Source organism: Schistocerca americana, chromosome X, assembly GCF_021461395.2.
Source record: "Schistocerca americana isolate TAMUIC-IGC-003095 chromosome X, iqSchAmer2.1, whole genome shotgun sequence".
NCBI classification, from domain to species: Eukaryota; Metazoa; Arthropoda; class Insecta; order Orthoptera; family Acrididae; genus Schistocerca; species Schistocerca americana.
This window is the reverse complement of record NC_060130.1, coordinates 104,302,047-104,446,225: the sequence shown is the minus strand read 5'-3', so window position 1 is coordinate 104,446,225 and position 144,179 is coordinate 104,302,047.

Genomic DNA, 144,179 nt, shown 5'->3' with positions numbered 1-144,179 from the left:
GCCAAATCAACAGGCAGCAATAGTCGCGCAAGCGTTAGTAAATAACTGGATTTTGAAGTTTGGTGTACCAGAGACAATAATTACTGACCAAGGGACCAACTTCATGTCGGATTTAATGAAGGAACTATGCAAATTGTTAAACGTAAACAAGTTGAGGACAAGCGCGTTGCATCCACAGGGCAACGGAAGGACAGAACGGGTACACAGAACAATCGGGAAGATGCTGAGTTTTTATGTGGATTCTCATCACCATCAGTGGGACGAGTATTTGAAGCATATTGTATGCGCATATAATGCAAAATTCCATACAAATACCGGTTTGTCTCCATATGAGGTAGTGTACGGGCGCAAAATGCTGTCACCGTTTGATTTAGTGAAGCTACAGAAAAGAAGGACTGGGGAATCTGTACGTCAATTGGCGAGAACAAATCGAGAAGTTGGGAAACGAGTGCAAAAGGCGAATACAAAGGCTTTGGAAAGGCAGGAAGACGCAGTAAAGCGGAAAGGATGTTTACTGCAGTATAAAGTGGAGCTTGCTGTCCATCCCCTTTATGCAAAAAGTGAAAACGAAGAAGTTCCTCATGAGGTATCAAGGGCCATACCAAGTTGTTGAAACCACATCTCCCGTTAATGTTAAGCTTCAGCTGCCAACTAGAACGACGATAGTACACGTTGGGCGATTACGGCCATTTAAGGGTTGCCCAGATGCGATTCCAGGCGTGTCACAGGAAGGAAAGAGGAAGAAAGAGAGAGTGAAGAGAGGTGCTAAGCGCAGAGAAAACAAGGTGAGTACAGCATGAAGTACCATATACTTTGCGTTCTAGAAAGTAGTTGAGTTTTTGTAGTTTTTTTTGTTTGTTTTGTTTTCTTGTTATGTACCATTGGGTTTGTGTAGATTAATTAGGCATTGTATTTTATTTGTCTTTTCGAGTATTGTGAGCCTGCTAGGGGCAACAGTCCTTTTGAAGAGGGAGGAAGGGTGATGGTGATCCCTGTCCTCAGGTCACTGGAAAGGGAAGTGTAGCGTCTGATGTACGTGGAGTGTTGTTGGAGGAGAGATCAAAAGCAATTCTGGAGAGATAAATGCGTCGAAGTTAATTTTTCGGCAAAGCCGTAATAAATATGTGTTGAACGATGTGAGAGTCGTACGATTTCTTCTTTAAATTTTTTGTTATCGTGAGTGCTGGGTCAGGAAAGTCGTGTTAATTGCACCAGTTCATATAATGTAAATTTGAGGATAAAACTAGTCACACAATCGGTATTGAGTTTGGATCTTCTCCACCTACGAGAATTTGGTATTAGTAGCAAGTTGTCTGAGCAAGGAGTGTTTATGGAAGCGAAACGTATAGAGTTCGAGGGAAGCGGAATTTTAATCATTGGAACTAAGTGTAACATCATAGGATCAATCTTCCATCTTCCAGCGTCAATTTCAGGAGTCACGCAATTGAATGTTACGCAGACACAGCTATACTGGCCAGAAACCAATTTATAGTTTTTGCCAAGGCAGAATCTGACCCCGTTAAATCAGACTCTGGAGCCAGCCTATGGCTCCAGGCGGAGTAGCGCGAAGTCAACAAGGACGGTGGCCGCTGAGTCGGCTGCTGGCGCAGCCATCCTGACGTAATTGGAGCTCTACAGCTGGCAAACCAGGCCGGCACGAACAGCATTGCGTTGCACAGGTAGCTGGGGCAGTGGCCTCAGCATTGCGGGGCCTATGATGTGGACCGAGGTCAAAGAAGCACTGTAGTGGAAATGAATAAATCATCTGAAAAGCTCAGCCGAGTTTTAATACGGCACCTCCTGGCACCCATCCACTACAGTGTTAAGCTGTGTGAATTGTAAGGATGAAATCTGTTTTTAATAAGATGTGATATCTTTATTTCATTTGCCATTAATTCCATTATATTTCACAGTGTCATAAAGGAAAAGACCATAAGACTGGATTTGAACACGGGGTGCAAAATTTCAAACTTTAGCTCTTAGCTTCTGCAGTTTCAACACTCCTTGTTTTACACCATGTGAGTAGCCTGATGAAGTCGCGGTGAAACTTTGACTGTCATTTTCTCGGAAGTTCTTGCACGTTGACACCTGAGCGAAAATAGGCGTTCTTTTATTTTCATCCTTCTATCACCCTGTGAAGCTTCGACTGTACCAGTGAGTGACCTGTGGCGGGTTCCCCTTGTTAGACTTTAGGTGCAGCTAGAGTGATATTACGGCGCTTATGGGAAATGAGATGTGTGGCGGACGTCGAGGCCCACGAGAAAGACAGGCTGCGGAACTTACGTCACAGGATGTGACACTGCGGGTCTTAACGAGTGCCAGCAGCTTCTCCGGCGGGGAGCGAGTAACTATTTCAGACGAGTTTAATAGTTCCTGACTGCGCATTTAAAGGCATGCAAGCTCCCGATAGCACACCGGCGGAGTTAAGACCTTTAGTGGGACCGTTTCAATTACATATTGATTTCCTGTGGGTCCTGTACGGAGCCGAGCGTTCCCAAAGTATGGCGGACAAGCCGACTAGTGTGACGTCACAAGTTCGTTGCAGGGCCCGTGTATCCCGTTGGCTCTGGGCGGACGTCGTGTCCTTGGCGTACGTCGAGGCTCACGTGAAAGACAGGCAGCGGCGCGGCTGCATTTCTAAATCTGTTAACTCGCAGCTGGGCGTGTACGTACTAACGAGAATTACATCTTCTACTGGAATCTGCTATTATGAAGTCTTACTGATTAACAGTACTACATCAAAATTTCATTTAAGGTCAGTAGATATAATTTATTGTACCCCAGTACAGCTGTAAGAAATTATAAGTAGGCCTATTGACTTCCAGTCATTGTAGGACTAATAGCAATAAGACTCCCTGTTTCGTGTGTTTACGAGTTAAAAGGTATAGAAACGTTGTTTGTCTTTAGCGAGCGGGTGGGCTCAGCCCTACCTTCGTGACGTACGCCCCGCGGCCTGTCTTTCTCGTAGGCCTCGGCGGAAGTAATATTACGTCACGCCAGTTACGATGGTTTTCCACAGTTTCCAACGTATTTTTACGGTTCCCAGAATTATCTTTGAGGTCTGCAGGCTTCGTAGACGACAATAGCGGTATCACTTGAACAATTCATAGATTTTGAAACCTTCGTTATCGTCTCTTGCTTCGCAGGTATTTGGTGATGTTTGAGTTCTCCCTGTTTCGTGCGCTTTTCTGTCGATGTTGTGTTCAAACGGTGCAGTAAAGAGGAGAAACGTTTGGATAAAATGATTTGCAAAGCTGTTGACGAGTCTGAAGATGATGAAAATTAAGTATTTGATAACGATTTAGATTACACATCATCTGAAAATTGTAGCAATTCTACACTTTTTTGAAGATGAGTTGCTGCATACATTGTAACCTCCCCACAAAAATTTACAAGAATGAAAATATTATTTAAGAGTGCTAATGGACATTGCGCTAAGTGTAACCTCTCCACTGAAATTTTAAAGACAGAAATAATAAATGAATGGGAGCCAAACGTAACCTCCCTAGCAATTAAATTTAATGACAATAAAAGTGAGAATCGCAATCTGACCCAAGTATAAGTTCCTCACGAAAATAATGAAAGTCAATTCAGTGATAAGAAAATCTCAGTGATAATGATAATTCAATTAAACCGAAATATCGGTCTTTGGCCCTGTGCAAAAATCAGAATTAAATTCTTACCTCATTGTAACTGCTAGTCAAATTTCTGCTCTTATTCTTGCGCACGGCTTGGAGGAACTGCATTGCAAATAATAATATTCCTTTTTTTTTGTAATTTAACTGAAAACTGAAACTTTTCTTTAAGGGAAGTGGAACGAAATCGTTAGTTCAATTAAATAAAATTTTTTTTTGTAAAACTGCTTTTGAAATCAAAATTATTATTGGGGCACTTGTTCGAAATTAATTACAATAAATAAACTTTACATTATCTGATGATTATCTTAATTAACAGTATACCTCATTCAGCATCTTGACCAGTGTTGCCGACAGACTACATCACACAACCGCACTGGGCTGCTACTACTGACCGACTGCTCTACATGACGGCTACTAGCGAACGACTACTGGACGCAACTGAACTGAGCTACTGCTATCGACAGACTACTGCTCGCAACACTCGCGCGGTCAAGCGCAGACTAACCACGATAATAGGCTCTCTGGTCAAAGATTTTAACGTGCCTCACCATCGCTGCTACGTTACATACGTGTTTCATAACCCACCACTGGGGGGGGGGGGGGGGGGGGGGGGCAAAAATTTGGCAGCGATGGTGAGTCATTTGGACTTGCCAAGCGCGGCAAAATTTTTCTTTAATTAATAAACTTCTACAATTTACAGAATATTTAGATGTAGTACATAAATTAAATGTTGTGCACATGCACCGAGTACAAAATATATCAGACAAAGACAGGATGTGAGTACAAAACATAGTAGCAAATCAGAAAACTGTATATACAAATTATTTGACAGAAAACAAAGTGCACAGGCACTGAAAAAATTCTTTAGCATAAACAGAATGGCAAAAAAAAAAAAAATCATACATACTGAAGTATTGAATATACAGAATGAGTACAAATCATATTGAAAAATGAGAAAAGTGCACAGGCACTGAAGTTCAGTAGAAAACATATTAACAACTAACATAAGTGCACATGCACTGTAGTTCAGAACATATCATCAAATAAAAAATGTATATACAATATAAAAGACAAGAGTGTACATATACTGTACTTCAGAACAAATCGAAAAATGTCTTTAGCATTTTCACAACAAATAAACATAATGGAAAAAAAAAATTATATCGATAAGTGACACAAATGTACTCGCACTGGAGTTCAGCGAATCGAAAAAAAATGTATAACCCATGAACATAAATAATGTTAGCAAAAAAATGATTTTCACTATGTGACAAGAATTAGGATAGGAAAGGGAAGGATTTCATCATGGTTGTAGCACTTTAGATTGCACACAGCTGTTCTGAAAGTCCATATCTTTCCACAGAAGTACAACACCAAGTGACACAATTTGAAGTTCTTTTCCCATCAGAATTTATCAGTGTACCCAAGACACTGAACTGTCGTAGTAATGTTCCATGTTCTCATTTTGGCAGTACACTAGGTACACCAAACAGTGGGACCATAATAACGTCTTCATCGCTCACGGTGGTGGACAGCATGTCGTGTCAACACCACGCTCTTACAAGGCACACCAACGTAGAATTAGTGCAAAACCAAAGATAGTGCTCCATGATCACTAGGATAAACAGGACAAATGGACATTGCAGTAATTCAGGGTAGTTAGCTCATGAGGTGAAGGACATTATGTCACATACCATTGACAATTACAGTCTTCATTAGTAGTTTGCGGCATTCATAGCCCAGTTATTGAACATTTCTGTACCATGTATGTAGTATTACAGAAAAATGTTCATTAATTGTTTTACATAGAGTCAGTAGCCTTCTTTTCCTAGTTACAAAGCATTATTAAATAATCGCATTCTTTTCCAGTTACAAAGTATAGCATAGTTAATTAATTATTTGTCATTCCAATATAGTAAGAATCATTAGCCTTCTCCTAATTACAATGCATTATTAAACAATCACATTCTTTTCCAGTTACAAAGTATCAACATTGAAAACAAGAGCTAATTAATGGCATAATGAATAACATAATTCGTTCAGTGATATTAATTATTGGCACTCAGTGGCCAGCAAGTATTGAATAGAATAAAACATTGTTCCTCATTCAGTATTATTCAGATCATTAAGAAGTCATTATTAAAAATCAGTTAATTATAGTCATAGCACTAATAATCATGGTCATTTTAAGTAGTCTCATTACAATAAACAGTGGCAGTTATTAGCCAGTTACAAAGCATTATTTTATATATATATATATATATATATATATATATATATATATATATATATATATATATTTGTGTCATTAAGAAGTCATTACTGAAGTGACATACTATTCAGAGTTGATCAGTATTATTCAGAACTTTCTCGAACTAGATCACTATGTGGGACTGGTAATACCTCTTGTAGCAATGCATTGCGTTGGGATCGATAATTAATTGCTGAGGCATAACACTATTTGCTTTTGACCTATTGCTGCAAATGAGGATAGGTAACGTCATTCGTCATGAGTCAGCTGTAGCAAGGTTATGTAACAAGGCAGTATATGTGATCACATTTATAAATGATAAACACAAATGGGTAAAAAAATAAAATGCAAGTACTAGAACAGGTATAATAAGTAACAGGTTTAGTAAGTATCATGAAAAGCTTCTCCTGGAAAAAATACAAAATGGATTATTGACCTGAAAGAAGAATCGCACACTATGCTGAAAAGTAGTGAACTTCGAATTAACAGGTAGTGAAATGTGTATAAAAATGTTTTCCATAGCTGTCCTTTCCAAAAGCTTCAGTCATCATACTATGCAATATAACACCTGCTGTCAAAACAAACTGCAACAAATACTTAAATAACTACATAGCCTAAATATAACTTCAACATTATCCTCATCTGTAAAGAAAAAAAACTTCATTATCAATCACTTCATTATCCACATTATCATAACTTCATTATTATCATCACCTGTAAAGAAAAACTTCATTATTCATAATACCATATCCTTCATCATTATTCATCAGTATTCATTATCATCTGCAAAAAATCACTTCATTACTCATTATACAACTATTCCTTATCTCTAGCATATTTCATCACTAAAACTAAGATGTGTAGTTCTGTCTGACAGCCTGCATCAATCACCTTGTATTCTGAAAGAAAAAATTAGTTAAGACTGCTATTCTACGATGAGTATAGTATATTCTTGTTAATGCTTGTTAATCCTGATTCATTTACTCTTCCTCATAAAGTTATTGCATCCTCTTTCGTTTATTCCGTAGGTGAAATTCCCATTTCTGTTGAATTTATCTCTTACACGCATCATTTCTTTCTGAAATTGATGAACAAAGATTAATGTCTTGCATTTAAATCATATACCCACTAAATAATGACTGGTTTATGATAACATAATTAACCATACAGCATAACATGACAGAAAAAGTAATGTGTCAAAGACATTGACAGCGTTCAAAGCCAAAAATGTACACAGAATAATACAATGCAGCAGAAAAAAATGTAAAACAGTCACGATGTTGAGATGTCATAAGGCAAAAAATGTCAAAGTCGACTGGTGTGTGTTATATCTTAACTATTTCACAGTGCATACAAACAAAACTGGAATACAATCATACACACAAAAAAAAATGGAAGATGTGCACGGTCTGATGTGTAACGACAAGAAAAGCGACCTGCTAACCTTACCTTGCCGGGCACTTGCCAAGAAAAAATATGATAATCATCAGTAATTAGTCAGGTGAAATAATTGCATTAGTAAATGGCATCATAGTGTGTTGAATCGTAAAGTGTCTTCATTCAATAAACGGTTTAATGTTTGAGATATGGTGATTGCCTTTCGATTTTCTGGTTCTCAAAGTTTCGACGTGTACAACATTGGGGTGAGGGATGCTGCGAATCCGATATGGACCTGCGTATAAAAATTCAAATTTACTGCACTTACCTTTCAATTTACTGGATAAATAGTGTGTACGCACTAATATCTTCTGTCCAACGTGAAAGTCTCGGCGTCTACAAACCTGTTTTTGCTGTCTTCTCCGGCGCTCTGCGGCACGTTTGATGTTGTTCAGCGCAATGTCAATTATTTCGTGGTGTCTTAGTCGACGACATTTAGGGAAGTTTACTAATTCTTTAATTTTGTTTGGTGGTTCAACGTTTTTCAGTATAACAGACGGAGATAGCATAGTGGATTCATTTGGAATGGAATTAATTACGTCTTGGAATGAGAGTATGTGTGTATCCCAATCAATATGTCTTTTGTGGCAGTATATTCGGCACAGCTTACCAATTTCTTTCATTAATCTTTCACAGGGGTTCGAAGACGCGTGGTACTTGGATATATAGATCGGAGAAATGTTTCTGGCTCGTAACATGCGTGTCCATACGCTACTACGAAATTGAGATCCATTGTCAGAAATTACTTTCATCACATGTCCTACATGAAATAGAAAATGTTTTACAAATGCTTTCGAAACAGTTTTAGCAGTAGCTTTGCGTAATGGAGTGAAAGTAACAAATTTTGAAGTGAGCTCAACAGGACAAAGATGTAGCAAAGACCTCTGTTAGTTCTCGGAATCGGACCAAAAATATCTACAGCGGCCATATGTCTTAATTTAACAGGTACAATGGGATATAAAGGAGGAATATGTGAAGTGGTGTCTGATTTAGCTTTCTGGCAAATTTTACAAGACGCTAAAACTCGTCGTATACGTTTCTCCATGTTAGTAAAATAACAGTTCTGTCTCAGTATAAGAAAACATTTTCGTGCTCCGTAATGTGCGTAACTTAAATGAGTGTACCAGATTAATTTGTTGACCAGTTCGTCAGGAATGCATAGTAACCAATTGTTGCTGTCAGTATGAGAGCGGCGAAACAGAATGTCATTGCGTACAGTGTAGTGGTTTCTAATCGTAACATTATTCTTATCTTCCCAAAGGTGTTTAATTTCTTTCCACACGTTGTCTTTATTTTGCTCCTTTGCTATGTCCTGTAATGACGATGAAATAAAATTTTCAAATGCAACTTGCTGAATGTACATGACACTGAAATTTGTTTTGCAGAAGTTGGTTGCTACGTCTTGCTGATTGTTGCCGAGAGAACGCGATAGTGCGTCTGCTATAACATTTTGTGTGCCGGGAATGTGTACTATTGTAAAATTAAATTCTTGTAAATAAAGTTTCCATCTGCTTAATCTGTCGTGAGTGAATTTAGCCGAAAGTAAAAATTGTATCGCTCTGTGGTCTGTGTAGACGGAGGTATGTCTGCCATAAAGAAAGTGCCTAAATCTCGTAAAAGCCCATACAACACATAATGTTTCCAATTCTGTAACAGAATAATTTCGTTCAGCAGGTGACAGAATGCGGCTTGCAAATGCGATGTTTTTAATTACTGTTGAGCCATCTTCTTCAATTTCCTGGAAAATGTGTACGCCTAAAGCCGTGTTAGAACTGTCGGTGGCAATGGAAAAATTTCTGGTAAGGTCTGGGTGCGATAAAAGTGGTGCATTCAACAGAGCATGTTTCAGGTTCATGAATTCAGAATGTGCTTGCTTATCCCAAGACCAGATACTGTTTTTACCTGTTAATTGGCATAATCTGGGTGTGTCTAAAGCAGAGTGATGAATAAATTTACGAAAAAAGTTAATTAAGCCCAAAAAACTGCGTAATTGCTTCTTTGTCGTAGGAACAGTAATATCACGTAGAGCTTGAAGTTTTTCCGGATCAGGTGCAATGCCTTCTGCTGAAATTACGTGTCCAAGAAATTTTATAGAAGTTTTGCCAAAGTGCGATTTACTAAGGTTAACTGTAAGTCCTTGTGCATGAAAGGTTTGTAACAGTTGTTCAAGAATCAGATTGTGTTCACACCAGTTAGCTTCTGCGATAAGAATGTCGTCTACATACGTCGTAATTCTGTCCTTAAGTTCTGTCGGAAGTATTGTGTTCAAACCGCGAATAAAAGCTGCAGAAGAAATAGTTAAGCCGAACGGTAATTTGCGAAATTGATAACAGTCGCCAAAACAGAGAAAAGCTGTATATTTTCTACAATTCGGATGAAGTTGAATTTGCCAAAATCCCGATTTCAAATCTAATGTGGAATAAATAGCTGTACCGTGAAATTTCTGTAAAAGTTCCTCTAGTGTCTGTGGTCGATCTGTTTCATTAATAATAATGTCATTAATGTGACGTGAATCAAGTACAAGGCGAAGTGAGCCATCTTTTTTCTTAACAATATGTAGCGGGTTTATGTACGGACTAACTGCTGGTTCTATAATTCCTTGGTCGAGCATATCCTGCAATTCTTTTTTAACTTGTTCTCTATGAATATACGAAATAGGATAATGCTTAGCTTTAAATGTATCGTTCTGTTTGACTTGAAATTCATACATAAATCCGGACATAGTACCAGGAATGTTGTCAAAAACTGGAGCTTGCTGTAAAAGAATTTTGTGTAATTGCGTTCGTTCGTCGTCTGTAGTTGCACTGCTCTCTTTAACCTTATCAGAAATCATCTGTATAACGTCGTAGTCAGCTTCGTCTGGAGTATTATAGTTGTGTACGTACGTATCCGTGAGCAAGGTGGGATTACAGTCTATGTTATGTGACGCGGACATGACCTCTGTGCGATTAATTGTTTGCTCTTCCGCAGATAGTGAGTGCTGAAATTCTATAGCAAATTGTATATTTTCATCCTTCACCATTAAATAAGAATTCTGAAAATCAATAACTGCGTCGTGTTGTACCAGAAAATTCGTACCTAAAATTACGTCTGTTGTCAATAAAGGAACAATCCAAAAATTTAAGTGGAAAGTATGACCTCCAATACAAAATGATAAATGCGTCTGTAATTTAACGTCTACACCTTTACTCGATACTGCTCCCTTCACTTTGGTTTTGCCTAAAGGTAATGTCGGATAAGTATTCTCTTTGTTACACTCGTTAAAAGTCTCCTCATTTATTACTGATATAGGTGATCCGGAATCAATTGCTGCTGAGAATTTTGATGAACCAATTTTAATTTCGATGACAGGATGTGAAATAGTTTTCTGAACAAATGGTCTTTCCTGCAAGAGAGTGTCTCTGATATCGTCAAAAGTAATTACATTTTCGTGAACAACATTTTGCGTGTCTAAAGTAGTGCTTGTATTATTGGAAGATGCGCTCTGTACAGTATCTAGTCAGATTCTATCTGACGTGTTATTATTATTAGGAGGATTCTGTGGCATTTCGACTATTTGAACTGTTCTATTACTTCTTCCAGACGTATTACGTTCTGGATGGTACCTACTGTCGGGTTCATTCATGAGAATATGTTCTTGTTGATTACTTTGTTGCTGGTAAGACCGACTGTTATTATATGTACGCTGATAATTGTGCTCATCGTTTTTACGTCTGTCGTGATAGTCATTCCTATACGGTGCATTGCGATAGGAATTGAAATACTGTCTTCTTTGTACGTAGTTGTTTCCTTGCTGTCGTGCATTACTATTTGTTGGATCTGGGACTACACGTGCACGCGGCGGAACATTAAAGCCAGGTTTACCTTGTGCATTACATTGTTGGTTATGTATTCCAACCGGCTGACTTTCATGCTGTTGTGGTGGAAAGCGTCTATTGTTACCAAAATGTGTTTCCTGTTGCTGAAAATTTTGACGATATTGATAATCTGAATTTTGTCTGCGATTTAAGTTCTGGTAGTTGTCGTTCCTAAAGTGTCTGTTACTTTTCCTATTGAAATTACGTCCCTGATCATAATTATTGTAAGTTTGTGGACCTTGGTTATTATACGAAAAGTTTTTGTTTACAAAAGAATAATCAGATTGCTGTACTTCCAAGAGCTGTAAAAGATCTCTGAATGCTGAAATGTTTTCTTTTTGCTGGCCCGTTAGAAGTGACACTCGTAATGACCGTGGTAATTTAGAGATGCATAATTGTATAAGTGCGGATTCACTGTACGGTTCACTTAGGTACTGGTTTTGTTGCACCATGTGCTCAAAAAATTGCGTCACACTGGGAAAATTTGAGTTCTCGTAATTTGGCAAACTAATTAACTGATCTTTAATTCCGCGCTGTGTCGTCTTCGACCAATACGCTGACAGAAAAGCATTCTGAAAATCTTCTACTGAATAGCATTGCCTCGCGATCGGTCTCATACGAGTTGCCGGTTCGCCTTCCAAAAAACTGCAAATAAATTCAAGTTTATGCGTTACAGGCCAAGTCGGTGGAAGAGCAAAGCTAAATTGTTGAATCCAATCCAGTGGGTGAATCTGTGTTCGGTCGTTTTTAAAAACTTTAAACTTTCTCACTGACAGAAAATGTTTGTAATCGAAATTATCATCTCTGTGTGATGGAACAGGTTCAGGATCGTAAGAGAATCTATTGAACTGTGGTTGATCGGAATCTAAGTCCCGTACTCTCTGTAGATTACTCAAATTATACGCGTTGCGCGAGTCTGACAAATGTTCGCAAAGTGGCGTCTGCTGTGATGTGTTATTAACTGAAATGCTTTTTATTTCTGTTACTTCTTGTTGTAAACTTGACAACTTCCTACGTAACGTGTTGTTAGATGAATCGATCTCATTAATTGTCTGCTGTAAATTTTGAAATTCAGGTGTTTGGTTAAATGAAACCGGTGCAGTATCGTCTGATTTATTGTCATTAGCATTTTCGATAACATCAATACGACTGTCCAATTCATCACATTTTTCAGTCAGTATTTTAACCTGATCATCGGTTTTAGAATCAGACGCATTAATCTGTTTTTGCAACTTACGTGTAGTTTCGCTCAGTTTTGTAGTTCTCGGTGATCAGTGTGCTGCTATGGGCTGCAGAGGTAACAGCCGTCGATGCAGCCGCTGAGATGCTCCGACCGCGCTTCCGCAACCGGCAGGACGCTGAGTCGAACACCGGAGACGTCACTGGCTGCAACCACGCCCGGCCGCACCGTAGACAGGCGAAGCCCTCAGCAACACTTCAGCAACACCTCCCCCCCCCCCCCCCCTGCTGAAGTACTGGGCCTGTTAGTTTAGGGAGGAAAAGGTTGTCGGCGTTTGCAGCGTTCAGCTGCTGCCCAACAGATGCGCCACCTTTTGGAATAACTGCTTGACCGTACTGCTTGGCTGCGCTCCGTCAGCTGCCCACACCCACGAAGTCGTCGCTGGCTGGTGAAGGCTCCACGAAGACTCGCGTTGACTTCCGAAGGACTCTTGATGTTTTAATTGTTTCATACCTGGGTGCCTTAGTTGCACACAAGTCCTGTTTATAAGGTCGCCACGGTGTAGTGTAACGACGTAAGTTTTGTATAAATGATTCTCTTTTGACATATGACCATGTGCAGACTTCCGTCACCAACGTCAGTTACAAAACACTTCAAAATTATTTAAACTCCTTTTAAAGTTGTCTCTGAATGGTTCTTGAACGAAACTGTAACTAAAACATCATCATCTGAGTCGTATGGGCAGAATTACGTCACTCAGTCCAATTGGTTTGCGCAAACTTTTTCCAATTTAGATGTCATTTGTTTCTTCTCAGAAATTATATTAGTGCAAGTTATCTGCTTTAATATATATTAAAACCACATTGAATAAACTTTTAAGACTCAAACTCGCGATGAACGTTGTCAAAAATTAATAATCTTGTCAAATAAATCAGTAATGCTTCCTCCTTAATATAATTCTTCATAAATAAATTCTCGGAACACGCATTTAAATTTTTGTAGTATGCACTAGTTTATTATCTTCCTATATACTACATATAGACGTGAACCTGAACCTTGACAAGATAGTACTGAACATTTACAACCTGATTAAACTTTCTATGACGTCATTGTTGTAGAAACATTACAAATTCTTATTTTTTCAGTTTTTAGAAGCACGACGCAACAACTCGGTTTCAGGATCTTCTGTTGCTCTTTGGCTGTCGACCCGCGACGTACAGTGGCCAGCAATTTTCTCTCTGGTCCCGGCAGTGAAGATGCTGTCTCCATTCGTTGCGCCGCCCTCTCCGTACATGAAACATAAAAATAAATACAGAACTTTAGATAATTCACAAACATTACAAATATTACAAAATACATAAACAAAACACTAAATTAAACTTTTATTCACCAGCAAACTGGGCTGACAGTGGTGGATGGGTGACGCTTCAATTTCGCGTCCCACTACACCAGCCTTTTGTTGTACCCAGCTGTCTGCTAAATCTCAGACACTACAGTTACAACAGAGAATAGTTCATTTTATACATCCTCAGAATTTCTCGTGAGTTAGAAAAGGGAAGTAGGTCATGGTTCAACGACCTGTTGACGAAAAGGTCATTAGAGAGCCCAAGGAAGGACGGGGAAGAAACCGGCCGAGTTCTGTTGAAACCAACTATTACCGCATTTGCCATAAGTGATTTACTGAAACTATGGAATATAAAAATCGGGATGTACTGAGCGGGTATTTGGAGGTCAGTCCTCACTAATGTAACTCCAGCGAGTGGACTACTGCGTGACCTTGTACATTACCTCGACGTTAGCCATTTACATGCAAATATGTGCTTCACGAGAAGTCCAGCGCATAATTTTGTTTACATGTGTCACCTTCTCTAGACAAAAATAAAATGAAACATTTGTTCGCATTGTCCTTAGATAAGTCACTGTGTCGCGTGAAGTCTCTCTCGAGGCTGCAGCTCAAATCCACCAGTAGTTTGGGGCATGAGACAAATTACACTGTACATTGTGCAGCTGATACTTTTACAAGAGTCTTAAAAAAGGTCGCCACCTCTCTTTGACCCGTGGGGTAGGATTAAAACTGGCACTACTCCCAAATCAAAAACTAACATGTAGTGCAGAAATCTAACTGCAATGATAGTTTCTTGGGTCCAACAACTGGACTGGAAAACTTGCACCGCTAATAGTCACTACAGCATCTCCAACTAGTCCGTTCAACGTCAGTAGATAACCTCCACAAATAGTTGATGAAGGTAGAAGTTCAATCTTAAGAAGTCTGAGGCCACAAGAAACACCACACTCTCGAAGGCAATACATAGACTGATGAGCCAAAACATTATAACCACCTGCTTAAAAGCTTGTTTGTCCATATTTGGAACGAAATACATCACTGATTCTGCGTATCAGGGACCCAACAGTTTGTTCGTACCTTTGTGGAGGTATGTGGCATTAGATGTCTACACATAGGTCATGTAACTCGAGTAAATAACGAGCTGCTGATTGCGTACGCGATTATGGCGCCCAGTAGCGACCTAGATGGGTTCTATAGGATGTACATCAGGCGAATTTGGCCTCGAAGACTTCAATGTGATGTCACTATAATGGACCTCAAACAACTATAGGACAATTCTGGCTCGAAGGCACGGACAATTACACTGCTGAAAGATGTCATCGCCATCGAGGACGACATCAAGCATGAACAGATGCAGGTGGTTTGCAGCTGTCAGTGTGTCTTCGGTTACTAGCACAGGCCACATGTTAGCGCAGGAGAAGGTTTCCCATACCATAATACTGCTCCCACCAGCCTGCATCTGTGCCGTGCTGCATGTTTCGAGCCACACTCCCATACCATAATACTGCTCCCACCAGCCTGCATCTGTGCCGCGCCGCATGTTTCGAGCCACTCTCCCATACCATAATACTGCTCCCACCAGCCTGCATCTCTGCCGCGCCGCATGTTTCGAGCCACTCTCCCATACCATAATACTGCTACCACCAGCCTGCATCTGCGCCGTGCTGCATGTTTCGAGCCACTCTCCCATACCATAATACTGCTCCCACCAGCCTGTATCTGTGCCGCGCTGCATGTTTCGAGCCACTCTCCCATACCATAATACTGCTACCACCAGCCTGCATCTGTGCCATGCTGCATGTTTCGAGCCACTCTCCCATACCATAATACTGCTCCCACCAGCCTGCATCTCTGCCGCGCCGCATGTTTCGAGCCACTCTCCCATACCATAATACTGCTACCACCAGCCTGCATCTGCGCCGTGCTGCATGTTTCGAGCCACTCTCCCATACCATAATACTGCTCCCACCAGCCTGCATCTGTGCCGCGCCGCATGTTTCGAGCCACTCTCCCATACCATAATACTGCTACCACCAGCCTGCATCTGCGCCGTGCTGCATGTTTCGAGCCACTCTCCCATACCATAATACTGCTCCCACCGGCCTGTATCTGTGCCGCGCCGCATGTTTCGAGCCACTCTCCCATACCATAATACTGCTACCACCAGCCTGCATCTGTGCCATGCTGCATGTTTCGAGCCACTCTCCCATACCATAATACTGCTCCCACCAGCCTGCATCTCTGCCGTGCCGCATGTTTCGAGCCACTCTCCCATACCATAATACTGCTCCCACCAGCCTGCATCTGTGCCGCGCCGCATGTTTCGAGCCACTCTCCCATACCATAATACTGCTACCACCAGCCTGCATCTGTGCCGTGCTGCATGTTTCGAGCCACTCTCCCATACCATAATACTGCTCCCACCAGCCTGTATCTGTGCCGCGCCGCATGTTTCGAGCCACTCTCCCATACCATAATACTGCTACCACCAGCCTGCATCTGTGCCATGCTGCATGTTTCAAGCCACTCTCCCATACCATAATACTGCTCCCACCAGCCCGCATCTCTGCCGCGCCGCATGTTTCGAGCCACTCTCCCATACCATAATACTGCTACCACCAGCCTGCATCTGCGCCGTGCTGCATGTTTCGAGCCACTCTCCCATACCATAATACTGCTCCCACCAGCCTGCATCTGTGCCGCGCCGCATGTTTCGAGCCACTCTCCCATACCATAATACTGCTCCCACCAGCCTGCATCTGTGCCGCGCCGCATGTTTCGAGCCACTCTCCCATACCATAATACTGCTACCACCAGCCTGCATCTGTGCCACGCCGCATGTTTCGAGCCACTCTCCCATACCATAATACTGCTACCACCAGCCTGCATCTGTGCCGTGCTGCATGTTTCGAGCCACTCTCCCATACCATAATACTGCTCCCACCAGCCTGCATCTGTGCCACGCCGCATGTTTCGAGCCACTCTCCCATACCATAATACTGCTCCCACCAGCCTGCATCTGTGCCGCGCCGCACGTTTCGAGCCACTCTCCCACACCATAATACTGCTACCACCAGCCTGCATCTGTGCCGCGCCGCATGTTTCGAGCCACTCTCCCATACCATAATACTGCTACCACCAGCCTGCATCTGTGCCGCGCTGCATGTTTCGAGCCACTCTCCCATACCATAATACTGCTCCCACCAGCCTGCATCTGTGCCGTGCTGCATGTTTCGAGCCACTCTCCCATACCATAATACTGCTACCACCAGCCTGCATCTGTGCCGTGCTGCATGTTTTGAGCCACTCTCCCATACCATAATACTGCTACCACCATCCTGCACCTGTGCCGTGCTGCATGTTTCGAGCCACTCTCCCATAGCATAGTACTGCTACCACCAGCCTGCATCTGTGCCATGCTGCATGTTTCGAGCCACTCTTCCATACCATAATACTGCTACCACCAGCCTGCGTCCATGCCGTGCTGCATGTTTCGAGCCACCTTTCACCTCGATGATTGCATTTTTGAAGACGACCATCGACCTACTGTAGTAAAAATGTGATTCGCTCGGAGATACAACACATTTCCATTGAACGACGGTCGAATCCTGATGGTCCCGTACCTACTTCAATCGTAACTGTCAAGGTAGTTGGATCAACATGTGATCACGTATGGGTGATCTATTGTGGGGCTTCATGTTCAACAATGTACGATGAACGGTGTGCTCCAAGACACCTTCGCGCGCACTAGCACTGTGCAGTTTAGCCAGAGATGTAACAGATCACCGTCTATCCTACTTTACAGAGCAGATAAGTCTTCTGTGAAGAGTCATGGACGTCCAAGCACTCAACGCCTAGTGGTAGTGCCAATGTCCTTCTACCTCTTTCCATAATGTTCACTACAGTAGCACGTGAACATTCGACCGATTTCACCATTTTAGATATACTCGTTCACAGCCTTTGCATAGTAATAATCTGTCAAAATCGCTCATGTCAATGGATTTCACCATTTGCAGCTTATATCTCCGCTAGGGGAAGGCTCCGTCCTTGTCTGTTCCTCTTACATACTTTTGTTAGTGCGTCACGTGTCCACTAACGCCACCAGGCGGCATCCGACATCGCGGGGGGGGGGGGGGGGGTTGTGGTCATAATGTTTTGGCTTATCAGTGTACGTTTTATTGGCTTCAATTAGGGCTCACCATTTTCATCTCTTTCATTACACGAGACCTCCAATTTGGTGGTGGCTCAACGATCTGATATGAGACATCTGCCACACTCCCTCAGAAATCCAGAAAATACCTACTCAGGATTCCAAACCCGCGAACGAAACGCTATTTGAATTCTTGGTGGATCTGCATATTAGAAAAACAATTTTTTTCATCACTAACTACTGACTTCAGAAATTTTTAACACTTTTAAATACAATCCCTGCTACAATGGGCCAGAGAACTGCCTCCTTCAGCCAGGAGCGCTGCCTATCAACTCCTGGAGCTATCAATAACTCCATAAAATGTTTAAATGTTACAGCTTTTGCACCAATCAGTTCAATCACCTTGGACTGCCCAGTAAGTAGACTGCTCGGTCTAAAGTTTCTCGGAGATAATGTATCTTTCCCTAATATGAGGGCGGTTCGGTCTTTGTGTGATTACAGGCTATCAGGTATTGGGCAGTTTCCAGCACAACGCTCACAATGCGGGCACCAGATAGACGACAGAGATAATCGGCAACTGTTGCATCATACGGTTGGTGACAAGTTCAGTGCCACCGGAATTCTTCGTGCTAGGTGGCTAAGCCGGCGCGGGACCTCTCCAGCAGTGATCGGCAGCCTCTGCGTTACTAAGCCTGGTTCCATGGGGTCTCCATTGGCATAAAATTGTCAGCAAAGACGTCAGCCTTAAAGATTGACTCGCTGAACGTGTCGCCCATCTTGAGTGCAGTCGAATGCGTTAAACGCCGCACATGTGACATTCCACACAGTAACTCTGTCAAACCATGTTTGATTTATGAGGTTCTCGACCTCTTTTACGTATCTCACCCCGCATCCTCCATAGCAGGTGCTTCGTTGCAAGCATTCATGTGAGCCGCCACTCACGAAAATTCTGTTTTTCTCGACTATGGCGACTCTCAACTGTGGTGGGAACCAGCTGATTAAGAAGTTTGGGACATAAAAATCAGGCAACTATGCTTTTCGGGTAGCGTTCAGCATGCTAGCGATTAGTTTTAGGACTGCTGCTTCATTGCCAATCTCAGCATGACCAGGAGAATTTCCTAGTTCAGTCAAAAGCTGCGCTCGAAAATCATCCCCATTGGTATGGTTTGTGTTGATGCCAATACTCTGGACGAACGTGACGTCGGCGTCTAGGGTGAAGAGTATTGGAATGCATTCCTGGCTTCAGCGGTGATGATGTGTTCGATTGTCAGCCGTGGGACTGCATTCGTGATTTCGTGTTACAAAGGTCACAATTCATTCTAATTAAAGGGAGGTCATCTAGTACGGCCAAAGTTATACCTTGGGTATCTCAAGGAGGCATTATAAGACCTCTGCTGTTCTTAATCTACACTGTCCGCTCAAAAGTATCTGGACACCTATTAATGGACAATATTATGGGGTGTGCCCACACTTCACCTTGATAATGGCTTGACGTCTGATAGAGACACTTTCAGAGAGCTCTCTGAATGTCCGTGGAGGAAAGGCAGCCCATTCTTCCTCAAGAACCGAAAACAGAGAAGGTAATTGTGTCGGATGCTGCGGACTGGAGCGAGGTCGGTGTTTTAACTCATTCTAGAGTTACTCCATTAGTTTCAGGTCGGGACTGTGGGAGGGACCAGTCAATTTCAGGAATGTTATTGTGCATAAACCACAGACGCTACTTTATGACAAGGTACATTGTTATGCTGTAGTCTCCAAACTTTTCCTCTACTCTACGGATATCACTATGCCATAAAATGTGTTCGTATCGTTCCGAAACTAGCGTCTTGTGAAGCCCAATAGTGGGTCCTAACCATGAAAAACATCCTCATATCGTAACACACCTCCTCCATTCTTCACTGTTGGCACTACACATAGTAACAGGTAACGTTGTCCAGGCATTCGCCAAACCCATACCCTTTCATCAGGTTGCCACTGGGTATAGCATGGTTCATCACTCGTTTCCAGTTAAGCACTGTCCAGTGGCGCTAAGCATTGACCACAAAAATGTGTGGCTTATGAGCAGGTGTTCGACTATTGTACACGGACTTTTTTTTAACTCCCTACACACATTGATTGTGCAAGCTGGACTGTTGGTAGCACTTGGTAGCTCATGAGTTATTCCTTCCATACGTATAGGGATAATTATCATAAGTGGTTAGAAGGAAAACTGATTCACAACATCCCATATGGCAGTATTGTTTTTCTTGATAACGCTTCTTGTATGAAACCCATTGCTCCCCCAGCGAGGGCAATAATAGCTCTTTAGCCTCCACTGCTATTAGTTGTTATTCCGAAAACTTCTTCAGGCTGCCAGCACTTTTTCATGGTATAATGCGTGTGCACCCACGTTTTGTCAGTGAATAATATGGTGTATCTGGCCACATTTCATTATTGCTCATTTGCTCAAGTATTCAACATGCACTGCAACAATGTCTCAAAGTTGAGTTAGGATGGTTCTCTTTTACATTTTTTGAATCGAACTAACATATCTCCAAAAAACTTTCCGAAATGTTTCCTCCCTCCCCTCGCTCCCCCCACCCAAAAAATAATCTCAGTTTTTGAAAATATAAGCAGTTTTCTCCACGTTGAGATTTCTGTTCCTGTTTGTAATATTTCATCGCAGTCTTTGCTAGAACGCCTTTGATTTCTAGGAGTTATAATTTTTCGCCGGTTTCTTCCTCTTTCTTAAAATCTTTCGAAATGTATTTTGGTGTTCTTTCTCTCATCCCTACCATTTTTGCCGCTCGAAAGACTGCTCCCTTTACAGGTCTCATTACCTGGTTTTGCTTTTTTTTCCTTCCAGGCAATGTTCACCTGGATATGTCTACTACATCTTCTGCCTCCGTTTGCTACTCTCAGAGGCATTCAGCATTATGGATGACACCACATTGCATTATGGACGGTAGCTGATGAGGAGACATTGAACCACTTCACAGTTAACCTAAAAGAACTGACGGTGCAATGAGTTATCCTTAGTCAGAACTGTACTTGTTTACTATACGTCATCGCGTGTTTATGAGAAGAGCCACGGGAACCAAGTGCAATAATGTCATGGTTCGATGGTACGAAATAACGTTGATGAGCCAAAACATGATGACCGCTGCCCACTGCTATATTGAACGCCACTTGATGGAACTGCAGACACGTGACAAGACAAAGGAAGTACATTAACGGAAAGAAAATAGCAACACAAAGAAGGAGTTACCCGACATAAATGAAATTTGATATGCGTGTTTCTACATCTCAAAAATGATGTCTATTCAAATTTCGTGCCAGTCGCATAAGACTGGTGCTAGTAGCGCCACTATGAAGACGTAAATCAGGTTTGCTTTGAATACACACTGTAACAGCTGTGAGTGGTGGGACAATTCTGCACCACCCCACTCTCAATTGCTGCCAAATTTATTCAAGTTGGAAGATCCTAGATGGCGGCGATAGATATGGCAACATTGCAATGGCATCATGGCGGGAAGTTCAAATTTTAGCTGGAAGATAGGTTAATTGGGCTACCTATACTAAACTAACCCCAATGCCCCCTCCCCACTTCGGTATCCTACAGATCCTGGAGATGTCCTAATGCCACAGTGGTGGATGAGTGACGGCATCCACGCCAGAGATGGAAGGTCTGCTTCAACGTCTCTGAACACTTGCTTTCTCAGAACTTTCCATAGGTACGTCCTTCCATCTTGTCTGAAACAGTTTATAGATGCTTCTACATCCCGACACAAAGGTAGTCTTGTGAATGAATGGAGCATTATGTTTGGCTCTTACTGAATTTACCTGCTGAATTACTGATACAGCCAGTGTGGAAGCACTGTCCGCCTTTTTTTCTTTCTGCAGATGAGACTTTTCAGTGGCAAAAAAACATTTTGCACAGATCACCATATTGCACTGACAATTAAACCCTGCAAAGTGGCCTGCAGATATTCAAATAGGAAAAGACTCTTACTCAGTTAAACTGCTCTGCCACTGAGGACGGGAGCTTGAATATTAGAGCGTGAAACAGATCTCCAACCCAGCAATATATTACCACATAGTGTGTCGATGTAGTAAACATACAGTTCGTACCCTACACCATACATAATCGCTCCTTTTACATCATTCGTATCGCTATCAGCTGCCAGGCACTTGGACATATACCGCGAAGACAGATAGCATAAGCACATGCACTGTTGTTATATTCCACACTGCACTAGATATTTCCCTCAAGGTCGGACAGTCATCCACTCCCGACACGTGTAAAAGCGCCCTCAGCGGACTGAAGTCATTCTCAGAACTCTTCTACAAAGGCTGGGTAAGTTCCCCTCAGCACAAAAATGTTACAGCTTCCGGTCCCGATCTGCTTGCTTGCTTTTCTACACCCATCTGCAGACTCTGGGATTACAAGAACATATATATTTTTTCGCATGCTTTGCCAGAATATTATACCATTTAAGTGATACTTCTCGATATCAAGCATATAACTATATCTCTCATGCAACATACTTCCGAAGATATATATTGGAAATTATTTCTCTACAAACCCGAAACATAAGCGAGGTGGAGTGTGCTGTAAACCATTGAGTAACTAGAAACTTATCTTGTCTGCAAAGACCTTAACAAGAAAACTCGAAAAAGAAAATAAAGGAACCTAATATTTCCACTCGCGAATACCGATGTCGGTGATGTAACAGGTCCCAAATCATCCCTATAGTTTACAAAGTCAACGAAGTTATTTCTCATGTCTAAAGAACCAGCAAACTTGTCTTCTACCGGTCTTTCACCTGCAAGATGTACACTCCACAACGAATGTTCCGTCATCTAAATAAAGGCGCGAAATGTGCAGAAGCAGTCAACCAGACAATTTACATGGGAGGGAATAATAGTCCAGCGCCAGCACACGTCCATATTGAATCTTCTCAAATTTCCACACAATCACGAAAGCTTACCAACACTTACTTAGTATTTGTTCGCTATTCGGCCGTCTAGGGGACGACATGGTTAAATCAGCTACATTCCTGCACCCAACAAACTTCTCCATTCGGACACATACTACCGTTAACCGGAAACGTGAATCATTCCCGCCACAGATCACCAGCACTGCACGACAAGCACACATAGGCAAAATCATCCTAGAAAACTGGTCGCACATATGTTTTATCGCTGTACTCACACTTAAATGTTACGACCGCGGTCTCAATTGGACGTCATTCGGCAATGAGTGCAGTACCGGAAATTCACCCTACTGACGGTCGTGGCTCTGGAAATAGAAATATTTGTACCATTCTTATGACGTGACATACTGCTCCCTTTGCTGTCACAGTATTCCACGTCAAATCCATACCTTTCTTATGACTGGACATGGTCATTACCTTTGCACATGTCGGAACACACACACACGCACGCACACACACACACACACACACACACACACACACACACACACACACACACACACATACATACACATACTTTACAAGCCTGGTGGTCAAGCCGAACCTACCATGCATCCCGTACTACTTAGTACAATACTTCACTAATGATCAATTTCCAGCGATACAAAATAATTCTGACCGAGAATCAACGAGTGCTGGACATGTCTCAAGTTTTTCTTGTGAGTGGTACCACTGTGTCTTTGAAGGAGAGACGTAATCGTCTTACAAACCACAAGATATTAAAAAACCAGATCACAACAACTACTGTATGTTACTGCCAGAAACGGTGTTGATTCTACAGGTGCATACAAGTATCCACGTTAAAGGCTATACTGGCTTTATACATCGAGATATGGTATTACCTCTGAATGAAATGGTTTTCTGCAGACATATACTGTGACACTGAATGTAGACGGTGATCGTAGGACTGTATATTATATCTGCAGTGCGGCTACATGTCATCAACGCTACCCCCTCGTAATAAAATTACCGAATTTTGAAAGTGATTTGGGTAAGGAGTGTGGTATGAAACTGGTATTTGCAACTCCTTTACGCCACCGCCACTAGATATTTCTCCAGTATTTGTAACACATTCTGTCTTGATGCCATGTCAGAGTTTCTGCTGAGCTACAGGACGATGACTGTTTGAGAAGGACAACAAACAGTAGTAGATGAAGTGCTGATTGAGGTCGTATTAAATGTACACTATGCGTTTCAGATCTCTAGTGCAACGCTTTCGGTAGAAATGATATCTACGATTTAGAATCAATTCTTTCCATTCAACCATATACCTGCGTTGGATCCTATGGAGAAGTCCTTTAATGAATACACCCACCAGTGAATCACATTTCTGGCACTCTCATATCTCGAAACGAGTCACCTTTCTCGAACCTGTCTGCTACAGTAAAATTCCAACGTGGTTTAGATAGTCCCGACGCATCTTGCAGCTGCAGCCATTTCTGCAGCTTTGTGCTTGCTATTGTTCCACTTTAAGTCAGAACTGAGCAGAAGACGGAGAGAGCCATATCCACCACCTTCTGCAACCCATGTAGAAACAGAGGGATTTGAGTTATTGCGACAGGACCGTGTTTTGACCATTGGATGGAAATGGGAACAAGTTGTTGTAGCTCTGCCAACACTGTACGACGTGTAAGGTCAGCGCCAGACGAAGCTTGCTCCTGCAGCACTAGATAGTGTAAAAGACAGTACGGCAACTGGGAGAAGGATGAGGATTTTGCTACTGCATTCTGGTGTGTCCCCAAACTACATACAGATACTACAGTCCGAAGCAGATCTCTCAGGACCCATTCACGTCTATCACCCCCAAATGCTATCATCGTCATTCTGTACCGTCCCACAGAGACCCTCCCTTCTGTATTGTTGTTTGAAACATTTTTTTTCTGCTGTAACACGCTTTGTACACTGCCATACATTTTGTTTCTTTCTGCCACGACTTCGAGGTTTGTGTCAGGTTCTAAACTGACATTAACAGGTTCTGATCCATTGCTTCTCACAGAAAACTAGACCTCGCACGGTATAAGTCATGTTGTTACTGCTGCTACCATAACACACCACACCCACTGGTTGATTTTAAATAGGAGACAGTTACAGGTCAAGGATACCGGAAGAGTTTGGCGGTGTTGTGAAGAGTTCCAAACTGCAGTCCGAAGGTGACTGACGACCTCTACATTTAAACTCATCTGTCACAGTGACGGAATATCTGATGGCTCTGCGTTCCGTTCGACTAATTCCTCATACTGCAATCATCTACACGATTACTGTTTCGCTGCTAGCCATCCCCAGAAGGTGTTGCGCCTCAGCGTGATAACCAACAGCGTACCAGTGGACAGATATGATGGAAAAGGCACCGTCGATGTAGTGTAATAATAAGCATCACAGTTGATAGTGCAAATAATTTTAGCAATTGTACAGTAATTTCAACACTGACCAATGATGCAACAGCATGTTTCCCCACTTTCAGTATTATAGCTAAACCGCCCCTTGTCTACTTTGCGAGTATCATTGCGAATGTAGATAGATGGCTACCGTACGTCCATTCATTGTTAATTCTCGAACACATACACCATCAAAGTATACCATATTTCTAACATATTATATCTAACATATACATATTTCTAATACCTCGAACATAGTGAATAATTCACGACTTACCACTATGCTGATCGGAGTCACAGAGCATTCTCGCAGTCTTAGGATAAAATTAGAGACCGAAAGACCCCCTCGCATTGTCTTTGACCAGCCCGCCTGCAGCACCATTACCTATTTAGTCTGCAGCTGACCAGAAGTAGGCCGCTACATTTCACGTCTCGTGAATGAATGGAGCTTGCCGAGTGCTCGCCCATGACTTCTACCGAAAGATTAAACTAGAACAGGTCACCGAAAGCCTTCCTAGGATTACTGGTGAGGATGAGGAGGACAGGCATCATTTTAAAGTGAATGTACTGATGTATAATGATGATTTGGATACGAGGGATGGCCGGCCACAGTGGCCGAGCGGCTCTAGGCGCTTCAGTCTGCAACCACGAGACCGCTACTGTCGCAGGTTCGAATGCTGCCTAGGGCATGAGTGTGTATGATGTCCTTAGGTTGGTTAGGTTTAAGTAGTTCTAAGTTCTAGGGGACTTATGACCTCAGATGTTAAGTCCCATAGTGCTCAGAGCCATTTGAACCATTTTCTAAGGGAGGAACTGACTGAAGAAACACCTTACATTTCGAATAAGTGTGGACGGATTTTGCAGGCACTAGTTCAAGCAGTAATAAATGGTATTGATGTTGAAATTTTGATTGATACTGGAGCAACTACACTCCTGGAAATTGAAATAAGAACACCGTGAATTCATTGTCCCAGGAAGGGGAAACTTTATTGACACATTCCTGGGGTCAGATACATCACATGATCACACTGACAGAACCACAGGCACATAGACACAGGCAACAGAGCATGCACAATGTCGGCACTAGTACAGTGTATATCCACCTTTCGCAGCAATGCAGGCTGCTATTCTCCCATGGAGACGATCGTAGAGATGCTAGATGTAGTCCTGTGGAACGGCTTGCCATGCCATTTCCACCTGGCGCCTCAGTTGGACCAGCGTTCGTGCTGGACGTGCAGACCGCGTGAGACGACGCTTCATCCAGTCCCAAACATGCTCAATGGGGAACAGATCCGGAGATCTTGCTGGCCAGGGTAGTTGACTTACACCTTCTAGAGCACGTTGGGTGGCACGGGATACATGCGGACGTGCATTGTCCTGTTGGAACAACAAGTTCCCTTGCCGGTCTAGGAATGGTAGAACGATGGGTTCGATGACGGTTTGGATGTACCGTGCACTATTCAGTGTCCCCTCGACGATCACCAGTGGTGTACGGCGAGTGTAGGAGATCGCTCCCCACACCATGATGCCGGGTGTTGGCCCTGTGTGCCTCGGTCGTATGCAGTCCTGATTGTGGCGCTCACCTGCACGGCGCCAAACACGCATACGACCATCATTGGCACCAAGGCAGAAGCGACTCTCATCGCTGAAGACGACACGTCTCCATTCGTCCCTCCATTCACGCCTGTCGCGACACCACTGGAGGCGGGCTGCACGATGTTGGGCGTGAACGGAAGACGTCCTAACGGTGTGCGGGACCGTAGCCCAGCTTCATGGAGACGGTTGCGATTGGTCCTCGCCGATACCCCAGGAGCAACAGTGTCCCTAATTTGCTGGGAAGTGGCGGTGCGGTCCCCTACGGCACTGCGTAGGATCCTACGGTCTTGGCGTGCATCCGTGTGTCGCTGCGGTCCGGTCCCAGGTCGACGGGCACGTGCACCTTCCGCCGACCACTGGCGACAACATCGATGTACTGTGGAGACCTCACACCCCACGTGTTGAGCAATTCGGCGGTACGTCCACCCGGCCTCCCGCATGCCCACTATACGCCCTCGTTCAAAGTCCGTCAACTGCACATACGGTTCACGTCCACGCTGTCGCGGCATGCTACCAGTGTTAAAGACTGCGATGGAGCTCCGTATGCCACGGCAAACTGGCTGACACTGACGGCGGCGGTGCACGAATGCTGCGCAGCTAGCGCCATTCGACGGCCAACACCGCGGTTCCTGGTGTGTCCGCTGTGCCGTGCGTGTGATCATTGCTTGTACAGCCCTCTCGCAGTGTCCGGAGCAAGTATGGTGGGTCTGACACACCGGTGTCAATGTGTTCTTTTTTCCATTTCCAGGAGTGTATTAGCGTAATGACACAAGGTCATATTTTTTATATAGATTAGTCGAGGAGCAAAAGTGCTTACATTTCCTGTTACTGGATGTACTGTATCTGGGGCATTTATTCCGAAAGTGCAAAAGGTCTCAAAACAGGCAAGAGTCAACATTATAATGTGGGGGGCTTCAATAGAAAGTACCTTCTTGATTGTTCCACAAATGACCGTACCATGTGTTGGGGGTCTAAATCTTTTGTGTAATGCTGGAGCAGTCATCAATTCAAAAGAAGGAACATGTACCTTCGACTATGAAGACGACGTTTTGACAATCTCTATGATAAAAGGCAAAATAGTCCCGGATCAGTATTGCATGAAGTTAATGGTTAGCTATATTGGTATTGACTGAAATTTAGTTGGTGATATTTTCTATATTGAATATACTGGAGAAGAAATATGTCTTGTTACATTCTGGAGAAAATCTCCGAATCCGAATACCTATCTGCAAGTCAACGAGAATATTTGTGTTGCTTGTTAAGTAATTATCTGCCTGTAATACCAAATGTCCCGGAATAGTCAAAGGTTTTGAATACGACATTGAGACGTATCCACACGAATCATTTGGTCACACTTCCTATTCTGTTCCTTGGTCAAAGAGAGAGGCAGTTAAGAAAGAAATTAACAAAATATTAGAGTAGGGAATTAGGGAGCCCTCCCATTCTGAATACTGTAGCCCTCTTTTGGCGGCGCTCAAAGCGAACGGTGAAGTCAGATTAATTCTAGACGACAGAGAGATAAACAGGATAATCATACCGGTACAGACAATACCTGAGAATTTGGATGAATTAATTCAGAAATTCTGTGGTGCCCACTTACTTGATATGAGAAGTTGATAATAGCAAACGAAAATCTCTGTTGAATCTCGAAAGTATACTGCTTTTATCTTTATGTCCAGAAGTTATCAATTCACTGTTATGCCGTTTGGACTAAATATTAGCGGAGGTATATTTATATCGGCGCTAGACACTGTACATGAACGAGATTTGCTCGATAGAGTTACTTTGTATGTGGACGAATTATTGATCGCTACCGAAACATGAGAGGAGCATCTCGATCTGCTTGAAAAAGTATTTGCGAAATTCTTAGAGTATGGAGTAACAGTAAGTTTCATGAAATCTAGATTCGCCAGGAGTCAACTGAAGTTCCTAGGACATATAATTAAGCCGGACGGTATTATGCCGAAACCTAAGAAAATGAGTGCTATCAAATAGTGTCCCTACCCTAAAAATAAAAAAGAATCAAAATCTTTCATGGGATTAGCCTCATTTTTCCTCCGATTTTGCCTAATCAATTAATCAGCCAAGAATGTTTATTACAATTATTGCGAAAGAAAATCATGTGGAAATGGACCCCGGAGTGTAGTCAAGCGCTTGACAAAATCCGAGACGCTTTAGTTAACGCCCCGTTGTTACATCATCCGAAACTTGAACAAGATTTTTGCATTGCCACTGATGCTTGTGTAACAGGTCTAGGCGCTGCGTTTTTCCAAATGGATGATCCACAAGATATGAATACCATTAAGACTATAGGATTCGCAAGTAGAACGCTCTCTAAATGTGAAAGGGCATACTGTACCACAGAGTTAGAGGTACTAGCTGTGGTATGGGCGCTTAACAAGTTTAGATATTTTGTCTATGGAAAAAGAATAACCGTATTTTGTGACCGTAAAGCTTTGTCTTATATTTTAACGGGAAGAATGTTTCCTCAAGGTTAACCAGATGGGCCTTGTTACTTCAAGAATATAACATTTCAGTGTAATATATAAAAGGGAATGACAACGTTGTAGCAGATGCTCTATCTCGTTTGCTTAGAAGACAGGATAATGAAGAATTTTAGGAACAGGCTTTAGATTCCAAAGTAATGAATCTGTCTATTGCATTTTGTGAGAAACAAATTTCAAAGTTGTGTCACAAGATCGTTATTGGAAATCTATTCGAGATGTAATCAGCCAAGGATCCGGTGAACGGCGGGCCATGGTATGGTGCTTCGACAACAAATCCACCTGTCATGAAATATGTTATTCAATGCCGCTTCAACCGCACGCGAGCTATATGCCGGACATCCATCATGTTGAAAGTACATCGCCATTCTGTCATGCAGTGAAACATCTTGTAGTAACATCGGTAGAACATTACGTAGGAAATCAGCATACATTGCACCATTTAGATTGCCATCGACAAAATAGGGGCCAATTACCCTTCCTTCCATAATGCCGCACCATGCATTAACCCACCAAGGTCGCTGATGTTGCACTTGTCGCTGCTATCGTAGATTTTCCGTTGCCCAATAGTGCATATTATGCCGGTTTACGTTAGCGCTGTTGGTGAATGACGCTTCGACGCTACATAGAACGCGTGCAAAAAATCTGTCATCGTCCCGTAATTTCTCTTGTGCCCAGTGGCAGAACTGTACACGACGTTCAAAGTCGTCGCCATGCAATTCCTGGTGCATAGAAATATGGTACGGGTGCAATCGATGTTGATGTAGCATTCTCAACACCGACGTTTTTGAGATTCCCGATTCTCGCGCAATTTGTCTGCTACTGATGTGCGGATTAGCCGTGACAGCAGCTAAAGCACCTACTGGGGCATCATCATTTGTTGCAGGTCGTGGGTGACGTTTCACATGCGGCTGAACACTTCCTGTTTCCTTAAATAACGTAACTATCCAGCGAACGGTCCGGACACTTGGATGATGTCGTCCAGGATACCCAGCAGAATACATAGCACACGCCCGTTGGGCATTTTGATCACAATATCCATACATCAACACGATATCAACCTTTCCCGTAATTGGTAAACGGTCTATTTTAACACGGGTAATGTATCACGAAGCAAATACCGTACACACTGGCGGAATGTTACGTGATACCACGTACTTATACGTTTGTGACTATTACTGCGCCATCTATCAAAAAGCGAAAAAAGTGGTCCAACTGCATTCATATTTCTTTACGTACTACACGAATATGTATTAAAAATGGGGGTTCCTATTTAAAAAAACGCAGTTGATATCCGTTTGACCTATGGCAGCGCCATCTAGCGGGCAAACCATAGCACCATCTGGTTTTCCCCTGCAAGCTAGACGAGTTTTGTTCTTTGTAGTTTTTTCGTTTGATGTTTATTTCGTGAGATATTTGGCCCGGTCACTATCAATGGATCAACCTGTATATACTTTACAATCTAATATATTATTTCGAAGAAAAACTCATGACGAACCATGAAAAGTATGCGTTCCAAAGATCTGGAATCTTTACTGTGGTATAAACATCTCAAGTCGGGACACTTTGGATGTGTAAAACGCAAAGCCAAGTTAGCCCATGTTGCTACCATCCGAACTTAGAACGCTTGGCTAGTGACATTCTAAAGAAATGCAAGATTTGCCAGAAAACTAAACCCATGAACTATTGCCGATAAATTGAATTACATCCAATCATACCACACCAACCTTTGACAATGATATCTTGTGATGCGTGTGTACCATGCCCTACTATTCGTGGAAGATTTAAGCATATTCTAGCATTCTAAGATATTTTTTCGAAGTATGTGAAATTGTATCCTTTGAGGAATCTACAGGTTCGTCCTATGTTAAAGAAATTTGTCAATGATTTCTTAACAGAGATTGGAAAACTGAAGATGATATTGACAGACAATGTTGCCTATTACACCAGCAGAATCTGGAGAGAAACCATGAAGGAATACAGTATTAAACATATATATATATATATATATATATATATATATATATATATATATATATATAAATATCACGTTTTTATCCATCCAATCAAAAGATTGTTCCACAGACTAAATCGATTTCTACGTACCTATACCACACACCAACATTAGAAATGGTTTGTGTGGTTATCGGAATTTGAAAGGATTTATAACGACATGCCTCATACTTCTACAGGATATTCGCCCAACCAAGTGATGTACGGCAAGGATAATTCTCAAGACTGGCTAAAGGGATGGCCACAGAATGAAGGAGACAATCTCACTGAGGAGGACATCTCGAAGAAAGTTTACTTAAATTTAGAACATCAAGCTCAATTAAAAATAGCAAAATTCGATAAAAATGTGAAGAAGTTAATAACCTATGCTATTGGAGAAGAAATATTGGTGAAAATCCATCCAAAGGCCTCGATAAAGAAAAAGTTAAAAAAGAAATGGCAATATTTATATACTGGACCATAAAGAATAAAACAAATTCCCCATGAAGCAAGTTATATACTTGCTGACTGTAATTCTGATGTGATGAAAGGTTTATTCCACCACACAAGGATAAAGAAATATTATCAATGAAAACATATGTACCATTTATGAAGAGAAAATGAAGGAAAAGAGAATGAGAAGCGTATTTACTAACAGGACACCGATATTAGACTTGAAGCACAGGATGAGCTACAAGATGCATTATTTTGTTCATTATTTTACATATAGTTATGAGGATTATTTTATTCAATTATTATTAAATGTAATGTATGTGTTATGGCGAACATACCACAATAATATAATTTAAGAAGATTAAAATAAAAAAGTTCACAGAAAAGATAATTTCAGGAAAGAGAAAGAAGCAGTTAATAGATTGAAGAACAAGAGAAAGCAAGATTAATGGACTTCAACATGATTGTTTACGTTTAAGTGAATGCTACCCTAGAGGCATAAGTATTTTGTGTTTATGAATTGTTGAAGGAATTTTATATATATTAATGGTAGAAAGTATATTTCATGTATGTGTAATGGGCACGATCAAAGCTAAAGGAAATATGAGAAAGGAATGAAAAAGAAGCTAATGTAACTGTCTAATCAACGTTATAATCTGGAAAACCTAATAAGAAGAAAACATGTGCTGAAGACAATGAAAGTATGATACAAAACATACAGAAATAATTATTTGAATTTCATGATGAACCAATAACTACACTCCTGGAAATGGAAAAAAGAACACATTGACACCGGTGTGTCAGACCCACCATACTTGCTCCGGACACTGCGAGAGGGCTGCACAAGCAATGATCACACGCACGGTACAGCGGACACACCAGGAACCGCGGTGTTGGCCGTCGAATGGCGCTAGCTGCGCAGCATTTGTGCACCGCCGCCGTCAGTGTCAGCCAGTTTGCCGTGGCATACGGAGCTCCATCGCAGTCTTTAACACTGGTAGCATGCCGCGACAGCGTGGACGTGAACCGTATGTGCAGTTGACGGACTTTGAGCGAGGGCGTATAGTGGGCATGCGGGAGGCCGGGTGGACGTACCGCCGAATTGCTCAACACGTGGGGCGTGAGGTCTCCACAGTACATCGATGTTGTCGCCAGTGGTCGGCGGAAGGTGCACGTGCCCGTCGACCTGGGACCGGACCGCAGCGACGCACGGATGCACGCCAAGACCGTAGGATCCTACGCAGTGCCGTAGGGGACCGCACCGCCACTTCCCAGCAAATTAGGGACACTGTTGCACCTGGGGTATCGGCGAGGACCATTCGCAACCGTCTCCATGAAGCTGGGCTACGGTCCCGCACACCATTAGGCCGTCTTCCGCTCACGCCCCAACATCGTGCAGCCCGCCTCCAGTGGTGTCGCGACAGGCGTGAATGGAGGGACGAATGGAGACGTGTCGTCTTCAGCGATGAGAGTCGCTTCTGCCTTGGTGCCAATGATGGTCGTATGCGTGTTTGGCGCCGTGCAGGTGAGCGCCACAATCAGGACTGCATACGACCGAGGCACACAGGGCCAACACCCGGCATCATGGTGTGGGGAGCGATCTCCTACACTGGCCGTACACCACTGGTGATCGTCGAGGGGACACTGAATAGTGCACGGTACATCCAAACCGTCATCGAACCCATCGTTCTACCATTCCTAGACCGGCAAGGGAACTTGCTGTTCCAACAGGACAATGCACGTCCGCATGTATCCCGTGCCACCCAACGTGCTCTAGAAGGTGTAAGTCAACTACCCTGGCCAGCAAGATCTCCGGATCTGTCCCCCATTGAGCATGTTTGGGACTGGATGAAGCGTCGTCTCACGCGGTCTGCACGTCCAGCACGAACGCTGGTCCAACTGGGGCGCCAGGTGGAAATGGCATGGCAAGCCGTTCCACAGGACTACATCCAGCATCTCTACGATCGTCTCCATGGGAGAATAGCAGCCTGCATTGCTGCGAAAGGTGGATATACACTGTACTAGTGCCGACATTGTGCATGCTCTGTTGCCTGTGTCTATGTGCCTGTGGTTCTGTCAGTGTGATCATGTGATGTATCTGACCCCAGGAATGTGTCAATAAAGTTTCCCCTTCCTGGGACAATGAATTCACGGTGTTCTTATTTCAATTTCCAGGAGTGTATTATGGTAAGAAAAATGAACACAAATCTCATGAAGGTACGTTGGTAGGAAGGTGAAAGGACTATTGTCTAACATAAACTGAGGACAATTATGTGACAGAACCAACTTCAATATTGGATGACATGTATATGACAAAAAAAAAGCACCAAAGCAAGCACAGGAGAATAATACTCACAGTATTTATGATGAAGATTCAAATCAGCACACTAAGGGAAAAACGCATAAGCAAATCTGTAGAACACTTGTATAACAATAAACCAGCACTTGACGGTTAATGAATGAAACCTTTTAAACACAGCAGTACATCACGATACACACATCGACGAGAATATTCCCAACCTGCAGTGAGCAACATCAAGCCGTGAAACAGACAACAAATGCTGTAATCCAAATTTCAAGGAAATAACCTTTATTAAACAAATTATGAAACACATTCGCCGAATAACTGGAAGAATTGCGCACTTACTTCCTTTTTCTTTTGACAAAACAATATCAGGCGAAGACACAACACTTTCTCCAGAGAGAATCGCAAGACACACGGTGGAGAAGCAGAGATGATGTTACCAGCTGGTATGTCATTCGACCCGACACTGTACGTGGCTCGTTTGAAAAGCAAGAAAGATGACCGAGCCGACTATAGCTGCTTTATACGGCTCTGTGGAGGTCGCAGTTCTATCCATTTTCTATCGCAACTGGCTGCAATCCCTGCACTGTACAGCCAGTTGAAAGGGTTTCGCACCAAATAGAGCTGTATTGTGTGTGTGTTGTGTAGTGAGGGTGAAGTGTATCGTTTCAGGAAGTGAAATTCGAACAAATTCATTGACTTTTGGAGATTCATTTAAACGGGCAATTTGTGTTAGGCCCCCATTAAAAATTGTTCATGTAAAGTGTATGTTACAACTTGTGGTATGAATCTTGGGATGGCTGAACTAAGGTATAACAGCACAGTACACAACCCTAGCACGATCCAGTGCATCCTGTAACGTCTTCGATCTCATCGCGACATTACAGATTGGGGTGCAGCGTAACGATGCAAGGGGCGCCAAATTTGTTATAAAAAAACAGTAAATTACTCCACGGACAGTATTTTTCAGTAAAGGTATTTCGTTCATTCCAAGCAAGTGCCGATTCGTGACATCATCGTCCAGATACCAGTTGACTGTAATCTGAATCCGTTATAGCAAACTAATAATTTCTCTCAGGCGATAAAATTTTATTGATTATGAAATTCAGAATCGTAAATGTTTAATTAGCAATTACATGCCATAATTTATTATTTTAATATAAAGGTGTTTTGAATATTGTATGCATAAAAAAGAAGTGTGAATTTATGTGTGGCTTTTACTCTGAAATGAGTTATCACTTAGAGTGCTAGAAATGTGCGTGTACAGTTCGCTGATCTATGTGGTGAATTTTATTTTGTGATCTTGACCAGAATGGAGAGTAAATCCAGTTTCATTTAAGCTATACGTGAGATAGACACATCACGTTATTACAAAAGAGTCGTTTAGCCCATTTGGGAAAACTGAAACCTGCGCGCTCGATTTGAAATACGTTATATGCCAGTGCGTGATCGGGCTATCCAGTAAATCGCGTACAACAGTTGCAAATGCGTTTGGACTTAATGCACGAAGTTGGAAATTAATTTTGAGACAAGCGCTGATTTCCACAAAAAATGAACCGAAAGTTTATTCAAAATATCGAGGTCCAGTTTTAATTGAGACATGTATCACCTTGTTGATAACATTGGCTAGCAACAACGTAAAGCAGATTTATAATTCATTAGAACGATTTGCGACGTAGTAAGGCCCATTACACACACAAAAGGTTACACGACGTTTGCTGACCGCATGAGAGTATGAGAGTGTTTTTCTTTCCATAAATGCCAATAAACCGGCAGTTTCAAAGGTTAAATTATTAACTGTTGTGTAACTTCATTGATTGTCCTACACCACTACGGAACTTGTTGTATCGTGTCTCTTCACAAGAGATCGCAAGAAGCCGGGATAAATAAGAAGAAGAAAAAGACTAAAGAAGAGGCATCGTGTCTTCTGCGGGTCCTGGGAGCCACCTGCGACTCATACACATACACAGACCTACAGAAAACGGAGCACACGCTCTGCAAATGTGGAATACGTGGTGTGGAGGCGAACGGATACAATCGAGTACAGTGCTACACTATGCCTCCCGATCAGTGCGTTTGCCCTAGGTGCTGGCAGGTGTATTACATTTACAGGCAAGTTTAGAATACGGAACGAGAGGTTATGTCGTGATCGCATGGGTACAACTGACATAAAATCGATAGAATTGCGAAAAATACGTATAAATTGAGGGAATGTACACAGAAATGTGGGAAAATCGAGGAAGTATTTGCGTGTCTTCTGGCTGGCGCAGAACAATTTGTACATGAGAACAAGTATGCTACAGTAAGACGAATCCGAGAAAACGTCGACATGGAAGCGAAGGGAACCAGGGAAACAGTCACTTTTTTCCGTCGAGGCAGCATTCTACTGTATGTCTATCGAGGTAACAGTGAAACACGCTAGTTGACTACGGTATTTAAGGATTTTTAGGGCGACCATGAACCATCTGCCTCTAATCTTACTTGCATCTGCAGTAAAGGATGACATATAGTTGATGGAATGGTCGGTTGAGATGGAGTTGTAACGGGGTACAATTTAATGGTAGACTGACGATGCGTTCTAGAGAGATAGAGGGAGGAGTTGTTGCAGGTCATTCGACCATTTTTTCCTGATGTTCTGTCAGGACGCATCAGTTGTGTCACATAGCCTGCGTTCGACTCGTATACAACCGTGTGTTCTGTGGGGGTCTTAGAGTAGTGTCTACTTGTGATCGTTAACACTAAACCTCTCGATCAGCAGAGGACTTCCATCTCATATGTGATAGAACGTGACACGTTCCTCTAAACGATCGAAGATTTATGCGATGTACTCCATTCCCCTGTCGCATCTTGGGTGTAAAATCGATACTTCAGTTTCATAACTAAGTTAGCGATAGGTGTTAGTGAGGCACTGCAATCCCCGTGTATACATCTGCTTGACAAATGTGCTGTTCACAGAGTTAGTAGCGGCATAACTTGTAATTTCACATGTCGGACGCTGCTGCTATGCGTTTATCTGTTTCCTTGTAAGAGGTATTCTCTGTTACTAACAATCATTTTATATAGGACTGATGTGGGCATAGTATAATTATTGAACCGTGATCTGATGTGAACCGTGGACGCTACACATCTCTGGAAAGCTATAACGTGCATGTATCATACAGAGTCACTGTTTCAAGAAAGTTGTTTTTTTCCTTTTACAGTTTCTTACCATAGTTTATCGTAGAGAAACACATAAGAAAGAAGTATGTCATGCGCTGAAGATACATTTCTTACAATGGAAAATTAACAGCGGTACATTCCACATGACTGATAGGTCGGAAACTGAAGCGATCTAATATTATAGCTTGTCTTAAGTGCAGACACTTGTAGCCTTAGGACTACGTGTGTTTGTGTTCTCTCTTGCCAATACCCCCCTGGTACTGATCTCAGACACTAGAACACTAGTTTAAAATTGATAGAATAGTTGATTTACGTAAAATGCTTCGAACTCCATCTGTCTGGAGCTCCAGCATGCATAAAAACCACACGTTTCTTGTTCTTCTTAACCATCTGCTATTACATCAAAACATATTCAAAACTGTTACTATACATCGATAAGGAGAGCTAACCCCCTCGACATGGGCGCATCTGGAGAAATCTTGTGCACTTGGAGGGGCGAGGACTCGGCAAGCTCCATTCGTTCATGAGATGTGGAACGTAGCGGTCTACTTCTGATCGGCTGCAGACTAAATCGTTAACGGTGCTACAGGTGGGCTGGTCAAAGACAGTGCGAGAGGGTCCTTCGGTCACTAATTTCATCCTAAGACTGCGAGAATGCTCTGTGACTCCCATCAGCATACAGATGGATCGTGTATTATGTACTATGTTCTAGGTGTTAGAAATATGTATAGCGCTGTCTTATATACTTTGATGATGTATGTGTTCGAGGATTAACAATGAATGGTCGTACGACACAGTCATCTATCTACATTCGCAATGATACTCGCAAAGTAGGGAAGGGGCGGTTTAGCGATGATACTGAAATTGGGAAGCATGCTGTCGCATCATTGGTCGATGTTGAAATTACTGTAAAATTACTAAAATTATTCGCGCTATCAACTGTGATGCTTATTATTACACTTCATTAACGGTGTCTTTTCCATCATATCTGTCCACTGGCACGCTGTTGGTTACCACATAATGATTGACTGACATCACTTGTTTGAGCTGGAGAAAGAGTTTCTGGCGAGGTGCAACTAATTCTGGGGATGGATAGCACCGAAACAGTGGTCGTGTAGATGACTGAAATATGAGAAATCAGTCGAAATGGAACACAGAGCCATCAGCTATTCCATCACTGTGACAGATGAGTTTAAATGTAGAGGTCGTCAATCACCTTCGGGCTGCAGTTTGGAACTCTTCACAACACCGCCAAACTCTTCTAGTTACCTTGAGTTGTCACTGTCTTTTATTTAAAATCAACCAGTGTGTGTGTTGTGTTATGGTAGGAGCAGTAACAACATGACTTATACTGTGCGACATTTAGTTTTCTGTGAGAAGCAGTGGATCAGAACGTGTTAATGTCAGTTTAGAACCTGACACAGACCTCGAAGTCGTGGCAGAAAAACCAAAATGTATGGCAGTGTACAAAGCATGTTACAGCAGAAACAAACAATGTTTCAAACAATGGTACAGAGTCGCAGGGAGGGTCTCTTCGACTTATAGTATAGTTTGCTGGCTACAGTCATCCTCCTACAGTACAGATGATGAAACTTTAAACTGGCCTGTGTAGTGGAGCAGTACCTGTATATTTATTAGGATCGTCAAATGTGCTTGATGCCGGCATGCAGATGGTTTTTGCTTTCGATATATGGGACGACAAACATGCAGTAAAAACCTTACCGAGTTCTATGTTGGATGAAGATAGTGGAGCTTTTATAGTTCATAACATTTCTCTGTTGGACGGTACAGAATAACGATGATAGCATGTTGGGCTGACACACGTGAATGGGCCCTGAGGGACGTGGATTTGCTTCGGACTGTGGTATCTTTATGTAGTTTGGATACACACCAGAATGCAGTAGCAAAATCCTCATCCTTCTCCCAGTTGCCGTACTGTCTTTTACACTATCTAGTCCTGCAGGAGCAGGCTTCGTCTGGCGCTGACCTTACACGTCGTACACTGTTGGCAGAGCTACAACAACTTGTTCCCATTTCCACCGAATGGTCAAAACACGGTCCTGTCGCTCTAACTCAAGTCCCTCTGTTTCTACATGGGTTGCAGAAGGTGGTGGATATGGCTCTCTCCGTCTTCTGCTCAGTTCTGACTTAAATTGGAACGATCATATGCACAAAGCTGCAGAAATGGCTGCAGTTGCAATATGCGTCGGGACTACCTAAACCACGTTGGAATTTTACTGTAGCAGACAGGTTCGAGAAAGGTGACTCGTTTCGAGATATGAGAGTGCCAGAAATGTGATTCACTGGTGGGTGTATTCATTAAAGGACTTCTCCATAGGATCCAACGCAGGTATATGGTTGAATGGAAAGAATTGATTCTAAATCGTAGACATTATTTCTACCGAAAGCGTTGCACTAGAGATCTGATACGCATAGTGTACATTTCATACGACCTCAATCAGCACTTCATCTACTACTGTTTGTTGTCCTTCTCAGACAGTCATCGTCCTGTAGCTCAGCAGAAACTCTGACATGGCATCAAGACAGAATGTGTTACAAATACTGGAGAAATATCTAGTGGCGGTGGCGTAAAGGAGTTGCAAATACCAGTTTCATACCACACTCCCTACCCAAACCACTTCCAAGATTCGGTAATTTTATTACGAGGGGGCAGCGTCGATGACGTGTAGCCGCACTGCTGATATAATATACAGTCCTACGATCACCGTCTACATTCAGTGTCACAGTATATGTCTGCAGGAAACGTCTTCATTCAGAGGTAATACCATATCTCGATGTATGAAGCCAGTATAGCCTTTAACGTGGATACTTGTATGCACCTGTAGAATCAACACCGTTTCTGGCAGTAACATTCAGTAGTTGTTGTGATCAGGTTTTTTAATATCTTGTGGTTTGTAAGACGATTACGTCTCTCCTTCAAAGACACAGTGGTACCACTCACAAGAAAAACTTGAGACATGTCCAGCACTCGTTGATTCTCGGTCAGAATTATTTTGTATCGCTGGAAATTGTTCATTAGTGAAGTATTATACTAAGTAGTACGGGATGCATGGTAGGTTCGCCTTGACCATCAGGCTTGTAAAGTAAGTGTGTGTGTGTGTGTGTATGTGTGTGTGTGTGTGCGTGTGTGTGTGTGTTCCGACATGTGCAAAGGTAATGACTATGTCCAGTCATAAGAAAGGTATGGATTTGACGTGGGATATTGTGACAGCAAAGGGAAGAGTATGTCACGTCATAAGAATGCTACAAGTATTTCTGTTTCCAGAGCCACGGCCGTCAGTAGGATGAATTTCCGATACTTCACTCATTGCCGAATGATGTCCAATTGAGATCGCGGTCGTAACTTTTAACTGTAAGTACAGCGATAAAACATATGTGTGACTGGTTTTCTAGAATGATTTTGCCTATGTGTGCTTGTTGTGCAGTGCTGGTGGCCTGTGGTGGGAATGATTCACGTTTCCGGCTAACAGTAGGAGATGTCCGAATGGAGAGGCCTGTTGGGTGTAGGAATGTAGGTGATTTAACCATGTCGTCCTGTAGACGGCTGAATAGCGAACAAATACTAAGTAAGTGTTGGAAAGCTTTCGTGATTGTGTGGAAATTTGAGAAGATTCAATAGGGACGTGTGCTGGCGCTGGACTATTATTCCCTCCCATGTAAATTGTCTGGTTGACTGCTTCTGCACACTTCGCGCCTTTATTTAGTTGATGGAACATTCATTGTGGTGTGTGCATGTTGCAGGTGAAAGACAGGTAGAAGACACGTTTCATGGTTCTCTAGACATGAGAAACAACTTCGTTGATTTTGTAAATTATAGGGATGATTTGGGACCTGTTACATCACTGACATCAGTATTCACGAGTGGAAATATTAGGTTCCTTTATTTTCTTTTTCGAATTTTCGTGTAAAAGTCTTTGCAGACGGGATAAGTTTCTAGTTACTCAATGGTTTACAGCACGCTCCACCTCGATAACGTTTAGGGTTTGTAGAGTAATAATTTCCAGTCTATATCTTCGGAATTATGGTGCATAAGTGATATCGCTATGTGCTTGATATCGAAAAGTATCGTGTAAATGGTATAATATTCTGGCAAACCATGCGAAAAAATATATATGTTCTCGTAATCCCAGAGTCTGCAGATGGGTGTACAAAAGCAAGCAAGCAGATCAGGACCGGAAGCTGTAACGTCTTCGTGCCGAGGGTAACCGACCCAGCCTTTGTAGAACAGTTCTGAGAATGACTTCAGTCCAATGAGGGCACTTTTACATGCGTCGGTAGTGAATGGCCGTCCGACCTCGAGGGAAATATTTAGTGCAGCGTGGAGTACACCTACAGTGCATTTGCTTATGCTATCTGTCTTCGCAGTATATGTACGAGTGTTTGGCGGCCGATAGCGATACAAATGATGTAAAAGGAGCGATTATGTATGGCGTAGGGTACGAATTGTACGTTTACTACATCGACACAGTATGCGGTAATATATTGCTGGGTTGGAGATCTGTTTCACGCTCTAATATTCAAGCTCCCGTCCTCAGTGGCAGAGCAGTGTAATTGAGTAAGAGTCTTTCCGTATCTGACGATCTGTAGGCCACTTTGCAGGGTTTAATTGTCAGTGCAATATGGTGATCTGTGCAAAATAGTTTTTTGCCACTGAAAAGTCTCGTCTGTAGAAAGAAAAAAAAGGCGGACAGTGCTTCCACATCAGAGGTACCAGTAACTCAGTGGATAAATGCAATAACAGCCAATCATAATGTTGCATTCATTCACAAGACAACCTTTGTGCCAGGACGTAGGAGAGTCTACAAACAAGATAGAGGCAAGATATCTATGGAAAGTTCTGAGAAAGCAAGTGTTCAAAGACAAGTTGAAGCAGACCATCCATTTCTGGCGACGATGCCATCACTCACCTGCCACTGTGGCATTAGAACTACTCCATACCTGTAGCTGTTGGACACCGAAAATTCGGGCCATTTTTCTCTTCTGTAGGACAGTGATTCGAAGTCTCTTTGTGTAATTGTTTAGATTTCCCCTCAGTCTGTGCTTAGACAGTGCTGTGTTTCCAAACAACGAGAATGCTTTTATGATTAATGGTTTTTTCACGAGCATGCACAGACATGATGAAGGCCTTTAGCAGTGAGAATGTTTAACGTTTCTGAGACACATGTTGACAGCAGGACAAACATTTCCCAGCGACGTGTCAGTCACGCTGGGCAGGTAAGCACACTTTCACGGTTTGACGTTGCTCACATGTCCCGTTAGGATCACTAGGAATAATGCATCTTGTGCTATTCTGGGAAGCATTGGAATAGATTTCTATAGAATGACCTGTGACGTCAGTGCCCACAGGTAGATAGAGGTTTCGTGCAAGCCGCCCAGAGTGTGAGTTGGCGCTTATTTAGATACACATGTGACATCAGTATTACATTCCGATATTTTAGCTGCTATGCAAACATCTCTCTCGGTGTTTGACCCACACCGCAGCTATGCACCATCGCCTCAGCAACGCTGCCTAGGTGAACACATATTTCGACAGGAAATTCTCAGGTGACAAGTATGAAACAGGTCCAACCGCCTGATGCTTGCAGGACCCGAACGGACACCTGTACGTGGCTCAACAACTGACGGCTGCGTCGTCATTCCCTGGGGCCGCCGATGAGTCCCGCCTGCTGGGAGCGTGTACGGTAGTGTCCTGTGTGGTCCAGTGGACAAAGGGCGGCTGGCAGTGTGTGCATGTGTTGGAGCCTTTTTTTTACGAGTTGTTTGCGTATCTGTTGCATTATTTTGCGAGCATGTCTGTAGGCTGTTCTATGCATTACTTGGACAGTTTACGAGTAGTGAGCGTGTCTGCAGAACGTTTTACATTCGTTATTTTGACAATTTACAAGTTGTTTTCGTGTTTTCACTTCAGTGTACGTCATTATTTCGGTGATTTCCGAGTAGTTTGCATATCTGTAGACTGTTTACTGCATTATTTCAGTAATTTACGAGTTGTTTGCGCCTCTGCACATCAGTGTACTGCATTATTTATGAGTAGTTTGCAGGTATGTAGGCTGTGTTTTGCGACCCCAAGCATGTCAGGGCGAGTGTTTTGTATCACTGTAATAAATATACTGTGTCAAATCCATGAGTAAATAAATTGCTCTAAAATAAATAAAGTACAGTGCTTCCTCTCTGCAGCAGCCCAGTACAGGCTGAGTCATTTTCCTGCAAATTTTCCCCTCCACATCGCCAACTTGGATTATATCACAGGAGGGGCGATGGCGCCCTCTGGTGGCAGTTCTGTATACTAGATCAGTTGGACTCCAGACCCCATGGTGAACACAACCGATAGAGGCACTGTCTTAAACTGTTTAAATAAAAACTATAAAGACATACTTCCTACCCTGTTCTGCACAGGCTGAGTCCTTTCCCCACCGATTCCTTGGAAGAGGTGGTGTTCGTATCACTTAGGTTAATGGAGGTGGCGCAAGTGCCCTTTCTTAACCACCAAAATTTGTACTTCACACCATTTTCTGGGGAGGGGTGGGGAGGGTAGGGGAGGGTTAGGTTAGTGGAGGTAGCCCAATTGACCTATCTTCCTGCCAAAATTTGAACTTCCCATCATGATGCCATTGTGACATTGCCATATCTATTGCTGCCATGTTGGATCCGCCATCTTGAATAAATTTTGCAACAGATAAAAGAGAGGGAAAAAAATTGTTAGGGATGGATAGGGACTGCGCCTGTTGTGTACGGATTCAGGGGGAATTGGCCACCATCCATAAACACCTGGAAGCTGTGTTGGCTGTGGTCGACAGGCTCCAGGCTGTTGCTCTGGGCCGTGATGATATTGGGACACCTGAGGCGAGCGCTTTGGCGCCTCTGGAACCTGCAGCATCGCCTGGGATCTCTGATGCCACTGCGCCCTCGGATTCCGACGTCTTTGCTGGTCGACACTGCCTGACGGCGATTACTGAACTGTGGCGGGGTCGGAATCCCTGGGCGGAAGGCCAAGGTTGGTGCTCGCCGCAAGGCTGTACCCTTACACCTCCGTAACAGGTTTGAGGCACTGCCCACTGCTGATAGTACTTCTGAGCCAGCAAGGGAGGCCTTGCCTGTTGTGGCAGTGCCAGTCTTCCTGAGAGGTCCAGACAAGTGCAGAGGGTCTCCAGTGTTAGGTGTGTGATGGAGACCCTTAGGGATATGGCAGCTAAGGACGGGAAGAAAGCCAATGTGCACTCCGTGTGCATACCAGGGGGAGTCATCCAAGATGTGGATAGGGTCCTTCCGGATGCCATGAAGGATTCGGGGTGCAGCCAACTGCAGGTGGTGGCTCTAGTCGGCACTAATGACATGTGTTGCTACGGATTGGAAGAGATTCTCTCTGGTTTCCGGACGCTATCTGAGTTGGTGAAGACTGCCAGTCTTGCTAGTGAGATGAAGGCAGAGCTCACCATCTGCAGCATCGTCGACAGGACCTATTGCGGGATTTTGGTACAGAGCCGAGTGGAGGGTCTGAATCAGAGGCTCAGACGGTTCTGCGACCGTGTAGGCAGCAGATTCCTCGACTTGCCCCATAGGGTGGTGAGGTTTCGAGTTCTGCTGAATAGGTCAGGTGTCCACCACACACAGGAGGCGGCTACACGGGTAGCAGGGGCTGTGTGGCGTGAACTGGGCGTTTTTTTTTTAGGTTAGACAGTATTGGGAAAGATCAAAAAGTGCTCCAGTCTCAAAGGGTACAGGGAAAAGGAACGACGAGAATCGACCAAGCAACAGTCGGTATTGTAGTTGTAAATTATCTTAGCTGTGTTGGAAAAGTACCAGAGCTTCAATCACTGATAGAAAGCACTGAAGCTGAAATCGTGATAGGAACAGAGGAAAGTCCACTGGACCTGACGGGATATCAATTCGATTCTACACAGAGTACGCGAAAGAACTTACTCCCCTTCTAACAGCCGTGTACCGCAAGTCTCTAGAGGAACGGAAGGTTCCAAATGATTGGAAAAGAGCACGGGTAGTCCCAGTTTTCAAGAAGGGTCATCGAGCGGATGCGCAAAATGCCTATATCTCTGACATCGACCTGTTGTAGAATTTTAGAACATGTTTTTTGCTCGCGTATCATGTCATTTCTGGAAACACAGAAACTTCTCTGTAGGAGTCAACATGATTTCCGGAAACAGCGATCGTGTGAGACCCAACTCGCTTTATTTGTTCATGAGACTCTGAAAATATTAGATACAGGCTCCCAGATAGATGCCATTTTCCTTGACACCCGGAAGGCGTTCGATACACTTCCGCGCTGTCGCCTGATAAACAAAGTAAGAGCCTACGAAATATCAGACCATCTGTGTGGCTGGATTGAAGAGTTTTTAGCAAACAGAACACAGCATGTTGTTCTCAATGGAGAAACGTCCACAGACGTTAAAGTAACCTCTGGCGTGCCACAAGGGAGTGTTATGGGACCATTGCTTTTCACAATATATATAAATGACCTAGTAGATACTGTCGGAAGTTCCATGCGGCTTTTCGCGGATGATGCTCTAGTATACAGAGAAGTTGCAGCATTAGAAAATTGTAGCGAAATGTAGGAAGATCTGCAGCGGATAGGCACTTGGTGCAAGGAGTGGCAACTGACCCTTAACATAGACAAATGTAATGCATTGCGAATACATAGAAAGAAGAATCCTTTATTGTATGATTATATGATAGCAGAACAAACACTGGTAGCAGTTACTTCTGTAAAATATCTGGGAGTATGCGTACGGAACGATTTGAAGTGGAACGATCATATAAAATAAATTGTTGGTAAGGCGGGTGCCAGGTTGATATTCATTGGGAGAGTCCTTGGAAAATGTAGTCCATCAATAAAAGGAGGTGGCTTCCAAAACACTCGTTCGACCTATATTTGAGTATTGCTCATCAGTGTGGGATCCGTACCAGGTCGGGTTGACAGAGGAAATAGAGAAGATCCAAAGAAGAGCGGCGCGTTTCGTCACAGGGTTATTTGGTAAGCGTGATAGCGTTACGGAGATGTTTAGCAAACTCAAGTGGCAGACTCTGCATCGCGGTGTAGCTTGCTGTCCAGGTTTCGAGAGGGTACGTTTCTGGATGAGGTATCGAATATATTGCTTCCCACTACTTATACCTCCCGAGGAGATCACGAATGTAAAATTAGAGAGATTCGAGCGCGCACGGAGGCTTTCCGGCAGTCGTTCTTCACGCGAACCATACGTGACTGGAACAGGAAAGGGAGGTAATGACAGGCACGTGAAGTTCCCTCCGTCACACACCATTGGGTGGCTTGCGGAGTATAAATGTAGATGTAGAACAGAAAGCTGGCTAAAGGTGGAAATAAATTCTGCCGAAATATTTACAGAGGCGCAAACTGTGTTCAGAAAGGATAGATTAAATAAAGTAGGTGGTTGTGTTTGTGTCTGTTGGTCGTAGTTTATCTTGTAGTGAAGTTGAAATAGATAGTTCCTGCGAATTACTATGGGTAAAGGTTATACTCAACAGCCGTACCAAAATAATAATTCGTTTCTTCTACCGACCCCCCCCCCCCCCCCCCGACTCAGATGATATAATAGCTGAACGGTTCAAAGAAAACTTGAATCTCATTACAAGTAAGTACCCCACTCATACAGTTACAATTGGTGGAGACTTCGATCTACCCTCAATTTGTTGGCGAAAATACACGTTCAAAGCCGGTGGTGCACAGAAAACATCTTCCAAAATTGTACTAAATGCTTTGTCTGAAAATTACATTGAACAATTAGTTCATAAGCCCACATGAATTGTAAATGGTTGCGAAGACAGACTTGACTTCTTAGCCACAAATAACCCTGGTCTAATAGAGAGCGTCATGACGGATACAGGGATTCGTGAGCACAAGGTCATTGTAGCGAGGCTCAAAACCATATCAACCAAAACCACTAAAAATAAACACAAAATATATATATTTAAAACAGCAGATAAAAATTCGCTTGATGCCTTCCTAAGAGAGAGTCTCATTCCTTCCAAGCTAATTATGTAAGTGTATACCAGATATGGCTCAAATTCATAGATACAATATCGACAGCAATAGATAGATTCATTCCGCATAAGTTAATAAGAGACGCGACTGATACACCATGGTACACAGAACACCTCAGAACACTGTTGCAGAAGCAACGAAAAAAGCATGCGAAATTCAGAAGAACGCAAAATCCCCAAGACTGGCTAAGTTCCACGGAAGCTCGAAATTTAGTGCGGACGTCAATGCGAGATGCTTTTAATAGTTTCCACAGTGAAACATTGTCTCAAAATATGGTCGAAAACCCAAAGAGATTCTGGTCGTATGTAAAGAACATCAGTGGCAAACCAAAATTACAAAAGAATCACTAAAATACATGGCGTTCATTTATTTAGGACGAAGTTATCAACTTAAAGTAATGCCATTTGGATTGAATATTAGTGGTGGTGTTTTTACAACCGCACTGGATACAGTACTTGGTCCGGATTTGTTGGAACGGGTCACTGTTTATGTTGATGACTTATTAATTGCCACATAAACGTGGGCAGAACATCTTGAGATACTGAACCGCGTATTTGAAAAATTTCTAGAATTTGGGGTAACTATTAATTTACTAAAGTCAAAATTTGGGAGAAATCAGATTAAATTTTTAGGTCACATAGTAACACCTGAAGGAATAATTCCAAATCCAAAGAAGTTAGATGCCAAAAGAAACTGCCATTATCCGATAAATAAGAAACAGTTAAAATCATTTTTAGGTTTAGCATCGTTTTCCAGAAAGTTTATATCCCATCAAATGTTAAATAAAGACTGTCTATCGCAATTGTTAAGAAAAAATGTACCGTGGCAATGGACAGAAGCTTGCAGTAAAGCATTCGACGAAATTCGTAGTGCTTTAATAAATGCTCCGCTATTGCATCATCCGCAGATGGAAAGAGATTTTTTCATAGCGACGGATGTAGCAGAAACCGGACTAAGAGCTACTGTATTTCAAATGGACGATGAGACAAATATAGACACCATAAAGGTAATTGCTTTTGCCAGTCGAATTTCATCGAATTGTGAACGCTCACATTGTACGACTGAGTTAGAAGTGTTAGCAATAATATAGGCATTAAAAAAGTTTAGGTATTTCGTATATGGTAAGCGGATAGTGGTATATTGCGATCACAAAGCAGTAACGTTCTTACTAATGTCAAGTCGAATGTTGCATGGCCGACTTACGCGTTGGGCCCTAGTATTACAAGAATATAACGTGACGATTAAGCATGTCAAAGGTAGAAACAATGTCGTCGCGGACGCATTATCGAGGTTACCGACCACTAACTCTGATGAGATTGAAGAAGAGCATATAATAGATTTTAAGATCATGATGTTTGGAACAATTCCATATACAAAAGAGGTTAATGAAATGTGTTCGCAGATCGAGCAAATGCAAAAGGTAGATAGTAAATGGAAGGGAATCATCAACGAATTACAAACTGGCAGAAGTGATAAAGTCAAGAGTCATTATCGAGTAGAAGAAGGTGTATTCTTCTACCGGAAAAATGAAAAATATCAGTGGAAAATATGTATTCCTTCAAAATATACACTCCTGGAAATTGAAATAAGAACACCGTGAATTCATTGTCCCAGGAAGGGGAAACTTTATTGACACATTCCTGGGGTCAGATACATCACATGATCACACTGACAGAACCACAGGCACATATACACAGGCAACAGAGCATGCACAATGTCGGCACTAGTACAGTGTATATCCACCTTTCGCAGCAATGCAGGCTGCTATTCTCACATGGAGACGATCGTAAAGATGCTGGATGTAGTCCTGTGGAACGGCTTGCCATGCCATTTCCACCTGGCGCCTCAGTTGGACCAGCGTTCGTGCTGGACGTGCAGACCGCGTGAGACGACGCTTCATCCAGTCCCAAACATGCTCAATGGGGGACAGATCCGGAGATCTTGCTGGCCAGGGTAGTTGACTTACACCTTCTAGAGCACGTTGGGTGGCACGGGATACATGCGGACGTGCATTGTCCTGTTGGAACAGCAAGTTCCCTTGCCGGTCTAGGAATGGTAGAACGATGGGTTCGATGACGGTTTGGATGTACCGTGCACTATTCAGTGTCCCCTCGACAATCACCAGTGGTGTACGGCCAGTGTAGGAGATCGCTCCCCACACCATGATGCCGGGTGTTGGCCCTGTGTGCGTCGGTCGTATGCAGTCCTGATTGTGGCGCTCACCTGCACGGCGCCAAACACGCATACGACCATCATTGGCACTCTCATCGCTGAAGAACACACGTCTCCATTCGTCCCTCCATTCACGCCTGTCGCGACACCACTGGAGGCGGGCTGCACGATGTTGGGGCGTGAGCGGAAGACGGCCTAACGGTGTGCGGGACCGTAGCCCAGCTTCATGGAGACGGTTGCGAATGGTCCTCGCCGATACCCCAGGAGCAACAGTGTCCCTAATTTGCTGGGAAGTGGCGGTGCGGTCCCCTACGGCACTGCGTAGGATCCTACGGTCTTGGCGTGCATCCGTGCGTTGCTGCGGTCCAGTCCCAGGTCGACGGGCACGTGCACCTTCCGCCGACCACTGGCGACAACATCGATGTACTGTGGAGACCTCACGCCCCACGTGTTGAGCAATTCGACGGTACGTCCACCCGGCCTCCCACATGCCCACTATACGCCCTCGCTCAAAGTCCGTCAACTGCACATACGGTTCACGTCCACGCTGTTGCGGCATGCTACCAGTGTTAAAGACTGCGATGGAGCTCCGTATGCCACGGCAAACTGGCTGACACTGACGGCGGCGGTGCACAAATGCTGCGCAGCTAGCGCCATTCGACGGCCAACACCGCGGTTCCTGGTGTGTCCGCTGTGCCGTGCGTGTGATCATTGCTTGTACAGCCCTCTCGCAGTGTCCGGAGCAAGTATGGTGGGTCTGACACACCGGTGTCAATGTGTTCTTTTTTCCATTTCCAGGAGTGTATTAACGCTATTTTGTGGTTCACACATGTCCATTGGGGACATTTCGGAGCTCAGAAGTGCGTCATGAAACTGCAACAATTGTGTCTCTATCCGAACTTACTAAAACGAACTCAAGAGATACTTGAAAGGTGTGAAGTATGTCAAAAGGCAAAGCAAGTCAACTATGGTATTCGAGGTGTTTTACATCCAATAATTCCTAAGCAACCTCCAGCTATTGTATCATGTGATACGTGTGGGCCATTCCCAACAGCAAAGGGACATTTCAAATATGTGTTTGCGATGTATGATATCTTTTCAAAACATGTAAAATTGCATCCATTAAGATCCACTAGAGTTAAACCAGTGCTAAGAAAAATCAGAGATGACTATCTAGATAAAGTAGGTAAAATGACGATGTTAATTTCAGACAATGCCTCGTATTTTAGAAGTAGTACGATAACTTTGACAATAATATAACACCTTAAAGTTTTGATGAACTCCAATTTCGATAAGTATTGAGTATGTCATGATATAAAGCCAGAAAGAAAGGTTATTTTTAATTAGCTATGAAACATTTTAGTGATAACTGCAAATCAGTACGACGAAAGTTAAATCGAAAGTAATATGTCGGTCAGAGTTAACATTTATTGTGAAAAAGAGTTGTGAGCGCGGCGAAAAGGAAATTCAATGCGTCTACAATGCTCGATCAGGGAAAAGTTAGTCGCTTGCTAGCTTGCTTGCTATCAAGTCGAGAGAGAGCACCGCTTGTTATAGTACTACAAACGAACGCTATGAGATTGTTTCTATTAAAAAAAAAACTACTGTTGTGTGATAGATGCGCGGACTTTGTCCTCAGTTATTCTGACTTGAAACCTTGAAGTGATATTCTGATACTGTACGATGAGTTAATGAACTTTAATTATTGGAGATATTATTGCTGGACTCAACCTTCATCAAAGTGAACAGTTACAACGATGAATGGACATAGTATCGAAGACTGCAATACGTCACTGCGCGATAGCGATGGAAAAGTTACCGATGATGGTGCCACTACAGCGGAGGTACTAAATACAGTTTTCCGTAATTCCTTCACGAAAGAAGACGAAGTAAATATTCCAGAATTCGAAACCAGAACAGCTGTTAGCATGAGTGACATAAAAGTAGATATCTTAGGTGTTGCGGAACAACTCAAATCACTTAAGAAAGGCGTCTTCCGGTCCAGATGGTATACCAATCAGGTTCCTTTCAGAGTAATCAACCACAATAGCGCCTTTCTTAGCAATCATATACAACCGCTCACTTCACGAAAGGTCTGTTCCTAAAGACTGGAAAGTAGCACAGGTCACACCAGTATTCAAGGAAGGAAATAAGAGTAGCCCATTGAATAACAGACACATATCACTTACCTCAATTTGCAGTAGGATTTTGGAGCATATACTGTACTCGAACATTATGAATCACCTTGAAGAAAATGGCTTACTGATACATAACCGACACGGATTCAGAAAATATCGTTCTTGTTCAACACAGCTAGCTTTTTATTCCCATGAAGTAATGAATGCTGTCGACAGGGGATCTCAGATCGATTCCATATCCTAGATTTCCAGAAGGCTTTTGATACCGATCCTCACAAGCGACTATTAATCAAATTACGTGCATATGGAGTATCGTCTCAGTTGTGTGACTCGATTTGTGATTTCTTCTCACAGAGGTCACTGTTCGTAGTGATGGACGGTAAACCATCGAGTATAACAGGAGTGATATCTGTGGTTCCGCAAGGTAATGTCATAGGCCCTCTGCTGTTCCTGATTTACATAAATGATCTACGTGATAATCTGAGCAGCCCCCTTAGATTGTTTGCAGATAACGCTGTAATTTACCGTCTAGTAAAATCATCAGACGATCAATTCCAATTACAAAATGATCTAGAGAGAATTTCTGTATGGAGCGAAAAGTGGCAATTGGCGCTAAACAAAGAAAAGTGCGAGGTCATACACAGGGGTACTAAAAGAAATCCGATAAATTTTGGGCATACGATAAATCGCACAAATCTAAGGGCTGTCAATTCGACTAAATACCTAGGAATTACAATTACGAGCAACTTAAAACGGAAAGACCACATAGAAAATATTGTGGAGAAGGCGAAACAAAAACTGCGCTTTGATGGCAGAACACTTAGATGATGCGACAAACCCACTAAAGAGACAGCCTACATTGCACTTCTCCGTCTTCTGCTGGAATATTGCTGCGCGGTGTGGGATCCTTATCAGGTTGGATTGACGGAAACATCGAAAGAGTGCAAAAAGGGGCAGCTTTTTTCGTGTTATCGTGCAATAGGGGTGAGAGTGTCACTGATATGATACGCGAGTTGGGGTGGCAGTCACTGAAATAAGGGCGGTTTTCTTTGCGGCGAGATCTATTTACGAAATTTCAGTCACCAATTTTCTCTTTCGAGATTCCCGGCGGGGTCAGGGATTTTCTCTGCCTCGTGATGACTGGGTGTTGTGTGATGTCCTTAGGTTAGTTAGGTTTAAGTAGTTCTAAGTTCTAGGGAATTGATGACCATAGATGTTAAGTCCCATAGTGCTCAGATCCATTTGAACCATTTTCTCTTCCGAATACGAAAATATTTTGTTGACATCCAACTATGTAGGGAGAAATGATCATCATAATAAAATAAGAGAAATCGGAGCTCTAACGGGAAGATTTAGGTGTTTCTCTTGCCCACGCGCCATTCGAGAATGGAATGGTAGAGAAGTAGTATGAAAATGGTTCGATGAAACCTCTGCCAGGCACTTAAGTGTGAATTAGAGAATAACCATGTAGGTGTAGATGTAGTGGAGAGTGGGGTAGTACATACTTTGTCCCACTACTGACGTGAGAGTTAGTTACCTTTGAGATTGGACATGGTGAGTTGATGTTAGGGACGAATGCCTTTAAGGCACCATTATAAACGACTCACTGAACTTGAACGATGTGATAGTGCAGAAAGACTTAGCAGGAATGTAGCCACTGTACAGGATTGCTGCCAATGATGGTCACGAGAATGTACGGTCTCAAGAAAACAGGGCTCAAGATGGTCACGTAGCATTGCCGAGAGGGAAGACAATTGTGTTCGGCATAAGTTTTGACCCATCTTACTGCATCTGCAGCAGCAATCTGAGCATCAATTAGCACGGTTAGTGACACAACGAACTGTCACAAATGATATACTTCCAGGATAGCTCCGAAACAGACCCCCTATAGCGTGCATTCCACTATCCCCAAACCACTGATATTTGCGACTTCAGTGGTGTAAAGCAAGAGCTCATTGGAGGACATGGTAGAGGTCTGTGATGTTTTCTGATGAAGGCTGGCTCTGCCTCAGTGCCAGCGATTACCGTGTGTTGGTTAGAAGGAGGCCATTGGGGGACCTGCAACCAACCTGTCTGCTACCTGGACACACCGGAGTTATGGTCTGGGGTGTAATTTCCTATGACAGCAGGAGCACTCTCGTGGTTATTCCACGCACCCTGACAGCAAATTTGTATGTCAATCTGGTGAATCGACCTGCTGTGCTGTCGTTCACGAACAACATTACAGGGGGTGTTTTCCAACACGATAATGCTCGCCCACATATCGTTTTTGTAACGCGATATGCTCTACAGTGTCGACATGTTGCCTTGGCCTTCTCGATCACCAGATCTGTCTCCGATCGCGCACATACGGAACATCATCGGACGACACCTGCAGCGTTATCCAGAACTAGCATTTACTGGCTGTATTGACCGACCAAATGCAACAGGCATGGCGATCCAGCCAACAAACTGACAGCCGGCACATGTACAACACAATGCATGCACCTTTGCCGGTTATACCAGTTGTTAATGTACCATTATTTCACAGTTGCAATGGCTCATCTGGCGCTTGCATTAACCTGTGATCTTATGATGTTATTCACTTCAGTATGTTGCCTAGACAAGTAGATTTCCGAAATTTCGTTACTTGACATAATTGTGTTTTGTGCTGGGATTTTTTTTCCTTTAGAGTGTATATGTGGAGCAGAGACGAATGTGGAATCATGCTAACGACGATATGGACCGTGAATCGGTAAATCCAGTGACAGAAGCCACTTTTCCAAGGGGCACATCGTTATGCCTCAGGATCTGGGAATAAGCGTCTCGGAAACTACTTTGTAAGCGTCTATGTAAGGACGGTGAAACAACGGTTAGGCGACAGGGTGTTAACGTCCACGCCTCATCGCAGAACGTGGAAGTTGATATGTGTCAGATCTGATTATGGAAAGCGATGCTGGTGCAGGTACAAGTCTTTCAAAGCATGCTGTTCAGCGCACATTACCCAGCAGGTTACCTCTAAGATTTCCTGTGTTGACCCAACGGCAGCATCAGTGTGCACAGGATCTTTGTGGACTGAACCATCAATCATTGGAAACGTATCACCTGGTCGGATGAAACATTTTTCTGGATGCGCCATCATCCACACGAACGGCTGTTCACAGCTCCACGGTCGCAGGCTGGTGGTGGCAGTGTTATGCTATGGCGGAGATTCAAATGGTACTACTCAAAGGCATCATGACCGTTGTGGAATACGTGAATAATATTAGGAGCTACCTTAATGACTAAACTCTTCCCTGAAGGGGATGGCTGACTGCCCTTGTCATGATCGTATTATAGCTGCTTGAAGAGATGGTAGTGAAATAAGTTTCCATTTAGTCACCAAATTCGCCTGATTTGAAGCCTATGGGGTACGCTAACGGGGGTCAACTCCACACCAACAAACCAACGGCTCATAATTTACAGAAATTACGTGAGCTCTGCGTATACATGTGGTGCCACATACCTCCGGAAGTCTACTAATGACTTGTCGAATTCGTGACACGCAGAATCGCTGCTGAATTGAGTTTCAAAGGTGGACCAACAGCCTATTAAGCAGGAGGTCATTATATTTTGGCTCAACGGTGTATGTAACTACGGTAGGCATATCCCACCACGACACATTTACATTTCAGATTTTGCTTATAATTTGTGTGTATAGCAACGAAGGTTGACTGTTAATGAAGCTCTGTTTCGTGTGTGGTTCTTTCATTAATCCTATAAATCAGAGGCATGTCTACAGTACACTACTAATATCTTGTAGCATCACAATAAGTATTGATTTCCCCATGCAACTGCCATTAATTTTCAGTCCTTGAATCTCGATACGCAGCTAATTTCTAGAAGAGGCTATTGAGGTATGGTAATAATTCTACTCTGAATTGCTAGGGCGTTCAAATTTCTTTCTTTGTGTTAGATGGCAGTTTGTTGAAGAGTACATAACACAGTGCCCTAGGTAGAGAAACTGAATTTACATCAGAATAATTTGTATTGTGATTTTGCTTATCACGGTTGGGCCGAAGTTGATTTTTGTTGTCAGCAGTAAATACCATTTACGAGTAAATGTACTGAGGAGTGAGTGTAAGAAGTTATAATCTGGAAAAGGCTGTGTCATTGGCGGCTACATCGTGTACCAGCGACGTTACTTCATTCGTTTATGGCGTTTTCAGTCGCGCTACTGTCCCTACTTAGTAGACTCCTTGCTTCAGTCCGTCTTTGAGTTCAAAGACAGCTTGAACTGGATGCCACGGTTCATTACATTAATTATTTTTCCAGTACCGTAGCATGTGTAAAGAAGTTGATTCCACACTCATGTATGACGGCAGCGTCCTTGTGACGTTCTCCACCATTCGAAACAGAATGTTGAGTTTGGACTTTGACCGTAAACTGGCGCCATTACACCGTTCCCTTCTTAAAGCGGAAGCAAGCCGTATAATAAACAATGAACGGCAGCAATTTTGGTAACGGGGACGTTCTGCTTGCAGTTAGTGTATTACTGCTGTATCATGTCTTGTTGTAAGCAGTAACTGCAAACGGAGCTAAAGAGTTGTTGGTAGCTGTTTGGGGAATGGCTGTCGATTTACCTGCGACCGTGGAGCAGTGAACAGCCGTTCGTGTGGATGATGGCGCATCCAGAAAAATGTTTCATCCGACCAGGTGAGCCGTTTCCAATGATTGATGGTTCAGTCCACAAAGATCCTGTGCACACTGATGCTGTCTCGAGTGACAGCTCGAATCTTTCATCATCAGGAGCTAGAGGGTGTTTGGTGTGACTCACTCGTCAGAAACTTTCTGTACTAGTAGTAAAGCTCCCTCGCTGTTAGATTCAGCAGTCAGCTCTGATTCATTTCCATGGCAACACGAATAAATGGGCCCAAGTCTCGAGTACGACAAACCTCCGCGAAACATCACGGAGCCAACTCTAACCTGAAGTCCACCCTCCACCTAATGTGGCCACATGCCTCAGTGGGCCGTTGATGCACTCGAAAGCTTGCATCATTTGAAAAGAGACAAAACTGCGACTCGTCGGACCGTGAAATTCGACTCTGTCAACTACTGCTCTCTTGGGGACCGTCGATGGTCGAACCCGGGACTCCAGATGGCCGAGCTGAAACCGGGACCCACCGCGCCGTATTTCATCAGGACGCCAAGCAAGTTCAATAGCGTCAAGGGGCAGTGCAGAGTATTCGGAAGTGTTCCTTTATTCAGCTAGTTTACAGAAACGCGAGTCCGGCCGTTTCAGCACTCCTCGACTGCCGACACCGCTGCTGCGGTTATCGAGGCCGCCCGACGATGAAGGTCAGCCGCGCTCGCCCGGTCGTCGCCCGCCGGGGTGTAGCAACTGGCGCCGCCCTACTGCCCACGATTCCGAAGAATGTTACAGTCCCTGGTCCCCACCGCCCTCCACCCTGTTTGGCCTGCTCTGTCCGACCGTGGGACGAAGGCGGTTGTACTGGTCGCCCGTGGCCCTCGGCCGCTGGTGCTCCCAGCACAGGATCGGACTCGAACCCGCGACCTCCTCTGGACGCCGTGCCGCAACTTGTCGCTAGTGGTGCTTGCTGGATGGCAACACCCGCTGTTTCAGCGCTGCGGCGTCTCCCGCAGCGTACGCCTCGCCCGGATCCCGGTACACCAGGTGGGAAGCGAACGTGGCCCGTTCTGGACCCGCTGCAGACTGCTGTCACTGCGCTCCTTCAGGCAGACCGTGCAATCTCCAAGTACCCAGCTCCCATTCTGTCCCACCCGTGTGTTGTGTCCCCGGAGGCGAAATACAGCCCGAACAAGTACATACAAAGAATGTACAGGTCAACACAGAATATTTACAACATCGCTATCAGACTGGCCACTAGAAGCGTAGACCAGCACAGGTCCGACCCGACTCTCGACTGACCTGGCACACCACCTCAAGCTAAAAGTGCCTGACTGTTTATACTGCTTTTCCCCGCACTTCTGACGCAATGTCAGAGAGAGACAGAAACTGTGGCAGGGGTAAATTCCCGTACGTCAGCCACTTACACGTCGCCACTTCCGGCTCTGGCCTACTGCCTCGCCACATACATCGCAATAACTTAAAGCAACGCTGCAGTTCCCTGCCTCGCTGTTGCTTCACTCCAAGCAAATTGTACGTGCAATACGCCGCTTCGGCTCCGCGCCATTTTTATTCTGCCTGGCCTACTGGCTGCCGACTATTACCCCACACTGCCAGCGGCCCCAGACTTGATGATACGTTGGACAGTCTACGATGACACATCGACAAAAGAGGAGACTTCATTCTCGGTGTGGTGATAAAAATAAAACTGACAAGGGGAAGGCCTCAGACACGGCCAACCGATTCGGCTCAGATTTGGTAGGTCGCTTGTGTACAACCTAAAACGAAGGAATCTAAGATATTTTCGGTCAACATCCCCGCGTTTTTGAGAAAATCACCCCTGAAGATTATGACGAGCCATCGACTCAAAGTTGGCGGGATCGATAGATAATTGTAAATAGAGCGTTTTTCTTCACCAGGTATGGGGCCCGAAGATGCATACTTTTCCAGAAATCGAGGTAAGAAACTTTTGGAACTGCCGCTTCTGTACCCACATGGACAACGCTTTTCGCCGACAGTACCGACAGCACAACGGCCTAGGTAACTGGCTGCGAATCTCGAAGAAACGTAGTGGATGTTATTCTTTTGGTTTGTATTTTTCCATATCTCAATTGATAGGGATAGGAGGGTTAATAAGGAAAGTAAATCAACAAGCAATGATAATAAGGTAGGCAAATAAATTACTCAAACCTCTTGGAATAGTAAACAACTAGTAAACAGGTCACTTTACAATGGCTCTTCCAGTCACTGTTACGTGTCCTCACTTTTCTTCGAACAACTAGATGGATGGTACTTGTCATATAAATATTAGAAACAAATATACTCACGGCACCAAGAGCATCTAATGAATGCAATCTTCCGACAGCTACACTGTTCCTTCCCTATGATATGACGAAGAGGCAACTGGGACAACATAACTCTCCCCGGCGCGCATTCTATCCTGTGCCTCGCTCTAAACAACCGTCGCACGGTTGGCTACCTGTGATCCCACGTGAGGCAGTCGCAGCACTTTTACTCGGAGTTCAAAAAATGGTTCAAATGGCTCTGAGCACTATGGGACTTAATATCAATGGTCATCAGTCCCCTAGAACTTAAAACTACTTACACCTAACTAACCTAAGGACATCACACAACACCCAGTCATCACGAGGCAGAGAAAATCCGTGACTCCGCCAGAAATCGAACCCGGGAACCCGGGCGAGGGAAGCAAGAACGCTACCGCACGACCACAAGCTGTGGACTTACTCGGAGTTGTTTTCATGTGACAAGGCTTAAAATTTTAATACTTTACCAACTCACGGCGTTCTGGAAATTAGTTTGCCTACCTTATTATTATTATTCCTTATTAATGTACACTTGACAGCAAAAAAAGTGGGTCACTGCCGAATACAACCAACATAACGTAGCTGTGTTGCAGGACCTCTAAACACCAAAACCCTGTGGGGTACAGTCGTTTGACTACACACACTGGGTACCGCAAGAGACTACTAAAAGACCAAAGGTCTTTATGGCAGTCAGTCTAAGCGTCAACTACTATCGTCATACAAAACATATTACACTCCTGGAAATTGAAATAAGAACACCGTGAATTCATTGTCCCAGGAAGGGGAAACTTTATTGACACATTCCTGGGGTCAGATACATCACATGATCACACTGACAGAACCACAGGCACATAGACACAGGCAACTGAGCATGCACAATGTCGGCACTAGTACACTGTATATCCACCTTTCGCAGCAATGCAGGCTGCTATTCTCCCATGGAGACGATCGTAGAGATGCTGGATGTAGTCCTGTGGAACGGCTTGCCATGCCATTTCCACCTGGCGCCTCAGTTGGACCAGCGTTCGTGCTGGACGTGCAGACCGCGTGAGACGACGCTTCATCCAGTCCCAAACATGCTCAATGGGGGACAGATCCGGAGATCTTGCTGGCCAGGGTAGTTGACTTACACCTTCTAGAGCACGTTGGGTGGCACGGGATACATGCGGACGTGCATTGTCCTGTTGGAACAGCAAGTTCCCTTGCTGGTCTAGGAATGGTAGAACGATGGGTTCGATGACGGTTTGGATGTACCGTGCACTATTCAGTGTCCCCTCGACGATCACCAGTGGTGTACGGCCAGTGTAGGAGATCGCTCCCCACACCATGATGCCGGGTGTTGGCCCTGTGTGCCTCGGTCGTATGCAGTCCTGATTGTGGCGCTCACCTGCACGGCGCCAAACACGCATACGACCATCATTGGCACCAAGGCAGAAGCGACTCTCATCGCTGAAGACGACACGTCTCCATTCGTCCCTCCATTCACACCTGTCGCGACACCACTGGAGGCGGGCTGCACGATATTGAGGCGTGAGCGGAAGACGGCCTAACGGTGTGCGGGACCGTAGCCCAGCTTCATGGAGACGGTTGCGAATGGTCCTCGCCGATACCCCAGGAGCAACAGTGTCCCTAATTTGCTGGGAAGTGGCGGTGCGGTCCCCTACGACACTGCGTAGGATCCTACGGTCTTGGCGTGCATCCGTGCGTCGCTGCAGTCCGGTCCCAGGTCGACGGGCACGTGCACCTTCCGCCGACCACTGGCGACAACATCGATGTACTGTGGAGACCTCACGCCCCACGTGTTGAGCAATTCGGCGGTACGTCCACCCGGCCTCCCGCATGCCCACTATACGCCCTCGCTCAAAGTCCGTCAACTGCACATACGGTTCACGTCCACGCTGTCGCGGCATGCTACCAGTGTTAAAGACTGCGATGGAGCTCCGTATGCCACGGCAAACTGGCTGACACTGACGGCGGCGGTGCACAAATGCTGCGCAGCTAGCGCCATTCGACGGCCAACACCGCGGTTCCTGGTGTGTCCGCTGTGCCGTGCGTGTGATCATTGCTTGTACAGCCCTCTCGCAGTGTCCGGAGCAAGTATGGCGGGTCTGACACACCGGTGTCAATGTGTTCTTTATTCCATTTCCAGGAGTGTAGAAAACAGGTTCTTAGCGATGAGACACCCCATAACACTCATAAACTAATCTTAATTACAACAAGTGACATTCCAAGGGTTCTGAGAAAACGGATTATTTTACACATATTGTATAGTAATCCTTAGTCAAAATTAAATACTTGAGACAATATATGGAGTTACAAAGCTGTACAGCAATTGCAAAAAAGTTTTTCGCTCTCTAAAAGGTTTTCCATCCACGTGCTGAAGGTTGCACAACGACGAGTGGCTCTGGAAACTGGATATTGGACGAACCAGAAGAAAACCGCGATAAACGGCAACAAGCACTCTAAGGAAATCTCAACATTAACAGCGAATCACCAGTAATACCATTGTTCTCGTAACACATCAACAGCTACGTGTACACAAATTTGAACTTTAAATGACATGACCAACGTCGTCGTTCTGGACCTGGATTCAAACCCAGCACCTATAGCCATTGCTAACTAAGCTAAGCTTTATGCCTTATTGAGACGGGATCACTAGGCATAAAGAGACGTGAAGTATAGACGTTTGCACCAGTATCAGTTATCAATTCAGATCCTGAAAATAAATAACGAAAATGTTTGTACTGAACTGGGAATCCTGTCATAACAGTCACAGTCCTGGGAGCTACCCCCCAACGACGTTTAATATGGTGTCATTCACAAGGAACAAGGTATGCTAATGTTTAAAATTGAAATGCCATCATATAAAGCTTGCAACACGGATGCGAACCCAGCACCTAATCGGATTGTCAACGAAGTACAGTCATGCTTAAAAGTATCCGAACGACCTGGATTGCATTTCGCCTGATTCCCATGTAACCCACATAAAGCAGCTGTCTAGCAGGTCCTCTAATCGCTCCTTGATACAGTCGTTTGACTATTCAAAATGGTTCCAACAAGTCACCACGAGAAAACACTGTTCTGTATCGCAATAACTCAGCATGTAAAGTAATACCACGATACTAAATTATCAGGGAACACCGCATCACAGATAAGACTGTCCTTAAGGCTTGTAAGCTCGCATTTGCTGCAAGAACTGACATACCTGAAATGTTAGCACTCTCATTATTACGTCAGATAGGTAATGTACGCAGTAAGTTCGTCGTATTCATGATTTCCTCTTCAAAGTAACATACCATACCTGTTATTTAACACAAAATGTCATTAAAAATTTACGTTATTCACGAGTAGCTAGTTGAGAATATGTATGAACTTCAAATGACACGACGAACCGACTCGTTCTGCATATGGGTTCAAACCCAGGTCATGTAAACTAAGATTTCGTAACTGACGGAAATTAACAGTTATTCCTGATTAGGCATAAAGAGAGTGATATACCTCGATTTTAGACAGTATCAGTTAACAAATATCAAAGAAATGGTTCAAATGGCTCTGAGCATTGTCATCTATGGTCATCAGTCCCCTAGAACTTAGAACTACTTAAACCTAACTAACCTAAGGACATCACACAACACCCAGCCATCACGAGGCAGAGAAAATCCCTGACCCCGCCGGGAATCGAACCCGGGAACCCGGGCGTGTGAAGCGAGAACGCTACCGCACGACCACGAGATATGGGCAACAAATATCAAATTTAATTCACATAACGTAAACATTTTTAACAGACGCGATTTCCTACCCAGCATCTATAGCCCTGTTAACGAACTACGAGAGATGTTAAATATTGCTTCTTCACAAGTAACTTACTTGAAATGCAGTGAGATAAAGCTTTCTGTTGGACAGGGATTCGAACCCAGAACCTAATCGGATTGTTATCGAAGCACAATAAACTTTGACATATCGGATTTTCTCAGCAGTAGCTATATGTATTAATTGAAATGACAAGACGAAACATTAATTTTTCCTTCCCCAGGACTACAACCCGGCACTTATCGCTGTCATATTCTAGAAAAAATGAACGTTAAGTATGGGTTTGTTACACCAGCAGCGACATGTGAGCATGTTTGAACTAGAAATAATATGACAAAGAGTTCAGTGCTGACTAGGAATCGAACCCCACGCATATCGTTGTTGACTACACACAAAGAGACGACACTTACCGAAATTTTCTCCACCAGCAGCTCGGAATAACATCCTTAAACATACAGTGATCTCGCAAATAGTTCTGCGTCTCACTGGGAGTCAAAAGCGTCAGATATCGTTAGTGTTGACAACGAATGAAAATGCATTAAAAATAAAAGTTATTATCCACCAGCAGATAGGTGTTCTCATGCTAGAGCTTGATAATACATAGTGAAAAGTTTGGTGCGGGGCCAGGATTCCAACCCATTTGTGCGCAATATGTGGAGATGTTGAGGAATCTGCAGTTTTGAGCAAACAAGTTGTAGTCGAGCTGTATTGTCACGAAGGGATCAAATTCCGCGTTAAAGGTGGTCTGAGTTGCATTCCCAGTTCAGAACCAATTTTATCGACAAACAGAAGCTCATATAAAAGATGGAATAAGTGTCCTGTGACCATACACAGGGTTTGTTTCGTCACTAGAACTAAATAACTAGTATAAGAAAGGTTACTGGTGGTTGAGTTTCTACATGTCGCCACTCCTTACTTTATTGTGGTTCCACCTAACGTCTACTTGGTAGAGAAGGAATATCATGTTTAACGTGATTTTCAGACCACAATGCCATTATACCTTCTTCTCTTGGCGTAGCCAGAAGAGAATAGAATCTGCCTCTCCCTATCAAAAAACATCGGCAGAAGTTGGAATCGAACCCAAATCATCAGCATATGCAACTATCATGAATCCAACAGACCACCAAACTCCCTTCTCTACGACTCATTTCTCTATCATAACACCGTTGCGGCACACAAGATGAGAATTCTGATACACAGGCTCCCTGTAGTGGTTTGCAGGGTGTTTAGTACATTCATTTACTTGGTTCACCGAATCGCCATGAACTAGCTGCCTTGGCTACCCAGTGCATACATTCGACTCTATGTTGTAATCACCGAAATAAAGTAACGTAACTGCCACCTACATAGAGCTGCCAACAGTGTAGGATGCAGAAATTTAAATAGGAAGTGTTCCTTTCCATTTGAGCTACTGTATTGCGCTATCTGTTTGTTGAAACCATCGTGCAGTCCAAAAGAAATGCTGTGGCTGTCTGTCTCTCATTTCTTACAATACAGTGCACAGTTTTCGTAAGGTTTCTTTTAGTGTTGTTAAAATAATAATAAACATGAGAGAGAAATTAATCATCAACGATACATGCGAATTCTCTGATGCTATCTATAACAGTCTGACAATGCACATGCTGTTTATTGATTACATGCATGTAGAAAACTTGTTCTGAGTTAAAGCTGTCAAACAAGGTTTGAAGAAGAATAAAATGGCACTACTTATACTTTTCTGACTATTGTGGCACAATGCACTCTCCTCATGCATAATACAAAAGCTTCAAGCGCATCTGCTGCCTGACCGTCTATTAAACCAGAAAAGAACAAAATGACACGGAAGTTAGCCTTTTTTCCACATGCGACTATTTTGGGTTGAGAAGTGAAGAGAATTATGTTCAAAGTTCCATTAAATTGATAACTTCAGCACACAGCAGAATTGCGTTTAAAAAAAAATGTAGTAGCGAATGTAATGGAACACGCGACGTCTTATCAACAGTGCGCGACGCTTACCGTTACGCTACTATCTGTGACATAGCTACAGCCCCTCTGGAAGTGAATAAAAGTTCCTCCAGAACTTCGGCATTCCACAGTGCTGTGAGATAATGCATATGGCCAGATATAGACTTCTGAGAGAGAGACAGCTACAGCATTTCTTTTGGACTGCACGATGGTTTCAACAAACAGATAGCGCAATACAGTAGCTCAAATGGAAAGGAACACTTCCTATCTAAATTTCTGCATCCTACACAGTTGGCAGTTCTGTGTAGGTGACCGTTACGTTATTTTATTTCGGTGATTACAACATAGAGTCGAATGTATGCACTGGGTAGCCAAGGTGTAAGTAGGCTGTTTAGGTGCTTATATTGGTAACGCCAACGCCACGTAGCGCTCTGTATGAAAATCACTGGCTGTGCTCTGTGCAGTCTGTGGCTAGTTTACATTGTTGTCTGCCATTGTAGTGTTGGGCAGCTGGATGTTAACAGCGCGTAGCGTTGCGCAGTTGGAGGTGAGCCGCCAGCAGTGGTGGCTATGGGGAGAGAGATTGCGGAATTTTGAGAGCGGACGATCTGGACGTGTCTTATTAAGAAAGAGTAAATTTGTAAGACTGGATGTCATGAACTGATATATATAAAATGACTTTGAACAATATTAAGGTAAATACATTGTTTGTTCTCTATCAAAATCCTTCTTTTGCTAACTGTGCCTGTCAGTAGTTAGTGCCTTCAGTAGTTTGAATCATTTATTTAGCTGGCAGTAGTGGCGCTCGCTGTATTGCAGTAGTTCGAGTAACGGAGATTTTTGTGAGGTAAGTGATTTGTGAAAGGTATAGGTTAATGTTAGTCAGGGCCATTCTTTTGTAGGGATTATTGAAAGTCAGATTGCGTTGCGCTAAAAGGATTGTGTGTCAGTTTAAGCACAGTCATGTATAATTGTTCAAAGGGGACGTTTCATATGGCGCCATATGAAACGTCCCCTTAGAAAAATTTATGAATTACTGTGCTGATAAATCTCTTACATTATTTGATTTTCAAACAGCTGAGCAAAACTGAACGTACTCAGACATTTCGCTCTTTACCTATTCTGATCAACACTAAACTGACACACAATATTTTTAGCGCAACGCAATCTGACTTTCAAAAATCCCTACAAAAAATTGGCCCTGACTAACATTAACCCATACGTTTCACAAATCACTTACCTCACAAAAATCTTCGTTACTCGAACTACTGCAATACAGCGAGGGCCACTACTGCCAGCTAAATAAAAGATTCAAACTACTGAAGGCACTACCTACTGATAAGCACAGTTAGCAAAAGAACGATTTTGATAAAGAACAAACAATGCATTTACCTTAATATTGTTCAAATGTCATATTATATATATCAGTTCATGACATCCAGTCTTACAAATTTACTCTTTCTTAATGAGACACGTCCAGATCGTCCGCTCTCAAAATTCCGCCAGCTCTCTCCCCACATCCACCACTGCTGGCGGCTCACCTCCAACTGCGCAACACTACGCGCTGTTAACATCCAGCTGCCCAACACTACAATGGCAGACAACAATGCAAACTAGCCACAGACTGCACACAGCACAGCCAGTGATTTTCATACAGAGCGCTACGTGGCGTTGGCGTTACCAATATAAGAACCTACACAGCCTACTTACAAAGGCAGCTAGTTCATGGCAATTCGGTGAACCAAGTAATTGAATGTACTGAACATCCCGCAAACCACTACAGGGAGCCTGTGTGTCAGAATTCTCATCTTGTGTGCTGCAACGGTGTTACGATAGAGGTATGAGTGGTCGGGGAGAGGGTTTAGTGGTGTGTTGGCTTGATGATAGTTTCCTATGGTGATGATCTGTGTTCGATTCCAACTTCTGCTCATGTTTTTTGATAGGGAGAGGCAGATTCTATTCTCTTCTGGCTACGCCAAGTGAAGAAGGTATAATGGCATTGTGGTCTGAAAATCACATTAAACATGATATTCCTTTTCTACCAAGTAGACGTTAGGTGGAACCATAATAAAGTAAGGAGTGGCGACATGTAGAAACTCTATCACCAGTAACCTTTCTTATACTAGTTACTTATTTCTAGTGACTAAACAAACCCTGTGTATGGTCACAGGACACTTATTCCATCTTTTACATGAACTTCTGTTTGTCGATAAAATTGGCTCTGAACTGGGAATGCAACTCAGACCGCCCTTAACGCGGAATTTGATCCCTTCGTGACAATACAGCTCGACTACAACTTGTTTGTTGAAAACTGCAGATTCCTCAACATCTCCACATATTGCGCACGAATGGGTTGGAATCCTGGCCCAGCACTATACTTTTCACTATGTATTATCAAGCTCTAGCATGAGAACACCTATCTGCTGGTGGATAATAACTTTTATTTTTAATGCATTTTCATTCGTTGTCAACACTAACGATATCTGGCGTTTTTGACTCGCAGTGAGACACAGAACTATTTGCGAGACCACTGTAAGTTTAAGGATGTTATTCCGAGCTGCTGGTGGAGAAAAATTCGGTAAGTGTCGTCTCTTTGTGTGTAGTCAACAACGATATGTGTGGGGTTCGATTCCTAGTCAGCACTGAACTCTTTGTCATATGATTTCTAGTTCAAACATGCTCACACGTCGCTGCTGGTGTAACAAACCCATACTTAACGTTCATTTTCTCTAGAATATAACAGCGATACGTGCCGGGTTGTAGTCCTGGGGAAGGAAAAATCAATGTTTCGTTTTGTCATTTCAATTAATACATATAGCTACTGCTGAGAAAATCCGATATGTCAAAGTTTATTGTGCTTCGATAACAATCCGATTAGGTTCTGGGTTCGAATCCCTGTCCAACAGAAAGCTTTATCTCACTGCATTTCAAGTAAGTTACTTGTGAAGAAGCAATATTTAACATCTCTCGTAGTTCGTTAACAGGGCTATAGATGCTGGGTAGGAAATCGCGTCTGTTAAAAATGTTTACGTTATGTGATTTAAATTTGATATTTGTTAACTGATACTGTCTAAAATCGAGGTATATCACTCTCTTTATGCCTAATCAGGTATAACTGTTAATTTCCATCAGTTACGAAATCTTAGTTTGCATGACCTGGGTTTGAATCCATATGCAGAACGAGTCGGTTCGTCGTGTCATTTGAAGTTCATACATATTCTCAACTAGCTGCTCGTGAATAACGTAAAATTTTAATGACTTTTTGTGTTAAATAACAAGTATGGTATGTTACTTTGAAGAGAAAATCATGAATACGACGAACTTACTACGTGCATTACCTATCTGACGTAATAATGAGAGTGCTAACATTTCAGGTATGTCAGTTCTTGCAGTAAACGCGAGCTTAGAAGCCTTAAGGACAGTCTTATCTGTGATGAGGTGTTCCCTGATAATTTAGTATCGTGGTATTACTTTACATGCTGAGTTATTGCGATACAGAACAGTGTTTTCTCGTGGTGACTTGTTGGAACCATTTTGAATAGTCAAACGACTGTATCAAGGGGCGATTAGAGGACCTGCTAGACAGTTGCGTTATGTATGTCGCATGGGAATCAGGTGAAATGCAATTCAGGTCGTTCGGATACTTTTGAGCACGACTGTAAATAAAATCAGAGGTTAAATATAAAATGTTTTCACCAATAGCGAAATGCTTGAACCTTAATTGACGATAAAATTGTTTTTGCCTGACTGGGATTCGAACCCAGCATCTAGCACCATCGTTTTCTAGCCAGGAACAGACGATAAATAGCTATTGTTGGTTCACTAGTAGCGAGATGGGCACATGTTTAGCTAGACATCAGGCGACGAAAAGTTCTGTGCTGAATGGAATTCAAACCCCGCACTCGTGGTCATGAAGAAACTTTCACTATAAAATTCTTTGCCAATAATAGCTAGGAATGGCATGTTTGTACTTTCAATGATGTGATGGAAAATACTCTGCTGGCTAGAAGTTGAATCCACAACATGTCGTCGTTGGTGATCACAACGAACACAACGTCAAACCCAAATCCGTTTTCACCAGTAGGATGGAAAGGAATATTTGAACTTGAAAAGATGTAAGGAAACGTTTGATCTTGTAATGTGATAAAAAGCTCATCATGTGGCTGTGAGTTGAAACGAACATGTTACAGCTGACAGCGCACGAAGAGACGTTGAAAATGCAACTATTTTTCACCAGTAGTTCGGAGTGCACATGCTAGGGCTTGAAATGAAATAATGAATATTTTGTGCTGATCAGGATTCGAAACCAGATAGGTGCCTTTCGAGGACGCCTAGAAGAGTTTGCCATCTTCGGGAACACAGTGAAATCGAATTCTAATCCCAGTCCAGTACGTTGAACGTCTCAGTTTCAAATAAAGTAAGAGCCTTGTGAATTTACATGGCCATTGCTTCATTAAATGAAATACGTTTTCTAGTTTACGACTGCTTGCTGGTGGCAGAGTCTCTGCCTTACGGGGTTTCTCCATCTGTCACAGCTCAAACGTATGCCCAGTCGCCAGCGAAGGGATGTTATCTTTACTGCGGATATTGAACTACGGAGCTTACAGGCGTTCTGCACTTGGCGTTACTAGGGGTGAAGGAGAGCTTCTTGTGTGTGTTAAAAATCTACGCCTGACGTGAGATGTGAACGTACACGTTTTACACATCAATACAAGATTAATCCACCAGACCACGGAACCCCCTGCCAAGCATATAATTATGAATTGCAGAGTATTCATTTAGATGCAGATGCAGATGTCAAGGGACGCGTAACAGGAAGGAGGGCGGGATCTGGGAATGAATAGAAGTGCAGAATGCAAAATATAAGCGTGTAATGCTTGCAAAGTATTGCTTACTTAGATGTGTGCCACAGTTCGTTTTATCTTAGGACCGAGAGATAAGGAAGGACTGTTCTCAGAACGAAGAATGGGTTATAGGGAAGGGGAGATCAAAAAATATGGTTTTATACGTGGTGAGAGGAATGACAGAGAGTAAAGACAGCAGCAATTAAAAGAGAAAATGTAGCGTCATTGGAAACCGCTAGATTTGTTTACAAAGTTTTAGGGGAGTGTAATAGAAGGGCACTTGCGGCGATAGTGTCAGAGAGAGAGAGTGTGAGAGAGAATAGAAGAGATATTAACAACGAGTAAACATAAATGTTCAAATGTGTGTGAAATCTTATGGGACTTAACTGCTAAGGTCATCAGTCCCTAATCTTACACACTACTTAACCTAAATTATACTAAGGACAAACATACACACCCATGCCCGAGGGAGGTCTCGAACCTCCGCCGGGACCAGCCTCACAGTCCATGACTGCAGCTCCTCATACCGCTCGGCTAATCCCGCGCGGCGAACAAACATAATATGAAATCGTTGGCGTATTGTGTGGAGGACGGAGGGTGTATTCATGGATGGAGTGGAAGAGAGAGACGAATTTGAAATAACAAAAACTACTGTGACAGAGTCCATCTACGCTGATTAGTTTGTAAGTATGTAGGCAGGGCATAAATGAAATCAAAATAGAATACTTAACAAACTGTATATTCAAAAGAAACCCACTTGAATTAAAAGGGCAACTCAAAGGAAAGCTAACCCATATTGTATCTTTTCTGTTGCCACGCGATCTTCCACTAGCTCACAATGAGGAAAAATGACGAAAAAGAAGACATAACAAAACATTTTAAGAACTCTAATATTCTATCCAGAATCCTTCATTATTTTGTACTTCTATCACGCGTCTTGGCATAGAATGTATAAGCCATCGGACGTAACAGCCTGAAGAAGCAACTTCCTCCCAGGCTTCCAGGACGCAGTCCCAAAGAGCGTCCGCAGTAGTTGGTTGGTTTCGTGGCCAGTTCTCTGTTAATGTTCTGGCGACCTCAGCCCACATGTTTTACATGGAGTTCATATCAGCCGCCCGTGGAGGCCAGTCCATGACGTTGACGCCAATCGTGGAGAGCCGCTGTTGAACAAATGCAAACTTGTGAATGGGAGAATCGTCCTCTTCCAATGTGACGTCCCCTTCTGCGTACAGCATTTGCACTGACGGAAGCATCACATTTTCCAATATGTGGGCATACTGCGCGCTGTCCAGAGTTCCTTCTATCCTGTGAAGAGTTCCCGCCCCTCTAGCAGAATTCCAACCCCAGCAGGTAACAGATAGCTGGCCACTTCTTCTCGTCGTGGTTACATATTCGCGTCGATGGCGAGTCCCTTGCGGCCTGTAAACGATTCGTGGACCGTCGTTACTGGTGGAAAACACCTTCTCATCAGTGAAAATGACGTTGTCCCACGACACCCTCAGATGGAGCTCCGCAAATGCTAGCCGGTATAAAACGTTGTCTTTGCTGAGCTCTTGTTTCACGGCGGATCGTCATGCATGCAGTCCAGCGGCCCTCAGCCTTCGGCGAATCGTGTCACTGGAGCCGGGGAAGTTGGTCTCCCGCCGCAACTGCTTCGCGTTCAGAAAGGGATTTTCTCTGCTCCTTGACACTAGGTCCCTGTCTTCCTGCTGTGAGATCACTCTCTTCCTGCCTGAGCCAGGAGCCCTGTTGGTGGTGCCTCTTTCAAGGCAGATCCTCCACCATCTCGTTGCAGTGGTATTTGGTACGCCACACCGTCTGCCAGCTTCTCTGATGGAACATCCTCCTTCCTCAGTGAGAGCGACGACTCTACCTCGGCCGGCCGGAGCTGCCGAGCGGTTCTAGGCGCTTCAGTCTGGAACCGCGCGACCGCTACGGTCGCAGGTTCGAATCCTGCCTCGGGCATGGATGTGTGTGATGTCCTTAAGTTAGTTAGGTTTAAGTAGTTCTAAGTTCTAGGGGACTGATGACCTCAGATGTTACGTCCCATAGTGCTCAGAGCCATTTGAACCATTTTTTGACTCTACCTCGAATAGACTTCTCCCAGTGAGCCATTACGGCAGACAACCTGACGTGTATTTCTGCTTGCCGCTCTTATACTGATTCCAGGAGAGGAGGTAAACATATTTACGTCAAACGGAGCAGCAGAGGCAGAGGCATGCGGCGCAGCCGTGCTGGCTCGTCCGGGGCTGTTGGCCCACCAACGCCACCGCCAGCTCGCTCACTTGCGTCTCGCCTCGGCCAGCCTGGATGACCCGTAGCTCGCGAGCCGTGGCTAGTACAGACCCGGGCCGCAAGGCCACGATCACCCCGTGAAGGATCGAAAGTTACACCTAACCTACCCAAGTCTGTAGTACAAACTAACGCAGCTACAGCTATTATGCTATAACATGTGCAGGCACACCTACAGTTGACGATTTATTCAAATATTTGACGAACAATACTTTCAAAAATACATTAATTTTAATCATAGCTACCACAAAATATTTCACCTAGCTACCAATAGCATGACGCAGGAAACTATACATTCTTGTAAGCGCTGTGCATTAGATGTAGCCTTAAGAAAACCTGTATTCAACCACGACATCTAAGCGGAATGTAAAAGTAAACAGGTTTGGCGGCAGCTTCTCCAAATAATAGTATATACTTAGTATATAATACACGTTTTCTGCACTTATAACATGTACTCAGTGTCTCTGAAACAATACGTGCTGCACGACGGAAATTACTTTCTGCTGAGGCACTTCATTTACATCTCAATGATACACGACTACTAGAGAACATTGCTCTTTACGGCAGTCAATCCACTTGTAAATTAACATCATGATATCGCAGATATTAGGCAACACGTTACTAGGGATGAGTAAGGCCTGAAGGTTTGCAACTAAACATGCTACTCCTAGCTACTACTGAATATGAAGTTGATTATTAACGTGTCTTCATAACCATGTGTGCAGCGTTCGACTCTCAGTCAGCATAGACGTTTTCGTCACCTTATTTCTAGTTAAACGTGTGCACATCTCGCTGATGGTGGACCAACATTGGACATTTCTCGTCTGTTCCTGGCTAGAAAACGACGGCGGTAGCGCTGGGTTCGAATCTCGGTCAGGCAATACAACTTCAGTCGTCATTTAAGGTTCCAACCCCACTACTGGTGACAAACTGTGACATCTACATTCTGATTTTACGTACTTATTCAACAATCCGATTAGGTGCTGAGTTCGCATCCTTGTCCCCTGCATTACATGATGGCATTTCAATTTTAAACATGTGCATCCTTTATTCCTTGACAATGCAACACTATACAACGTCTTTCGAAATTAATTACCAAGAAGGTAATTGTCATTTTAGGGTTCCTGCTTTCGTACTAACATTATCGTCATTTACGTTCAAGTTGATAACTGATACTGGTGCAAACGTCAATATTTGACGTCTCTTTCTGCTTAGTGATCGAGCCTCGATAAGGCACAAAGCTTTGCTTGGTTAACAATGGCTTTACGTTCTGGGTTTGCATCCGGATCCAGAACGAAGACGTTGGTCATGTCATTTAAACTACAACTTCGTGTACAGGTAACTGTTGATGAGTGATGTGAACAGTGATATTACTTGTGATTCGCTGTTAATGTTTGGATTTCCGTAGAGTGCTTGCCGCCGTTAATCACGTTTTCTTTTAACTTCTTAGTATTACATAACGTTGATGTGAAACCACTCCCCGTTGAACGTTGAACGACGTTCAGCATGTGTTGGGTAAACCTTTTAGACAGCAAAGAACTTGTTTCCAATTGCCATACAACTTTATAAATCCATATACTGTCTCAAATATTTAATTTTGCCTAAGGATTACTGAACGATTTATGTGACAAAACTAGTTGTCCCATAACATTTGAAATGTCACTTATTGTAAATAAGTTTAGTTTACAAACGTTAAGGACTGTCTGATCTCTTCTGTACTATCGTGGTGTTACTTTACATCTGGACAGACTGTCATAAAGACTGGTGTTCTCTAGTAGTCTCTAGCGGTACTCATTGTGTATCTTACAACGACTGTACTGTGGAGGGTTGCGACTATGTGCAACACAGATATGCTATGTTGGTTGCATACATTCAGGTGCAGCCTACACATTGGAATTCAGGGGTGACCCACTTTTTTTGCTGTCGAGTGTACTTACCTTGTTAATCCTGCTATCCCTATGAATTGAGATAGGGAAAAATACAAACGAAAAAAATAACATCCGCTAGGTTTCTTCGAGATTCGAACCCGGGTTTTCCGATTCCGAGCCAGTTACCTAAGCCGTTGTGGTATTTATTTCTTATTTATTTATTTTTTGTAAATTTCATTTTGTTCGTTTTCGTTCATTGTATCTGCTCTGGGCGCACGTCGAAAGACACCAGATTTAGTTCGTTGATGATCCATTAACTCAGTTTTTTTATTACAGAGGGCAGCTAGCCCTCCGACCGAACAAGCTGAGCTACTGTGCCGGCAGCTATCGGCGCTGTTGGCGACAGGCGTTAACCATGTGGGTACAGACGCGGCAGTTGTAAAAGTTTCTTACCTCGATTTCTGGAAAAGTATGCGTTTTCGGACCCCATACCTGGTGATGAAAAATGCTCTATTTACAATTATCTATCGATCCCGCCAATTTTGAGTCGATCACTCGTCATAGCCTTTAGGCGTGATTTTCTCAAAAACGCGGGGGTGTTGACCCAAAATATCTTTGATTCCTTCGTTTTAGGTTGTACACAAACGACCTGCCAAATCTCAGTCGAATCGGTTGGCCGTATCTGAGGCCTTCCCCTTGTGAGATGAGACTCACTTCAGGTGTTGAAAATCTGTTGTGTTCCTTCTCAAGGGAAGAAAAATGCAAAATCGTTAGTGTCTATTAACCTTCGGTAATTCAAACGTATTGGACATAATTTTACCCTTTAGGGAAATGGCTGGAAGGAATGGGAAGGATCACTTTTTGCACTCTACGAGTTTCCCTGGAGGTGTCATTCAGCATATCAAAGGGCGAGGGTGTAGGGAGCCAGTAACTGCAAAGTATGGCGTACATAGGAACGAACGACACCGAGTTCACGCTCGGATCTTACTTGCGACTTGAAGAGAAGGTTGACAAGACTAGCTTTGCTCGTGGAATTTCAAGGAAGCTCATCATCTGTTATCATCATCTCCAGAACTCATCATGACTCCCTAGTTCTGAGTAGAGTGGAAGGCACTAAAAGTTCTGTGACGAGCTAGACTGTCACTTCCTCATCTTGCACAACAGAGTAGAGAAATGTAGGGTTCCCATAAATAGATCAGGTTCGCACTACTATACAGGTAAGCTATATGTGTGGTGTCCATAAGATTTTTGATTATATTAGCCGACTTTCCATCCATTCCAGATAACAGTAGTTTTAGGACACTTTGAAATATTGCTGTGCCATCCGAAGATACACGGAGTGTACAAAAATATGCAAACACCAAAAACACAACACATGACCATACCTAATGCTGTGTAGCAAAACTGTCGGTAGAATAATCAGTTTTCAGTCGTCTCTGAATGGATAAATGTAGGTCCTTATGGCTTTCGAGGGAATCTTATACTATTCTTCCTGAAAAACAGGCCTACTTCAGGAACCGATGATGGAGGTCTATGGTGGTCACGCACCCTTCTCCCCAAAGTAGACCACAAAGGCTAAATAATATTGAGATCTGGTGGTTTTGGTGATCAGGGGAGATGCAACATTTCATCCTTGCGCTCACAAAATCAGTGCCGGATGGCGCTAGTTGTCTGAATAGGGGACCTGTCGATTTGGAGCACAAGCATCACCATTGGGGAACAAACATTGTACCATGGGATGTACCTGATCAGCCAGAATAGCCAGATAATCCTTGCCACTAACGCGTCCTTGCAGATTACCCACGGGGCCCACGAAATACCACGACACGGCTTTCCAAATGATCACTACGCCAAGATGTTCCACTCTCGGGACGTAGATTCAACCAGAAATTGCAAACTGGAAACACTGTGCAACAAGACTCGTTCGACCAAATGACTGTCTTAAATTGCTCCATAGTCTAGGTTTAGTGGCTTCGTCAGCACGTTTTCCTGTTATGTGGATTTTCTTCATTGATGAGTAGTTTTCGAATTCCAGCTCTCACTGCAGTTCTCTGCTTACGAAGGCCCCTTCGTGTTTTTTTGGTGCAAACAGAGTTCGTGATTACAGGATCCTCTTATTATACGTCACAATCCTCTTCACTGACCGTCGGTCACTACCACTCAAAAAACATTTTCGTCTGCGCTGTGGCTTCGCTGCTGTTATTTTCCCGCTCACTATGTGTGTTGTAAATTCTAGATATTGTATCCCCTGAAGCACTAAAAACTTCCTTTACTTTGTTTACGGAAGCACCTACCATCGAAGTAGGAACAATTATGCCACTTTCGAGTTCACTTAACTCCGAAGCAATGCGCTCGCAACAAAACTGAACACTATTCTGACCGCGACTGACACTGCACAGCTACCGTTCCTGCATCACAACCTGCAGGCTTAGCACAATCTGCATTTATATTCGAGGATATATTTCACGCAGAGTTTATATATTTTTGACCAAGTCTAGTTTGTCCTTGCAGGTGAGAGTACTGATATTGTAGTTATCAACTGCTAACGCATTCGCACCAAAGTGCAAGAGTTTGAAGTGCTCCTAAAAACCAGTAGACCTCTGTACTAGGAATGGCAAACGGTTCAAATACGAAATTGATGAGAGTGACAGGCAGCTAACATCTGGGCTGAGTAGAGTTCTGCAAGTGGTGGGAGTCACGAAACACACTGCGCATAGTACTAAATGCCTTCCTCGGAAAATAGCTAGAAAAAGTAATTCAGAAGCCCACTCGTGATGGAAATGTATTGGATCTAAAGGCAACAGATATACCTGACCTCATTGACGACGTACAGGTTGCAGAATGAAACGCGTTTTCTGTCCAGAGATCAATACATGATGCCTACAACGGCTACCGAGATAGTTAAAACCCTCACATATCCGTAAGAAATTCTGGTTACATGTAAAGACTCTTGGTAGCACCAAAAATAGTGTCCAGACACTCGTGGATGGCACTAGAACTGTAGTTGGGTTATCAAACCAAAAGCCTAAATGTTTAACTCCGATTTCAAACGGCCGGCCGTAGTGGCCGAGCGGTTCTCGGCACTACAGTCTGGAACCGCGCGACCGTTACGGTCGCAGGTTCGAATCCTGCCTCGGGCATGGATGTCTGTGATGTCCTTAGGTTAGTTAGGTTTAAGTAGTTCTAAGTTCTAGGGGACTGATGACCTCAGAAGTTAAGTCCCATGGTGCTCAGAGCCATTTGAACCATTTTGAACCGATTTCAAGCGTTGCTTTACAAGAAAGATTCTAAGGAAATAACCCGAATTTAAATCACACGTCACTGCAAAGGCGAGTGAAATAGGTAATTAGTGTCAACGGCGTTGAGAAACTGCTGAAATCGTTAAAATTCAACCAAGCTCCACTGCCCGATAGAATCCCTATCATATTCTACGCTGAATTAGCGACTGAGGTGACCCGTCTTTCAACCAAAATATATCGTAGATCCCTGTAACACAAACTGTGCCAAGTAGTTAGCAAGAAGAGGATACTAATCTGTTGCAGAATATTGTACCATATTGTGAGCGGAACGTAACGAGGTGTCTCGAACAGAATTACCTCCTCCATGGAATCCAGCTTTGTTTCCAGATGCGTCGCTAAACCGAAACCCAATTCACTGTATTCTCTCACGATATCTTTAATGACAGATCAGGTAAATGCAGTATTCCTTGACTTTGAAAAAACTTTTGACTCCGTACCACACTTATGCTTACTATCGAAAGTACGATAGCGTGGGGTATCAAGCAAAATTTGTGACTGAATTGTGGGTTAATTTGTTGAGAGGATGGAGAGTCGTCATTAGATGTAGAAGTAATTTCAAATCATTTCTGTAAAAATTGTTCTACATTTTGTTTTATAGAGGATGAGATTAATTCACAGACGATTGTGAATTGTCGTGGATGACATCTGTACATATTAAGAGTTTATTTTGTATCAGTTGAGTCTTTCTTTCTATCGGTATAAATTCTGGGAGGCGCTCTGTGTAGTGATAAACATGAAATTTCAAGAGTTCCCAAACGTGATAAACTGCATAGTATTTGAGTAAGCATTGAAAATCATTAAGATCCGTGTGTGTCCACAAACTACGATACTGACAGAAGCTGAAGAAATGAATTAAAATTTGTGCCACGGCTGAAAATTGAACCCAGGTTGTACTCCAGGCCGTGGCACAAAATGTAATTTATGTCTTCAGCTTCTATCATTATCGTAGATGAAGTTGAGACTCATATGTCTCAAGGTAAATTTAATTATATAGGGTGATGATAAATTCGCGAACTCGAACTTCACAGCGCGGTTCTTCACTTACTAGCAATACAAAAACGTCTCTCACACAATTTAGTCCTGCGCATATTTCCGACAGAAAACGGACGTTAAAAATTTGTAATCTGGCAACACTGTAACAGCACATGCTGTAACTACCTCAGTGAGCATACAGTAGTTGGTGCAGTGGACAGCGTTTTCGGTTAGCACGCAGCAGGTCGGGGATTCGATTGTGGGTTGAGGTGTATTTGTTTCTGTTTGCTAAATGTAGTCTGCGTGGTATGGTATCTGGTGTCTTAACCGTCATACAGTGATTACAGTGGGTCTTCTGCGGAATATTTACGGTTACTTACTACGAAGGCAGAAATGCAAATACAATGGTTTTCATTGGTAAGCTTTTAAAAAACCTTTTGCACGTCGTGGGAGCGAATTGTTCGGCACCACTGCGTCTACTAGATTCCAAACCTGGTTTCTTTGTACCCTTCCCCAATGGTCCCATCTATTAGTAACAATTATTATTCTTGCCACATTCAGGTCGATTACATTTTTTTAGGTCCTTACGTCAGCAGCCGGGCTAGTAAACTGCTTTGCAAATAATTTCCAAACTAGGTTACCATTAGTAAGTATTATCAACAAGGAACCACTAATTATGCCTTTCAACATTGAGACTGATAAGCGCATGCTGTTTAGTAAGTATCTTCAAGCACTACTATTATTATTATCGTCATCGATTTGAATGTGGAAACACCACGTCAGTTGCTGTCAGGAAACAGTGTAATTCGAAAACAAACATTTCACAATTGCCAGTGTCCGTATGAATCATGGAGAACAAAAGCTGTAAGAGAGGCGATGCGCATTAGGTGGATCAGCCCGCTGCGAATGATGTGTTCATACTGTATGCGCTGTTCACCAAACAGGGACCAGTTGCTAGCAGAGTAACGCGCCCCTGGCAGACTCTATGTACATTCGTAAACATATCGCATTTTCTTCTTGTGTGGCACAAGTGTGACATACATAAACGATGAATATGTGGATATGCTTCTGTTCCTGGGTGTATCTGAAAACCGAGCTGGTGTTGCTGTTTGTGTATTTTCTGCTAGATATCTTGATCGATGTCATCCAGGCAAAAATGTTCAAATGGTTCAAATGGCTCTAAGCACTATGGGACTTAACATCTGAGGTCATCAGTCCCCTAGACTTAGAACTTCTTAAACCTAACCAACCTAAGGACATCACACACATCCTTGCCCGAAGCAGGATTCGAACCTGCGACCATAGCAGCAGCATAGTTCCGGACTGAATCGTCTAGAGCCGCTCGGCCACAGCGGCTGGCGACAAAAATGTGTTTCGCCGTCTGGAGCCTTCCTTTCGAGAGACGGGATCCCTCCTCACATCATCGCATGACAGAGGTCATCCACGGACTCGTCGTACTGTAGCTACTGAGGAACTCCAGCGAAGTACACGTAGCGTAGCAAGGCAGCTGCGTGTTTCGCAACCCACGATCGTTGACGTTCTGCATGAGCTTAAGCTTATCGTTATTCTTTAACGCGTCACCTGCATCCTGCAGATCGCCGTCTGCGGATACGATTCTGTGAATGGTTCCAACAACAACAGGAAGACAACGACGGCTTCATAAACCCTGCAATATGATCGGATGAAGCAGCGTTCACTCGTGATGGTTTCTTCAATAAGCTCAATGCTCACAACTGCTGTGACGTTAACCCGCATGTCACACGTGACCGTGGATGTCAGGTTCGCTTTGACATCAACGTCTGGGCCGAAATATTGGGAAACAGGAATTTGGATCCCTACTTGTTGACTGACTGGTTGACTGCCAAAGGTGCCATGCATTCCTCACAAACTACCTGTCTGGCGTACTGGAAGATGTTCCACTTCATGTTCGGCAGAAGTATGGTTCCAACATGATGGTGCACCTACACACTTCGCAATTAATGTGCGACGGTATTTAGACAGAACATTTCCAGGCTAGGGAGCCCCAGTGGTACGGTCTCCGCGTTCACCCTACCTAAATCCCCTGGATTTCTTCCTGTGGGGACACTTGGAGGAGCACGTGTATTCTAGTCCACAGACACATGTGGAAGAAGCGATAGCGCGTGTCAATGTTGCTCTTATACACTATGTGATCAAAAGTATCCGGAAACCTAGCTGAAAATGATTTACAAGGTCGTGGCGCCCTCCATCGGTAATGCTGGGATTCAATACGGTGTTGGCCCACTCTTAGCCTTGATGATAGCTTCCACTTTCGCAGGCATACGTTCAGTCAGTTGCTGGAAGGTTTCTTGGGGAATAGCGGCCCATTCTTCACGGAGTACTGCACTGAGGAGAGAGATCGACGTCGCTCGGTGAAGCCTGGCACGAAGTCGGTGTTACAAAAAATCCCAAAGGTGTTCTGTAGGATTTAGGCCAGGACTCTGTGCAGGCCAGTCCACTACAGGGATGTTACTGTCGTGTAATCATTCCGTCACAGGCCGTGCATTATGAACAGGTGCTCGATCGTGCTGAAAGATGCAGCGGCCATCCCCGAATTGCTCTTCAGCAGTGGGAAGAAAGAAGGTGCTTAAAACATCAATGTAGGCCTATGCTGTGATAGTGCCACGCAAAACAACAAGGGGTGCAAGCACGCTCCACGAAAAACACGACCACACCATAAAACCACCGCCTCCGAATTTTACTGTTGGCACTACACGCGCTGCCAGGCGACATTCGCGGGGCATTCGCCTTACCCACACCCTGCCATCGGATCACCACATTCTGTGCCGTGATTCGTCACACCGCAGAACGTTTTTCCACTGTTCAATCGTCCAATATTTACGCTCCTTACACAAAGCGAGGCGTCGTTTGGCATTTACAGTCGTGATGTGTGGCTTATAGCGCAATGAAATTGGCAAATAAAACCAAGTATACCTCGACGGAGAATAGGACCCTCGACCTCCTGCGTACTAGCCCAAAACGCTATCCACTGCACCAGCTGCAGAGCAACTCCTGCATATGCTGACAAAGGTAGTTATCGCACATGAGATTACAGTGGTGCAAGAAATCCAGTCTTTAACATCCATTTATTCGCACAAATATCCGCAGGACGAAATTTTGTGGGGGGTATTTTTGTATTGCTAGTATGTAAGGAATCACACTGCGAAATGCGACTACGCGAGTTTTTCTTCGTACTCAATATCTGAATAAAAGTGCGGTTGTTTGCGTAACAAGTCATGAGTTCAAATTTCAAGCTTGGTGCTCGTAGAAGTAGCACAAACTAAGATTATTTTCGTACTTTAATTTCTGGAACTCTGTGTAGCAAAATTTTTGCACTCAAAGTGATGATAAACAACAGAATTTTTCTTCACTTACTACTTACAGCTGGATCTAATAAACTGAACACTATTTACGATAAATTTACAATAAATTCGATACACCCTGTTGCCACTTATAGTGCAGCCAGATTTTATCGCAGCCGACGGACACTGTACGTTTCTTGCGGTAGGCCGTAACTCAGCAAGGTGAGTAAGATCGAAATTAGCAGAGTACCGCACCTACAAACTAAAGTGCTATTATTTCAATACTAGCACGCAAGCTATACACATGCTGGCGCTCCAATTGCGGTACGGGTGTCCACGTATAAATGAAAGTCGTACTATTCGTTGCTACACTGCTTGACATCACTGACAACGGACCTAAAACAAAAACTGTATGCACATGTGCGTTTAAAGGCCCCCTCTGAATTTTTAGTAAATTTCTGTCCAAAATTTAAGGCATTTTTATGTATGTAACATTGTTTCATATTTTCATGTGAACTATAAACACACTTGTTTTCTCATATATTTTTGAAATTATCTTTAGTATGATAAATACATTTATTTCGCAGTTTGTGGAAGAGAACGGCGAAGAGATGCACTTTGCACAGGATCAGGCCACTGGGGACAGCAACCGTTCTGTTGATATTATTGTGCTTAATGGAAGAGAAAACGAATCAACTGAAGACTCTGATGAGGTAAGGAAACCAGACTGTTAATAAACAATTTAGATGCTGAAAAGAGCTGATGCCTTACACCGGTGCGATACATCTGATGATTATATATATATATATATATATATATAACGAATTGTTTATTCCTCACTCCTCTTAGGTTTGACAAGCACTGAAGCACTTCCATACGTCAACAATGAGAACAAAAGCCTATTTTCTTCGTTCTAAAAACACCCATGCATGTTCCATAGTGTTCAAACGGGATGATTTGGTGGATCATCTCAGGTGTCGTAGATCATCATCATGGTCTTCAAGTCACGCTACTGTTTACTGTGGGTATAGGTCTTTTAGAAACTGTCGTCCTTGTTTGAAGATAACATGTGGGCCATAAGAATTAGTTGGTCACTTTAGATGGTCGCATAACTCCTCGCCGCAGCTAGTCCCTGGAGTCATTAACAACAGGACGGCTTTTCCACGAAGCTGTGTCTCCACGTTATTCAGGGGCCATTTTTAACTGTTGTAAATAGGTAGTAGGATACTGTATATCTACGGCATCCGTAACATACCGACGGTAAAAAATCGCAGGGCGAAAAAATAATAGATGTTGAGTAATGAAATTTGGGGAATACGTTTGTCTAGGTAACATACTTAAGTGATTAACATTGAAAGATCACAGGTTAGTGTAAGTTCGTCATAAGCCACTGCAAATGTGAAGTGCTGGTAGTTTACTAACCGGTGTAACCGCCAGAATCTTGAATGCAATCATGCAAAAGTGCATGCATTGTGCTGTGCAGGTTCAGCATGTCAGTTAGTGGGACGGAGTACTATGCCTGTTGAACTTCTTTGATCAACACAATGCTAGTTGCAGGTGATACTGGAGTTATCGTCCAATGATGTTCCATATGTGCTCGACTGGAGACAGTGCTGGTGAGTGAGCAGGCCAAGGCAACATTTCGACACTCTGTAGAGCATGTTATACTACAGCAGTGGTTATGTGGTCGAGCGTTATCCTGTTGGAAAACACCCCCTGGTATGCTGTTCATGGACGGCAACACAGCAGGTCGAATCATCAGATATATTCGGCTGTCATACGAAATCGCACCCTGCACCATAATGCCAGGTGTAGGTCCAACGCGTCTAGGTCGCGGACTGGTTTGTTGCAGGCCCTTAACTGGCCTTTTCCTAACCAACACTCGGCCGTCACTGGCACGTAAGTAGAACAAGCTTTATTAGAAAACTCAACAGACCTCCACCCTGCCCTCCCACGAGTTCTCGCTTGACATCAGTGTAGTCGGAGATGGCAGCGCTTTGGTGTCAGTGAACGCACGCTGGTTCGGAGTTCTCCTTGATGTAACGATTTGTAATAGTTCGTTGTGTCAGTGTGGTACCAACTGCTGCTCAGATTGCTGCTGCAGATGCAGTATGACGCGTCACAGCGACACGTTGAACATTACGGTCTTCCCTCTCGGTAGCCACGTGGCCGTCCAGAGCTCGGTCTTGTTGCGATAGTACATTCTTGTGACCATTCGTGCCAGTAGTCATGTAAATTTGCTACATTGCTGCCAAGTCTTTCTGCAGTGTCGCAGAAGGAACTTTCAGCTTCTTGTAGCCCTATTATACGACCTCGTTTGACTCAGTGAGGTGTTGATAATGGCGGCTTTGTAGCCTTAAAGTCATTCTTGACAAACGTCAACTCACGACGTCCAATCCCAAAGGTAACTAACACTCACAACAGTTACAGCGCGTATTTAAAGCAAACCTGATTTGCATTTTCATATAAAAGTAGTTCTAAGTTCTAGGGGACTGATGACCTCAGAAGTTAAGTCCAATAGTGCTCAGAGCCATTTGAACCATTTGAACAGAGGCTTTTCCAGATCACTGCACATACGCAGACGGGAAACTAAATCGCAACGCCAAGAAGGAATTGTGCAATATAAACGAAAGTTGGTACCCGTGTTTCTACGTCTGAATTTGATGTCTATTCACATTTCGCTCCAGTCGTATATTGGCGTTGCGATTTAGTTTCCCGTCTGCGTATGTGCAGTGATCTGGAAAAGCCTTTGTTCAAATGGTTCAAATGGCTCTGAGCACTATTGGACTTAACTTGTGAGGTCATCAGTCCCCTAGAACTTAGAACTACTTAAACCTAACTAACCTAAGGACATCACACACATCAATCCCCGAGGCAGGATTCGAACCTGCGACCGTAGTGGTCGCGCGGTTCCAGACTGTGGCGCCTAGAACCGCTCGGTCACCCCGGCCGGCGTAAAGCCTTTGTTGTTGGTGGCCATGGCGAGTACCTGCGACGTTGCTTCATTCGTTCATAGCCTTTTCAGGCGCTCTATTCTGCACATATCTTCGACTTCCTGCTGCAACTCTTCTTTGATCTCGTCTATAGACATCTTGCCACGGTAAATGACATTAATAGCTTCTCCAGCGCCGTAAAGTGTGTAAGGAAGTGTATTCCACAATCGTGTATGACGTCATTACAAACAGTACCTTGTGTTTGAGCTTTCCATGTGTTCTAACTGTAAACTTGGGCCACTACACCCTTCGATTCGTGAAGCAGAGGCGAGCCATATACACTCCTGGAAATGGAAAAAAGAACACATTGACACCGGTGTGTCAGACCCACCATACTTGCTCCGGACACTGCGAGAGGGCTGTACAAGCAATGATCACACGCACGGCACAGCGGACACACCAGGAACCGCGGTGTTGGCCGTCGAATGGCGCTAGCTGCGCAACATTTGTGTACCGCCGCCGTCAGTGTCAGCCAGTTTGCCGTGGCATACGGAGCTCCATCACAGTCTTTAACACTGGTAGCATGCCGCGACAGCGTGGACGTGAACCGTATGTGCAGTTGACGGACTTTGAGCGAGGGCGTATAGTGGGCATGCGGGAGGCCGGGTGGACGTACCGCCAAATTGCTCAACACGTGGGACGTGAGGTCTCCACAGTACATCGATGTTGTCGCCAGTGGTCGGCGGAAGGTGCACGTGCCCGTCGACCTGGGACCGGACCGCAGCGACGCACGGATGCACGCCAAGACCGTAGGATCCTACGCAGTGCCGTAGGGGACCGCACCGCCACTTCCCAGCAAATTAGGGACACTGTTGCTCCTGGGGTATCGGCGAGGACCATTCGCAACCGTCTCCATGAAGCTGGGCTACGGTCCCGCACACCGTTAGGCCGTCTTCCGCTCACGCCCCAACATCGTGCAGCCCGCCTCCAGTGGTGTCGCGACAGGCGTGAATGGAGGGATGAATGGAGACGTGTCGTCTTCAGCGATGAGAGTCGCTTCTGCCTTGGTGCCAATGATGGTCGTATGCGTGTTTGGCGCCGTGCAGGTGAGCGCCACAATCAGGACTGCATACGACCGGGGCACACAGGGCCAACACCCGGCATCATGGTGTGGGGAGCGATCTCCTACACTGGCCGTACACCACTGGTGATCGTCGAGGGGACACTGAATAGTGCACGGTACATCCAAACCGTCATCGAACCCATCGTTCTACCATTCCTAGACCGGCAAGGGAACTTGCTGTTCCAACAGGACAATGCACGTCCGCATGTATCCCGTGCCACCCAACGTGCTCTAGAAGGTGTAAGTCAACTACCCTGGCCAGCAAGATCTCCGGTTCTGTCCCCCATTGAGCATGTTTGGGACTGGATGAAGCGTCGTCTCACGCGGTCTGCACGTCCAGCACGAACGCTGGTCCAACTGAGGCGCCAGGTGGAAATGGCATGGCAAGCCGTTCCACAGGACTACATCCAGCATCTCTACGATCGTCTCCATGGGAGAATAGCAGCCTGCATTGCTGCGAAAGGTGGATATACACTGTACTAGTGCCGACATTGTGCATGCCCTGTTGCCTGTGTCTATGTGCCTGTGGTTCTGTCAGTGTGATCATGTGATGTATCTGACCCCAGGAATGTGTCAATAAAGTTTCCCCTTCCTGGGACAATGAATTCACGGTGTTCTTATTTCAATTTCCAGGAGTGTAATCAACTTTTGGGAACTGTGACTTTTGCGTATTGTTATCGTATTGTTGGTCGATAGACCTTCTTGTAAGCAGTATCATGATGTGGTGCGAATGCTGCTGCATTCAGCACTGAGCTAAGTTTTACTGTCCATGAGTTTTCATTTAGCTCTGAATGTGCTGCCCTGCCCCGTGAACACGGATGTTCTCCCTTTGGAAGACAGGAGTGTCCACAGCAAACCCATCTTGAGGACGTAGAAGAAAGGGCAACACTGGCTCACCGAGAATGTTTGAATAAACACTCTGATTCATTTCCACGGCAACATGAATAAATGAACCCAAGTCTTGGTACGACAAACCTCTGCAAAACATCACAGAGCCAATTCCAGCGTGAAGTGCACCCTCCACCTAATGCGGACCTACACCACATTGGACCGTCAGTGCACCGAAAGGCTTAATTCACCTGAAAACTGTTTCACCCACTGAGGACGTTTTTCTCCATGTGAAGCGATGACCTATGGCTTTTGCAAATCATCCGTTTACAAATGTCCTTTGCATGCAGGTCGCTTCGCAATGTTCGCTCTGAAACAGGTTGAGATATACGTGCATTCACCGAAGAGTCTCTCTAACTTACGAAGAAAAGTGTACCTATAGCAACAAATGAAGCCATTAGTAAGTGAAAAAATTATGAAATTTCGCACGTAAAAAAATTAATTTTGTTATGTTTTCGAACTTCCACTGCAATGAGTGTGAATCCTAAGTCCTTCCTTGTGTTGCTGACAAAGTTTTATGAATTTATTTGTAAAATTATAGACACTGGAAATTAAAATGTCCTGTAATGCTTCTTCTGCTCCAAGTCGGCCCGTTTGACGTCCTACCCCACTAAAGATGAACTCGCGCTTAACACGAAAAATATTATGGCCCTGGCAGGAATACATTACGTCTTATGGGAAGTTTTATTGGTTAACACGAATTTCAGTTACCGCGAATTAAGAACTCTTTCTCAGTCCTTAGCGTAATTAAATTTCGTTGAAACCCAAAATTCCGACATTGCAGTATTTTTAAGTCTTAATTTTTACCGAAACGCCGGCCAGTGTGGCCGAGCGGTTCTAGGCGCTTCAGTCTCGAACCGCGCGACCGCTACGGTCGCAGGTTCGAATCCTGCCTCGGGCATGGATGTGTGTGATGTCCTTAGGTTAGTTAGGTTTAAGTAGTTCTAAGTTGTAGGGGACTGACGACCTCAGATGTTAAGTCCTATAGTGCTCAGAGCCATTTGAACCATTTTTTTTACCGAAACGAATGCAAGAAATGTAACTACAAAGCTAACTACCCATTGTTGACTCGTTACTAAAGTATTTTAGGTCGGCAGCCGCGGTTATCACCTCATCTTTCGGTATATTTAAATAAATTTAATAATGTGTATATTAACTTTTAGAAATGTTTCGATGCCAGATGTTCTTTTAGCAGTAGTGGAAGCGTTAGAATATTGAATAAATATCTTCAAACAGCAGCACACGAAACAGGTGAAAGATGAAACAGACAGCCCTAAATGTACAGGAAAAACTTAAGATTCTACATGAATTGGACCGTGATACAAAGAAAACAGCAATTCCCAAATCTGCTTTATCTACGATCATTAAGAATCATGTTCCGGAAAAAAATTTGGAAATTTGTGGTAAGGTCTTATGGGACCAAACTGCAGAGGTCATCGCTCCCTAAACCTACATACTACTTTTTCAAACTTAAACTGACTTACGCTATGCACAACACACACACCCATGCCCGAGGGAGGACTCGAACCTCCGACGTGGGGAGCCGCACGGACCGTGACAAGACGCCCAAGACCGTGCGGCTACCCCGCGCGCCTCATGTTCCGGAAACAAATCTAAACGACTTCGTAACGCTAAGTATGAAGACATCGAGACGTTACTGCTAGAATTTTTCAATCATATGGGTGCAACTAACATATCTGTAAGTAGCTCTGTGATACAGTCAAAAGCAAATGAAATTTCCAAAAATACGCACAGGCATCGAAGACTTCAGTTGTTCTGCTAGTTGTCTGTCTCGGTTCCGAAACAAACATTCAATTTCGTCTGTAGAATTTTATGGGGAAGCGAATAAAGTTGATGAAGAAAATGCGAACAGTTGGTTGCATGAATTCGACTGAGTGAGGGAAAAGTGTGTCTCGTGTGATGTGTTTAACATGACCGAGACTGGACTTTCCACAAACTTTTCCAAACCGCACCCTGGGGATAAACGGTGGCGTCACCGTGGAGCACGCAGCAAATAATGTGTAATTGTTACCCTCATACGTAATACGGACAGCGCTAAGGAGTTTCGTTCCTGCGTTATCGTTAAGTCCGACAAAACACGTTGTTTTGAAAACATAAATATGGACACCTTATCTTGCATCTATGCTCACTATAAGAAAGTTTGAATCGACGGCATATCGTTTCGCAAGTTGCTTCTTCGTTTCAACAATCGAATGGTTGCCGAAAACAGACATGTTCTTCTTCCATTGGACAGGTGTACTGCCCATAACGTACAGGATCTGAACCTAACCAACATAAAGGTTCAGTTTTATCCACCTAAAGTGACAAGCCGCCTTCAGCCAAGGCATCATTTCTCTCATGACGACAACTTATCGTAGCGACTGGTAAGAGATGCAGTTCGTGAACCCCAAACTGGAATCTGCTTGACACCATGAAACCTATCGCAGCAGCCTGGAACTCACGTGTCGCCACATCATATACAGAAGTGATTTAACAGAGCCTGGAGACTCAGCAACACTGAAGATGTCCACGAGTTAGACGATGTCACTTCACCTGATGAATGGACAGTTCTGCAAGACGTTGAAAACCCTGAGATTAGTTTTGAGGAATTTATCAGTGCAGGTGGCGGTATTTCCGTATGTGCGCTATGGAATCTGATGTGCCAAAAGCTGTGACAGAGGTGCAAGTAGGCTCATCAGAAGAAAGTGAGGAGGAGAATACAGATACCGTTCCACCACCCTGTGAGGAGATGTTTACGGCCTTGGATAATTTAAAACGACTTGCTTCAACATCCGACGTCACTGCTTGGTTTATGGACGCTATAGTTACAACTGGTCGTGAAATTATAAGACATTGTCGTTCCCGTGAACGTCAGCGAACCATGCTTGTATTTTTCCGAGAAAATAATGTAATTTGTGAGTACTTGTATTTTTACAGTCACTTTATAGTGTTAGAAGTCTACAGTAACGTAAAATGATTCATACTGTAGTGTATTACGCATTACTGTGTTAATATATATGCATACGTGTTAAAATCACCAATTTTTTGACACGAATTGTTTATTTTTCGGTCCCTCCGGATTCGTGTTAACGAGGTTATGGTGTACTTCCCTAGTGTGAGATCAATGACTCTAACTTCTGATTTTTTCTGTCAGAATTTTTTAAAATCGATTTTAAGCGTACAAAACTATTTATCTTCCCCGAACTTTGCCAAACTAATTTCACTGAATTAGTTGTAATGTGACTGCGTTTTCTTCTTATCTTTGGTAGGGGAGAGTGATGTACATTTCAATAATTTTCAAACTTTCCCTGTAGCCTGCTCTGTAATAGATGTTTAATATATTTTGCTATCCCACTTTGAAATGATAGCATTCACTTTATGTGTGCCGCATACTTTCTTTGAAGTTATCAAAATTATTCCGGAAAAGTAAGGTTTTTCCCAGGTACAACACGATCATATACTTAGGGGCAAATATTCCATTCAAATTTAAATGTGTTGCAGTCGACAAAATTCTGTTAAATACTGTATTTAACAGTCTTTCGTTACATTATTACTCTACTACACACTAATAATCAGTACGTGAAGTCAAGTTAAGAAGTGTTGTCAAAACCCAGTCACAAGTTAAAAACATTTTGGAATAGCAGCTATTAGCAACAAACACAAGTTTCCATTTTCAAGAAAGAGAATTCATCAAGTTGCTAAATAAACTCAGTCAGTTTTCAAATATTACGCGTTCCACGGTAGAAGACCTTCTCGCGTTTGAAGGTACAAGATGGTGGGCGACCGACGAAATATAGCTTGACCATCCAAACATTGTGCAACCAGTTTAAAATATATACGAAGTTTTACTCGTTATCAAACCCTATAAGAGAAGAATTAACAATATCGTACTACAAATAGCTTTACCGAGCGAGGTGAAACTGCGATTAGCACACTGGACTCGCATTCGAGAGGACGACGGTTCACACCCGCGTCCGGCCATCCTGATTTAGGTTTTCCGTGATTTCCTTAAATGGCTTCAGGCAAATACCGGGATGGTTCGTTTGAAAGAGCACGGCCGACTTCCTTCCCCATCCTTCCGTAATCCGGTAGGACCGATGACGACGCTGTTAGGTCCCCTCTCCCCCCCCCCCCCCCCAAAATCAACCATACAACAAATAGCTCTAATACACTTAAATATGTGGAATGGATAATGCATACAAGGGATACTTCCCATCGCACCCCCTCTTATTTAATGGTAAATGGCCCAGTGGATAGCCCGCCAAAAAGTGAACACAGATCAATCGTGAAAATGTACCGAACTATGAAAAAAGAAGCAAAATCGGAACAGTAAACAGTCTTAGCTCGAGACGTACAACTTCGAGCAAATCCGAGTTGTCAAGACGTCATGGTTATGTGGTTACGGTGTCGGACTGCGCAGGGGGAGTCCTTGTTCAAATTTTCTTTGTGCTCACTTTTCTGTATCACAAAATTATGAACTGTCCGTCCGGCCATCGGCCATTGACGCTGTGCTTAAATTTGTGTCTGTGTCGTGGTGTAAGGTCCGTTTGCAACAGCGAGGTGCAAGGAAGGGACTTCCAGACGTACGTACCTCCTATCTGATCTACAGAAGTTCCATATATTATGACTCTTGTGTTCCGTTTTGGAAGTTTTGAGCCTCGAATTACTTTGTTGTAACATACTTCATACTCATTTATTTGTTGTTTTCATTTCTGTGAGAGGTCTATGCGGCATTTCGCCCGATCTCACTATTCGTCACATTTACTTGCGACGGTAATATATTCTTACCGTATGGCTCATATTCTATAACCAATGTATATTATGACAGTTGCCAAGAATACAGAGGGAGAACAGAGACGTCAGTGAATGGAGGGAAACTTCATAATTTTTGAAAAAAAAAAAAAAAAAGAAGCAGGAGGGAGATTTGAATACGGGTCTCCAGCTTTGTAGACCAATTATGTGACCACACAACCACGACGCCGTGATTGTTGTGATTCGTTCGATGTTGAACACTTGAGCTTGGACCGTTCATTGTTTCTATTTTGCTTCTTTTTCAAAGTTTAGTACACCTTCTTCCTGTTTTCGTGCTCGACCTGTGTTCAGTTTTTGATTGGCTAGTTGCTGGACCATTTTACCTCTATATCTGAGGGTGGTGTAATGGGAAGTTTCCCTTGTTAGAAACGCTACACAAAACACAATCTCATGTCTCATAAAAATGGTAGTAAAGAACAGTACAAAATGCCGGAAACTGCATATGATGGCTCGGAGTGCGCATTCCTAGATGCAATTCTAAAACGAGTCACTAGGTTGAAATTCCGCCCAGGAAATACCACGTGTTTCTAGGTACATCATCCTCCAGGTACAACACGCTCCTCTACTTCATGTCTTAATCTCAGAATATAATACTGCTTGTAGATTCTACGATCTCTATATGTTAAGTCACACTTTCCTATTTGAATGGTAGCTTACGTCTATAAGGGCAGTCAAATGAAAACGACACATGGAGAAAAAGTAAGTAAACTGTTTATTGTTTCAAAATAATCCCAATAATTTTTGATACGTTTATCCCACTGTGAGAGAAGGCAGTCAATGCCTACATGGCAAAATGTTTGCGGCTACCTACAGAAACATCATTGAACCCAGGCGTGTACGTCTTCGTCTGATTTATGTGAAGTTGGTGCCCGAATTTCGGGATGTATATATATATTTGTCCCCTTGATAGGAATACTACAATTCTAGAGTTCTCGGTACAAATTTGACTACTTCTGCTGGGTTTTACGAGAAAAGATTGTGATCACAATTCTTAACCCGGCAGTGGTGTGGCCTGGAATTCTTACACAAGTGTAATGGTGTGTGGGGTGTAGTAAACCACATGTGTTTTTTTAAATATTTTGAATATTTCAACATTGAAATCAGCGGTTTAATCAATTGTAAGTTATTACTATCTACTAACATTATTGTGTATTATTAATACACAGTTACAATAATGAAACTGAATTTATTGATTAATTACTACTCACATACCAGTTGTGAATATTGAGTCATACAATACCGACAATTTTTTATGTGCAAAGCTATTGTACTGAAATAACTGAATACACCAGATTAACAAAAAAGATCTATATAATCTAGGAATACATAAACATTCTAAATTAGTTGACATACATTTTCTCTTATACATTACAAGGTTACCGTCAACAAAATATGCTTTGTGTGTAGAGAGTACCACAACACACTATGCTAAAGCATTTTCATGACTCGTCATCTAATTTCCCGCTACTGACACAGTCATCACACATTACTAAGAAATGGTCCATACATAAATATCTGTCACATTTCTTCCAAGTATACTTTGTTTTTTCGTCTTTACTCTGTGGCCATTTGCCACACGACTTTGTTTTTTTTTTTTTTTTAACTTTGTTGAGAGGTCCTTGAGGCAAAGGTTCTTTTGAATGTCGTCCAACACTTTCAGCGAGCTCTCTAGGGATATTCACATTTTGTCTCTGATTCACTTGGCTCCTAATAAGCTGAAGAGACAAATTCTTCAAGACCTTCCGACGTATATGTTTCGTTTCTGTATTAGAAACAAAAATTATTTGGGCATTAATTCCTGCCACATTCATTAGAGCAAAGAAGGTCAGTGGCCACCGTCTTGATACATCATATGAGGAAGAAAGTTCATCAACAACATCAACACCACGTTTTATAATATTGTAGAAAGTACTGATCTCCAGTTTAGCAGTATCACCTGTGGAATCGTCAATGACAGCATCATGGCGCATTGTTGAAATCAGTAATGCCACGTTATTATTTTTCAGTACATAATGAAACCAAAGTCTTGTCCTCATGAAAACCGAAAATGCTGGAATGAACTCTTCAACCTCATTCGTTTACAAATGATGGTGGAGTCTCTCTCTTGTTTTTGCGCATTGTACCAACCATTGTAAGTTTATGTTCCTTTAGAAGTTTGGAGGCAAGGCTGGAACTGGTGAACCAGTTGTCCGTCGTAACGTTCCTACCAAAATATATAATAGAGAACAGGTTTTTTCTTCGATTGCTAGCTACAGCTAGACCTAACAATATCAACACTATTTACAATCAGAGACAATTAGTTCTGCGTACCCTCTTGGGACTTGTAGTGCAGCTACTCCGTATTACACCCGAGGGACATCGTACATCGCTTCAGCTGGGTAAGCTCGAAATAGCAGAACGCCGGGCCGCCGGAGCTACAATCTAAAGAGCGATTATTTTAATACAAGGCAACAGCACTTTAGTGTTTTCAGCCTTAGAGTTGAAACGATAACTGCACGCAAGCAGCAGCAGCAGTTCGTGTACCGGCTTCCACATTTAAATTAAAGTCTAACACTTTTGAAATACGCTACTCGACATCGCAGATGACAGGCGTAATATACAGACTGTACGCACCTCTACATGTAACAGCCTATCTACATTTTTCATTAAATTCACCTTGGAAATGTAAATAAATTTCACGTATAATTTACTAAAGCATAATTTTTCCATAATTGCTATGGCAACTACATAATAATTTTTTCTCAAATTTTTCTAATTATATTTAGTATGATAAATATTTTTTTCGCAGAGCACAGATGACGCAGAAATAATGTCTGCAGGATCAGGTCAGGCCACGGACGGAGATAATGAAACACAGCTTAATGGGGCTGCAACGGAGTCTGGGGACGAATCCGCAGAGGTCAGTATACAATCTAAAAAGCGAAATGACTAGAACCATTAGTAACAAGGTAGGTGTTTGAATGAAAATCCTTCAAATAACATCCATAGTGGTAGAGGCTGAAAATAACATTGATTAAAAGACTTATGTCACTGAAATAATGGTTGTGTTTGGTCTTTCATCCATAAATGGTAGATATGCAGTGCCACCAAAATATGAATCAGCCATAAGTCATAAGAGGTAGCGACGTCCATTTTTGTAGATGTACAATGACATTTTACTCTGTGCATTAGCGTTATACACCGCCGCATGAAGGCTGAGAGGCAAAACTAGCGCAATGGCTTGCGAAAACTGTCACTAAATAAATAGCATATTCGATCTGGTCGGCGAGGTCAGATTATTTCCGAAATAAAACGATGTTCATGGTTAACGCAACGTTGAACCACCTGTAGGGCGCCTTAATGCAGCGATACGTCTTATAGTGTAAACATATACCTAATGAAGCGTTTCCAAACGACTGCTGTTACGTTTCTCAAACGCTGAAACACATACGTCCGTCAACGATGAGACGAAAAACCAGGATTTCCGCCATAAAAACATGTACGTACATTCCCTAAAGTTCAACTCCGATGATGTGGTTAGCGCCGGACGCGGTGACCGAGCGGTTCTAGGCGCTTCAGTCCGCAACCGCGCGACTGCTACTGTCGCAGGTTCGAATCCTGCCTCGGGCATGGATGTGTGTGATGTCCTTAGGTTAGTTAGGTTTAAGTAGTTCTAAGTTCTAGGGGACTGATGACCACAGATGTTAAGTCCCACAGTGCTGAGAGCCATTTGAACTGCTAGTTTCCCATCTTTTTGGAGGAGGTAGTATGGGCCAAAACACGGAAAAATTGTCTAGTAAACTTTGTATCTACGCTCCATAACTCAAGAGCTATGAACAGTTGTTAAAAAGAAGAGATGTGTTTCACGGTAGCAAAGACGATCAAGTTGCCACAGCTCTTAACGTATGCACTGTAGAGCTCATGTTTACTAGACTTTATTCCTTGTTTTGGTCCATACTCTCACCTCTCAAAATATGGAAATCAAAAAGCTTGTAGCAGAAAATATCCACTGTCAGTAGTGTTAGAACGATTTTCGCTTATAAATTTCAAGTCGGTCTTTTTCGGACTAGCATTCCTTGCCTCAGGCTGATATATTCATCGTTGTCCGTCATCCCTGAACGTTTGTAGCAGTATCACGGACTCATACTGTATATGTACATCTACACAATATGTGAGCGTGCACTGCGTAACAATAACATGCTCGAATAACTCGGGAACTACACATTTCTGGAACAGCGTTGACACAGCATCTATTTCTTCTTGGTACATCTGGTATCTATTCCTGAAGTTTGCCACTGAGTTTTAAAACGCCCTGTCTATCTCCGGGCATCCGCTCAGAAATAGGTTGTTTGCGGGGGTCACTTAGGTCTGACATCGTTTGATTTTCAGTATGTCTACGTTATTTGTGTCAGTTCTGCCCAATATTCGATGATTCATGCAAGTGGTATGAGGAGAATCGTCTATCAGTACTCTTTCCTGACGAATCCTCGAACGTTGTTTGCTTCGTGGTCCCTGTTACTCTTAATATACCTAGCGCGACAAAGATATTCAGTCTTCTTCCGTAGTGACCCATCTACGATTCACCATTTGTGCTGTAGGACACCGCTTACCAAACTCAGACCAGCTTCCTTAACACCAATTACAAACTACAGTCGCAGAGCACACGCTGCAGATACACCTTTTTTTAAATTTCAGATTGGACGATTTATTCAAGAGAAAGAGCTTCACAATTTAAGCAAGTAAATAAAACGATGGTCCACCTCTGACCCTTATGCAAGCAGTTATTCGGCTTAGCGTTGATCGATAGTGTTGTTGGACGTCCTCCTGAGAGATACGCGACAGATTCTGCGCAACTTGCGCAATGCCGACGTGGTTGGAGGGTCCTGCTCCTGAAATTCTCAATTGGGAAGAGATCCGACGACCTTGCTGGCCAAGGTAGGGTTTGACAAGCACGAACAACAGTTTCTACAACTCTCGCGGTGTGCGGGCGGTCATTATCTTACTGAAATATAAGACCAGGATGGCTTGCCATGAAGGGCAACAAATCATAGCGTAGAATATCGTCAACTTACCGCTGTACTGTAAGGATACCGCAGATGACAACCAAAGGCGTCCTGATGTGAAAAAAATGACATCCTAGATCATTACCCCTGGCTGTCGACATGTCGAGCGGTATGGCAGGCGACACTCAGGCTTGTATTCTACCGCTGTCTGGTGCGTCTCCAGACACGTCTTCGGCCTGTAATGTGACGGACAGGAGTAGAATTGTCTTCAGTGGTGAGTCCCGCTTCGAACTGAACCATGATGAGTGGCACTTGGAGCATTACGGGCAGCGCCTTCAACCGTGTCGGGATTTTGGCGATATTACGCGCCAATTGGACTGAATTTGGCCCGATACCACTAAGCAGGACATCCAACGACTCCACGAATGAGTGTCAAGCCGAATGACTGCTTGAGGGCCAGAGGCAGACCAACACGTTAATGACTTGCTCAGTTTATGAAGCTCTTTCTCTTGATTTAATCATCTTGTTCTCCTAAAATTGCAATTTTTTGTTTGTCTCTACATGTACAATCATGCTCAAAAGTATCCGAACGACCTTAATTGCATTTCACCTGATTCGCGTGCAACCCACATAACGCAGATGTCTAGCAGGTCATCTAATCGCTCCTCGGTACAGTCGTTTGACTATTGAAAATGGTTCCAACAAGTCACCACTAGAAAACACTGTTTTGTATCGCAATAACTCAAGATGTAAAGTAATACTACGATACTACAAATATCAGGGAACACCTTATCACAGGTAAGACTGTCCTTAAGGCTTGTAAGCTCACATTTATTGCAATAAATGACATACCTGAAATGTTAGCACTCTCATTATTACGTCAGATAGGTAATGCACGTAGTAAGTTCGTCGTATTCATGATTGCCTCTTCAAAGTAACATACCGTACTTATTATTTAACATAAAATGACATTAAAAATTTAAGTTATTCACGAACATCTAGTTGAGAATATGCATGAACTTCAAATGACACGACGAACCGTCTCGTTCTGCATATGGATTCAAACCCAGGTCATGCAGACTAAGCAAAGATTTCGTGACAAACGGAAACTAACAGTCATTCCTGATTAGGCATACAGAGAGTGATATACCTCGATTTTAGACAGTATCAATTAGCAAATACCAACTTTAAATTACATAACACTTATTCCATCTTTTATCTGAGCTTCTGTATGTCGATAAAATTGGTTCTGAACTGAAAATGCAACTCAGACCGCCCTTAACGCGGAATTTGATCCCTTCGTGACAATACAGCTCGGCTACAATTTGTTGTTTGTTCAAAACTGCAGATTCCTCTACATTTCCACATGTTGCGCGTGAATGGGTTCGAATCCTGGCCCCGCACTAATGGTTTCATTACGTATTATCAAGCTCTAGCATGAGAACACCTATCTGATGGTGGATAATAATTTCGATTTTTAATGTATTTTCATTCGTTGTAAACACTAACGATATTTGGCGTTTTTGACTCCCAGTGGAACACAGAACTATTTGCGAGATCACAGTAAGTTCAAGATGTTATTCCGAGCTGCTGGTGGAGAAAAATTCGGTAGCTGACGTCTCTTTGTGTGTAGTCGACAACGATATGTGTGGAGCTCAATTCCCAGTCAGCACTGAACTCTTCGTCATATTATTTCTAGTTCAAACATGCTCACATGTCGCTGCTGCTGCAACAAACCCACATTTAACGTTCGTTTTCTCTAGAATATAACAGCGATAGGTGCCGGCTTGGAGTCCTGGGAAGGAAAAAATTAATGTTTCGTCTCGTCATTTCCGTTAAAACATGTAGCTACTGCCGAGAAAATCCGGTATGTCACTGTTGATTGTGCTTCAAATGGTTCAAATGGGTCTGAGCACTATGGGACTCAACTGCTGAGGTCATTAGTCCCCTAGAACTTAGAACTAGTTAAACCTAACTAACCTAAGGACATCACACACATCCATGCCCGAGGCAGGATTCGAACCTGCGACCGTAGCGGTCACGCGGTTCCAGACTGCAGCGCCTTTAACCGCACGGCCACTTCGGCCGGCTTTGATTGTGCTTCAATATATATCTTATTAGGTTCTGTGTGCGAATCCCTGTCCAACACAAAGCTTTACCTCACGGAATTTCAAATAAGTTACTTGTCAAGAAGCAATATTTAACATCTCTCGTAGTTCGTTAACAGGGACAATAGGTGCTGGGTAGGAACCCGGGTCCGTTAAAAATGTTTGCGTTATGTAATTTAAAGTTGGTATTTGCTAATTGATACTGTCTAAAATCGAGGTATATCACTCTCTGTATGCCTAATCAGGAATGACTGTTAGTTTCCGTTTGTCACGAAATCTTTGCTTAGTCTGCATGACCTGGGTTTGAATCCATATGCAGAACGAGACGGTTCGTCGTGTCATTTGAAGTTCATACATATTCTCAACTAGATGTTCGTGAATAACTTAAATTTTAATGTCATTTTGTGTTAGATAATAAGTACGGTATGTTACTTTGAAGAGGAAATCATGAATACGACGAACTTACTACGTGCGTTACCTATCTGACGTAATAATGAGAGTGCTAACATTTCAGGTATGTCATTTATTGCAATAAATGTGAGCTTACAAGCCTTAAGGACAGTCTTACCTGTGATAAGGTGTTCCCTGATATTTGTAGTATCGTAGTATTACTTTACATCTTGAGTTATTGCGATACAGAGCAGTGTTTTCTAGTGGTGGATAGTCAAACGACTGTACCGAGGAGCGATTAGAGAACCTGCTAGACAGCTGCGTTATGTGGGTTGCATGCGAATCAGGTGAGATGCAATTCAGGTCGTTCGGATAATTTTGAGCATGACTGTACATGTAGAGACAAACAAAAAATTACAATTTTAGGAGAACAAGATGATTAAATCAAGAGAAAGAGCTTCATAAACTGAGCAAGTCATTAACGTGTTGGTCTGCCTCTGGCCCTCAAGCAGTCATTCGGCTTGACACTCATTCGTGGAGTCGTTGGATGTCCTGCTTAGTGGTATCGGGCCAAATTCAGTCCAATTGGCGCGTAATATCGCCAAAATCCCGACACGGTTGAAGGCGCTGCCCGTAATGCTCCAAGTGCCACTCATCATGGTTCAGTTCGAAGCGGGACTCACCACTGAAGACAATTCTACTCCAGTCCGTCACATTACAGGCCGAAGACGTGTCTGGAGACGCACCAGACAGCGGTAGAATACAAGCCTGAGTGTCGCCTGCCATACCGCTCGACATGTCGACAGCCAGGGGTAATGATCTAGGATGTCATTTTTTTCACATCAGGACGCCTTTGGTTGTCATCTGCGGTATCCTTACAGTACAGCGGTAAGTTGACGATATTCTACGCTATGTTTTGTTGCCCTTCATGGCAAGCCATCCTGGGCTTATATTTCAGTAAGATAATGACCGCCTGCACACCGCGTGAGTTGTAGAAACTCTTGTTCGTGTTTGTCAAACCCTACCTTGGCCAGCAAGGTCGTCGGATCTCTTCCCAATTGAGAATTTCAGGAGCAGGACCCTCCAACCACGTCGGCATTGCGCAAGTTGCGCAGAATCTGCCGCGTATCCCTTAGGAGGACGTCCAACAACACTATCGATCAACGCCAAGCCGAATAACTGCTTGTATAAGGGTCAGAGGTGGACCGTCGTTTTATTTACTTGCTTAAATTGTGAAGCTCTTTCTCTTGAATAAATCGTCCAATCTGAAATTTAAAAAAAGGTGTATCTGCAGCGTGTGCTCTGCGACTGTAGTTTGTAATTGGTGTTAAGGAAGCTGGTCTGAGTTTGGTAAGCGGTGTCCTACAGCACAAATGGTGAATCGTAGATGGGTCACTACGGAAGAAGACTGAATATCTTTGTCGCGCTAGGTATATTAAGAGTAACAGGGACCACGAAGCAAACAACGTTCGAGGATTCGTCAGGAAAGAGTACTGATAGACGATTCTCCTCATACCACTTGCATGAATCATCGAATATTGGGCAGAACTGACACAAATAACGTAGACATACTGAAAATCAAACGATGTCAGACCTAAGTGACCCCCGCAAACAACCTATTTCTGAGCGGATGCCCGGAGATAGACAGGGCGTTTTAAAACTCAGTGGCAAACTTCAGGAATAGATACCAGATGTACCAAGAAGAAATAGATGCTGTGTCAACGCTGTTCCAGAAATGTGTAGTTCCCGAGTTATTCGAGCATGTTATTGTTACGCAGTGCACGCTCACATATTGTGTAGATGTACATATACAGTATGATTCCGTGATACTGCTACAAACGTTCAGGGATGACGGACAACGATAAATATATTAACCTGAGGCAAGGAATCCTAGTCCGATTTCGGGAATCACGATTTATTGAGGGAAGAGGAGTTCATTTCTGGTTTCTATTTTTTAGTCTTACTAACTTGAACTGTGCACTTCAAGCACTGGTATGCAATTTTTGCTGCAATCTAATTCTTGCTTCAAAGAGGATTTCTTTCCATCCTTTGATGGTGTTGGGACAGCAACCAGCTAGAAATTTATTTTAAGTGCGTTTATCCGAAAGGTACCGCTACCGGTTTCGAATCATTACAATTCATCGTCAGACGGCTCTCATGCTTTCATTACAACATGTGGTGTATTTTTTACTGATTAGTTGTCCTAAAATATAAATCAAACATAATTATAAGCACGTCACACAGATGGTTGCGTTACAGGTTTGCATTGGGTTGTTACTCACGTGATATGCCGGTTTAGAGTACTTGTTTTCATGGTTTTCATCCAGTAGACGGCGTTCGTAGTTTTCGCTATATTCCCATCATTGTATTCATAAGCTTGTATATTTGGGCGCTTCAGATTTGTCATTCAATACATCTCCATCACATTCCTACCGCTGCACACGTAAATTTGTATCACTGAGCACTTAATATTATTCATAGAACAAACCTCTAGCATGCACCGCATGTTTTGATACATGCAAATAGCTCACAAACATATGAGTGTCAAAGATGCAATGATATATCGTAACGTTATAAAGATGTTCCATGTTTGGAAAAAGATCATATATTCACTTACGTAACTGAAACTCCTTCTACACCAGTACAGAGAGATACTAATTTTGTGAATATTAGAGCAAATACCGCTACACTACGTATATTTTTGGATAGGATCCGCCTTCAGCAAAACACAATTTTTTTTTTTAACCCAAACATGTTTCGCTGCAGTTGCAGCATCTTCAGTGGGCTTTTCTTTTCCATCTGTTAAAGATAAACATTGTCCCATAGTGTTTGTATAAATGTAACTATTATTTTTATATCGTAATTACAGATATTTGAAAAACATATAAATTATGAATTCATACCTTTTTACCACATGGTGTGGTTTTTCTGATGTGTTGGGTTTCTACAGTGATTGTTTTGCTGCACAGTTTGTCATCTGCAACCACTTATACCTTAAAGTAGATAAATTTTTAAGCCAAAAATTACGACTTGAAAAATTGTTATTTCTATGGCTGAGATTATTTAATTCTGTGTGTGTCTGTGTCTATTTGTGTAATGTTTGACTTACATTTTCTTTTTCTTCATCTTCATCACTCTCAAACACTATATATTGAGTTGTCACTGTCACTGTTTCACAGTTTACCAGCTGTAAAAACAAACATGGCTGACAGTGGAACAGTTGAAGGTGTTCCTGGCGGTTGTTCTGAATCTTTCAGAAGTTTAACCTTTTGTCGTGTTCTGTTTCTATGAATTTTATTTTAGGCTCTACTTTGTTTATATCACTGTGGAGTTGTTGGCTGAGACTTGGTGTTTCATCTAAACTTCCTTGATCTCACAATGTACAGACACAACAACCAACACCAATTATCTATATTCACGAAAGTGACCACCACCAGCTCTGCCATTCACAGAGTCTCTAATTATGCGATTACATACAAACTAGCTGGCTTCCAATACATGCTACACAAACTGAACAAACCCCACTCACTGAAAACAACTACAAGAATGAATTGCAGACAATCAGACAAATAGCAGTAGGGAATGGACATGATAAGAACACTATAGATAAACTGAACCACAAAATTAAAACAAAATTGAAAAGGACACCCAACACACAAGAACAAAAGCCTACTCATCAAGCCGGCCGAAGTGGCCGTGCGGTTAAAGGCGCTGCAGTCTGGAACCGCAAGACCGCTACGGTCGCAGGTTCGAATCCTGCCTCGGGCATGGATGTTTGTGATGTCCTTAGGTTAGTTAGGTTTAACTAGTTCTAAGTTCTAGGGGACTAATGACCTCAGCAGTTGAGTCCCATAGTGCTCAGAGCCATTTGAACCTACTCATCAACTTACAAACACACAGAAACCACACATGAGCACACACAAACAGGAAACACCAACAATGACAAACAGGTGACTCTCTCTCACCTACATCAACAAAGCAGTCCACGGATTAGGCAACATGATCAAAAAACAAGAGGTAAAAATAGCCTACAAGACAGGCAATTCGACACAGAGAAAACTAAGGACAACTAACACAAGCACAGACAAACACAACACATCTGGGCCGGCCGGAGTGGCCGAGCGGTTAAAGGCTCTACAGTCTGGAACCGCACGACCGCTACGGTCGCAGGTTCGAATCCTGCCTCGGGCATGGATGCGTGTGATGTCCTTAGGTTAGTTAGGTTTAAGTAGTTCTAAGTTCTCGGGGACTTATGACCTCAGCAGTTGAGTCCCATAGTGCTCAGAGCCATTTTTGAACAACACATCTGGTATTTAATAAACAACATGTCAGGACTGCGAAGCAGTTTATACAGGGCAGTCAAGCAGAAACTTTAATACCAGATGCAGAGAACACAGAAGAGCATTAACACCTCATGCACAAGAAACATAACCCAACAAACATCAACATAGATTTGAAAATACTCAAATACAGCAACAGCCCCCCACAAAAACTAATAACTGAAGAAAATTATCAGATACAAAAAGTCATAGTGGAATGCAAACAAGTGATAAATGAATACACAGCTCTCTGCAATGGTACTCTCTTCTCTGCCTTCAAATAATTATTAGACACGACGAACCTATAATTCTCTAAACCCCCCCCCCACACACACACACAAAGTAAAAAAGTAAAATAATAATAATAATAATAATCCCTAAAACCTACTCTCAAACTTACTCTTTCTCTTTCCCTTTTCACACACACACACACACACACACACACACACACACACACACACAAAATTATAGATGCCTCTGAAAGATTCAGAACAACCGCCAGGAACACCTTCAACTGTTCCACTGTCAGCCATGTTTGTTTTTACAGCTGGTAAACTGTGAAACAGTGACAGTGACAGTGACAGTGACAACTCAATATATAGTGTTTGAGAGTGATGAAGATGAAGAAAAAGAAAATGTAAGTCAAACATTACATAAATAGACACACACAGAGAGAGAGAGAGAGAGAGAGAGAGAGAGAGAGAGAGAATTAAATATTCTCAGGCATAGAAATAACAGTTTTCCAAATCGCAATTTTTGCCCTAAACAATTTATCTACTTTAAGGTATAAGTAGTTGCAGATGACAAACTGTGCAGCAAAACAGTCACTGTAGAAACCCAACACATCAGAAAAACCACACTATGTGGTAAAAAGGTATGAATTCATAATTTATGTGTTTTTCAAATATCTGTAATTACGATATAAAAACTAATAGTTACATTTATACAAACAGTATAGAACAATGTTTATCTTTAACAGATGGAAAAGAAAAGCCCACCGAAGATGCTGCAACTGCACCAAACATGTTTGGGTTGAAAAAGAAAATTGTGTTTTGCTAAAGGCGTATCCTATCCAGAAACATGCGTATTGTTAAAGCAAACACGGAAAAAAGAGCTTCAACCCCAAGATGATTACTGCTACACTATTTATAAAGATTTTCCATTTGAAAGATTTATATTTAGCATCATGAGAATTGTTGTAACATATAAATTTGCTACTTGATCTACAGATAGGTGTAGGAATACTATTTTCTTTTGAGGGTGGAAAATTATTTTTCGAAATTTTTGAGGAAAGAGGTGTTAGACAACTCAGTTTGTTCATTAAGGATATAGTCTGTGGTGCTGTTTTTTTGTATGTGTATTTCTATTTCTTCCAATATATTCATAGTGGCCCCCTTGCTAGATGTAAATTTTTAAGTACTTCTCTATGTTTCTCACTGAATGGTTTTCTTCATCAATATGGGCTGCAAATGCAGATTTGTTAAAGTTGCCAAGCCTTAAAGCATCAATGTGTTCTTTGTATCTAATTTCAAAACTTCTGCCTGTTTGTGCAATTCGGGCATGCATCACATTTGAGCTTGTATATTCCTGACTTACTGTAGGGGCCCTTGGACGTGTTTACATCATGGATTACTTTTTGTTGTAATTTATTATTTGTGGAAAAGCTGATTGTGATATTTTTCTTTTTAAATAATGTACTGTCTTACTCATATATATATACTGTTCACAGCACATCCGGCTTCTGGCACCAGATAGGACTGATCAAAGAGATAGAGAAGAAGGCCGCGTTTCATGACTATGTCATTTAGCCGACGCGAGGGCGTTAGAAAGATACTCAACAAACTCCAGTGGTAGACGTTGCAAGAGAGCCGTTGTGCATCAAGGAGAAGTTTACTATTGATCATTCCTGAGAGTACTTTCAGGGAAGAGTGGGACAACGTATCACTGCCTCCCACATACATTTCACGAAATGGTCACGACGGGAAAATTCGAGAAATTAGAGCTAATATAGAGGCTTACCGACAGTCATTCCTAAGAACCATTTCCGAATTGAGCAGGCTAAGGGGAATCAGTTAGTGGTAGCAGAAGACCCTCCGCCACTAATCTTTAGGTAGCTTGCAGAGTATGAAGTAGATCTGCAGGTAGAAATTAATGAGACCCTCCTATTTTAGCAAAGATACAATATTTAGGTTCATTCCGTTACCCAAAAATAAGTTGGCACTTATCTGCCCCAGCAGTGTGTTTTTATATCTTACCTGATAAAATAAAAAATGAATCAAAATAAAATTACATTCTTTGGCGAAACAGAAGAAATCATATTCCTATCATTATTTCTGGAACGACCATTAATACTGAATACTGCATTTCAGAGAATGATCATTACACTCTTTGGCGAAACAGAAGAAATCATATTCCCATCATTATTTCTGGAACGACCATTAATACTGAATACTGCATTTCAGAGGACGATCCTTACACCCATTTCCTCTGTGTAGATGATTTCGTTAACGTGGTGTAACCTCCCCACAAAAAATAAAATAAATATTATGGATAATGAGTCTAATTTTTGTGTAACCTCAAAACAAAATTCTTTCACAGTGTAACCTCCCCACAAAATTCATTCACATTTAATCTCCCCACAAAAATTCTTTCTGATTTAATCTAAGCTCAAAATTCATTCACATTTAGCGTAACCTCAAAACAGAAAAACTCCTAAATCTCTCAACAGTAAAAATTATAATTATGTCGTTCACATTCAGTGTAAGGTCCCAATAAAAGAAATAAATTCAGTAACCTGGTAATAAAACAATGTAACTAACCTCTCAATTAAATTGTCGCTCACTTATGACTTTTCAATAATTCACTGTGAATTTAGCCTGGTAAATTTTGGACGACAGCAATGCTGCGTCATGGCCCTGAAAGATCATTCTGAATAAAAAAAGGAAAAAATTCTTACCTCAAAGAAGTCCCCGGATATATCTGCTCTTACAATAAATTTTTTTCGGCACAGCTCTGTGCAACGCTGGCCGACCTATCTGTCATTTATGAAAGGAAGCAACTGATTTTTCTATTGCAATAATCGGGATGATCATGGATGGGAGAAATTAGTAAATTCTTTAAATTGAAATGAATGATTGTTAAAAGTTACTTTTTATGGGCAAGATTATTATTACGAGAGTTTTAAAACATTTACATGCGACTTGAGATAACATTAATACATATGCGCGAGGCTGCTTTTTACCTTGTACAATAATACTCAGGCTCTGGCATCGCTGCACCACGACCGGGCCAGCCAACACGATACACCGTACCAGACCAGAGCAGACTCCAGACCAGACTAGCAACAACTTACTGCTACAGCTACACAGTTCCTACTGCAGTCAACACTGCTCTCTGGTCAGAGACCTTGCATATCGCAGGCAGCGCATGAGCAATACATCGAAATTACATCTGTCCAGACCCCTTACAAAACCCTCCACTGGGGGGGCAAAAATTTGGCAGCGATGGTGATTAAATTGGACTTGCCATGAGCAACAAATTTTTCTAAAATCTACTTAATTAACTAAGTTTACAGACACAAGAGTATATGCATATATATAAGTGCAGAACACGAAATGAAATAGAGTGCACATGCACTGAGTACAGAACATATCAAGCAATAACAAAATGAATGTATATGCAATGAGTACAAAACACATTAACAAATGACATAAAGTGCACACGCACTGTATATGTCTCTACTAATTTACAAGAACTAGGGTACGCAATGAGTACAAAACATATTAACAAATGACATAAAGTGCACATGCACTGTATATAATTTTTACCATTTTACAAGAACTAGGATACGCAATGAGTACAAAACATATTAATAAATGACGTAAAGTGCACACGCACTGTATATACAGGGTTATTACAAATGATTGAAGCGATTTCACAGCTCTACAATAACTTTATTATTTGAGATATTTTCACAATGCTTTGCACACACATACAAAAACTCAACAAGTTTTTTTAGGCATTCACAAATGTTCGATATGTGCCCCTTTAGTGATTCGGCAGACATCAAGCCGATAATCAAGTTCCTCCCACACTCGGCGCAGCATGTCCCCATCAATGAGTTCGAATGCATCGTTGATGCGAGCTCGCAGTTCTGGCACGTTTCTTGGTAGAGGAGATTTAAACACTGAATCTTTCACATAACCCCACAGAAAGAAATCGCATGGGGTTAAGTCAGGAGAGCGTGGAGGCCATGATATGAATAGCTGATCATGATCTCCACCACGACCGATCCATCGGTTTTCCAATCTCCTGTTTAAGAAATGCCGAACATCATGATGGAAGTGCGGTGGAGCACCATCCTCTTGAAAGATGAAAATAGCTCCCTGCTTGCTTTATTCGTCGACTTCCGCGGGCTACACGTGAAACTTGCCCGCACGCGTTCAACCGTTTCTTCGCTCACTGCAGGCCGACCCGTTGATTTCCCCTTACAGAGGCATCCAGAAGCTTTAAACTGCACATACCATCGCCGAATGGAGTTAGCAGTTGGTGGATCTTTTTTGAACTTCGTCCTGAAGTGTCGTTGCACTGTTATGACTGACTGATGTGAGTGCATTTGAAGCACGACATACGCTTTCTCAGCTCCTGTCGCCATTTTGTCTCACTGCGCTCTCGAGCGCTCTGGCGGCAGAAACCTGAAGTGCGGCTTCAGCCGAACAAAACTTTATGAGTTTTTCTACGAATCTGTAGTGTGTCGTGACCATATGTCAATGAATGGAGCAACAGTGAATTTATGAAATCGCTTCAATCATTTGTAATAGCCCTGTATATATATTTTTTTGCCATTTTATAAGAACTAGGAAAGGAAAGGGAAGGATTGCATCATGGTTGTAGCACAGTAGGTTGCACGTAGCTGCACTGAAAGTCCATATCTTTCTACAGAAGCACAACACCAAGTGAGACAATCTGAAGTTCTCTTCCCTGAAGTATTAATCAGTGTAGCCAAGGCATTGAAATGTCGTATTAATATTCAATGTTATCATTTTGCTAGTACATTAGGTACACCAAACAGTGGGACCATAATAACATCTCCATCGTTCGAGGTGGTGGACAGCATGATGTGTCAACACAACATTCTTGTAAGGTACACAAAAGTAGAATTAGTGCAAAAACCAAATATAGTGCTCCATGATCATGAGGATGGACAGGACAAACGGATATTGCAGTAATTTCTCGTAATTAGGTCAGAAGGTGAAGGACATTAAGTCTTATGCTAGTCATCATAGAGAATTACACTAGTCTATTAACCGATTTGAGTAATTGTTGGCACTCATTGCCTAGTTACTAAATATTTCTGTACTATGTATGGAGTATTACAGAACATTATTCATAGGTCATCTAATTACAGTAAATATTGGCACTCATTGGCCAGTTACAAACCATTTTTATGCATTATTCAAAAGTGATCATTCAAAACAAGAGTTAATGAGTGTAGCATCAAGCTACTGGTATTCATATATAATAGCATGTAAGTGACATAAGACAAATTTAAAATATAAGAAACAGTGTCACTCATTGGCCAGTTACAAAGTATTCATATAGTTTTATAAAACATTATTCAGTATTATTCAGAAGTCATTATTCAAAATGAGAGTTAATTATTGGCATAGCGTTTATAGAGTATAACAAAAATATTATTTACAGAAATTATAGCATTAATGCATTATTACATAACATCATTCAGTATTACTTACAAGGGAACCTCCCCATCGGCCCCCCTCAGATTTAGTTATAACTTGGCACAGTGGATAGGCCTTGAAAAACTGAACACAGATCAATCGAGAAAACAGGAAGAAGTTGTGTGGAACTATGAAAAAAATAGCAAAATATACAAACTGAGTAGTCCCTGTGCGAGATAGGCAACATCAAGGAGGAAGTGAGCTCAGGAGCGTCGTGGTACGGTGGTCAGCGTGAGCAGCTGCGGTTCAAGAGGTCCTTGGTTCAAATCTACCCTCGAGTGAAGGGATTATTTTTTTATTTTCAGACAGTTATTATCTGTCCGTCCGTCCGTCCGATGCGAAGTAACTGCGCCGTAGCATGAGGATACTACACCTAAACAAACATCTAAACACACTACGTCAGTCGACAACAGCGCACGGAAGAGGAGTATTCCTGCTAACGAGGCTCCCTGGCTGGCAGTTGACTGTTCGCTACTTTGGACGGGAGTGCATTAAATACGTGAGATGTATTCCGTGGGCAATATGAATCCAGCAAATATAGCTCGCGACTTCAATAACAAGGTCAATGAATATTTTCCGAACTGTAAGTTTGCGGTGCGGTCGCAAAACATACACGCTAAATTTATTACAGTGCACAGAGACGTCAATGAAAGAAAGGACATATCATAACTTTGCGAAAATAAAGGAAGAAAAATCTTCAGACAAGGGTAGGTTAGAACCCAGGACCTCTTACCCCGCAGTTGCTCACGCTAACCACGGGACTACCGCACTTCTACGCTCACATAATCATTGATGTTACATATCTTACACATGGACTACTCAGTTTGTATATTTTGCTTATTTTTTCATAGTTCCACACAACTTCTTCCTGTTTTCTCGAATGATCTGTGTTCAGTTTTTCAAGGCCTATCCACTGTGCCAACTTATAACTAAACCTGAGGGGGGTGCGATGGGGAGGTTCCCTTGTTAGAAATCATCATTCAAGTGACATAGGACATATTTAAAATGTAACACACTGAGACTATTACTCAAGGTCTGTGGTTAGAAAACATCATTCAGTATTACTCAGAACTCATCATTCAAGTGACATAGGACATATTTAAAATGTAACACACTGTAACTATTACTCAAGGTCTGTGGTTAGAAAACAGCATTCTGTATTACTCAGAACTCATCATTCAAGTGACATACGACATATTTAAAATTTAACACACTGTAACTATTACTCAAGGTCTATTTTTTTTTTGTGCTAGCAATGCATTGCGTTGGGATCGATAATTAATTGCTGGGGGATGAAAATATTTGCTTTTGACTTATTTGCTGCAAATAAGGATTAGTAGCGTCATTCATCATGAGTCAGCTGTAGCAAGGTTACGAAACAAGTAGAGTATATGTGATCACATTCATGAATGACACACACAAATGGGTAATAAAAATGCAAGTACTAGAACAGGTTTAATAACTAACTGCTTATAGCACATTAATTTCATGAATAGCTTCTCCTGGAAAAAATACAAAATGGATTATTAAGCTGAAAGAAGAAACGCATATTATGCTGAAAAGTAGTGAACTTCGAATTAACAGGTAATGAAACGTGTACTCAATATGTATGTACTCTAGCTGTCCTTTCCAAAACATTCAGTCATTATACCATGCGATATAAGACATACTGTCAAAACGAACCGCAACAAATACTTAAATAACTACATAGCATCTCTTAACTAATAGTAAATATATAAACTTCATCATTATTCTCATCTGCAAAGAAAAACTTAAAAGTGGTGCGTTAAGTGGCCATATAAAATTTATCACTATCATCACCTGCAAAGAAAAACTTCATTATTCATATTAGCATATTCTTCATATAACTATTCATCATCATTCATTATCATCTGCAAAACGACACTTCATTATTCATTATTCATATTACCATTTACTTCATACAACTATTCATAGTATACAGTTTCTTATTTCTAGCATATTTCATCACTAAAACTAAGATGTGTAGTTCTGTCTGACAGCCTGCATCAATCGCCTCGTATTCTGAAAGAAAAATAATTAGTTAAGACTGCTATCATACGATGTGTATAGTATATTCTTGTTAATGCTTGTTAATTCTGATCCATTTACTCTTCATCACAAGGTATTCCATTTTCTTTTCTTCATTCCGAAGGTCAAATTCCCACTTCATAGTAATCCACTGTGGTTTGTTTAAGTTATTTCTTTTACACATTATTGCTTTCTGAAAATGATGAAAAAAGATTAATATCTTGCATTTAAATCATAGACCCATTAAATAAAAACTGGTTTCTAGTGATATAATTAAGCATACAGCATAGCATGACAGAAAACGCATTGTCAAAAACATAGACAGTTTTCAAGTGCAAAAAAAAAGAAAAAATGTACACAGAGTATCATAATGTAGTAGCAAAAAAAAAATGTAAAATAGTCAAGATATTGAGATATCATAAGGAAAAATGTCGAAGTCAACTGGTGTTTGTTACATCTTAAACATTTCATAGTGCATACAGACAAAACAGGAAAACAATCATACATACACGAAAAATGGAAAATGTGCACAGTCTGATATATAACGACAAGAAAAGCGACCTGCTAACTTTACCTAGCCGGGCACTTGCCAAGAAAAAATATGATAATCATCAGTAAGTAATCACATACATAGAATTGCATAAGTGGTCATAAAATATGTAAGTTTATCTGGAAAAATGTGCACGGTCTCATGCGTAACGACAAGAAAAGTGACCTGCTAACCTTACCTTGCCGGGCACTTGCCAAGAAAAATATGATAATCATCAGTAAGTGTTCATATAAATATCTCGAAATGGCGTTGCAGTGTGATAAATCGTAAAGTATGTTAATTCAATAAAGAGTTTAATATTGGAGTCATGGTGATTGCCTTTGCTTTTTCTGGTTCTCAAAGTTCCGACGTGTACTACATTGGGGTGAGGAATGTTGCGAATTCGATATGGACCTGAGTATAGAAGCTCAAATTTACTGCATCTACTTTTTCCTCTGTTGGGTAAATAGTGTGTACGTACTAATATCTTCTGTCCAATGTGAAAGTCACGGCGTGTACAAACCTGTTTTTGCTGTCTTCTCCGGCGCTCTGCGGCACGTTTGATGTTGTTGAGCGCAATGTCAATTATTTCATGGTGGCGTAGTCGACTAGATGTAGGAAAAGATACTAGTTCTTTAATTTTGTTGGGTGGTTCAACATTTTTCAGTATAACAGTCGGAGATAGCATAGTAGATTCATTTGGTATTGAGTTAATTACATCCTGGAATGAGAGTATGTGTGTATTCCAATCAATATGTTTTTTATGGCAGTATATTCCACATAGTTTACCAATTTCTTTCATTAGTCGTTCACAAGGGTTCGAAGAATGGGTATATTTAATGGGTATATAGATCGGAGAAATGTTTCTTGTTCGTAACATACATGTCCATATAGCAGATCGAAATTGTGGTCCATTGTCGGAAATTACTTTCAATACATGCCCTACATGAAATAGAAAATGTTTTACAAACGCATTCGAAACAGATTTAGCAGTAGATTTGCGTAACGGAGTGAAGGTAACAAATTTCGAAGTGAGTTCAACAGCGACAAAGATGTAACAAAAACCTCTATTATATCTGGGAATCGGACCAAAAATGTCTACAGCGGCCATGTGTCTCAATTTAACAGGTACAATGGGATGTAACGGAGGAATATGTGAAGTCGTGTCTGACTTAGCTTTCTGGCAGATTTTACATGACGCTAAAACTCGTCGAATACGTTTCTCCATGTTGGCAAAATAACAGTTCTGTCTCAGTATAAGAAAACATTTTCTGGCTTCGTAATGTGCGTAACTTAAATGAGTATACCAAATTAATTTGTTAACAAGCCCGTCAGGAATACATAGTAACCAATTGTTGCTGTCAGGGTGAGAGCGGCGAAACAGAATATTATTGCGTACAGTGTAATGGTTTCTGATGGTAACATTATTCCTGTCTTGCCAAAGGTGTTTAATTTCTTTCCATACGTTGTCTCTACTCTGCTCCTGTGCTATATCTCGTAATGACGACGAAATGAAATTTTCAAATGCAACTTGTTGAATATACATGACGCTAAAATTTGCTTGGAAGAAGTTGGTGCGATGTCTTGCTGATTGTTGCTGAGAGAACGGGATAGTGCGTCTGCTACAACATTTTGTGTACCGGGAATGTGAACAATTGTAAAATTAAATTCCTGTAAATAAAGTTTCCATTTGCTTAATCTGTCGTGTGTAAATTTTGCTGAAAGTAAAAACTGTATCGCTCTATGATCTGTGTAAACAGTAGTGTGTCTTCCATAAAGAAAATGCCTAAATCTCGTAAATGCCCATACAACACATAATGTTTCAAGTTCTGTAACAGAATAATCGCGTTCAGCAGGTGACAGAATGCGACTCGCAAAGCCGAGGTTTTTAATTACTGTAGTACCGTCTTCTTCAATTTCCTGAAAAATGTGTACGCCTAAAGCGGTGTTAGAACTGTCGGTGGCAATGAAAAAATTTCTAGTAAGATCTGGATGTGATAAAAGTGGTGCATTCAACAAAGCTTGTTTCAGATTGATAAATTCAGACTGCGCTTGGCTATCCCAGAACCAAATAATGTTTTTACCCGTCAATTGACATAATCTCGGGGTGTCTAAAGCAGAGCAATGGATAAATTGACGAAAAAAGTTAATTAAACCCAAAAAGCTGCGTAGTTGTTTCTTCGTCGTAGGTACAGTAATGTCACATAAAGCTTGAAGTTTTTCCGGGTCAGGCGCAATGCCTTCTGCTGAAATTACATGTCCAAGAAATTTTATAGAAGTTTTGCCAAAGTGCGATTTACTGAGATTAACTGTGAGTCCTTGTGCACGAAAAGTTAGTAACAGTTGTTCAAGAATCAAATTGTGTTCAGACCAGTTAGCTTCTGCAATAAGAATGTCGTCTACATACGTTGTGATTCTGTCTTTTAATTCTGTCGGAAGTATAGTATTCAAACCACGAATAAATGCTGCTGAAGAAATAGTTAAACCGAACGGTAATTTACAAAATTGATAACAGTCACCAAAACAGAGAAAAGCCGTGTACTTTCTGCAGTCCGGATGGAGCTGAATTTGCCAAAATCCCGATTTCAAATCTAATGTGGAATAAATAGCAGTACCATGAAATTTCTGTAGAAGTTCTTCTAGTGTTTGAGGGCGATCTGTTTCATTAATAATAATGTCATTGATGTGACGCGAATCAAGTACGAGGCGAAGTGAACCATCCTTTTTCTTAACAATAAGGAGCGGGCTTATGTACGGACTAACTGCCGGTTGAATAATTCCTTGGTCAAGCATAGCTTGCAGTTCTTTCTTAACTTGTTCTCTGTAAATATACGGAATGGGATAATGTTTGGCTTTAAACGTGTCGTGCTGTTTAACTTGAAATTCATACATAAAACCGGACATAGTACAAGGGACGTTGTCAAAAACTGGAGCTTGCTGTAAAAGAATTTTGTGTAGTTGAGTACGTTCGTCGTCTGTATTTGCACTGGTCTGTTTAACTTTATCAGAAATCATCTGTATAACGTCATAATCGGCTTCGTCTGGAGTATTATAGTTGTGTACGTACGCATCTGTGAACAATGTCAAATGACAGTCTGTTACGTGATGCAGAAATGACCTCTGTACGATTAATTGTTTGCTCTTCTGCAGATAAAGAGTGCTGAAATTCTAATGCCAGTTGTATATTTTCATCCTTTAACATTAAATACGAATTTTGAAAGTCAATAATTGCGTCGTGTTGTACCAGAAAATTCGTACCTAAAATAACGTCTGTTGTCAATAAGGGAACAATCCAAAAATTTGAGTGAAACGTATGACCTGCAATACAAAACGATAAGTGTGTCTGTAATTTTACATCTACTCCTTTACCAGATACTGCTCCTTTTACTTTAGTTTTGCCTAATGGTAACGTAGGATAGGTATTCTTTTTGTTACATTCGTTGAAAGTTTCTTCATTTACAACTGACATAGGTGATCCAGAATCGATTACTGCTGAAAATTTGGATGATCCAATCTTTACTTCAATGACAGGGTGTGAAATGGTTTTTTGAATAACTGATTATTGCTGCAAAAGAGTGTCACGGATGTCGTCAAAAGTAATAACATTTAGGTGAACAAGATTCTGTGTGTCAAAAGTATTGCTTGCGTTGCTGGAAGATGCAACCTGTACTGTATCTAGTCAAATTCTATCTGACGTGCTATTATTTGCGGGAGGATGCTGTGGCATTTCAACTATTTGTACTGTTCTGTTATTTCGTCCTGACGTATTACGTTCGGGATGATACCGACTGTCTGGTTCATTCATGATAAGCTGTTGTTGCGGATGATTTTGCTGCTGGTAAGACCGACTGTTATTAAACGTACGCTGAAAATTGTGCTCATTACATTTACGTCTGTCATAATAATCACTGCCATACGGCGCATTGCGATAGGAATTGAAATGTTATGTTTTCTGTACGTAGTTATTTCCATGTTGCTGTGCGTTACTACTTGGCGAAGCCGACGGTATACTTGAAGGCGGCGAAACATTAAAGTTTGGTAGACCTTGCACATTACATTGTTGGTTAGGTATGCTAACCGGCTGGTTTTGTTGCTGTTGTAGAGAAAAGCCTCTATTGTTGTCAAAATGTGTCTGCTGTTGCTGATAATTTTGACGATACTGATAATTACAAATTTTGTCACTTATTAAAATTATGCTGGTAGTTCCTGTCATCTCGAGAGTGTCTAATGAAAACTGTCACTTTCAGATAAAACTCATCATAACAGGTTTTCTTTATACATCCTTAATGCTAGATAGATCGATAGTTGAAGAGCTGTTTTGATGGATATAAAGGATAGTAGAAGAGAAGGCAGCAGTACAGAAAACTAAAGAGGAAGTAGCACTACTATGGCTCGGGGCCCTGTGCACGCTACGGCACATATTCATCGAAGTGTAATGAATCCCCTGAGGTCAATTACGCGCTACAAATAAATTTTAGTTTCTGCGTTACAGGAAATGCCGGTGAAAATTCAAAAACAAATTGTCGTATCCAGTCCAATTCTAGTTTCTGCATTACAGGCAATGCTGATGAAAATACAAAAGCAAATTGTCGTATCCAGTCCAAAGCGTGTACCTGTGCTCTGTCACTTTTAAATACCTTAAATTTTTTCAGGGATAAAAATTGCTTATAATCAACGTTATCGTCTCTGAATGTGTGAACAGGTTCAGGATTGCATGAGAATCTATTTATCTGTGTCTGTTCGGATTCTAAGTCACATAGTCTCTGTAAATTACCTAAGTTACACTGGCTGTGTGAGTGTGACAAATGTTCGGAATGTGGCGTATGCTGTGCCGTGTTAGAGGCTGAAACATTTTTCATCTCTGTCACTTCTTGCTGTAAAGTTGACAATTTTCTACGTAATGTATTACTGGACGAACCTATCTCACTGATTGTCTGCTGTAAATTTTGGAATTCGGGCGTTTGATTAAGCGAAACTGGTGACGTATCGTCTGATTTGGTGTCATTATTATTTTCGATAACATCAACACGACTGGCCAATTCATCATATTTTTCAGTCAGTGCTTTTACGTGATCATCGTTTTTAGTATCACAAACATTAATTTGTTTTTGTATTTTACATGTGGTTTTGTTCAATTTCTTAACGTCTGCTTTGATGGCATTGGGATCCTGTATTAGTTCCAACTTTTCAAGTCTGTTGGTCATTGTCTGAAAGTCTAATGTGTGTGTGTCTGTTTTTGTTTTAAGATCGGAGATTTCATCATGCAATTCGGTGTTCAACTGTTTGATTTCGTCCGATACTGTAGCAATATTGTTGTCTATGTATGTTTTTGCTTTCGTAAATAGTTTACGCTTATCTTCCTGTCTTTGTACAGTAATAGTTTCCATGACATGTTGCTTTACTTTATTCTGTTCCTGTATAAATTTACTGTAACGCGTTTCACTGTTTTGCAGGTGGTGATTAAAACGCTCGTCAATTTGGCTGTTCAGTTCGTCAAATTTCGCGTCTACTTTCGCATCCAGTGTGCGTGAAAGTTCTGCTGACATTAATTTAAACTCGTTGCGTAACTGTGTTGCGTTTTCAGAACATTGTTTAGCAACTGCACTAATTTCATCTCTAAGTAATTTAGTTGTGGCTGCATGTGTATTACTTAATTCTTGAGCCACAGATCTAATTTCTTCACTATTGCTCCTAGCATAAGCCTTAATTTCCTCACGCAATTGTTCTTTAGTATCGTGACATTGCACGGCAACGGCTGTAATCTGTTCACTAAGTTGTTTGTTCCGTTCATCAAGGTTGTCTTGTTTTTCATTAAGTTGTATGTTCGATTCATTAAGTCGTTTGAAATTGTTGTCTTGTTCTTACTTAGACTGTTTGAGATTTTCATTAAGTTGTAGCAATACTGCCATAACTTGATCCATTCCAAAAGTAGCGACTCTATTTTCTATGCTGTGTGTTGGTGTATCTGCATTTGTCACGTTTTGTGTAACCATTTGGTCATTCTCTGATTCTTGAAAAAGTTCGCCAATTGGATGTGCACTGTGGGTTACTACCTCAGAATCAAATAAATCTGACGTATTTTGACTACATTTTTCATCTTCGTGAGAAAAATTTATCCGTTCACTATGCAAATTTTACAAATCAGGCGTGTCAAACGGGGCAGCGTTCATTGTATTGGAACGTGCCGCGTCGTCAATTGTTACATTTACTGTGGACATAATTGAATTTGTTTGTTCATCATTAGGATTTAACTCAATACTATTGATCGGCAGGCACTGATTATTTGTAATTAGAGGATTATCACTATTACTCTGAGTGTCGCAAGTATTATCGGTCAAATTATTCGAGTCGGCTATTTCACTCATTGCACATCGCGAAGTACTGTTAACAGTTTTTCGCGGCATTTTTCATAAATCAAAATTAAGCACAAAATGAAACAAAGTCAAACAAAAATGGAACAAATACAATTACAATAAAGAGCAATAAATTGTCGATGAACTGTGAAAGAAAGAGTGACAAATTAGTAAATGCGTTGCGCCAGATGCAAACTACATTTAAGTAAATAAGAGCGGATGCATGACTACTTCTCAGAGATTCACAAAGAAATACGATCCTGGCCGGTTGACGCCAAGTGTAACCTCCCCACAAAAAATAAAATAAATATTATGGATAATGATTCTAATTTTTGTGTAACCTCAAAACAAAATTCTTTCACAGTGTAACCTCCCCACAAAATTCATTCACATTTAATCTCCCGACAAAAATTCTTTCTGATTTAATCTAAACTCAAAATTCATTCACATTTAGCGTAACCTCAAAACAGAAAAATACCTAAACCTCTCAACAGTAAAAGTTATAATTATGTCGTTCACATTCAGTGTAAGGTCCCAATAAAAGAAATAAATTCAGTAACTTGGTAATAAAACAATGTAACTAACCTCTCAATTAAATTGTCGCTCACTTATGACTTTTCAATAATTCACTGTGAATTTAACGTGGTAAATTTTGGACGACAGCAATGCTGCGTCATGGTCCTGAAAGATCATTCTGAATAAAAAAAGGAAAAAATTCTTACCTCAATGAAGTCCCCAGATATATCTGCTCTTACAATAAATTTTTTTCGGCACAGCTCTGTGCAATGCTGGCCGACCTATCTGTCATTTATGAAAGGAAGCAATTGATTTTTCTATTGCAATAATCGGGATGATGATGGATGGGAGAAATTAGTAAATTCTTTAAATTGAAATGAATGGTTGTTAAAAGTTACTTTTTATGAGAAAGATTATTATTATGAGAGTTTTAAAACATTTACATGCGACTTGAGATAACATTAATACATATGCGCGAGGCTGCTTTTTACCTTATACAATAATACTCAGGCTCCGGCATCGCTGCACCGTGACCGGGCCAGCCAACACGATACACCGTACCAGACCAGAGCAGACTCCAGACCAGACTAGCAACAACTTACTGCTACAGCTACACAGTTCCTACTGCAGTCAATACTGCTCTCTGGTCAGAGACCTTGCATATCGCAGGCAGCGCATGAGCAATACATCTGCTCGGACCTGTTACAGTGGTAACCACCTTAAATCTCACAAATATCTTTATTATGGCACAATGTTATCTTGTATGTTATGTGGTAACCATCTCTAATCTCACACGCATCTTTATTAGGGCACAATGTTATCTGACTACGATTTAAAAGTTATGTATCACACACAGTAAATTACGAGGGTAGCTACTTTGCATTCAAACTGGCAGTAACTACCAATGTTTTCTATTGTAAAGCAATGGTCTCCTGAAAACACTTGTAAACAGGAAGGAAATCAGTTCACAGTCTTGTATTTCGAGTGTCATTCTCCTTATAGTACAGAAAAGACGTTCCTTTTACTAACTAGCAAGGCATAGCATCGTAGTTCAAAGTGATAAGTGTGAAATTATCACAAAACTTTGTTTATACACATGAAGTAGAAATGCTAAAAAGTATAAAGACATATATTAATTATAAGTTATTTCATTACAATTAGTCACTTTTACATTCTGGGCAGGATGTTAAAACGCAGTAAAAATTAAAGGAATGACACTTAATTACAAATACACTGGCGTGAAAAATTTAAGAACGGAAGTTACTTTCGCATGATATGTTACTAACAAGTAACGTAGCTCAACAAAACTTTGATCATACATACAACGAAATACTGCAGTACAGTATAGAACGTAACTGAAAGAAACATAGAATGATACTACCAGAAATGACGCTTGTATTTAATGACAATAATTACTCTGCAGTCACGGCAGTTCACGTTGATTCCCGAGACATTACAAATGGACACGGATCTTAATAGTATATGTGAACAATGCATGCTCTGAAACGTGCTCCCATGCTAGCCATAAGGGTGGTAAGGCGTTCTCGTGATACGGCGTTCCATTCCTCGGCCAGCGCGGTTGACAACTCCTGTATCATCGTCGATGTGTGCATGTGAACGTGTTGCCATACATCTCATCAACGCATCGATGGGGTTTAAGTCGGTGAAATGGGCTGGACAGTTCATTCGTCGAATATCCTCTCGCTCCAGTAGGGCCCCCCTTCTACGCTGGGCGATGCGGTCGTGCACTTTCATCCATGAAAGTGTAGTCAGGGCCCAAAGCAACCCTGAAAAGATGCATACGAAGAAGGTGTATAGAGCGACAATGACGGTGCCCGATGAGTGTACCATGTTCAAAGACTTTGGATTTGGAGGTCAGTACGCCAATGCAACATTGTACCTACATACCTGGATCACCAAAGGATTATGTTTGCCAATGTCCTCGATACATTTCGTGTTGCCACCTCTCGTCATATGAGAGTACGTCTAGCATTATTTAATGTGATTGTTTTGGTTGTCCAGGTGTTATGGTGTACGATTGTCGAACATCATTGTTTTGGTTGTTCATGTGTTATGGTGACGGGAGGTATACTGTTGTATGGGAGTCGTGACCACCAAATCTTTGAACACAACACACTCACCGGACTGGCATCACATTCACTCGGATGTCGGTTATGTCGTTACAGCGTTTATCCTCTATCTGAATTATTGTAGATTGTCTTTTTGTGCTAGGTTCGGATTGACAACACTAAACCTCGTAACCCTCGATGTTTCTTTTTACCAAAAAAGAATTGTCCACATTTAGCATTTCAATCAAGTCGGAGTAGGTAGCCACCCGTCGTTGCCTTTTTTCGCGAGTCGAGCTGAGCGGGACAAAACGTGTGCACAGTTTTCTTTTCTTCAAAACATTCTGGAGAATGGCTTCAGCACCTGATTTACAGCTGTGGCTACAACGTGATTTATGATACAATAACGCTGACACACCATGGTCCGACGACGTCCACCGCCTAACACTGCTAACTAGTCGGATGCACATCTGTTGTCTACAGTTGATAGTTTAAGCTGCCACCGTAGTCACTGTGCTGACTTCGCTTTTGTGCCGTGGATAAAATCAGCGTCGGTACTTTTTGGACAGAACGTGTATACATTTTCCCTTTGCATCTTACAATACTGGACTCACATTCGGGAGGACGACGGTTCAATCCCGTCTCCGGCCATCCTGATTTAGGTTTTCCGTGATTTCCCTAAATCGTTTCAGGCAAATGCCGGGATGGTTTCTTTGAAAGGGCACGGCCGATTTCCTTCCCAATCCTTCCCTAACCCGAGCTTGCGCTCCGTCTCTAATGACCTCGTAGTCGACGGGACGTTAAACACTAACCACCACCACCTACATCTTACAATAGTTCAGTTTACTCGCTCAAGTGTTTCTCGACAGATACGAAAGAAAATAAGATTATATTTCAACGATCCGTTGACAATGAGATCATGATACAGTCCAAAATAAGAGTAGGAAAGGCCGAAGGAAGAAATAGGCGGAGTTCTTTAGAAAATAACCATCACCTCATTTGCCTTAAGTGATTTAAGGAAACCAGATAATACCACAATATGGAAGTACCGATCGGGTATTTGGACATCAGTCCTTCAGAATGCGAGTCCAGTGAGTGTTCTACCACGTCACATTGCTAACATCGTCGACATCAGTTATTTATACACGAATATGGTTTACATGAGAAGTCCAATGAATACTTTCCTTTACACGAGTCACTTTTTGTGTACAAAAAAGGAAATGAAACATTCGTTTGTCTCGTCCTCAGTGGTGTCAGTGTGTCGTGGGAAGTCTCTATCACGGACAGAGCCCGAATCCACAAGTTGTTTGGAGCGAGAGACAAATTACACCGTGTATTGTGCCGCTCATACTTATAAGAGCCTTAAAATGGCCGCTATTGTTATTTTGACCTATGGGATCAGATTAAAATTATCACTGCTCCCAAACCAAAAACTAAAATTTAATATAGTAGTCTCACTGCAATCACAAAGCTTGCGAAGTCCAACAACTGAAATGGCGAACTTGCATCGATAATAGTCACTAAATGTCCAACTAGTCCCTTCAGCCTCCGTAGATGATCTTCTACAAATAATTAATGAAGGCAACGATTCAAAATGAAGCCGCAAATTAACAAACAGTAACCTTTGAAACAGGATATCTTCCTGCCGCGGCATAGTTAACTCACACCGGATAACGATCAGAAAATATTTACAACCAACTCTCTGTTCTTAATTAAACAACCATATACACTTTCGGAGATGTTTTCGACACGGAAATCAGCTATTGATATCTCCGATTCTGCTTAACAAACAAGTCTTTTAACTGGATTGTCTCACATTACAATATTAATAGTCGATTGAGGTTTTCCGACAAACTTATGCATTTGCTCGAAAAAACCAAGGGTACTCAATAGACCTGAAAGTTTTTCGTCTTCGTAAAAATATTAGTTCACTTAACATAGCCTACTCGGCAACCTGATCAACTCCAGATCCAATGTCAACTAATGCAATAACTTCAAACAACCCTTCTGAGCTAGCATTAGAAACATAAAGGACAAAGGAACATCGTTATTAAAGCTTTTAACAATAGTGATGTAGTATGTATTTGCTGTCGATTCTTCATTAAGCGTCCAGCTTAGATTCTGCAGGCGTCCATTAACATCCATGGTGTATGTTCGTGTCTTGCTTTCGTCTCTACAATATCAGCATTTTCGACCCGTCTTTGTATTTCCCTACGACGCCATCACTGGACCTTTACATACAAAATTACATTAAATAAAAAATATAATAGTTTCACATAATAGCGGGGCCAAGGAGAAATACGGACCTCCCATAACGAACTTGTGACTTCACACTAGTCGCCTTGACCGACGTACATCGAAAATGCGCTGGGATTCTCCCTTGAGAATCCATGGCGCGAACAGCCCGATCGAGGCGGCCAACAGATTCTCGTTTGGGTTATATCCGGTGAGTTTGGTGACCAGGGGAGTACGGTAAACTCAGCCTGATGCTCTTGGAACTACACACGTACACTGGGACCTATGTAAGAGGTTGCATTCTCCTGCTGGTAAATGCCAATTAGCCGAATAAACAACAAAGTGCATATAGGTGTGGACATGGTCCCCAAGGATGGATACATACTTTTGTTGAGCCATTGTGCCTTCCAGAATGACGAGATCACGCAGAGAATGCCATGGGAACATTCTCCATACCATAACACTACCTCTTCCGGACTGCACCCTGGTGACGATTGTTCATGGGGGTCTGCTTTCAGACTCTTACGGTGGTTAACCTTTCCAGCCACATCATAAGCAATGCAGCCACACAAATTCTGGCTAAAGGGATGAATTTCGTAGTCGCACCAAAACGAGTCCCGAAAGAAGTCATCATCGAATCTGTCGAGGCTTCGATTCGTCATCCACCGCAAGCTGAGGCGGAGAAGATTATACATGCAAAGCCTCCGAAACCAAATATCAGCAAGGAGGAACGTCATGCTATCGCAGAACTGAAGAACAGCTCTCATTTAGTGATAACAAGAGCAGACAAGGGAATTGCGACCATTGTATTGGACACAGAAGATTACAAGAAACGAATGAAGGATCTTCTGAATGAACCCATTTATAAGAAACTTAAGGGAGATTCGACGGCCAAGATAATCAAATCGACGCAAGCACTGCTAAAGCAGACTAGAATGAATTTAGACACGGCCAGAAGACTCATCCCACAAGTTCCACAGGCATGGTGTTCTGAATGGTTCAAATGGCTCTGAGCACTATGGGACTTAGCATCTGTGGTCATCAGTCCCCTAGAACTTAGAACTACTTAAACCTAACTAACCTAAGGACATCACACACATCCATGCCCGAGGCAGAATTCGAACCTGCGACCGTAGCAGTCGCGCGGTTCCGGACCGTGCGCCTAGAACCGCTAGACCACCGCGGCTGGCTGGTGTTCTGAAGTTCCATAAAGAGGCCTTTCCTTTACGACCGATTGTGAGTACCATTAATTCACCGACGTACAGTCTAGCAAAGGAACTGGCTCCAAAGCTCCGACATTTGGTGGGCCACACAAATTCGTACGTTAAGGACTCCACCCATTTTGTGGAACTTTTAAAAGAAAAGTGTATCACGGCCACAGACATGAAGGTTAGCTTCGACGTGAAGTCTTTATTGACGAATGTACCGGTACATGACACCATGAACATATTAAAGGAACGCATGGCAGCCTGTAGCTGCAATCTTATGCGCCACTGTTTTACGACCACCCATTTTAGGTGGAAAGGGGAATTTTATGAACAGACAGGTGGTGTAGCTATGGGCTCCGCTCTCTCACCTATTGCAGCAGACATCTTCATGGAAGCCAGAATGTTGGCTCCGATGTGTTGACGATACTTTCGTTATCTGGCCACATGGAGAGGAAGAGCTACGAAATTTCCACCAACATCTCAACCAGCAGCACAGCAGAACCCAATTCACTATGGAGATGCAAAAGAACGGGTTGCTGCCTTTCCTCGACGTGGAAGTTAATGGTAAACTTGGCTATAGAGGATACAGGAAGCCAACCAGTACTGACTGGTACCTGCATGCCTCCTCCCATCATCACCCTCGCAGAAGAAATCAGCCCTGCGTACTTCAACCAAGAGGGCTCACAGGATCAGCGACGAGGAACATTTAAAGGGTGAACTACAAAACCTCAAGTCAATTTTTTGTATCAATGGTTATGGAACAACAGTAATAGATAAAACTATGGCGACAATGAAGGCAATAGAGGAGTGCAAAAGGAATCACAAAACATCGCTCTATTACCATGTGTTCACGGTGTCACTGAACGGATAGGCAAAATTCTTCGCCGAGCAGGCATCAAACCTATTTTCAAATGGTTCAAATGGCTCTGAGCACTATGGGACTTAACTTCTGAGGTCATCAGTCCCCCCAAACTTAGAACTACTTAAACCTAACTAACCTAAGGGCATCACACACATCCATGAATGAGGCAGGATTCGAACCTGCGACCGTAGCGATCGCGCGGTTCCAGGCTGAAGCGCCCGGAACCGCTCGGCCACTCCGGCCGGCAAACCGATTTTCTGAAGCAGCAACAGAATAAAAGATGTTTTTCGCACGACGAAAGATAAAGTTGACAAACTACATGCTGCTGGAGTTTACGAAATCAGGTGCAAATGTGGATTAGTATATGTAGGCGAGACGGGGCGACCGATCAGCACACGAAAGATATATCCGACTGAGACAGCACACAAAGTCAGCAGTGGAAGAACACCAAGATGAGTGCGGCAAACAGATTGATTTTGGTGAAGCTCGCTTACTGGCGAAACAGCCTCTTAATTTAAGGAGGAAGATTAGAGAGGCAATAGAAATAGCCAAGCGCCGGCCAACATGAACAGACAAGACGGCTACCGACTTCCGACGCCTTGGCTGCCAGCAATAACAGCGGTACGGGAGGCCGCAGCAGCCGCAGTTACAGTCTCAGACATAAAAACTGACCGCCGGCCGGCCGCCACAGAAACTAAGTCCGAGTCGTTCACTTAAGATGGCCAATAAAACTGACTGCCCCTGACAGAGAAGTCCGGCCATCTGCACAGTCTGGCAACACTGTAAAATGCGCAAGTGTTACGAAGAAGTGTTGTCTACTTCCCAGACGTTTTCGGATTCTATGAGCCCGTGGTCTAGTGGTAATCGTCGTTCATTCTAAACTTATAATCGCCTGTTCGCGTCCAACAGATTTTTTTTTTATCGAAGATAATTCAAATGGTTCAAATGGCTCTGAGCACTACGAGACTTAACATCTATGGTCATCAGTCCCCTAGAACTTAGAACTACTTAAACCTAACTAACCTAAGGACAGCACACAACACCCAGTCATCACGGAAGATAATTCGCTTAATATTCTACACACCAGCAATAACAAGTACTTCCAGAAACAATTCCGCAGGACAGCTCGTGGCTACGTCGCAATCATAACAACTTAACGCTCGAGCGTTTCCTCGCGCTGCAGCGGCTACCGGCCACCGGCCAGACGCAACCCGCCGCCTGAAATCCGGCGCCGCCCATGTGAACGCGGCGCCACGCTGTCAGTGTATGTATGAACTGACATTTTCGAATTTGAAGTTCTAGTTATCATCTTGCAGTTACAAATTGCATTTTGCATACTTGAAAATCGTGAACTACAGTTAAGCATTGCAAAATTGATCGCAAGTGGAAAAAAGTGTAACGTCTGCAACACAACGTTTACTTTTGGTATAACAGAGGGGTGAACGCAGAGGAGGCAGCTAGAAAGATTTGAACTGTGTGTGGAGCGAGTGCTTTTGGAAAAAATACGTCAGAAAAAGATATTCTTGATTCAACAGAGATCGTTCTGCCATGAATGATTTTCCACATTAAGGAAGTCTCGACTACTGATATATGTGAGAGATTACCATTTAACCATCGTGTGACATTTGCATTCAACAGGAAAAGTTCAGAAGTCTGGTGTAGGAGTACTGCATGCTCCAATTCGAAACAACAAAAATCAACGGAGTGACTATTATTGAACGTCATCAGGTCGCTCATTGAGCATTCCTATTCAGTACTGTCACTGGTGACGTGTTATGATACCTTTATCGTTAACTTCCTAAGAAGAAATGAAAGGCTGAGCTCCAACAAAATACGTAAACGCGAGCATAGAGTAGTGTGAACATAATATTTTACATCAGATAGCTCCAAAAGTGTGTTTGGGCTACGAATTCTGCCCCAAGGGGTGTGTGCAACACAGCTGGAATTTGTTGCTAACAACTCAGACACCTTTCGGTCGCAGTGTAAGAAAATCGAGCAACAAAACTACATCACCTGTACTACTGCATGATAAAGCACTCTGTTGATTTGAGAAACGAAACCATCCAGGAGATTGATAGGAAAGTCGTCTCTCAGGCACTTGTCCCTCTCGTCATATATTCGTAAAGTTTTACCTTTCCCGCTCTTGATCGATCAACCGTGAAGGCTATTCATTTCTAGACGAAAATACTCTTAAAACTACTCTGGTTTAATGACATCGTTAGAACCAGTAGCTTTCTACGGACGTAGAATTTGTAAACAACATTAGCATTGTCAGATTGTTTTAGATATCGTGAAAGAAAATTCTGCTGCTGAGTAAGTTCTCTTTGATGATTACTGTTGCGTTTAGTAAACTAATGGAAAATACTATTGAAATATTCACTGTGCTAATACAAATTAAATTCAGCTTGCTATAGAAACATCACGACGGCAGTCTTTCTTAATGAAGCATTAAGTTTCTGTAAGACGATTGAGCCTATTTTGACACAAATTAGTAGGATATTACCGACCTTTGACTTCTAAATAATTTGTATTTACTTCACTTACTGTATCATTCGCAAGTATTATGAAAATGTGGCAATTCATAGATAAAATTATGTATTCACAACACAAAAAATATGTCGGCAGAAAACAAAAGCGACATTATGAAATTGGCAGTAACGTAAGATTTTCGCTCTGACACTAAGGGTTACTGAAAGTAGCAAGACGAATTTTGCTCGAGCTTTGTCTCACGATTCCCTTATTGAGTTTGTATCTCCTTGCTTGCAGTTCTGCTACAAAAGAATTAAAAATCTGACTTTCAGCGAGTCTCGAAAGGCGAACGAAAGCAGCTTGCACCTAGTAGCCAAGCATGTTACCTGAGAAATGGTTTTTTCCTAAAGTGGGAAGACATCCTTTTGTGGGTGAATTGTTGGCAAATGTCAGTCAGACGTGTGCCGTTGGTCTGAGCGTTTCGGTGTGTTGAATTTGTACCACTGATTTTTCTACAGGTTTTTTGTGTCCCAAATAGAGAGTCGAAGTCTCCCATTAGTATTTTCACGTCATCTAGGTTAATTTTGCTCATAGTATTTTCGAGTGTGTTCCAGAATTTTTCGACATTTTCGGTGTTTTTATTTTCCATGGTGGTGGCGCCATGTGCACTGATGAGTGTATGTTCTTTACTGGGGCTCTGAATGAGCATAGTCATAAGTCTATTGTTGATGGGCCGGCCGCAGTGTCCTCCGCTGTTAAGTATCATAGTGCTCAGTGCCATTTGAATCATTTGATTATTGATGGGTGTGATTTCTTTGACAGAGTTGATGATAGATCTGTTTTCGAGAAATGCCATGCCGAAGATTGGTACGCCTTTCGTTACCTTTTGTTGGATTTTGCTCTTGAAGATGCAATGGTTTCCGTGATGCAAGGTTTCATTGTCAGTTAGTCGTGTTTCTTGAAGAGCAATGATGAGTATGTTTTGTCGGTTGATTTCTTTTGTGAGATTATTTAGTTTTCGTGCTTGGATCAATGTATCGATGTTTAGTTTTCTAATGCATGTTTTCTGCTTGTAGGGAAATTTACCAGAGATCTTCGATATTCTCTGCCGTGCTAACCTGGACTCCCCAGAATCCGAAAATCCAACTGCCGCCTGTCGACAGCCGGGTTGTGTACCACCTGGGGTAAAGTTGACTTTGCTTGCACAGTTCATGTTTGCTTGTGTTCCATTGGTGTGGCTTGGGTGATACCAAGACCGAACAGGACCAGAGGGTGTTGAAGCCTTTGGAAGCAAATATTTTCAGCCGAGCTCATTGAGCTAACAGACGATGACCACAGTAGCGGTGATTTTCACTCAGACGTGTCTGGATTTTGGGTTCAACGGACTGAGTAGCCGTTCAGGATTGTGTTAGTATTTGGTTCACCCCAAGTACTTGATTTCTCGGTACCACCCATATGGGGGAGGGTTTCCCCTATCGGGCACACGGGATTTTTATTATTATTATTATTATTATTATTGTTATTGTCATTATGTCATCAGCAAATAAGATATGGTGTAACTTCCCACCACTGGAATAGATGTGTATTGTTCGATTTAGTATTTTCATCACATAAATATGGGTTATAATTGTGTCACATTGCTGCTAGTAGACATATTTCTCACTTTTTCTTGGACAGTTGCTACCTGTTACTCCATCATAGGAATTTATGTGCGCAGCATTGTTGCTATACAGACGTTCAAATTATGCGATTTCTGTAATTTCGTTTCGATACCAGATCGTTCTAATCGGATTCAGCCAGTCAGTCTTAATGTGGATATCCGACTACGACTCTCATCATTTGATAGACTGGGTAAACCACATTCTTAATCGGACTGTTGAATCTAGATCACTTATCTATGACAGGGCCTGAATTCTTAAGCACTGTGGAAAATAATAATAGAAAGTGCTCATTACAAATAAGTTATTTAAATATAAATATATGATCTAACGAGATAACAGTTCATTTACAGGAGCAGAGCCCCATCCATCATAGCAGAGCAGTGCGAGATTGGTTGCAGGGCCAAGAGAGGATAAAGCTGTTGCCGTTTGTTCCACGATCGCCGAACATCAGCCAGATACAGAATATGTGGGCAGAGGTAACAAGGTCATTGCCATGTGGATCTACAAATGCAAGCGACCTTTAGACAACGTATTGTGGGAAGCAAACCATCAACGCTACACTGTCGACGACTTAATGCAATCAATGCCCCTACGCCTTCGAGAAATCTTACGTAATGATCGTGGGTGGGTTGGTTACTAAAAATATACTCGTCCACAAAACCCACGTGGACAGTTATCTGACAATCGGTCAAGCTTTGCTTTGTCGCAGTTCTTTAGCATACAAGTCCATTTACTTTCAGTCTCGTCCTTACAATTCTTGCAATGCAAGGTAATTGAAAAATCTCATCCACTCGACGCCAACTGAGGAATTGACTGGTGCATGTGCTGTTCAACACACAGTAGATTTCACCCTCACTGGAATCAATTACTGTGTGTGTGTGTGTGTGTATGCGTGTGTGTGTGTGTGTGTGTGTGTGTGTGTGTGTGTGTGTGTGTGTTGTGACTTGGCAAGACAGCCAAGTCACTATGAGATAGCCGAAAGGCACGCATTTAAGCCCACGCAGGCTGGCGTGAGGTCTGGAACAGTTAAAGGAGTTGAGTCTAGTAAAAAAAGTACGTAGCTTCTGGAATACTTAACTTTAATCCATAATTGGTGAACATCGGTCAGACGGTACATGCATCACAAGATAAATAGCAAATGATAATGGCGCCTTGCTAGGTCGTGGCAAATGACGTAGCCGAAGGCTATGCTAACTATCGTCTCGGCAAATGAGAACGTAATTTGTCAGTGAACCATCACTAGCAAAGTCGGCTGTACAACTGGGGCGAGTGCTAGGAAGTCTCTCTAGACCTGCCGTGTGGCGGCGCTCGGTCTGCAATCACTGATAGTGGCGACACGCGGGTCCGACGTATACTACCGGACCGCGGCCGATTTAAAGGCTACCACCTAGCAAGTGTGGTGTCTTGCGGTGACACCACATTCCTCCCCCGCAAATCGGCGTACGCTTGTGTTATAAGGCTTCCGCCCGCCGTGGGGAGGACCCCATGTTGACGTATGCAACGAGGTGGGGAGCCTAACAACAGGCGAAGCTGTGCCACCCGCACCCCGCCATTCGATCCGAGGGGAGCTAGGAAACTCCTAAAAACCTAGTCCAGGGTGCACGCCAACATGCGGTGTACGCGCCCGTAGGGAGACAGGAGGGGCCAAAGGGTCGACCTCCATCGGGTCGGGGCACCCGACGGGTGAAGACGTCCTATGGTCTGGAGCGGGCAAGAAGTCCATGGCGGAGGACAACGGGTCACGGGAAGCGGTCGGCGGCGCGTGACCCAGGTAGGCGTCCGACGGTTGCAGCGACGCGTCCACTGCGGGCGTCGCCATGGGGCAAAATGGAAGGCATCGTCGGTAACATCTGGGGCTGAGGCGAGCCAATAGATGGGTCCCCAGGGCGCTGACCGGACGGCACCGTCGCTGAAAGCAGACGGGGAGCGGCAGAACCCAGGCGACGACAGAGGCGCAGCTGATTGAGATGCCGACGCACCTCACCAGAGGCCCCCAAAACCAGATACATAGCGCGGCCGAGGCAGCGAAGAATGCGCCCTTTGAGCCAACGCCGTGAACCTCGATAGTTGCAGTAGTTGACAACGTCGCCCGGAGCAACAGCAGGTGTCTGCCGCCGCACAGGAACCTGATGCGGCGGATGTAGCAAAGACATCAAGGTTCGATGAGGAGCGGCGAGCGACCATCTCGGGACTGAGAGGGATACGAGGACAAAAAGAGCAATAACGCGTCCTCCCGAGAATGCGACCCTTTCAACATCAACATCTGGGACCTGAGAGTCCGAACCAATCGTTCAGCGGCACCGTTTGAGTGTGGCGAAAACGTCGTGGATGTCAGATGTTGAATACCATTGGCCGTGCAGAATGACAAATTCTGCGGACATGAATTGTGGGCCATTGTCGGAAACAATAGTCTGTGGAAGACCTTCAATACAAAAGATAGCAGATAACGCTTGGATGGTGGCAGAAGACATCGTGCAAGACATCCGGATTACTGAATGAATCTACCACAACCAACCATCGAGCATTCCAGAATGGACCAGCAAAATCGATGTGTAAGCGTTGCCAAGGGGAAGTGGCTTTCGGCCATGCAAAGAATTTCCATGGTGGTGCGGATTGTTGTTCGGCACACGCCATGCAAGAAGAGCACATATTCGTAATCGCAGCATCGATGCCGAACCAAGTACAGTGCTGACGAGCAAGTTGTTTCGTTCTCACTATACCCCAATGTCCTTGGTGGAGAAGCCGTAAGACAGAGGACTGTAACGAACGTGGAACCACGACCCTGGACTGATCATTATCAGAACGCAACAGCAAAACACCACGTCGAACAAAAAGTCTCTCCTTGTGAGCAAAAAATCGGCGAACCAACGGATCCTCGATCCATGACTTTGACAAGGGCCACTGCGTAGCAACAAAATGCAGAACTGTAGCAAGGACAGGGTCAGCAGCTGTGGCTGTAGCTACACGACGAAAATCAATTGGAATCGATTCGACCACGTCATCAGTTTCCGCATCAATGAAACTGCAGCTCCGGTATCGAGCTGGAATGGTATCACTTTGCCGTTAAAGTCCAAATCTACAAAAAGTTTATTGTCCTGCTGACGACAAGAGCGACTGTCTCGTGCAACGTGAACTGACACTGGTACAGATCACTCGACGGGATTTCCGACGATGTCGACGCACACTGTTGGTGGGACGAACACAGTCACTGTTAGAGAGAGTGGCACTGGGCGGAGTGGAATGAACTACATGAATTTCCATGGGCGAAGTGTCGCAAGCCTGAGTATCCTTGGTTCGATTCCGATTCCGGCGTGAAGCAAGGTTCCTGGAATGGATGTGGGTGTCCGATCGGAGCTTTTTCTGGCAAACACTTTGAACATGTCCTTTTTTATTACAGAAAAAGCAAATAGCTTGGCGTGACGGGCAATTCTCACGCGAACGTCGAGTAGCACACCGCGGGCATGATTTTACTGCATGTGAGTGCTTGCGCGGCACACGTGGCCGAGAGCCTGGTGGCAGCTGCACGGACGGCCACGAGGGCAGTTTACCGGCCGCGAGGGCAGTTTACCGTTCCGTGCAGCGCGCCCGGCGGGCCGGGTAACATGACACACGGCTGGCGAAGTTTCAAATGATTCCTTAGCAAAGTCAAGCGTGTCCTGCCGATCTAATGTGTCTATCACTTGTTGAAGGGAGGGACTGACTAGTTTCAAAATCTGTTCCCTTATACGAACATCAGAAACGTTATGTGCAATTGCATCACGTACCATAGTATCTGAATAAGGGAGTCCACATTGACAATCAAAAGCACAATCCCTAGTAAGGCCTTGCAAGGTTGCAACCCACTCCCTATTAGTCTGACCGGCCGTGCGTTTTGTACGAAAGAACGTATACCGTTTGGCAACTACATTGACTGATTCTTTGAAATATGCATCTAATGCAGACAAAATTTCTTTGTAGGACAGAGTTGCTACGTCGCGTCAGGGATTTCACTATCACACAGTACGTGGTCACTCCGACACACGATAATAAGATAGGCTGCCGCTCGTTACGTTGAATTCTGTAGGCGGCGAGATGGAATCCAAATTGGCGTGACTACTCCGTCCAGCTTTCCAGCGCAGCATCAAAAGGACGAAAAGGTGGTGCAACTGCGTGTCGTGGCTGCAGTAGCGCTGAAGCCGCGGCTGCCGCATCGTTTTGCATTGCACGTTGACCCTGGACCAGCTGTCCAAGGGCATCCAGTAAGGCCTGCGTCTGCTGATTCTGTAAGCGATAAAATTCGGACAGTACATCTGGAGATGGTGGCGAAGCCATTACACAAGTAAATCAGTCTGTAACAATACGAACGCAAAATCCCATCCTCGTCGCCAAACTGTTGTGACTTGGCAAGACAGCCAAGCCACTATGAGATAGCCGAAAGGCACACGTTTAAGCCCACGCAGGCTGGCGTGGGGTCTGGAACAGTTAAAGGAGTTGAGTCTAGTAAAAAAAGTACGTAGCTTCTGGAATACTTAACTTTAATCCATAATTGGTGAACATCGGTCTGACGGTACATGCATCACAAGATAAATAGCAAATGATAATGGCGCCGTGCTGGGTCGTAGCAAATGACGTAGCTGAAGGCTATGCTAACTATCGTCTCGGCAAATGAGAACGTAATTTGTCAGTGAACCATCGCTAGCAAAGTCGGCTGTACAACTGGGGCGAGTGCTAGGAAGTCTCTCTAGACCTGCCGTGTGGCGGCGCTCGGTCTGTAATCACTGACAGTGGCGACACGCGGGTTCGCCGTATACTACCGGACCGCGGCCGATTTAAAGGCTACCACCTAGCAAGTGTGGTGTCTGGCAGTGACACCACAGTGTGTGTGTGTGTTTTCGTGTTCACGCACAAATTGAATCAATAGTATTAACATTAGAGAGACAACCAACAGTAAATATTGCATCAAATATGACTGTAAAGTATTTTAATGCGATGGGAAGTTACAAACTGAATTTTTACCCAACACACGACCTGCATATTACGTTAAGTAAGATGTATTAACTCCATAGTATCGTTAGCAGAGACAGTGCGCTCTTGTTGTCGAGGATCGCGACAAGAGCAGCGATTAGCAGTGCCCAATGCCGCCACTATTTGTTTACGTTGGCTGAGCGTGGATACTGCAGCAGACACTTCGCCATAAACAGAAAGAAATCACCTTGGCTCTGACTGCAATGAGAGGACATCACTGCCTTCGTGTTCTTCTAGTAACCAACGTGAGACTCTACTCACAGGTGCCATGGAGCAATTGCAACGGGTATCATGTCATTAGTCATCAGAATATTAACCAGTAATGAAATGTCCACTCTATTTGAATCCCAAGAAAATAGGAACCTTCTCACAAAGGAATGTGAGGTGATATCAAAATTTATCCAACATACAAAAATTAACTGAAGGGCTTTCATGAATGCAGTAGTAGCACACAAGTAAATTATTAACGCCTTTGTTTTAGTATGAAGTGAGAAAATAAACACGAAAACTAAAGTTCCTGAGAAGCATATCAGCCGTTTCCTCTTCTCAAATCATAACTTTTGTTTTAGTATGAAATAAAAAAATAAACAGTTTAGGGTTGTGAAGCATAATATGACACCAAATTCTTATCGTAGGCGCTATCAGAAACGCAAAAAGCAGGGAGTTGTCCATTCTTTTGTCCAACAGTCTGTCTCCTTTCATGCATTACTCCCGGTAGGAGATTCTTATTTAAGGACTTGTGGGCATCAGGTTCTTCAGCAGAACAAGCCTTATGTTATTGTGCTAATCACGGTATGGAAGAAATGCAACAAAGACGATTTCCCCTAGAGCAGTGGGGATATTTGCACATGCCTGTATTCAGCAATAACTGCCAGCTGCCACAACACTTCACAGAATCCATGCGGCTGGCAACACAAATGTGCGTGCACTCCAGACTTCGTTCAGTAAGACGTCAGGAGATAGATGGAAACGACAAATTAACGTCGCTTTCCGAGTCGTATTCAATCCAGAACGAGGTGTTATTAAGGTAGCCGATAATTCCCGTGTGAGTATTCCGATAGCCCAAAGGAACCAGTTGGAGTGAAACCGAGCGAGGTGGCGCAGTGGTTAGCACACTGGACTCGCATTCGGGCGGACGACGGTTCAATCCCGTCTCCGGCCATCCTGATTTAGGTTTTCCGTGATTTCCCTAAATCTCTTCAGGCAAATGCCGGGATGGTTCCTTTGAAAGGGCACGGCCGATTTCCTTCCCCATCGTTCCCTCACCCGAGCTTGCGCTCCGTCTCTAATGACCTCGTTGTCGACGGGACGTTAAACACTAATCTCCTCCCCGTTAGAGTGAAACCATTGAGAACTGCATTAATATCAAACTGCAAGAACTTGAGACAATACGTGGACCCTTCTCTTCGCTGGGTGACCTATAACTGTTATTTAGTATTCTCTCCGTCCTAGGCGTAATGCAAATGGAACTCCAGAGGCGCCTTCCGCTTTTCTTGACAAATATCAGCAACTTGTAATCACTGTGAGTCACAACTGCGTGATGATATGGTTCAGGTTGTCAGTAGTTGTGGTGATATTATGCTGTGAAACTGCTTACAGTAACGTTAATGGTGGCCCACATTATTTAGCGCTGACTACCTACATAAGTAAAGATAGTGTTGTGGCGTCGTCGCTTCTCTTTATTTGGCTTCAGCTTGAGTAATCCGATTTAACGAACATAGTACTCCATTCGCGGGTTGCTAATGATACAGTATGACTACAGAGACTATCGTGCGGGTATTACCTTAATTTGGATTGGATTGTTTGGGGGAAGAAACCAAACAGGTTTAGAGAAGGCCGGGAAAGGAAGTCATCCGTGCCCTTTCAAAGGAACCATCCCAGCATTTGCCGGGAGTGATTTTAGGGAAATCACGGAAAATCTAAATCAGGAAGGCCGGACGCGGGATTGAACCGTCGTCCTCCCGAATGCGAGGCCAGTGTGCTAACCATTGTGCCACCTCGCTCGGTATTACATTAATTCTGCAATGAATTGCTTAACAAATATTACCCTCAGATATGTAGCTGTAAAGACTTATTACACAGGTACTCTATGTTGCAGTTGGTTAATTGTTCAGTTCGCTACAATTCTGCTTCTACTGTTCGTAAATACTTGTATACTTAAATGGTTCTAATGGCTCTGAGCACTATGGGACTTAATTTCTGAGGTCATCAGTCCACTAGAACTTAGAACTATTTAAACCCAACTAACCTAAAAACATTAGACACATCCATGCGCGAGACAGTATTCGAACCTGCGACCGTAGCGGTCGCGCGGTTCCAGACTGTAGCGCCTAGAACCGCTCGGCCACCTAGGACGGCATACTTGTATACTGACCATTCGTTATTTGACTAAATATGAACTACAGTCTGATTCGCATGTATATGACATGGGTTAGCGCCGGCACAAAGCAATGACTAAGGGTTGGATGCCGTTGAAGTCCCGTTACATTGATGGCAAGACAAATATTCGCAAATCACCACTATTGCCTCAAAAAACAATTGCACCTTAAATATCGAAGGACCGACGTCCACACTGCCACAGCGTGTTCAAATAGAGCAACGACGGCAGATGAAAATTTGTGACCGACTTGGCTTCGAACCTGGACCTCCTGCTTACTAGACAGACGTGCTAATCACTACACTATTATTTTTTTTAAAGTTTGAGAGGACTTTCAGCACCAGGTAGGTGCAGGCAAAGAGGGCAGGTGTCGAAGATCCGAGGCCTGGCCACAATGCCTCCCCCATTCCTGTCACTGAGCAGCTGCATTATTCCCATATATTCCTTTAAATTGTAGAACAAATTTGAATTAGCAATTAAAGTAAAATAAATTACAGATTGTCGCCTCCAATGGCGTGCGTTCCTAGTATCACATAAATTATAACGGTGAAAAGGGTGACGGAAAAATACATAACAAACATTCATTCAGAAATATATTCACAATTTAAGTTATTATGCACTGGATGCATATGAGGTCTGTAAGGAAGCCATATGTTTTTCAACAAATGAAAAAACTTTCGGAGCCGGAGGGGTTTTGCCAAATTGGAACTGTTCTGGTTTTAGAACCAACGTAAAAGAATATTCCAGGAATAAAAAAAAGTGAAGGAATAGTATTCTGTTTCTAATAAAAAAACTGTCCACCTCTGCGTAGCCCACATAAAGCAATAGACAAAAAATTTTGAAACCATTCCTTATATTTGTTATTCTTCTTCAGCGTAAAATGCTCTTCTGCAGTATAAAACATGCACTCCTCTAAGTTCTAAGTTTTGTTTGTTACGACGTAAAACACAAACTGACCCAAAAGCCACGAATAACTGTTATTCTTTGCGGACGATTAACATTTCCAGTCGGGTTGTAAAGCTTCAGTTATCGGTATATGACTTTCTGCGGTTCTGTTGATAGTGCTAATTTCTTATTAGTGCAGTTCCAAATTCTGATTCTATTTTCACATAAGAAGATGTGCGCTACAGCTACTACAAGCCGACATTTGTCGCAGTATGCTGATTGTCTCAATTTGATTTTCCGTAATCGTTCCACTGAGGGTATGGTTTCGTTTACAACGTCGCACCATACGGCACTGACTCTAGTTGGTAGAATTTTATTGTTGATATTTTTCCAGGCGTTCTTCTAGTTTTTTGTAGTTCAATTTATCGGAATTGATTTGTGAAGACGATGTATTGTAAGAACCGAGATGCAGGTTCATTTGGCTACAAGAATGCGTATGCTACTCCAGCATTGCGGTATTCCTGCACATTCTAGTCGTCAGGTGACACATTATCCAAACCTAACATTTCCCGGAAGGTGGATCATTAGATATGAGCACTTTACTTTTCCTTCAAGGTCCCCGGTCCTTATCTCTTTGGATTTTTGCCTGTGGGGATGGTTAAAGGCGAAGTCTACAAAGAAAAAGTAAACTCAAGAGCCGATTTGATCGTTCGGATTATGAATAGTGCGTCCCTCATAAAAGAACGCAGAGACGACCTCAGTAGAGCTATACGTGGTGTTATCAAGAGAAGTCAAATGTGCATTGAAGTTGGTGGCTGAGTTTTTGAAAATCAACTTAGAATGTTCTCATTTTCCTTTGCTTTGAGTGTGTTAGTGTTACGTACTAACAGCTGTATCTCTGTACTTAATAAAAAGTGGACGCATTTATATCGAACTTTTTTCGTCTGTACTACCACCTGCTGAAATATCTACTAGTCCTCCTGAAACACTCTGTATATGGATATATGAGTGGGGCCTGTTCTTTCGGACATGTCCGAAAGAAAATGCTTCATGGCATTCTGCAACGACCTTCGATCTAGTTGCAGGGGCTGATAGATATTTCAGAGCTGCTTGGCTGTCTGAATAAAAGTAGAGGCTACGATTTTTGTAGGGTCTACTCTAATTCTCCTCCGTGCACATGCTGATAGAAAAAGAAAGGTGCAATACTGTGGCCATCTTCCCTAAAGAGATTCTAGGCAGTACACCAGACCCGGTACTTTCATTTGTTTTCGACCTGTCAGTAAACCACTATATTATGTCTCCTGCACGGTGTAGTGGTTCGTTTTTCCACTGCTCCCTGCTTCCAGCTGTTACATGGCAAGGTTTATTGAAACAGCTAGAAGTTATTGTATAGTCAGTCGGCATTTTCCCAGCCATCGCCATATTGATTTGGGATTCCGTATATTTTAAATATATCCAGTTATTTCCAGTTTTTAGCCTTGATGTCCCTGCCGCTGCCTCCATTTTAAGCCACAGGTGTAAGGCGGGCATGCCAAGCGTAATACCCATTCAAAGAGTGGATGTCCTGCTAATTCCATCTGTTTGTGAAAGCAAGCCAGTCTCTGCACTTTGCCAGACTCCCTAGCAGCCACATTCTGTTCGACTTTGTTCATATTATAGGCCAATATATTATCACTGGTCTCTTTGCAGGGGTGTATATCCAGTACGTACTGGGTTTAGACACCAGTTTACCGTGCGGCAGCTTCTAGTGCTTATAAGATTATCTTTCGCATTGGAACATATTTTTTGTGTAAGGTGTTCATAATAGTTTTCCATCCAGGGCTACATGTAGATACACTACAAGCCTCTGCAAAGGCCGGCCTTAGTGGCCGAGCGGTTCTAGGCGCTACAGTCTGGAACCGCGCGACCGCTACGGTCGCAGGTTCGAATCCTGCCTCGGGCATGGACGTGTGTGATGTCCTTAGGTTAGTTAGGTTTAAGTAGTTCTAAGTTGACTGATGACCACAGCAGTTAAGTCCCATAGTGCTCAGAGCCATTTGAACCATTTGAACCTCTCCAAAGTTTCATCGAGAAACATTATTTTTCAGTATGTGTGCTGGACATGCTTCCCCATAAATAATACTACACCAATTTTCGTGGGGCTCGTCTATAAATCCTTTTCCACGATGTTCAGTGCACATAGGATTAACAGTACTAGCAAATTTCCTAAGTCTTACTGTGAATAAATCGTCTACTTATTCTTTTCAAGAGTAGTCTCCCGCATTCAGCTCATCTATGAGTTCATTCACCACTAGGTTCTTCATCTCTAAACATTTACTCGACATCCAGGAAGACACAGAGAGCATCCAGAAAGGGTAGTGCTTTTTCCACCCCCCCAACAAGTTGGTGAAGTGTTACTTCACATGATTTGCTTCGCAATATCATGAAAATCTGGCAATTCATAGATAAAATTATGTATTCACAACAACAAAAAATATGTCGGCAGAAAACAAAAGAAGCATTATGATTTTTTCGCTTTGCACTAAGGGTTACTAAAAGTAGCAAGACGAATTTTGCTAGAGCGTTGTCTTACGATTCCCTCATTGAATTTGTATTTGCCTGCTTGTAGTTCTGCTACAAAAGAATTAAAAATCCGGCTCTAAGCGAGTCTCGAATGGCGAACAAAGGCAGAGTGCACCTGACAGGCAAGCACGTTACCTCCGAGCTAGCGAACAGGTGCGGGGCTTTGACGTACTTATTGGCTCAGTAGCCGCTATGGCAGATAAATCGCAACATAAGAGACGAGAGTAGTTGTATTTCCCGTGTGGAACCACTTTCGTTGACTCAGAAGCATTAACTGATATCCTTATGTCACATCTCAAGAGAAAATCACTCACAGTATTCAATTGAAATGGCACGATAATAGCAAGTGAATTTAGCAGGATAGTTCTGTACCATCAAGGAAGTAACTCGTCGGACACAGAGTTGCCAAACATATTCTGCGCTGTTGCCGAGTTTCAGTTATACTGCCAGGAAGGATACCAGCTGATTTGTTCTGTGAGTGACCTCGGAAGTGACTATTGCTTCGTCTCAAAGTTGCGGGTGGCAAGGGCCGCAAGATCCTCATTATTTGTCAATGAATCTTATTCGCAATTCTGTAACTAGGTTTAGGGGCTAGAGTGCAGTTACTAGTAATACATCGACGCACTGAATACAAACTAAATGTATAAATTAATAACTGCGACAATTATTTGTGTTTTACTGTCTTTATCGGACCGAAACCTTGAAAGCGTATTCACCAGACGCGATACACAGTTTTGGAGCTTCTCCAGTGGTTCAGCTGGCAATGTATCTCTGCTGTATAATATTGGTATTGAGATCTGTAATACTGGTATTGAGATCACTGTCATTGGCACATCCGCCAGAATACAGGCGAGGCTTGGCTTTTTATTGTCAGCTTTTCTGACGGATATTCTGCATTTCCTCGAAACGTGAAGGCTTAAGGTGAATTCGAACATTACATATGGCGAAAATTTGATGTTTCTATTCTTCCAGCTCTAACATTCAAAAAACAGTTACAATAAGCGGCAGAAAAGCGCCTGTGAACCGACAGTTAATAATGCAGTAATAATTAGTGGAATCTGACAAATTCCATCCATCATCTGATAATTGTGAAAAACCACTTTGATACGGTCGCAGGTTCGAATCCTGCCTCGGGAATGGATGTGTGTTATGTCCTTAGGTTAGTTAGGTTTAAGTAGTTCTAAGTTCTAGGGGACTGATGACCACAGATGTTACGTCCCATAGTGCTCAGAGCCATTTGAACCATTTTTTTTAAACTACTTTTTTCATCTTCAGAGCACCACAGTATGAACTCAAGCGTTTCATAGGATACCCATACTTATTTTCGTTGTGATCGATTTCAATGACAGTAGGGGAGGAGCAAAACCATCTGACTTGAAACATACTTCTCCAGCGTATTTGAATCTTTGGCTACAGTTGCAGTAGCACGTCCAGTGAGGTATCAAGAATATGAGCAATCACTCATTGCTATAGTATAGGCTAGGGCAGAAAGAAGCAGGTTTCCGACAAAGTAAACGATGAGAGGCACTGTCGCTGTCACTTATTAAACAGGAATCCTTCAGAGAATTACAACAATATCTAGTGGAATGAGTAGGTTGATGCAGCTCCAGTCCGGCACTATCACTGAGTTGCCAAACGTTTTCCGAATAGCACTTACGATATAAATGTGTGTGTGTGTGTGTGTGTGTGTGTGTGTGTGTGTGTGTGTGTGTGTGTTCTTAGGGCATTTCCGAAAGAACAGACACTACGAATCGAAATAGACAGCCTTGTTAATCAATTAAAGGTTGAAGGACAGATGTCCAGGCTGTCATGGGCATTAAAATGGAACAACAGTGTCAGATGAAAGTTTGTGCCTGTCCAGGTTCGAACCCGGATTCATAGTGTCTTTATTTTCGGACCTTTTCGAGAGAACAGACACCACACATATATCCATATACAGGGTGTTATATGGCATTTCTTCTACAATTTGTCTATACTACCACCCCCTACAATAGTTACTATTCCTTCTGAAACATCCTGTTTTCAGTGATAGACGCACGACATCGTCCGAATCCTCGCGGGTATACAGTGTGGCCGCGAGCGAGTAGAATAATGGCCTGGGGCGCGAGGGGGAGGGGGGGGGGGGGCACACTAACGGGTTCTTTTGGCTATCGGAATACTCATACGGGAATTATCGGCTACCTTAATAACACCTCGTTCTGGATTGAATACGACTCGGAAAGCGACGTTAATTTGTCGTTTCCATCTAGCTCCTGACGTCTTACTGAACGAAGTCTGGAGTGCACGCACATTTGTGTTGCCAGCCGCATGGATTCTGTGAAGTGTTGTGGCAGCTGGCAGTCATTGCTGAATACAGACATGTGCAAATATCCCCACCGCTCTAGGGGAAATCGTCTTTGTTGCATTTCTTCCATACCGTGATTAGCACAATAACATAAGGCTTGTTCTGCTGAAGAACCTGATGCCCACAAGTCCTTAAATAAGAATCTCCTACCGGGAGTAATGCATGAAAGGAGACAGACTGTTGGACAAAAGAATGGACAACTCCCTGCTTTTTGCGTTTCCAATAGCGCCTACGATAAGAATCTGGTGTCATATTACGCTTCACAACCCTAAACTGTTTATTTTTTTATTTCATACTAAAACAAAAGTTATGATTTGAGAAGAGGAAACAGCTGATATGCTTCTCAGGAACTTTAGTTTTCGTGTTTATTTTCTCACTTCATACTAAAACAAGGGCGTTAATATGAGAAGAGGAAATGAAATATACGCTTCCAAGACATAATATTTACTTGTGTGCTACTACTGCATACATGAAAGCCCTGCAGTTAATTTTTGTATGTTGGATAAATTTTGATATCACCTCACATTCCTTTGTGAGGAGGTTCCTATTTTCTTGGGATTCAAATAGGGTGGACATTTCATTACTGGTTAATATTCTGATGACTAATGACATGATACCCGTTGCAATTGATCCATGGCACCTGTGAGTAGAGTCTCACGTTGGTTACTAGAAGAACACGAAGGCAGTGATGTCCTCTCATTGCAGTCAGAGCCAAGGTGATTTCTTTCTGTTTATGGCGAAGTGTCTGCTGCAGTATCCACGCTCAGCCAACGTAAACTAATAGTGGCGGCATTGGGCACTGCTAATCGCTGCTCTTGTCGCGATCCTCGACAACAAGATCGCACTGTCTCTGCTAACGATACTATGGAGTTAATACATCTTACTTAACGTAATATGCAGGTTGTGTGTTGGGTAAAAATTCAGTTTGTAACTTCCCATCGCATTAAAATACTTTACAGTCATATTTGATGCAATATTTATTGTTGGTTGTCTCTCTAATGTTAATACTATTGATGCAGATTGTGCGTGAACACGAAAACACACACACACACACGCACACGCACACACACACACACACACACACACACACACACACACACACACACACAGTAATTGATTCCAGTGAGGGTGAAATCTACTGTGTGTTGAACAGCACATGCACCAGTCAATTCCTCAGTTGGCGTCGAGTGGATGAGATTTTTCAATTACCTTGCATTGCAAGAATTGTAAGGACGAGACTGAAAGTAAATGGACTTGTATGCTAAAGAACTGCGACAAAGCAAAGCTTGACCGATTGTCAGATAACTGTCCACGTGGGTTTTGTGGACGAGTATATTTTTAGTAACCAACCCACCCACGATCATTACGTAAGATTTCTCGAAGGCGTAGGGGCATTGATTTCATTAAGTCGTCGACAGTGTAGCGTTGATGGTTTACTTCCCACAATACGTTGTCTAAAGGTCGCTTGCATTTGTAGATCCACATGGCAATGACCTTGTTACCTCTGCCCACATATTCTGTATCTGGCTGATGTTCGGCGATCGTGGAACAAACGGCAACAGCTTTATCCTCTCTTGGCCCTGAAACCAATCTCGCACTGCTCTGCTATTGTGGATGGGGCTTTGCTCCTGTAAATGAACTGTTATCTCGTTAGATCATATATTTATATTTAAATAACTTATTTGTAATGAGCACTTTCTATTATTATTTTCCACGGTGTTTAAGAATTCAGGCCCTGTCATAGATAAGTGATCTAGATTCAACAGTCCGATTAAGAATGTGGTTTACCCAGTCTATCAAATGATGAGAGTCGTAGTCGGATATCCACATTAAGACTGACTGGCTGAATCCGATTAGAACGATCTGGTATCGAAACGAAATTGCAGAAATCGTATAATTTGAACGTCTGTATAGCAACAACGCTGCGCACATAAATTCCTATGATGGAGTAACAGGTAGCAACTGTCTAAGAAAAAGAGCGAAATATGTCTACTAGCAGCAATGTGTCGTAATTATAACCCATATTTATCTGATGGAAATACTAAATCGAACAATACACATCTATTCCAGTGGTGGGAAGATACACCATATCGTATTTGCTGATGACATAATGACAATAACAATAATAATAATAATAAAAATCCCGTGTGCCCAATAGGGGAAACCCTCCCCCATATGGGTGGTACCGAGAAATCAAATACTTGGGGTGAATCAAATACTAACACAATCCTGAACGGCTACTCAATCCGTTGAACCCAAAATCCAGACACGTCTGAGTGAAAATCACCGCTACTGTGGTCACCGTCTGTTAGCTCAATGAGCTCGGCTGAAAATATTTGCTTCCAAAGGCTTCAGCACCCTCTGGTCCTGTCCGGTCCTGGTATCACTCAAGCCAAACCAATGGAACACAAGCAAACATGAACTGTGCAAGCAAAGTCAACTTTACCCCAGGTGGTACACAACCCGGCTGTCGACAGGCGGCAGTTGGATTTTCGGATTCTGGGGAGTCCAGGTTAGCACGGCAGAGAATATCGAAGATATCTGGTAAACTTCCCTACAAGCAGAAAGCATGCATTAGAAAACTAAACATCGATACATTGATCCAAGCGCGAAAACTAAATAATCTCACAAAAGAAATCAACCGACAAAACATTCTCATCATTGCTCTTTAAGAACCGCGACTAACTGACAATGAAACCTTGCATTACGGAAACCATTGCATCTTCAAGAGCAAAATCCAACAAAAGGTAACGAAAGGCATACCAATCTTCGGCATGGCATTTCTCGTATACAGATCTATCATCAACTCTGTCAAAGAAATCACACCCATCAACAATCTAATGATTCAAATGGCACTGAGCGCTATGGGACTTAACAGCGGAGGACATCAGTCGCCTAGAACGTAGAACGTAGGTCATCACACACA